Raw genomic sequence first — 114558 nt, 5'->3', positions numbered from 1 at the left:
CTACTGGCTCCAGGAAATAAGAATGTTACTTTTAGTTCAAATCTTTGAGTCAGGATTTAATATCAAGCAGGAAGATACTCTGCCTTTGCTGCTTGTCTTAGCCAAGCAAACAATAGTCCTAGAGAAACTGACCATCCCCCTCTAGGTGGTGATGGGCTAAAGCAGATTTCAACTTCTGGAATTTTCATTTGTGGGACCCTTTCTAGTGAACTGTAATTTTAATGTCAGTATTCTGCAAGGCGGGCAAAGTCAAGGCCAGAGAGTACACTAAATCACAGACAGAGTGACAATGCAAATAAATATTTAGTGCTGGTGGTTGAGCCTGTTATTTCCCAGATGATACAGTCAGCTAGCAGGTTTCCTTTTCTTTTTTGAAAATAAGCAAATGCTATACTTAAAATTACATGAAAACAAAGATAAACTGTTTGGAATGCAAATATTTAGTTTACTCATCAAAATAGCCAATAACAAAATACCAAAATCTCATAGGTAAATAAAAAAGTGACATTCTTTATTTATCAAACCTTCTTAAACACTAAAATGCATTCATCTTTCTGCTTAGGTTCTTTAGCAACATCTTTTCTTCCCTTTTGCTGCACATACTCCTAAGTTATTTTGTTGGGTTCATCTCTAAAATGAAGATTCTTTTTTTTCTTTTTTTTACTTTCTTAATGTTACTAATTTTTTTATTGCCCCAATATCAAAACCAGTTAATAGATATATTCTCTCTTGGTCTCTAACATGTGAAATGGATGTTAATAATGGAGACTGTATCAGCACATTTTCAAAGACGACATCAAAGATAAACTCAAAGCAAGCACTTCCTAGCAATAACATGCTGTTACATTTTTGAGAATTTAAGTATCATTGTTGGTACAAAAGAAGTACTCAATTTCAGAAGCATATTCTTATATTGGACATCATTCATAATGTCTAATTAATTCACTTCCACAGTACTGATTTTAGATATGGAGTTTTCTGTTTTTCTGAAGGTTCAACATGACTGCCTCAGATTTAATTCTTGAATGTCAATGACATAATCTTTAACAGAAGAATCAAGAGTAGACTTGAAAATAGAATTGATTCAAAAGGAGCAATGACAGCAAGAGAAAGTTCTTGGCTTCACAAAAGAGCATATACATAGTAAGGAATATAAGTGAGACAAAATATGCAATTTTGTACATATCAGAAATATCCAATGTGCCACCAATACAATAATTGCCCTAAAAAGGTCTTAAAATTCGGGGCCATACTAGTTTCTCTTTGTATAACTCTGCACGTGCATTACCAGCCATACATCTTCCCATGATCTGTCACCCATTAACAAGCTTTTTAGCCAGAATTTTTGGCAATGTTTTCTTCAAATAAAACCTCATGAAAGCACTATCATTAATGTCTGACAGTCGAGCTGGGCAAAGTCTTTCTGAAATATGTATAACCTTTTAAAAAAATTCCTTTGTTCCTTCATGAATCAGCAGTGCTCCATCTTCAGATAAATCACAGTCAGTCACAATTTTAACTCACAAGCTCATATGTTCTCTTCATCCAACATTTTGTTGATTCCATCACAAAGTTTTTGTAAGTGAGGTTTAAAATTTCCAAAGGGATTATACAAGGCAGCCAAAAATTCACAATTTGAAAAATGATCAAAGACATTATTAACCCGTCCATGTGACTTGGCAGTGAGGTGGCGCTGGATGATCTGGTGGAGCAGCTCTCTGCATTCATTCAGCAGCCTGGATAACACGTTCCGGTCAAAGGTGTAATCCACCTGGTGGAAACTGACCACCGTCATAGCAAGCTGGTGGACTTTCTTCTTGAACTTCTCCATCAGTGCCAGCTCGTCTTGATTAAACTGATTATTCCTGTACAGGATGGCCAGCTTGATGACTGTCTTGATGAGGTTTTTGATGATTTTCTCGGCCTCCTTCTTGTTCTGGGTGTACTCCTTGGTCACTCTGTAGAGCTCGTCCAGTACCTCGCTGCTTGTGTCATCGATTAAGGTGGTAGCGATGGATTTGGACACCATTTTACCCAAGATCTTCTTTTGTGCCTGAACGGCCAGGTTTTTGGAGTTAAAGACATCTGTGGCCACTAACAAGGAAAAAAAAAAATAGGAGAGAGAATAAAAGATCAGTAAATATCAATAAGAGAATCAAATCAAAAACCAGATATTAAAGAGTATTTTTCCTCATTTTCCCATTGTTTGTGGTTTGCCTCCCATCCACAGATAAAAATCTCTGTCAAGAAAATTAATTTTTCCTACATTTCAGGACATCAGATTCTCTTTTATGGAATTAACAGGATGATATGTAACTCAAATATTTTCTAATTTCTGCTATGTAGTCAATACTTCCTTTAGAAGTTGGTGACTTTCTTGAAAATAACTTTCTGATTTCAAAACAGTATGTCTCATGAGGTGGTAAGTTTTTATGCAATTTTTACCTGACTTAACTTTATAAAATATATTAAAAATATAAAATCCACTCTACACCTGTCCTCTAGGCAATAGTAACCCTGAGCAATTTAAAGAAGCAATTAATTTAAATGAAAGGAGGATAAATGGCAAAGCCTTGAGTTTGGGTAAGATGGGAAATTCTTAGAAGCAGATGAAAGGGAGGGCCCTGTTTTATAATCCATTTGCAAAAAATCCTAATTTCACAAGATACTGACTGGCACTCTCCAGCCCAGCCATCTTGACCACCTCGAATTTTAACTCCCAGAAGTCAGGCTTTGGAAGGAAACACTCCTCAGAGAGCTCAACATCATTTGCCATTTCTGATGAATGACCCATTGTTCCCTTTAAATTTTTATACATTTTGAAATAGCCCTATTTCATGAGCTACCAGAATGTGCTATATGAAAAACATACTTTGAAAAAGCTGATGCTTAGAGTTTACTTGGAATGACAATTTTTAATTTGACAAATGTTTAAGATACACCATATATATTATATATATTACATATATTATATATATATATATATATATATATATATATATATAATAGTTGTATGTATAATGCTTCTAGCTTGGAGCAGGTCAGTGAAAATGCTCAAAAATTGTTTACTCCTCAAATCAAGTTTAGTTTTCCTTTACCACAATTTCCCTTGCTCTGTTCATGTTCCAATCTGAAAGCTACTTCTCTATAACTGTGCTTTACCCCTCTTTTCCTAAGGCTTCAGAACTGCTGTTCTGTTACCCCACCTCTGGGCCCCAAGGTAGCTGTTCTCTCTGCACATGCCAATGTATGAGCTAGGTTAGCTGCTGGCAAGTTCAGTGATAAAAGATAAAAAGTTTGGAACAAGTCAGGGCATCAATGATATAAGATTATTTCTTGTTTGGACAGCATAATTAGGAAGCAAGAAGGTTACTGCTTTCCAACCCAGGCTGGGAGGACACAGAAGAAGGGTGACTCCCTCAACCTGGAACTGTCATTTTAGATGTGAAATTGGGGCAAATAAGAGTCATGTTCTATTGGAAATTTGGTCTCATGGTAGGAATATAGTATTGTACAGGTAACTACAGAGTGGTTCCTAATGATCATTCATAAATAGACAATCTCATATATTCACTAAAAGAATCTCATGATTGAACTAGAAGTGCTGCCCTCACAAATGCCAATACTTAAACTTCTGAAATATGAACTGAAACTGCAGAAAAAGAACTGAAATTTATTTTGAGAAAGAAAAGGAAAGTGAAAAAGAATGAGAAAGTTAATTTTATGCAAGTTTCCAAGCTTTTCAATGTTGTCAGTTAAGCAGTGGTCTATTTCTATTCCTGTTTCTTCAATAATTTACAAAAGAGTGTTAATTCACAGTAAAGAATTTATATCAGAAGAAATAGCACCCACATAGTTAATATTACTATATTAAGACCAAGGACCATCATTCATCTTAGAACTCTCCAGATGGACCTCAACAAATAAACATATCTGACTTATGCAGGAATAGATACCCAAACATTTTCAGAAACACAGCAAATAATTCTAGGATTTCAACAATGTAGTCTGCATAAAGTTGAAAAGTTATTCTGTTTTTAATCTTTTAGAACTTGGCATGGTCCCATTTGGGGTTTTCCGCAATGTCTCTCAGATGGACACACTTTATATGTTGTACCAGAGGGAGAGAGATTCAATAGATTCCTTTGTGCTACTCTTCATCCTAGGCTGGACTTGCAAGTTTGCATCTCTTCTCAGCTACTTTTCTTATTAAATCTCAATGTTCCATTTAATTTCAAACATAAAAAGAAACAAAAACTTTGGGGCAGTACTTCAACTTCCTGCAAAAGGATGTAAAAGCAAACCTGCTGCCTGCTAAGCAAGATCATTTCCCATTTACTGGCAACCAAGTCTGAACCAGGACAGGGAAGCTGATCTCTAAGGCTTTCACATTCATCCCAGTGGAACTTCAAACCCTGTTTGGAAACACAGCAAGTACGTCACACTTTCATTCTTTGGATTGCTCTAGCATAGTCGTCTTTTAAAAGACTTTTAATGAAGATGAAGCACTTTCTCGGTCTACCAGGAAGACATGCATGCAGTGAATTTATTTTCCAGCATTAGAAGAGGCTTTTTCTGAGCCAACTGGGTTTTGTGGCTAAGAGCTGCTGGCCAGCAATGTGTGGTCTGTGATCATAAAACATGACTTTTTTCTTTCTTGCAAATTAACTGCCGCTAGCCACTCCTGCTCAGGCTCATTTGTCAGTTCCACATGCTCTCCCAGATCCCTTCCAGGCCTGGTGTATCTCACAGCTAGTCCTGGACCAAGTTTTTCTCCTTCAGTCTCTTCTCGCCCCCGTGTGATCTCATCCACTCCCATGGCTCCAGATACCACCCATGTGCCAACAACTCCCACAGCTATAACTCAGCCTTGACCGTTTTTCCAGACTCATTTTGCAAAAGTATTTAAGATTTTTTCTCTTCCTGTGTGAATTTGCAGGCATCACAAAAGCAACATGTCCAAGACTGAATTCTTGATTCTTTCCTGTTCCCTAAAAGTAGTCCTCCTCTATTCTTTACTATCTCAATTAATAGTTTCCCTTCCAGCCATTTGCTTAAGTCAAGACCTGGGAAATTGTCCACCATACCATCCTGACCCTTACTGAGCCCATTACCAAGTTCTTTCCATTTTATCTTCTCCTCAGGTCTCTAAATTCTATATATTTTCCTCCAACTTTATAGATACCATCCAGTAAAAGCCCTTTCCAATCTCTTCACACAGCAACCAGATACTTTTAAAACATAAATTAGGGGCTGGGGTTGTAGCTCAGTGGAAGAGCACTTGTCTAGCATGTGTAAGGCACTGGGTTTGATCCTCAGCACCCCATAAAAATAAATAAATAATAAATAAATAAATAAATAAAATGAAGGTATTGTGTCCATCTACAACTAAAAATATGTAAAACAAAATAAAATGTAAATTAGAAAATGATACTCCATTTAAGTTCCTTGCTAGCCACCACACCTCTTTATTGCTGAAATCATCATTTGCCTAAATTTTTACTGTCCGACTATCTACTGCTACCTAAGTTCTCTAAGGACAGAGAGACTATCTTGTTCATTGGGCCATTTCCTGGGCCTAGAAGGGCGCCTGGTCTAAAAGTCAATTTCTCCCATCTCTTCACTATATTTAAATACTCGCCAATGAAAATGTGCTGGCCTACAACACGGGACTTTTATACACATATAGGTGTTTTTGTTTTAAAAGCTAGAGAAAGTTATTTGGTTTACCTCACTAAACATGTGGTTTTCTTCCCTAGAAATGCACTTCAGAGTGTGGCTGTTCTTGCCATCACCAATCAGCTCTTTGGAAGAGGAAAGATTGGTTGTGCACAAAGAGAAAACATCCAAGGACAACATCACAAATGTTTTGAGTAAAAGCAAGGTGTGAGGCAGTGGAAGATTAAGCACAGCCCACTCCGGCTTCTGGCTGGATTATGTTTAAACACATGATGGAGGGACCAAAGACTGTGCTGGGAAGAAAGTAGGATGCGCAGAGATGTTCCCCTTGGGGAAAATGTTGAAAGCACAGGTACAGTCTTTTACCTATTACGATTGATCCACTTGCCTTTGGAAGTAGAAGTATAAATTGTTGACTCATGAAAACAACATGCCATATATAAAAAACATGCAAAGAATTCCTACTATGTTAGAGCTGTTTAAGATTTATATATCCACTTACCTTACCTCCCTCCCTCTCTGACTTAATCAAATAGTCCATTTCAGCAATGGATGCTGTAAAGAAAACTGCCGTTGGGAATTCTGGTTTTAGCATCAATGATTATAAAGTTAGAGATCAATGTTGATGGTAAAAATATACTGACCCACGGACCCAAGAAAAAACATGTGCAGAAGGGAACAAAGAGGAAAAGCCTTTTAATAATATTAACAAATGAAAAACTAGTTTTCTGAAAATTAAAAAAAAGGTTCATAACTATTCCCTCTAAGAATCTGCCAATACTGTATGGTGACGTATTCTAACTTTCTTTACAACTTCACCAGCAAATAATATAATTTTTTCACCCAACAAATTTGTTATACTTGGAACTTTTAAGCAGTAACCACAGATGCACATGTGTTTGCAAATCCTTGCCTACTTAAAATTTGATTCAGCATGGCCAGTATTAGGAAGGATGGAAAAAGAAAACAATTTGTTGGAAAACATGGCTGAATTAAAAATTTTTAAATAAAAAATGCAAAATTGTAGTTCTCTTTATATTTGAATAACTCCAAACTCAAAAGGACTTAGTCAAAAGGCAACTTTGGTGATAAGAAAGTGGTGAAACTGAAGTTATGCACTGTCACAAGAACTCAGCAGGCTAAGAGCGATCCTCCTCACACTGGGGTGAAAAGCAAGGAGCACTGGGAATGGCTGCTGACGCATCTGTGATGGCAGCTTCCCTGCTGGAAAGCCCAAAGTAGGAAATGCAAGAGAATGGAGAAGAACCAAACAACAAATAGGCAGAAAGGAAGGAAGGGAGGGAGGGAAGGAGGGAGGGAGAAGGAAGAGAGAAAGAGAAGACAAAGGTGGGTGAGGGCCGCAGCTAGCAGAGCAGCAAAGATCTGAACTTGAAGGAGGGTTGGCTCTGGAAGGGTAAAAGCAACAACCGTGGTTACAAGTTGGAGGCAACACTATCATCCACACAGAGCAGACAAGTGCCAGGCATCTTAATCCGAAAATCGTACTTAGGTCACACAGGTGGTAGTCATCACATCCGAGTGTAGTCCTGGGCGGATCACTACATCCTGGATCTTTAACCTGACGCCAAATGAACACATTTCTTTCTTTCTTTCCCTCCCTTTCCCCATTTTTTCTCAGTAATAGAGATTGAACCCAGGGGTGCTCCACCACTGAGTTATATTCTCAGTCCTTTAATTTTTTATTTTGAGACAGGGTTTCACTAAGTTCCCCAGGCTGGTGGTTAACTTGTGATCCTCCTGCCTCATTCTCCCAACACTAGGATTACAGATGTGTGCCACCATTCCTGGGGGAATGAACATTTTGATGTATATACGTTTTCCTGACCCCTTAAGGACCAGTAATATACATTATCACAGTGACAAGCTAAGTCATTCACTCCATGTCTCATACCCACTTCAGAAAAATACATCCTCGTTTAAAAAGACAACATAGTAAAGAAGATACATGTCAGAGAAAATGGTGGCTTTGAAATGACCCCTCTCACAGGGTCTTTTCTGGGAAGTATGAGGAACTGTCTAACAACCCTTGCAGAATTCTCTTATTATCTTTCCTTCAGACATTTAAAAATTCTCTATATTGTAGAGAACTGATAATATCACAAGTGGCTCTTTTCTGTAGAGATACAAATAAAATTAGTCTACTTAGCTACAATCAATTCCTGATTTTTTAAAATTTTTTTAATTTTTATTTTTATTTTATTGCCTATGTGTTGCTCTTAGGATTCTCCTTTGAACTAACTGGAAGAGCTTACCATTTCACTTATTAATTGACTTAAGAAATATCTTTGATATAACTAATTTGTATGTATATAAGAGTCATGAGTTTAATTTCTTAAAAAACACACCCTTTGACAAATATTAGAATTTTTTCAATCAAAAATATTTAAACTAAGAGAACTGAAGTATGAACCTTTAGTGTACTGGTATTCTTTTCCTGGGGCAACTTATCTTCCCAGGGTCCTGGAAAAGTAGAGTGTCCTTATATAAGTCCAAATACTCTGTGGCTAATGGTTCCATGAACTGCTCAGGGAGATTATGGAGATTCAGTTTCCTCATCTACAACTGGAGAATGGTGATCCACCCTCTTGGAGTTTGGAGGGACCACATAAAAGTCTCACATAATGCCTGTCCCAGAATAGCCTTCTCCACAGGTTTGTTTAAAGAACACAACAAACTAAACTTCAAATACATTCTGAAGTGCTCTTTAGTACTGAATCACACTCGGTCAAATTAATCAACTCCTTCCGGAAGCATTATGGAACTGAGATATGCAAAATACCAGATGGCTGTGTGAGGAAAGACCTCCTGTAGTTTAGCTAGTAAGAAGTCATATTTTCTTTTTCATGATAACATTTTTAAAATATAATATAAAGCTCTTTAGAAGAAAAATTCTCTTTTTTTAAGGTGTTGAATCTCTCGCTAGCAACAGATTTGACTGCAAAGGACTATGACAGGTAGCATAAAGGTATTTTGCCTAGAGAAAACTGACTCATTGAGAATGGAATTAAAGCCTACCACAAAAAGATAAGAGAAACAGTTTCCACATCCTTGCAAATCTAAGGGACAGGGGCAAGATGCAAATGAAATGGGCCAAAAATAAAGCCAGAGTGAAAACTTGCAGTAAAGACACAGCAGCTGATAAGCTCACTTCAGTCAGCATTCTTATGTGGAGCATCCAAGCCTCCCAGAGAACCAGAGACTGAGAGGCTGGGCAGGAAGCCAAGGAAGAACAGCATGGATAGAAAAAAATGGCTCCAAATCAAGAGTCCTGGCTTATAAGTTTGGATGCAATTTAATTTCTTCAAAACTCAGTTTTCTCATCTGCTAAGTGGGAGTCATTTCAAGTTGGTGTGGCTTAAAAGAGGTTGAATGAGTTACAAATGTGGTAACGCCCAGCCAGTGTGCTAGGCTCAAAGGAACTCTGAATGGTGCTATCTGGTTTGATATCACTTGAAACCCAGGAGCAGAGATTCAAAGCCAATGTTTACACACTGTGCTCTGAATTCACTTCTCTTTATCTCTTTATTTGCTAATTTTGTGGCCAAGGAAAATTAGATCTTGGAGAAAACACTGGGGAGTTTCCCTGTGTGCTCTCAAGCTGTTTTTGTTTCTTTAATTCTGAAATTTTTTCACCATGGTTTGGGGGTCAACTGTGTGTCTTTTCTTCCGCGGTTTAGTTTGATGATGGTTTTGAAAACATCAGGAATTTCAGCTCCTTCAATGTCATATTAGACCCCATCTCTGCTTTTTTCTCCCCCACCCCAAGGAGCATGTGATGTCTTTATTGCCTTTCTGGATCAATAAGACAACCCAATGATTCTAGGCTGGTTGGAGAAAAACTTGGTGACGTTTATATGAAGTGGCTGGTTAGAACCCAAAGAATATCAGTCTCATAAATATCAGAGCAGAGGTTACAGGGGGAAAAAATTGCATGTTGTGGCTACCCAACAACAGAGCAAGAGGTTTATAGCCACAAAAACATATTGATTGTCCTAGGCAATAATGATGATGGTAATGATGACGATAATAAATAATAATAGCAGCCACCACTTAAAAATTCTTATTACACTATTCCTGGAAATGACCAGAACTTTCATTACCTTACTGAAGCTTCACACCAACACTAAGAGGAAGGTTATCTTGCAACTGAGATGAACATGAACACAGAGACATCTAGCTTCAAGCTATTGTCTGAACTACATTACAATGCACAAGTTTTAGAGAAGAGGTTTCCTCTTGAAGACATGGGAAGACCTAAGAAGGTCTGGGTAAGGGAAGTGAAATAAAAGAAAAGAAAAAAGACTGGGTCTCTCTCAATGAGGTACTAGGTCGTAATAGCTCAACCCAGCTGGGCTTTAAACTGTCTGTTTTCAAAGAACCTGAGCAGTTTTAAGACCTTTTAGAATTTAACCTAAAAAAAAAAAAAAAATTACTTAAACTGTTCCAAAGCCAGAACACAAATATATAAAGTGAAAATTCTCCTCAGCTTTGACACTCACTGCATGGCTCTGACCCAACCCTTGCTTCCAAGAGGCAACAACTGTTTAGATTTTTGGCATCCTTTCAGACCCACAGCCCCCTGCATAGATAAGCAAATACATCAATAGATACTGAGAGTGCAAAGAAGACTTGGAAGTTTGCAATTCTTCAGACCTGCAACTTTTGAGTGATGAAAGAATATAAAGCATGTAGGTGTCCACAATTCCATGCATAACTAACATAAACAGGCAAGGTGCTGGAGGAACATGGGCTATTCACCTGTTACCACCCACACCATAGCAGTAAGACTCCTTCAGTGAATGGTGAGAAGGTAGCAAGTATGTGAGGTGGATCTTTAATTTAATGGGGGTTAGAGGCTGTGGCAAGTGAATACTGTGACTAGGGTGATCATATAGTTTATCATTCAAATGGGATACTTTTAAATTAAAAGGTGCTGTCGGTAATTGTACCATCACAACAGATCTGTGACTGTCCCAGGTAAATATAAGTAGTCACCCTACTTAATTAAGAAAGGATTAAAAGTAGGGATTTACCCAAATATTTATGACCTGAGAAATTTCTTGGGAATGTCACAAGAGCACTAGCCAGATTTTCTTCCAAACTTTGTTAAAAAGAAAACAAAAAGTAGTTCTTAAAGTTAAGAAGAATCTCATGGGGAAAATTTTATTCTAGTTAAGCATGTTTGGAAACAGCATATAACAGGTTCCCTCTGGAGATGCACAAAATATCTTTTATGTTAAAAGTCTTGATTTTTTTCTTTTTTTTTTTTTTTTGTACCATGGATTGAACCCAGGGGCATTTAACCACTGACCGATATCCCTAGCCCATTTTTGTATTTTACTTAGAGACAGGGTCTCACTGAGTTGCTCAGAGCCTTGCTAAGCTGCTGAGGCTGACTGAATTCCTGATCCTCCTGTCTCAGGCTCCTGAGCTGCTGGAATTACAGGTGTGCACCAGGCAAGTTCTTGATTTTTGCAATAAAGAAGCATTGTAACTTTGCTTACCTAAGTTTTCCAAACTAATTCCACATAGGAACCAATAATGAATTTGTGAGATAAGGTTAGTGAAATTAATTGGTTAACAGGTTGACGAGGGGTCTTGGTATTCCTCTAGAATGGATTCAAAATGATCTTGAGCAAATAGGGGAGGGCAAGACAGGCAGTGGGGCAATGCCAGGCAAAGGCAGGCAATGTGATTGTAAACCCAGCTCTAAAGTCGGACTGTCTGGGTCAGAAGTAGGACTCAGCCACTGAGTGCCAGAGCCCCTGGACCAAATTACCTACCCTCTCTACACCTCAGTTTCCTTATTGACAAAAGGAATTTAAGTAAAAATAATCCACATAAAGTACTTAGAACAGTACTAGATGCAAAGCAAGTGCATCAATCTATATAAGCAATTACTATTGTTGTCATTATTACTGCTATCCTTATCATTAAGGGAGACAGTGTTAAAGTTCCACTAGGATGGGATGCCTGAGGAGTGAGAGGAAAGGAGAGAACATTAACACATTCAACAAAAACTTCTGTGGAGTGTTTATGATGTATCAGACACCGCGGTTTCAAAGCTAAATAACAGGATTCTTTCTCTCCAGGCACGCAGACTCACACAGGAGGGAGGGAGCAGATAAGCCCAGTTGGGCAGAACACACCATGGTAAATTCTACAGTAGGAATGTGACAATGCACACAACATACAGGGAGCCAAGACAGGAAAGGTTAATTTTCCTGGACAGGGAGGCAGAGGGAGGCTAGGCTTGAGGGAGGTTTTGCAAAAGATCAACCTCAAAGAAAAAGAAGCTTCCACCCTACTTGGACACAAATGTGTCTATATTCCACAGCTGACCTACAAAATCCTTATGGCTAGATAGGGATTAACAATTCTGTTCATAAATTGGTATGTCAAAAACCAAAGGATGTGTGTGTATCCTGCAAACTTTTTTAAACATTAACTATGTATAACTTATTGTGAAGGCCCTGGAAATGCTCACTATAAAGGTGCTTAGTTTTCAGGAGGGTTTTGGTGGTGAGGGGAAAGGTGTACAGGTATCCAGGGCAGAATTCTGTGTCATTGGCCAACAGCATCAGAATTGCCTGGAAAAGTCTAAGTAACTGTTAGACCTGCTTTTCAGAACCTCCAGGGGTACCAAAACAAATGAACGAACAAACATAAAGAACCTCTAGGTGTACAGTCTGAGAGTCTCCATTTACAAGAAGTACTCCTCACGATTCCTATGTGTGTAAAGTTGGGGGACCCCTGCTCTAAGATGTACTCTTAGAACAGTACACTTAAAATTTCAAATAGACATACTTTAGCCACAGAAGCATGTTGAAGGAGGACTTTGAGCAGATATAATTCTATCTAAACTTTTTTCATAAAAATAGAGATCTCAGGGCTGGGGATATAGCTCAGTTGGCAGAGTGCCTGCCTTGCAAGCACAGGCCCTGGGTTCAATCCCCAGCACCACCAAACAAACAAACAAACAAACAAACAAAAAAAAGAGATGCTAGCTTGTACATGGAATCCAGAGAAAATGTTTTCAAAATAGTGCTTCAAAACTTCAAGGAATTTTGATAACATATCTAGGAGAATAGAAAAGTTATCCCCTGTCTAGATGATTCTTCAAATCAGAGTTTGAACAGGACCCAGCTCTATTTCTAGGCTACAGATGGGTTTGAAATTAAATGAAAAATATCCCATAATTGTTTACACAAAACTGACTTTGGGGAACTTTTTCTTTTCAAATTAAATGAATCCTTCTTTATTTACTATGTTGAATTAGAACATGCTGGTTTTTCTTAGAGACATTTCAATTAGGCTGGTCTATTTATATATTTTCTTAAGGATATAAAGTCTTTCTACTGTTGATATGATCCAATCTTTCACCAGAGTGTGTAGAAAAATCATCTAAACAGCTCCATGATTTTCTACACTTTTCACCCCATGTTCTCCCACCCTGCCAGAGGCCCTGACTCCCAATGAATATTCATTTCATTTACTCAGAAAACCAGTAACAGATTTTAGTACCTATCACACTGGAGTGAAGTTCAGTTATTGAACCAGCCCTTGAACTAGCATCAATGGTCACAGAGCTTTCTGGTCTGATCATATAACACATAATAAAGATAAGCAAATAACAAAATTACAGTTTACATGTGTGTAACATTCCACAGTTTGCAAAATATTTTCATCATAACATTTTCATATGCATTTCTGGTGGGGAGCCGGATAAGAGAACCAAGGCTCTAAAGTCAAGGGACTTATCCAAGGGTGCACAGTTAGTAGAAAGCTGAGACGTTCAACTTCCTACTATACCACAAAGCTGCTCTACAAGAAAAGCAAAATCAAGTAATGTCCACTGCTTATGAATTTCCTATCAAATGCCACATGTTGCTGAGCCAGCTGCAGAATCCTACTTCTTAGAGTTTGTCTGTTCTCCTAGGTCAGTGACTCCTTGAACCAAAAATAAGGAGCACAGGTGTTATACATCAGAGAACAGAAAATAAAAAAAAGCTGTATGTCTACCCTTTGCCCTCTACCTCCATCCCTGCCTGGAAACGTGCTGCTGGTCCTGCCAGCATCAGTTTAAAGACCATTTCTTCCAAGAAGTTTTCCAAGTGTGATGGCCAGAATAAATTGCTCCATCTGACCTGCCTGGTGGGAGAGTTAAACTCCTATCTAACCTTAACCACTTGCGATCCTTGATAAGGCACCACATCTATTAATTTCTGTATTTTTCAAAGTGCTTAACACATGCCCTCCAGCTAGCAATGCTCAAATGTGCGTCAATGGAACCCATCAATACCTTCTACAGCAATTCATGAAGTCAAGTCAGGAAATCAATTCAATTCCTCTTATCCAGAGCTTAACAAACGAATTTATTTGCATTTTTGCACTCCCTCCCTAGCTAAAAACATAACCCTATATATGAGATGTAAACGTGTGTGTGCACATGAGAGGGAGACAGAGAGAGAGAGAGATGTGCTAAGAGCTTCATGCCATGCTATGTATTTTCTTTTTTTAATCTGCTTTTCCTCCTCTACCCTTGGCCAAAACATACTGAATAACTAGCTACTTTGTTTGGAGAACTGACCATATTTAGTTAATTCAATCCTTACAGCAAATGGTCTGAAATCTTCCATGCAAATGCCTCACACCCATCTGTCTGAGTATTTTAGGAGCAGCAACCTCTTGGCCTCAGCTTGGGCATCTCTCAAATATGCATCTTGGCAAAACCTCCTAACATTCTTGCCCCAGTCTTTCCAGTAACTGTATTAAAATGTCAAATCAGTCAAGCATTTTATAGCCATGCCCAGGTCCCGTGGCTAGATTCTGCTAAACGTAAGTAAATGATAAGATGAGATTTGCTGGGCCTAAAAGTACACTTTTCATTTCACATATCAGAACTAGTAAGATCTGAAATTCTAGGATAAAATTCTGAAAAAACCCAGAGGTTTACAGAAGCAGTGTTGCTCACCACTGGGTACTTCCAGGGAAGCATGTAAGTTCTCTATGAAATGGTTTTTACCCCTTTCTATCCTTTTCTCTCCCCTCCTAACACTCAGGCTGTTTTATTTGTGTTAGGATGAAGAGTAGAGGTTGTAATCTGGACACACTATTATTTGGACTGGACAGTGCTGCACTGTTCTTAGGATTAGTGGTTTGTGTTAGCAAACTGGGGAAATTAACCTCAAAATCTGTGTTTGATTTCCTTTGAACAATCATAAGAGCTAATGAAAATGGACCCACATTCCCACATGACAACAATGTTCTAAACTGACTGCCTCCTTCAGAAGGCGACTCATCCTTCCAGTTTCTCCCAGGTCTTCCTGGCTCTCCACACCATTTAGTTTCATTTCCTGGGTGCTATAGGCATCAGTGTGGGTGACCTCTGACTTACAGGCAGAAATGTGATGGACTTCAGAGACAACCTATGGAACTCCTCCTGGGGAATCATGAATTGAACAGCCTGCCCAGCAGTGTACTTGTGTATCAGAAACCAGAGCACACATGCAGGTTTCACGGAATTGAGAAATAATTTAACCAAAAATTATGTGTAGTCAGTGAGTTCCTAAGGAGGATCTGCAGGGTGAAGTGGTGGGGAGATTATAATGATTTGTTTTCACACTTGTTATTTAGTCACAGACTTCAGGAAGTTACTCTTGGGTAAGAAAATCTCCCTCTTATTTCTAAAGAATGTGTCAAGGGGGTCAGAGAGAGAGATGGTAAATTTGCCAAATCTGTAAAAATCCTAGGGAAAAGTTGATTCCCCATTCACTCATCAAATTCTTATAGAGCATCTATGTGGGCCAGGCAAAGTGCCTGCCCTCAGGAAGCTCAGATTCTAGAAGGAGACCTGTAACACAAACAGACAAGCATGTATTAATATGTCAAGGAGGAACAGAGGCCAGGACAAAGAGAGCTGTGGCAGGGAGGTCAGAGGAGGCCTTTCAGAAAAGATGACATTTGGGCAGAGACAGGAAGGCAGTATAGGCAGCTTCCTTGAGCAGTGAAATCCCTGAAGCCCTTCCCAAATATCACTTCTTCCATGAAGACTTTATCATCTATCCCAGTCAGAAATGCTCTATTTTGTCTTTATCTCTGACTAGAAACTGCTTTATGTCCTGTTTATTGGTGCCACTTTCCCTAAAAGTAAAGTCCTTGTGATTGGTTCCAATTTTTAACTTATTCCTTCCTATAATAAATACATAATCTTTAATATGTATTTACTGGATTAAAAAAATTCTCAGGCTGTTTGAGCGGAGTGAGCAGAAGGACAGAAGGGGTGTAGGAAGTGAATACTATTTTTATAAAACACAAACAAAATAAGGCTATAAATAAATGATATTACTATTAATTATATGCCATATTTCAAATATACTTACATAAGAAATGAATATTTCAATGTAAACTTTGAGGAAAAGTTTATTTGTAAATGATTCATTATATAACTAAAGATAAGCATTCAAAAATCATGGACTGATAACATTTACAACTGGTATGAAATACTGAATATTCATACTCTACATAGGTGATAATTCTGTTTTTAGTATAGATGTAGCCTTTTTAGGATTAACTCAAAAGAAACTGAAAATCTAAAAGGGCACAAACTCTACCTTTCTTTGTTAGTTTGTTATTAAGGAAGTAAAAGTTAAAGATTGTTGGATAAAATTTTATATTTTATCCCTATTGAAACTGCATAACTTAAAAATATTTAGAATTTAAAATAACAAAGTCCACAAAAGCTTGAAAGACAAATAGTTTTGCTAAAATAATTATAATTCTCCGATGCCAATGATACATACTTGGTATTTCAGTTAAAGAAAATAACTAAAAAGACCATTTTAGCCATTCTCTTCTAAGAATTGAAAAAAATTTCCCTAAATATATTAACTTGCTGTCTTGGAGATGGATTACTTCCCTAATGGTAGGTATCTGGGTAAAACAAACTTTGTCAAATAACAAAACCAACCAATTTTGCCAAATAACAACAAAATAAATGTCTTCTCTAAAATACGTTAGAGGCACCCACCTTTGGTAGTTTTGTCTTTTGCCCATCATTCACTGCTCTGGAAGTCAGCCCACCATCCCACCTCTCACCTCTCAATCACCAACCCTGTTTCCAGAAACAGAAGAGGCCATGGGAACCACATGAGGAACAACAGAGGCCCAGAGGTCCATGCAGGGTCACAATGTGACCTCCATTAACTCCTGACAACTCCCTGCCTGTGAAAAGTTACTTTATGTCAAAAGTAGCAAACAGCCTGGTGTGGTGGCCCACGCCTATAATCCCCAGTAGCTCAGGAGGCTAAGACAGGAAGATCATACGTTCAAGGCCAGCCTGGGGATCTTAGCAAGACCTGGTCTTTAAGGAAAAAAAAAAAAAAAAAAAAAACGAACTGGAGATATAATAATTCAGTGTTAAAGCACCCCAGGGTTTAATAACCAGTATGGAAGCAAAACAAAACAAAACAAAACAAAACAAAAAAGCAGCAAATAGAAATTCCTTCATTTTAAAAAACAAAGTTTAGCTGGGTGTGGTAGCAAACACCTGTAATCCCAGTGACTGAGGATGTTGAGGCAGGAGGACTGCAGGTTCAAGGTCAGCCTCAACAAATGAGAGAGACACTGTCTCGATGGAATAAGGGGGGAGGGCTGGGATCCAGCTCAAGGGTGCAGCATCTCTGGGTTCCATCCCCAGCACCACAGAAACAGACAAACAACAAAAAGCTTACAGACTTCTAGGTGGCACTGTTGGGATGGGCCCATAGTTTTTCTTTTTTGTACACTGAGATAAAATTAACACAACATAAAATTCACCACTGTAAATTTATTTTTTTAAATAGTTTTTTAGTTGTTGATGGATCTTATTTTTTTTTTTTTTTAATTTACATGCGGTGCTGAGAATCAAACCCAGTGCCCCACACATGCAAGGCAAGCCTCTGCCACTGAGCCACAACCCCAACCCACTGTAACCTATTTAAAAGTCAAAAACTCCGTGATTTTAAATCACATCCACAATGCTGAGCAACCATTATCTTTCTTTAATTCCAGAATGTTCACATCACCTCAAAAATGGGCTCCCATAATGTTTTAATTTTTTTGTAAGGGGAAAAAGCATGCATGGATTTGGAGCTTTCCTATAAACATTCACATTTCTGACTTCTCAGGAAAAACCTGATCTTCTGGAAACGCTGATGAAAGAGGTTGGGCAACACAGGTCCTTTCCAATTTCCTACCTGGTCACTCTGGCAGTTGGGTAATTTCCTGGCCCCTGGAGGTATACGAGTAGCCATTCCTGATTGAAATGACCGGGGGCTCAGACCATTCTGAATCACTTTCTAAAGAGCCTCGGGAATGAGACTCCTGGTGACTCAAGAGTTGACATCCCTGGGCCCCTGGGGCTGGCAGTCAGCTGAGTGAGCAGGCTTCACGGCTCTGACTCTCCAATGGGATCCCGGGGTTTCTGCCTACTTCCTTACTCATCTCTCAAATGTGCATTTTCCACCTCAGGATCTTTGATGAAATCTCTCTTCTGAAAGCCATCTACATCTTCCTAGGTCATGTCCTGATCGCTGGTCCCTTGAGGCAAGTCCCCCGACTTGCCTTTTCTACTAATTTCCCTATCGTTACTTAGTATACTTTTATTACAAAAGAAATTACATGGCTGGGTATGGTGGCACACACCTGTAATCCCAGTTCCTTGGGCTGAGGTAAATGGATTGCTTGTTTGAGGCCAGTCTAAGCAATTTAGTGAGACCCTGTCTCAAAATTAAAAGGGATGGAGAAGTAGTTGAGTGGTAGAGTGCTTGTTTAGCATGTGTGAGGTCCTGGGTTCAATGCTCAGTACCACAAAACTAGAAATTAATTAGTTAATTAATTACTTTATATAGAAAGGAAACCATATGTTCTGTATGCATGGAAACTGGAACTCTTTCCCTAAATATATCATAATCATCAACTGATTATGATACAATGATTTAAAACATTAAAATGTTTTTCAAAAATCATGACAAATGAAGTCAATGAGGAAAAACACTAACATGATTAGTTGCTACGATGTACTGTCACCAAAGGCTAGGAGCCCCATGTCTACCAGAGTGCTACAAAAGAAGGCAAGCTGGTATGACCAAGGTAGCAAAGGTCTCATAGCTCCCAACATGAGCATTCTCCATGAAGAGGCAAAGGATTCCAAGGAAACTGAGAAGGACTAATATGACATTGTGAAGATGATTCAATGCTACGTCTGGGCTGCATAAAATCATTTCCTGTACCAGGAGTAGCATGTGCACCAGGCTTGGGGAAACAACCAGGCAAGTCCTCTTCCCAAAACTTCATGCCTTCTCAATAGCTTTGCTTCAACTCTTTCAGCTGCAGACAGTCCTTAAGCCTGTCTCACCCAGACACGGCCTTCGGCTTCCATGGACTCACCTACGTGCATGCCTGATAATTCCTCCAGGCTGGAAACTCAAGGAGAGCCACAGGTCTTCCCACTGCAGATTCCTTCTCTTAACACCTGGCCCGATTACTTACACCTGGCCAGATTCCTTTCCTATGCCTGTCTGGACATCCCTGGTGAGGAGTGTGTGGAAATGATTTTGAAAAACGCCAAGCCAGCTTCTAAATAAATGAAGCAGATGAAGTTCCTCAAATGGTGAAAGGCACAGGGATAAATACCCGCATCTCTTTGCCTTTTCTTACATTTGGGGTTTTACAGAGTACTGAACACAATTATTAGGGAGAACTCATTCTTGGTATTTAGGGCAGTTTTTGTTTTAAAAAAGGGAAGTATGTGTGAGTGGTAGGCTGGGAAGCAGGAGTGGAGGATTTGGTGTCTAGGTTTTGTTTCTGGGATGAACAGAGGGACTGAACACCTTCTGTAGTGATTGCAGGTGTTGAGCATGCTCAAGAAGACATTGATCACATTATCAGAATCAATATGATAGAGACACAAGACAAAGATCTCTATAAATAAAAGTTGTACTAACTAACATAACTTTTTAAAAAGATATTAAGATGCAATTTGTGATGGTCAACTTGTATTTTTAAGGTATCTGGATTGATTTTCTAACAGAAGGGAACCCTTATAAAATCTGCATACATGTGTACTGATATGCATTTTACAAAGGTAGTGATACACTTCAACTGAGTTAAATGATTAACAAGGTCTATAATCATATCTTCATACTTGGGAAATCTTTTTTATCACATCTAACAGTTTCTAGACATTAAGTTCTTGATAAATAACAGAACCTCTAGTTAAAACATTGTTTCTATAAAGAAAACACACTTGGTTGAAATTTTCTTCATGCTATTTCTAACATCCTCAATGCTGCAAAAGGCAGAAAATATCTATCTTTGCCCATTTTGTGTTGCTATAAAAAAATGCCAGAGGTTGGTACTTTATAAAGAAATGAGGTTTATTTTGGCTTACAGTTCCAGAGGCTAGATCAGTATCTGCTGAGGGCCACATACCACATACCACATCCCCGATGGATGGCGACGCATGGCAAGAACACAAATGAGAGTGGCAAGGGAAGCATGAGGAAGGGGTCAAGTACTGGGGTGGCCTTGCTTTGTAACAATCTGCTCTCCTGAGAACTATTCCAGTCCCATGAGACCTAACCATTTCCAGGAGATGGGCAAATCTTGTGAGGGTGGTGCCCCCATAACCCACCAGGACACCCCTCTTAAAGGTTTTACCTCCTCTCAGTATTGCTACATTGGGGACCAACTGCTGAGTACAAGAATCTCTGGAAGGTAAAGTGTATTCAAACCATAGCAATAGCTTAGAAAAATGACATTGAATTTATCTCCAAGATATGAGGCAATGTGTATTATAAAGAGTACACACATGCTTGGGGGGAAAAATGAGTCAAACATTTTGAATATATGATTTGAGTTGGATTCTAAAACTGAAAAGTAAATCTACCCTATCTGAACTGTCTCCCATTGAGTTCCATCCAGTTAATCTTCAATTTGTGCCATTCACTCAACCCTTGCTTTGAGAATGGAAAGGGGCTTTTCTGCTCACATTTCCGCATCGGTTTTTAACGCCTTTTGTTGATCTTGGAATGAAGGAGACAGATGCTACTGTTGGGCATGGAATGTGGTCTCAGTACAGTATTTTTAAACTGTCAGCTGTACAGTTAGTCTTTATATAGGCAACGAACAAGTGCTTCTCTGTACCTTTATTTCCTTGAAATATACAAACCCACAAATGCCAGAACTGCACCCACATTCCATCACAGGGCACATTCTATAGCGAACACACAAATGAATAATTCTGCCATATTATCCTTGTTAATCAATCAAAACAAAACCTTCTTTTCACTACCAAAAAAAAATATAAAGCCCTACATCACATTGTGTATCCAAAAATTTAGAAACCACGTTTAAACAGATGTATAGAGACTTTGGCTAATATCAAAAAGGAATTTAATCCTTGAAGAACAAGTGTCTAGCATCTATGAAAAAAACAATTTTTTTCATTAAGTTTATATTATCACAAAATAGAGCAATCTTAGATACAGGAAAAAAGAAAACTGCAGAATCCTTAGACTAAGATTCTAGGTTCCAAGTTCAGGCTTTAACAATCTCCCCTCTCCAAGGTTTTAATGGCATCTAATAAAGCATCAAAGGGTCAGGTTCTGGGTCAGCTTTTCTTGCTAATTTATGGCTCACTGAATTCTGATGAAAGGTAAAGAAGCTGTAACATTTTTATATATTTTTAAAATATCATTAGGGGTAGCTGAGAAGATGCTTGGCTCTGTGACTTCAGGCTGGGGTTGGCTGGGTCAGTGGAGGTCTTAGTGACAGCCATTCCTTTGTCTCTAAGTCCAAGCCTAGGGAGGGTCAGAGCTCTGGCAAGATCTTCTTTCCAGGCACAATGCAGATCATTTTAACCAGGAGCTTGCCTGTATCACCCATTATCTGATGGAACTTCAAGGCATGCATGTACACGGTTAGAGGGGCTTAAGGCCTTTAATTTACTGGCAAAGTCTGACAAAGGCCATTTTCCATCTTCTGTATGCAAACTTGAAAGAAAATCCAGGTTTTCGGTTGCTAAAAGTACTAGAACAGGGTTTGAAAGCCTCCATTACTTGGCTCAGTTTTGTCTAGATTCACGCATTGTTTCTCTGTCCCCCCATCAAGCAACACCGTGCTCTTGTCCAATCTTTCTCCTACAACTTGTTTTTTACTTGAAATTAGACTTAACTAGTAGTAAGCTTTTCTGGACTGATTTGCATTGCAGTGACTTTAACATATGAGTAACTCCACAATTAACACAATCCAATATATTAAAAGAGAGAGATGCAAAAGAAACAAAAATATTTTAAAGAAGAAGGAGAAGGAGGAGAGGAAGAAGAAGAAGAAGGAGGCAAGCCCTGAGCAACTTGAAATAAAATATATAAAAAAAGGGGGCGGGCAGGGGATGTGGCTCAGAGGTTAAGCACCCCTGGGTTCAATCCCTGGTACAGAACAAAAACAAAAACAAAAACAAAAAAACAGAGACTTCAAATACAAGAGTTGTTTAAAACACTCCTTTTTTCCAATGCTACCACAAGATGTACTACAAGTTTTTCAATAAGAAGGTATGTCTGACTCTAATAGGAAAGACAATTCACTTCACTTTCTACCACTTTTTAATGGAGGAAGAAGTTTCCCAGTCATAGCCCTCTATCAGCCTATACAACTAGGCCTGGTTAAGGCCCTCTGAGGCCTCAACACGGTGACCCATCACCCAGACTACCAGACTGAATGTCACTTAAAGGGAGCCAGGAAGAAGGTCCTACCAGGCACTACTAAATGCTGGGCTACGGGCACAGTGTGTTCAGAATATCCAGGGTCGTTTCAACTAACCTCTGGCACAGTGGAGAGTACAACTACCTGCTGAGTACAATAACCTCCTGTAACTAAAAACCAGACAGAGGCCAGAGGCAAAATAAGTATCAATGTTTGGATGATCCATGAATCACATGAAAATTGCAGAGGTCTGAATTCTGCAAAATATGTTATATTCTGGACCATATGCCTATCCGCACACTTCATCAGTTATCAGACATTTTGTCTGCCTACAGTATGCCCTTCATCATAAGTTAGAAAAGTCTTGTCAGTGATTCCAGGTTCAGGAGTCTTGATCATTACACAGCTAAAGGAAATTGATATTTCAGAGCAAGCAATCATTCTATTCAATGAAATTTTGGTTTGCGTAAGTAATTCTCTTTTCCCTGAAAGTTTTCTACTAGAACAGGTATAGACCTTTTCAGGTACCAGATTCCTATATTTTTTAAAGGCCAGCTTTTTATGAAGTTTAATCCAAAGCAAAACAGTGCTACTCTGTCCTGCCTCAATCATGAAAAAGGAAAAGTCAAAAGTAAGGGCTCGGGGACAAGTGGTTCAGTCCCAGTCATGTCCTGCCCTCGCCTCATTCTTTATACACTTAAAACCTACTTCTAAATTTGGCAAATGAAGCCTAGTTGGGTCCCTAAAGATGTCTCAAAGAATCACTACTGACTTCACTCCTAACACAAATGAAAAATATTTGCATGTATTTTGTATTTCAAATCATCTTTCCCCAGCAATTTCTTATTTGAAAAACAAATAAAAGTTCAGAATCTAATACTTGCCCAGAGTTAAGAATTAAAAAAGGGAAAAACTGCTGGGCACAGTGGTACACACCTGCAATTCTGTCAGCTCGGGAGGTTAAAGCAAGAGGATTTCGAGTCCAAAACCATCCTCAGCCAAAGGGAGGTGCTAAGCAACTTAGTGAGACCCTATCTCTAAATAAAATACAAAATAAGGCTAGGGATGTGGCTCGGTGGTCGAATGCTCCTGAATTCGAACCCTGGTAGCCCCACCCCACCAAAAAAGAGAGGAGAGAAAGAAAAATACTTGTTTAAGACAGCCTGTAGTAAATGCTGCATCTAATTTAGTATTTACACAACATGTAGAGTCAAAACTTCTTATATCCTACAAAAAAAAAAAGCTTAGAAAACATTAACAAGTATAGATTTTTGTTTTTGTGTTGATAGAGGGAATTACATTACTGAGGGAGACAGCAAGAAAAAAAATAAAATATCAAGTTACTTTCAAAGTTCAGAAACAATAACTGAAGGTAAACGGGGGTAATAATAAAACAAAAAAAAAAACCCTTTTAGTTTCTGCCAAAATAGTACAATTATTCCTGAGCTGATGCTATAAGGGCTACCTAATGAAAACTTTTTAGGGAAAAAAAATGCTACTGCAGGTGGACCTTAGATTCAAAAAGAAAAGTCACACTGTATATATAGCTGCCGGCACATGCTCTCTACTCTGTGTAAACTGCTCCCTCCATAGAGAAGTAAAGATTATTATTTTTTTCTTTTTCTTTTTGCTACTAGGGATTGAATCCAGGGGTGCTTAACCACTGCACTACATCCCCAGCCCTTTTTATTTTTTATTTTGAGGCAGGGCCTCACTAAGTTCCTCAAGGCTTCATTAATTGCTGAGGCTGGCCTCTTGTGATCCTTCTGCTTCAGCCTCCTGAAGTGCTGGGATTATGGACATGTGCCACCATTCCCAGCAAGATTATTTCTTTCTTACCTACCTTAGGAGGGTGATGACTTAAAAGGAGCTAAAAATAAAAGAAGAAACAAAGAGAGAGAATACTGACTCTAGCTAATTCTCACAACTCTTCAAATATCCTCTTATATTTCATTTTTTAAAATTTATTTTTATAAATTTTTTAATTGTAGGTGACACAATACCTTTATTTTTATGTGATGCTGAGGATAGAACCCAGGACCTCACACATGCTAGGTGAGCATGCTACCACTGAGCCACAACTCCAGCCCTCTGATTTCATTTTTGAAAAACCAACAAAACACCAACACCATGAATAAGTTTAAATCTGTATTAATATACAAAGTCTGGTAAAGTGATCGCTTGGGAAATAAGAAAAAAGCAAGTGGTCGGCTGTGAACTCCAGCACTCATCAGCCATGTTGAAATGAGTGACAAAGACCTATTCTGTCCAGAAATCCCCCACTTTATTTTTGAGCCTGGAAACTGGTTAGTCATATCTATACTGAATACTTCCTGTGCAAGGGCATGCTGATGGCAACCAGCTGCCGTGTTTAGTAGCTGCCCACACTTGGTCAACTGAGTCATTCATGGAATAAAAAACAGCATCAAACACTTCAAAAAACCTAGCTAACTAAAGCTCTAGAAGATATATAATGAAAACAGGTTTGATTGTGTCACAAAATAGGAATAGATGATGCCGTGAAAAGGAAAAATGGAAGGAAAACAACAGGCAGTACTAGTCTAAAAGAGTGCTGCTGGTAGGTTCTGTGATGTTCTAACACCTCCACCAAACACAACAGTTCTCCCTCCCTCCTCCAAGATGAACTAGTCCAGCGGACGCAGTCCACATCTTCATTTACAAAAATGCCTAAGACAACAGAATGACTCTATGAACTGGACAATGACAAAAACCAATCTATTCCATTTTAAAAAAATGTAGTGCAATTATGTTTTCAAGGAAGGGTTAGAGAATTTTAAAGAAACAGGAACAAAGAGAACACACAGGAATGCAAGTTGTATCAACTGGTCTATTGGTCTTAACGTTAAGAACCCATCTTTGGGAAAGAGGAGAACACAATTAAAGATTATAAGAATGATTCTTTACGCAGCAGCCCTGAGAGCCATCAGACTTCAGCAGAGTGCCTCTCCCAGCAGCAATTATAACTTGCCTAATTAACCCTTCCACATGTTGAAACAAGCCAGCTAAAATTCCACTGCTGAGAAACACAAGGAACTGTTCCCCTCCCCCATGCCCTTAACCGGAAGCACAAAGGAGGAGCACTAAAGCATGCTGGGATAGGTGGCAAGGGCAGGAATGTCCAGTAATTGCTCCTGTATTTATAGGGTTATCAGCCTGATCATCAAGTCAGAGCTATGGTTGAGTCGTCAAATAATTTAAACCAGTTCTACTCATAAAAACCTTCAGCCTGAAATTCTTCAGGGGGCCTGCTAACCATCAGACTTGTTAATGAGGGAAACCCCCAAAAGTTAGGTATAGCTTCAGTGGTAACGAGATTTGGCTCTCTATTCTTCCAAAAGCCACTTACTGCTTCTCTGGTCGAAAATGGATGGCACAGTACAGTGGGCAGCTTTGAAATGATTCCCACAGGCAGGTACTGCTGCTTTTCTAATTCATCATGTGCCATTTGCAAGCTTTTGGAGGAAATTACTTTTATAACCTAGTAAGAAAGTTACTAGACATCCCAGTCAAAACAACACAACCCTGGCTTCTGACTGGCCCCAATTTAGCAGCTGGAAGAGCAGCAACATTCCTCTATGTCATGGCCTTGTTTATGGGCTTTCTGCATTAACCCCGCCTGAGAACTGGAGCACTTACTTCTCTGTCCTGCAAACACCATTTCATTGGCTCCAAGTCAGCACAGTACTTTGGAGATCACCATCCCATTCCACCTCCTCCTAAATCCAACAAAATAAGCAATTGCCCAAATTTAGCCCAGTCACGAAGGTTTCTTGCCTAGTGGTACTGCCACTCACTTCTTGAGTTTTGCAGCTACTTTTTTGATCTCAGAGTTATTTCCCTACCTCTCCCTTCCTCTCAATCCAGACTACTACTCCTTCCTTGGGAGGCCTTCCATAGGGCCCGGATCCCACCCACTCCACCTTCCTACAGCTCCCACTATTTCTCCCTCATTGTTCACTTGAAACTTTGAAATCTGCCAAATGTCCACTCCCTTTACTTGCTTTGCTCTTCTGGTTTCTCAGTCGTTCTTTTCCTTCCCTTCAGTCAGCGTTTCATGTCCCCAATCCCACCTCTTTGAAAACTCATCTGAGAAACTGCTGCTTTAATTATCACCCTTCTCTGAAGAACCTGAGTCCAATGTTTAGACTTGTGATATTGAGAAGAGGTATATTTTCATTAGAGCTATTTCATAACCAACTCAATTCCTATTTACCCTGGAAAGGCGAAACAGTTTTAGAAATGTTTTATAGTAAGGAAAACAGTGAGTACATTAATATTCTACTCTTATCAAATAGCTTTATTGAAGAAAAAGTTTCCTCAGGGTGAGCCCATCATTCCCTGCTTTTTATGGGACATGAAATGAGGACTTAATTGGGGGAACACTGTCAGCAGGTCTGGGCAGGGTTCTGTCTTTGGGTGCCATTGTGAACCTCCTGATTTAAACAGCACCTCCTGAGTGAAGCTGTCTGAGCACTGAGCTTTACACAAACATGACCTCATTGGTTCTCATGAGGGAGAAGCCAGGAAACATGTATCTGTTGGTGTGACAGCCATTTTCTACATAATTACAGAAGAAATTTTAAAATTCTCAGAATGGTTCAGTTTACTAGAGTGACTCAGATCCTACTTATTATGTAGAACACTGGAGTCCTCAGAGTTTCAGATCGTATGCCAAGGCTAGGGTAACTCAGAAGGACTGTCAGTGGTGTGCCCTCATGTCACAGGAAGAAAAACATGGAGAGATCAGTAAAAGTGAAAGGGATGAGGGGAAAATTCTCTAATTCAAAGGGTTTTTCTAGTGTGAAGAGCTGGGCGGTCCTGTGATATAATAAAGCATGCGACACTAAGGTGTCTGGCAAAAAATGGAGAACTGGCTGGCACTGGGAAAACACTCCCATTTTTGGTGTCAGAAGTATTCTAAGTGTGTAGGAAACAGGTTTTTCTTTTTCTTTTTGGTTTGGTTTGGTTTTTGGGGGTGGTTCTTTATGTTTCCTTTTTAAGCTGATTCAATTTCCTACCTATATTCACTTGTTAGCCTCGTGTTCAGGTGCTTATGCTGTGTGGTGTCACAGGGAGAGGCCTGGAAGCATGCTCTTCCATGCACCCGTGGGAGGTGATGAGCTGGAGACAGGGAAGGAATCTGCTGGTAAAGAGGCCTGGAAAGTGCAAAAATGGAGAAGACAAGCCAGGTCCCTGGGAGACTGGGCACTTGCTCACAGCAGGTACAGTCACCCTGCGCCCCCGGCGCCTTCTTCATTCATTCTTTCACTCATACTGACTGAATAGACATGATGTCTTCTGATCCCTTAGCAGATGAGCTCTGTAGGCTTCCCACTTTTCCCAAACCCAGCCTCAACACAGGCCCCAGAAGAAGGCAAAGCACTCTCTACAACACCTCTCTTCAGGCTTGGCTGACTGCTTCCTCCCTGGGACTCTATCCTCCTGGCCTCTAAAGCCCCATTCTCTCTTTGTTCTTCTCCTATCGCTTGAGCTACTGCAATTCTGTTTCCTTTATTGTTTCCATGTACCTCTTTCCCCTGTAAAAATGGCTGTTTTCAGAAGTTAAACACATGACCCTTTCACTACAGGTCTTCCCTCAGAGATCACAGAAGGGTAGTCATCTCCCTCCCTAGGACAGGATGTTCACACACCTTCCTTACACCTAGACTCAGACTTGGCCTCCAGATCAAGTCACAGTTCTTGCCAGTTTGGTATTCCTGACCAATAGTTTGCATCTAATATCTCCTGTACAGTTCAAGCCCCTCCAACTCCTTAACATAACTGTTTCCCTCCAAGAAGGTATCTTGGACATGCTTTAGTCTAATTTTTCAGATGAGGAAACTGAAATTCAGAGAGATTAAGTAGCTGTTGAACACTGTACATACATCCAGGGACAAGGTCAAGAGCAAAACCAGTCTCCTGATTCCCAGTGCCTTGCCTAGCTTCTAGCGTGGTCCCATGTACTGCTATGACATTTCCTGCACCCTCCACTCCACACTTCTGTAAACTTCCTTCCTGATTCCAGCATACAACAGGTGCAGGTTTCCTATCTGTCACATTTTCCTCTCCTCTCCACTTCTTAAAGGACCTATCTTAAAGTACACGCTATCCCTCTGTGAAGTCACTGCTGCCCTTGATGACTTTGGGTATATACGATCTCTTCTGGATTCTCAGAGGGTCTACTGTCTGATTTTCAGCTCTGTAATCATTCTAAGCTCCGTGTCATGTACTGTTGTCTTATGAATGCACACATGCTGCATGTAATACTGCCCAGACCAAAAATTGACTGAAGACAGGGCCATCTGCACACACAGTTCTGCTCCCCCAGGCCCTGCAGACCTGGTATTGCCTCTGTCAGCATTGTTGTTATGAATAGCTGAGGTTAAGGAAGGCAGCACTAGGCAAGGGAAAGAGGCTAGACCCTGGAAGCAAGGGCCTACTGAACTGTCCATAGCAGGCAGAAGAACCTGTGCTTCTGAGGCCACCTCTGGTCCCCAGCTCCTCAACCGAGCTGAATGGGCCACCTGAAAACTCAACATGCCAGGTCAGCCAGCATAAAGCACAGCTGGCATGTGAAACTGGAAGGAAATATTCATGTATCATTTATCCTCTTCTTGACACTCAAACCTGAATGGGATAAACTAGATCTTAAAGCTTCAGGAGCCTAAAGCTGTCATTATCACTTAGGGCACAAGGCTTAGCCTTCAGCCTCCTTGTTTCACCATCTTCTAGGAAGAAGCTTTGCCCATAGTCTCCTAGTTATTTATAAAATTAAATCTTTGTTTATCGCTGCAAAGCTGAAGAATGTATTCCCACTTAAGTGACATTATGTACACAAACACCTCCCCAACACACATCTTCAAAACCATAAATACATAAGGTACCAGCCTAATAACACAAGCTTTGCACCATCTGATCGATTCCCAGAGCATTACTCTCTCAGCAATTTACTCCCCCCTCAACAATTAGACACAAGCAATTAGCCCTACCTCTATCTCTTCTTCAAGGTTGGTAAGATCTTAGAACAAGACTTAAGCAATTGGTCTGTCAGATGTCTTGTTCGAAAGCAGTGGGCTGCCACTCCAGACCCACTTCCTGAGAAAGGTCCTGTGACTCCCACAATGCACCAGACCTGCAGCGTGCTCCAGGGAAGGTAAGGCTGTGGGATGCCCATCTGTTCCCACAATAGCATGGCATGTCCTGTGTTGGATGTCAGCTCTCTTCTCTCCCCCAAAAAGAGATCCCTGCTCAACCAGAACTTTCAATAGCTAATTTGTCTTGACTGATATTCTCAGAGGAATGAAAACAAGTAAGTTCACTGTTTAACTGCTTCTTACTTTGTCTGCCACTTTCAAACCAGGGATATAATAGGATCTATTTGCAGAGCAATATTTCATTTCAATACCTCATCTTTTATTCTCCTGAGTTACGTGAAGAAGTGAAACAGGAAATCTCTACTTGTTCCAACATTCCATTTAAGTTCTGAAGGTTCCCCCAAAAGATAGTGAATGACATCTACAGACACAGATTAGGTTTGTCCTGCTTCAAGAAGAACTCATGCAAAAAATCCAGAATAGGACTGATGATCACCTCTACGGGCCTCAGTGCTTCATCTCTAAGATTTAAGAGATTAGATAAAAGGTTCTGCCGTTACTTTTAACTCCAAATCATGGTGATTCTATAGGTATTTGTTCAGGTATAATTTTAATTACAAAAGCTGTAGATCTTTCTTAAACATTACAGATACGCATATGAATTCTGTCTGCTTTAATTCCGCTTACACTATATTTTTAAGAACAATACCCTATAATCACATTCGTCTTCCTGATTTCCAAGTTGTTAGCATCATTCTCCTTGAGATGGAAATATTGACAAATAAATGGTTGTGGAAATTTTAGAAACTGAATTATTCTGAGATGAAATCACTGGATCCTGAGATTTTATTGTTCCTACTGAATTCTTTTTGACCCACCTACTTTTTGGCTACTTCCTGGATTACCAACAGCCAGGAGTATAGAATTTAATCTTCCATGTTATCCTGACTATTCAGTGGCATCAAAATTCAGGGGCAAGAAAGGTATGACTCATATTCAGGCTGATAACAATTTCAGAAGTGAGAAAGAAAATGCCCCAAATGTATTTAGGTTTATAGGGCTGGGGGTGCCAGGCAATGCCAGGTTATCAAGTGATGTCCACTACAGAGGAGAACATATATCATATCTCTAAATGGACTTTCCACTTTAAGTCCTATCCAGGACTAATAACTACATAAAAGGAAGAAGATAACCATGTCAAAGCCTGGTGCTTAACAGTGTCTGCTGTACCTTTTACATTACATATGACAACAAGGTCACGTACAACAACCATCAGACAGGAACCGTGGCCTAACCTTCTTTCTTCTTCACTGCCTCTGAAAAGCAAGGGCTGGGAAAGGAAGGCACAGGGGAGAAAACTGATAAAGGGATGCTCAGCAATGAAAGTGATTACGTAAGACGCCACACCACATGAGGTCAAAACAGTGAGAACAGCACATGATGTGACAGCTTATACAATAACATTAGGATTCTAATGCAGAATCCTAGAAGAGACTATTAACACTACCATGGAAAAAATGAACTTTTCTTCTCTGCAATAAATACTTGGCCAGCAAAACTTTCAAACTACCAGAAGAAAATATGGGGAAACACTTCAGGACATTGGTTTGGGAAAAAAAAAAAGGGGGGGTGGGTGGGTGGGTAAGATCCCAAAAGAACAAGAAAAAAAAAGGCAAAAATAGACAAATGGGTTTATATCAAAATAAAAAAATTCTGCACAGCAAAGGAAACAATGGAGTGAAGAGATAACCTGTAGAGTGGGAGAAAATATCTGCGAACTATTCATTTGACAAGGGATTAATATTTGGAATTTATGAGGAACTCAACTGCAAACATGAAAGTAACCTACTTAAGAACTAAGGAAGTGATTTGAATAAATATTTCACAAAAGAAGACATACAAATAGTCAACAGGTATACAAAAGAATGCTCGACACTAGTCAGTATGGAAATGCTATTCAACCTATGATGAAATAGCATCTCAACCCCAATAGACTGGCTATTATCAAAAAGACAAAGAAATTCTGGCATGTGTGTGGAAAAAAGGGGAACTTACACATGATTGGTGGTAATGTAAATTAGTATTAGTACAGTTATTATGGAAAACAGGATGGAGATTCCTCAAAAAAGTAGAAATAGAATTATATGATTCAGCAATCCCACTACTGGGTATATATCCAAAGTATGTCAAAGAGAGTATGTCAAAAAGATATCTAGACTCCCACGTTTACTGAAGCACTATTTACAATAACCAAGTTATGAAACCAACCTAGGTATTAATTGATGGATGAATGGGTAAAGAAAATGTGATACAAAACAGATATCCAGGCATGGTCATGAATGCCTGTAATCCCTGCAACTCAGGGATGATTGCAAATTCAAGGCCAAAGCTGGCAACTTAGTGAAACCCTGTCTCAAAAAATTAAAAAAGAAAAAAGGTCTGGAGATGTATCTCAATGGTAAAGCACCCCTGGATTCAATGGTCAGTACCGCAAAATACAGAATGGAATTATTCGTCCATAAAAAGGGAATGAAACCCTGTCATCTGCAGCGACATGGAAGAATTTGGAGGAAGTTGTGTTAAGTGAAATAAGGCAGGCACAGAAAAATAAGTAGCACAAGTTCTTACTCATATGTAGAAGCTAAGTAAGTTGGTCTCATAGCCATAGGTGGAATAGTGGTTGCTCCAGGCTGGCAATGGTAGGGGGAGGAGGAGATAGAGGTTGGTGACTGATACAAAAACATAGTTAGGAGGGGAAAGTTCTAGTGTTCTATAGCACAATAGGGTAGCCACAATTAATGAAGATTTATTGAATATTTCAAAATAGTTAGAAGAAAGAATTCTGAATGTTCCCTTAACTTGGGTCCTTCTCACTTCAGTAAGCTCCAAGTATCTCTTACCTGCCCAGGTATCTCCTAGATCTCCTGTATCAGAGGTTGGAAGGATGCACTTGGGAATCCCTGCCTGTCTTCCTGGCTGCCTAGAAGCAGCAGAGAACATCAGCACCTGGGCTCTTCTCTTTCTCCTCCAAGACAGTGGTCTGTTCACTCCTTGCTTCTCTCGGGTACATGCAGACATAGGACACCGAGCATCTTCCTGAATGCCAAGCTTATTTGAGGATGGTAAGGGCAGCTTTGGGGCATTATTAAAAGTACTATGTAAAGGTTGAAAGAAAGATTACTGTTAGTCTGCCTCAGTTTAAAACCCGATTCTGCCTTTCCTAGCTTTGTGGTTTTAGGTACAATTTTTAACTTCTCTGACACTCAGTTTTCTTAGCTATCAACTGTATCATTTATACACATATTAAACGAGATACATATAAAGAAACACAGCACCATGTCTAGTATGTGAAACAGCTCAATATATTTTAGTTTCAGTATTATTTCTTCAGTCTTCAAGGAAATCTGAGATGCTGGCAAGCTATTTAGGGCTCTGACCCCAGTGATCAAAGACACATGCTTGTTTTGCCTCTGCTATTAAGAGTATGTTAGTGGAAAATTGAAGAAACCCAAAATAGGTTTGTCATCTAGGTTTGGAAGGCCCAATTCCTATTTCCACAAAGAAGCTAGACCACTTTTCAGCAATGTTCTAAAAGGTTTCACCCTATCAGAAATGCTCATTTAAAATTAATTACTTTAATTAAACTTTATCAGGACTTCCTATATTGAGGGCTTTGGTCTAACACTGGGAATTCTAGGGGTGGATGGGGGCACAAACCTTGCTGTCAAAAATCTCCTAGTGAAGTGAAGACAAATGAAAATGAATAGTCACTGGAGGAAAGAACAGGGTGTTAGGGCAAGACCCTGGAAGAGCATCTACCCAGAACTGGGTCTGGTTGGAGATATTCACCTCTGGAGGAAGAGCCAGAGAGTGAGTCAACCGACGGAAACAGCATCTGTTGGAGGAAAGAGGAAGTGTATAAACAGGGCAACACTACTGGGGGGTGTGGTAGATGTTTGGGCCAATCGTGTAGTTTGGTAGACTGCTGCTATTTGGAGATCCACATAAGAACTCTCTTCCTATTGTGCAGAAGACCTGGTTTTGCAAGTGGCTGTGGGAGTCAGACTGTCTATTTCCCACCACCAAAGCTAGAACTAGAAGTCCCCTCTCCCATAGCAGCAAGGGGCAGGCACTCAGCCTGCCCATCAATCAGATGACTACTATCTCAGATTTTCAACGTGGAGGATGACTGAACACTAGGTCCCATTGAGTCCGAGGAATGGCAGAACTAAAAAAGACAGAGGCAGTGAAAGCAGTGGTGATGTCCTAACCAGATGTTTCTTGGGAATGTCCCTGTATGTCTTGCTGCATTTTCAGAGGCTAGTTTTCCAACCTTGCAGTGGATGCTATGTTTTGGATCTTAAATGTCCCCATAAGGTCTAGGTGTTCAAGGGGTGGTCCCCTCAGTGGTGCAATTGGGAGATGGTGGCATCTTTGAGATGTTCAGCCAAGTGGGAGGTTTTCAGTTAGTGGGGGTGTGGCTTCATGGCCTATTCCTGGCCATGAAGTTAGAGGTTTTGCTCCACCACATGTTCTCACCATGATGTGCTGTCCTCACCACAGGCACAAAGCAACATGGCCAATGGACCACAGAATGAAACCTCTAAAATTTGTGAGCCAAAATAAACCTGTTCTCTTAGAAGTTAATTATCTCAAGCATTTTGTTATAGATATGGAAAGTTGACTAACACAGCAGATGTGTAAACTTCCTAAAATCTTTCCAAATATTTTTCTGATTAAAATAGCAAGAATCAGTTCATTTCTTTTATATATATTATATATAATATATATAAAACATATATATATTTTAGATGTTGATAGACCTTTATTTTATTCATTTATTTTTGTGTGGTGCTGAGGATCAAACCCAGTGCCTCATACACTCTAGGAAGTGTTCTATCACTGAGCTACAACCCCAGCCCTCAGAACACTTCTTGAAACTAAGAAAGAACCCTGATGACAGAAGTGATTATTGCAATAATTGGTGGTACAAATACTGGGGGTTGGAATCACGTCAGGGACAGGGACAAGGGAGATAAAGGGAAGGAGATGCTTTCAACAGATAATAAGGAAGATAAAGCACCAGATCTTGGTGACCAGTTGGAAGCAGAAGATAAAGAAAGCAAAGTTAAGAACAACTTCCAGGTCTGTAGTTTGAAAACCAAAAAAGAGGGCAATGATATTCAGTTAAAATACAGAAGGAAGGTCATATTTGTAGAAAGCAAAAGAGAATGGGCTCAGTTTAGGCCTACTGAATTTAAGGTGCCTGCATGACATTCAAACACAGTGTCCACCAGGAACCTGGTTGCGCAGGTGGACCTTAGAACAGTCCAGGCTGGAGAGTTGGGAGATTAGAATGAAAAAGCTAGAAAAATAAAGGAAGAAAGGAAAACCAGGAAAGGGTACTGTCATAGGAATCAAGAAAGGACTGTAAGATTGCAGGGATGCTTATCTCCTGGTGTCAAATGCAGTTAAAGAATTTTTAAAGTCATTAGGACAAACAAATATGAATGCAGGGTAACTGGTAACTTTAGCACCTGGGAAATCCTGGTGATTTTGGCAAATGTGATTTTTCTAGAGTGGAGTAGAAAAAGACGGACTTCAGTAGGATGAAGGATAACAAAAAGTAAGAAAAGTGGAACCATGAAAAATCATTATTTTTTTAAAGTTAATTTTAAAGGAAAAATAAGTCAAGCCTAAAATTGGAAAAAGTGCTAAGAATTAACTGTTTTCCCCCAGGGTACTCTACCCTACCACAGTGCTACATCCCCAAGTATACATGGAAGTATACATCCTTCCATCCTTTTCAAGAGGGAGTCTTGGTAAGCTAACCTCAAACTTGTGATTCTCCTACCTCAGCTCCCAAGTAGCTGGGCCTGCAGGCATATGCCACTGTACCCTGTGATACTAAAAATTAACTTTCAATAGAGGTCATTCATTCATTCTATAATATTTAATAAGCACCTCTTGCTGTATATGTCCTGGGAATATAGGGGGGATAAAACAGACATGGTCTTCAAGAGCTTGTGGACTAGAAGAGAAGGAATGCTAACCAGTCTGGTCAGTGCCAGCAAGGAAAAGGAATAGGTGCTCTGAGAGAAGGCAACAGAGGACCCTAGTTTTGGCTGAGGTTCAGAAAAAGTCTCTCCAAGGAGCTGGCCAAGAAAAGAGGGTTGGGTGAAGATAAGGATATTTTGGTCAGAAAGACCAAACAAGTGTCAATGTCCTAGGAAGAGGAGCCTGAGCTCATCTAGTGCAGAAGGGAAGGAGTCAGGAAAGACCTGGGGCTGACTGTACAGCAGCCCAAGATGAAGGAGTGACATTCTGCAGTAGGAGCAACACCTGTTCTGCAGTCTACTGAGAGGGTAGGTGTGGGTGAGGTGAGTCTGGGAGCAGGAAGTTAAAGGAGTTGTCTGATGGCCACTGTTTTCATTGTGAAATAGCAAGACTGGTGAGGCATGTGAGAACTGGTGAGGTGGTGGCAAGTGGGAATTTGAGCAATGGAGGAGGGACCTCAGCTCGCTTACAACTCAGCCATTATTCTTTTCCAAGTCCTTACAAAGTGACCCCTCTTATAAATGGCTTTCTCAATTTCTGGCACCAAAACTGATAACTGGGACAAAGGAATCTTGGATTCCTTGATCCTCAGAAAATTCAGCTGCCATTCACTTTTACTACTTCCTAATAACAATGTACTCAACAGGAAGCAACTACTTGCCAAATAAGTAGCCATCAGCTCCCTCCTCAAGAAGTCCCCATCCACTGGAAACTTGACATCCTCTTTTAAACAGCACTTCCCTTTTTAATAAAGTGGGTTTCTTCCTTCATTTCCCTTGCTTTCCTATTCATTTTAGATCTAGATATCTTAAAACTCATTCAGCTTTTAATAAAGCAAGGCCTCCATTCTTTTTCTCAGTTTAATATTTCGGTACAATCATCTATTCATTTATAAGTAGTCAAAATTAAACCATTTTTTAGAAGGTAGTTATAGGCTGAGGCCAAAGGTTCAGCACCCCTGGCATGGAGTCAAATACATTCTAAGTCATGATGGCTTAACAATATCCCCAGTCATTTGTTTCTACATTCATGCACATATGTAAATATGCTGGCCTCCTAGGGCTTCTGAATCTGACTCAAATTTTTTGTCAGATTTCACTCCCAAGAAAGTATACTAGTCTCTTACTGAAGCTCAAAATAATGACTTAAAAGTATCTCCCATTACAACAAATCAGGCATGAAGCATCCAACAACAATTTTCTTGCAATACAGACATTGTGAAGAGCTAGGGGTGATCTCACACTGAGTAGGATACATAAGTCTGCCAGAAGCTGGTTAAAAACAAACAAAAGAAAACAAAAACAAAAACAAAACAAACAAACAAACAAAAAAAACAAAAAAACAAGCACCTACAGGGGGAATTAGGATTCATGAGAACAGAGAAGATAACTGAGTTATTTAGCTTTGGTAGACATCTGAGTGGTGGTAGCCAGAGAGAAGGTTCTGGATCACAGTCAATAATCAGCCTTACAGGAACTGCCCAGGACACACAGATACTCATCTTTTATTTCCTGGCAGCAGCTACAATGATTCTATCTGGTTAACAAAGAATTTGATCAGTTTCCCTAAGACTTATTCAAAAACCTTATCCTAACTGCCATCAATTTAAAATTCTAGCACCTCTGATTATTTTGAAAGAAACATTCTGGGTGATCATTTGCAGCAGATTTGCACAATGTGCAGGAATGCAAGTAGAAGGCAGGTGTGAAGCAAGTACAAGGGGGCCCACTAACACCCCAGTTTGCAGGCTGCTTCCAAACATCACCAGAGAACTCTGAGAGGAGGCATGGATGTTGCTAGAAGAATGTACAATACATTCTTCAGGATACTGGTTTTCTCCTTTCTCCTCACTCCTTTCCCAAAAGAGAGGGAAAACAGGCCTGGGGGGAAATGCCAATTTAAAAGCTATGTGACTCATACAAAAATTCATCAATGAATTTTTCAGTCCAATTCCTATTTGCCTTTGATGACTTTTGAATTAAAATAAACTGCTGTTATAATAAGAAGACATAAAAAAGAAAAGCATCCATCACTACATGGCTCCATTAGAATGAGGCCATTACAAGGAAACATTAATCCCCCAAGTTCCACATCAAGTTCAACAACAATGCTCCTGGCTGTCATTTTTCATTTAGGCCAGCCCCATATTTCTAATAAACAACTCTGCTTTTTATTTTTTATTGACCTTTTCCCTCTCAGAGCAAAATAAGATAAACGTCAGCCCACAGAGAGCTTCACTTTGGGAAAGGAATCAGGAAAAGACAGAAGAGGACAAGTTTCAAGGGCTCTCCCTAACTGATGTCTACCAAATGGAGCTTTTTCCTGCTCCTCAGGCTGCCAGAGCTGCTGTGATTGACTTCAAATTTACCAGTTTCCCAAGAGGCTACTTGAAAAAGAAAAAGGAATTTCACAATCTTGAACACTCTCCCCTCTTACTTTCTAATTTTCCCTAACCACCCCCACTTACAAGGAGACTTTTGTATATACAAAGTTTCAGAAACAAAGCATACAAACACTCACACACAAATAAACTCCCCAAACTAACACCAGTGCATAATTGTGTTTTGGTTGGAGTTTTTCCAGCTCTGTCACCCGTTCTCTGTTAGGAGTAAATGAAACTTGCTTTTTCAAAGTTAGAAACAAACTCTCCTCAGTTTCAAGCTGCACAAGGTCCCCCTCATATCTTTCAGCCCCCAACAAAATGAACTCAAAGTTGAAAAGCCAAGTTAAAAAAAAAAATTTTTTTTTTTAAATACACTAACCTAGTCCCCAAATAAAGATCTTTCACTTCTTCCCCTCACTCAGCTTCCCCTTTTAGCCGGAAATGCACATCGTTTCCAATTTCTGAAACCTCTTTTTAAGGGACCTTGGGCCCTCCACTCCAGGCTTGTCCTAGAGATTTGGCTTTGGGCTGTCCTGATGCAGGCAAGCAACCCTTTCCCAAGCACATTTTGCATTCTTGAAATCATAGTGGGGTTTCATTTCTAGAGAAGTCTCCACTTAGCGGGCAGGCTGAGCTAGGTCCGATTGTTGTTCACCTCCCCACTCTGTCGGGTGGGTGAGAAGGGAGTCAGAGATGGGTACCCGGCTCTGCATGTTCTCCTCCCACCGGACTGAGAAAGTAGACAAAGTACCCATCGCTCACGTAAAAACTCCCATTAGCGCTGACTACTGTCTTCCTCCACATTCCTCCGCAGAACTTAGCCCGCCCCCAAGAGAAATCAAAATCATACCTTCCTTAGATTCTTCAGTTTCGGAGTGCATAGTGTCAGGGTAACCGGCTGCAGGCACGATCACCGCTGACATGTACTCGGTGGAGCCGCGAGTTCGCTCAGCAGAAAGATCCGCACACAACGAACATAAAAGGAACGAAAACCACTAAAATCCAAACCTCCCCGGGGCGGGAGGGCTGGTTCTGGTGCAGGGATTTTCAGGGGGAAAGTTCTGCAACAGTGACGAATAGCGTCTCCGCTGGGCGGCAGGAGTCCGCCCCCGAGCGCGTGCGCCCGCCGGTGGGCCGCGGGCGGAGGCGACCTGGCGCGGCTGGCTCACCGCAGGTGGGGCGGAGGCCCGGGCAGAGGCAGGGTTAGGGGTGTCCAGGGCAAACCCACCGAAAGAAGCTGGGAGCGTAAAATAAATGTGCAATAAAGAAAAAAAGTCTCATCCCACCGAGAACTGCAGTTTTACATAAATAACAAATGCATACACGGTAAGCAAATCTACACTATCCTAGCTCTCCGTCTTTCGACACCCACCCGACTTTCCTCGTCGTGGGGTTTTACACGTCCAAATTTATGAATTGTAAAGCTGCTGGGTTCTGTACATTCTTTTTGCAGGAAAATAATAGATACCGTCCAGTGGTCAGAAGGACCATCTGCACAAGGCGTGAATTCACAAATCCCAGAGCAGGAACTCTGGAATAAAGTGGAGGTGGCCTTACGGTTCTCTCATCCAGTAGATCCCCCTGGGCAAGGAGGTTCTTATTCAAACCCCAGCCCAAATGGGCCACTAACTGCTTTTGCTCCGTTCTGACCCCAGGTCAGGCCCACAGGCGCCTAAAGTTGGCAGAGGAAGTCACCTTAGCTCTACAGAGCCTTGCTTTTCCCTTCCAAGAAGTGGGGACATGAGCTGCCACCCATATACCCGTCTTACTGAGGTAGTTTACACGGCACTTGTTTTATCACCAATCTTAGGCAACAAAGGTCTTCAAATAACATATCTGAAAGATCCATTTGGAAATTGCGAGAAAAGTTATATTCTTTAATTAATTTACTTTCCAGCTGCTTTCCTTTACTTCATTTTCCATTTTATATGGGGGAAAATAGAGGCACTGTGATAAACTTAATGAAAAGAATATATAAAAGACCTGGATTTAAGGAGTCTGAATGTAAATTAATTCTGCTATTTATTATTTGTATGACCTTAAGCAAATTATTTAACCTCTCTAAGCCTCCATTTCCTCATTTATAAAGTGAGTATAAAAATAGTATTTATGTCTAGTATTACATAAGGTAATGGAAGTAAAAAGTGATTTGAAAACCATGAGTACTACATATTGTTACTAAAAGTAAATTTTTATAAAAGATAATCTTGGGGTTTATTTCAGTATTGGATTCAAACAGAGTGTGTTATTCATAAGCAGGGAGCCTATGATAAATATTAATAAAAGGCCTAGGTGCTAAGTTGCTTCCTACTGCTGAGTAATTTTAACATATCTAAGACCCTAGCAGAATTTTATCACAATCTCACTGAAAGGGCAAGATGAAGAGAGGAAGACATAATAGCCAGTTGGAGAGGGGACAATATCAGTTTTGGAGACTCCCAGAAACTGACTTTACCCCCTGCACCCTTCTGAAAGTGAGTACCTTATGGTCCCTTGTGCCACACATTCTGCATCAGGAGTTGCTGAGATGTGTACCTTGTACTCAGTAACCTAGACTTTTGAGAGAAACAACCTAAGATGAGGACCATGCCAAAGCAAAGAAATGCTCCCTCAGCAATCACAAGTGGCCTTTTCTGTCTTTCCCAAGGAATCATTCAGTTCCCTTTCTCCTCCTACACCATCTGTCTTTTTCCCACTGCACTCCAGATGTCCACAGATGTCCACCAGGGCTTCTGAAGACACTCACCAGGGTTATGTTCTACACAAATGAGAGAGTTTCCACTGATCTATAATCGGGGTAAAGCCAAGCAACACATTTTTCAAGGTGATGATTATGCAAAGCCAGACAACTCACACACCAGGCCCAGTCTGCCCCAAGCAGAATTACTTTCACTCATCTTTTAGAAAGTGCTTCCATAAGACATATTAGGTAAATGCCCTTTAACCACATTAGGTATGTTAAAGCACATGCCCTTAATGTCCTGCTTGTTTTTACATGGGTTCAGGTAAAGGCCTTCTGCCCAGCTCAGGTTAGCCAAGGAGAACAACTGCTGAACCAACAGTTCCAGCTTGCCAAGGCAGCCTTGTAATTCAATTTAGTTATGTTAACAGCTCTGCTGATCCCTGAACATTCACCAAGATCCTCGAGAAACTTCTTTTGTATTTAAATGCAGTGCAGCAGTCACCTTGGGGAAAAATGTCCTGATCTAGCTCAAGAGTGATGAATGCTTAGCTTTTAAAAGACTGTCTGTGATAAGGACATTTCTCAGTCACCTATATGACTTCAAAGCCATCTGCCCTGGGTAATTCACTGCTCCATGCCTGTACCTTGCAAAATGGTGACAAAAGACAGCAGACACTCTAGAGATCCCCTGGTCTTCTGCTTCTTCCAAATATATACTAAGTACTCTTGATTTTGCCAGGGTTTTATTCAAAAGAGGGTTAGGTACTTTTCAGCCCCAGTGACTAATACTCCAGTGCACCATAATGATTTATTACCTCCTATAGGAGTGACCTGTTTACTCTTGTAAACAGAAATACTCCAACATCCTTAGCTTGGCAATCTGGAAGTTCCATCAACAATATATTATACACAACCTGATATAAAATAGCAACTAAGTTAGCAACACTTCTCATTTAGTAACAAAGTGCATTTAAATATTATGGTGAATCCCTACACAAGTCCAATAATGGATCTTTCATCTTCTCTGTCAGTATAAAAGGATTAAAATCCTGGCTAAGATTCTGATGGTGTATCCATTCATTCATTCATTATCAAATATTTACATGGGCCCTATCTCCCTGGAGCTTCCGGGTACAATTTTGCCTTAAAAACATTTTATCTACTAGAAATGGAGAAGAGGATGCTCAAATGACAGAGGTCACTATGTACCTTCTTGGGAGTCAGACTCTGTGCTCCGAGTGGCCTTAGTTTATGTGCTGCTGAGAACGGGGGTAAGGCTGGGCAGTTGGGGAAAGATGGGGCAAGACTATCAGAATCAAGGAAGAGAACTGAGGAAGAGTGTGGAAATGGGCAGGGGGTAAGCTACTGGTGACCAGATTCTGGGAGTTTTCAGTCATGGGGAAACTGTTTCCTCAGACTCCCATGGCATTTCCAGTAAGTTCTATGCAATCAGTATGCTCTGAATGTGAGTGAATGCTTCTGAGGGAACGGGAGGGGTGCTGCCATCAGAGGTGAGCACACACAGGGAGACAGCAATTCACCTGGGACACATTCGTTTCCTAGGATTTCATTGTTTGCTTTTATTTCTCTTCTAAGAAATATTCCTCATTAAAGAACCTTTAGCAGATTAGTAAACACACACACACACACACACACACACACACACACACACAGAATCAGGTCTGAAAATCTCATCTGAAGAATTTATGACCTGTGGTCCTTCTATTAAAATACTTACAATAATGCCTCACTTTTTTTTTTTTTTTTTAAGTTTGACTTAGTCTCCTAAATTAGCTCCCTTGGGTCATCATACCCATTTTAAAGATATGTGATTAAAGAAAAGGGGTATTTGCTTAAGGTCACCAAACTAAGTAATTATGTTCTTAGGTCACAATGAAAGCAGGCTAGGCCTCCTGTCTTGTATATTCAAATGGTTTTCTCTACTCAAGTATTCACCTAAGATTCATACCCTTTATTTTGCAGAGGAATGCCTCAAAGCTTGCTATACCGTGAGCTTACCAAAGAATTTAAGGTCGGACAGCTTCTAGCACACACTGCTCAAACTGCTCTGTTAAAATGCTTAGATCACAGCCTCAAGCTAAGGTCATTCCATTCCTGATATTTAATGCTTTAAATAAGCTATAAATTCAGCCACTTCTATTTATTTAGTAACATGAGACTATATATATTTTTTTTAAATTAAAAATTCAGTCAGGACCCTAACTAGGCTTTCTTGGATACAAAGTTACCAGAAACAGGAGTGGGGAGACTGGAGACAGAAAATCTGGAAGACCAGGGCCCAGGACTGACACTACCACAAGCAGAGCCAGCCCAGCTGGTGCCTCATTTGCATGAGCAGAGTTTTCTCCTACTAATTCTTCTCTCATTAGTCCTTTAAAAATGGGCAATTGGTTAAACCTCTCTGAGAATCTGTTAGCAGTCTTGTAAAGTGTGATGATGACAGCTTACCTAAAAGGGTCACTATCAAGATGAAATGGATCAAGACTTGATGGGCACTAAAAACTACCAAGTACCCCTCACCCCTTGTCCACCTATTTTTGTGAATAAGACCAACCTGTTTTAGGGTGTTTAAGAGTGTCTATTCGCAGGCCCTAAGTGCTGATCCTCCAGATCCTCCAGATCCTCCAGACAGGTGTGGCAAATGATAGAAAATGAAAATAAAAGGGTTGAAATTCTTTACCATGCCCAGGTTCATAGGGTCAACGTGGGGATGGCACAAGAGGGGACACAAAGAATTCAACAGAGAGGCACATCAGTCCCATCCAGCCAACACATGCTTTCCTTCACAAAAAATGTTCAATGATCAATCACAGCCAGAGAGGAACCTTAGTGGTCATCTCTAATTCTCTACTTGTCTGGCGAAACAACCTCCTAGACACATCAACATCAACATGAACTCTTCTGGAATCTCCTTGATACCTACATTAGCAGAGACACCCTCCTGCAAGAGAAGGCCCTATTTCATTTCTGTTAGAAAGTTCCTCTTTACAGTGAACTGAACTTCAAGTCTAAGGGCAGTAATTGTTGAGTTGTTTTCACTCTAACTGCTGTCTTTACCCCTTAGAGTAAGGAAATAATTTCGTGATGAGATAAACAGGTTTTAACTGGATTTTCTTTTTCAACAACCTAATGGAGACCCCCTCACTAGGGCTGGCTGATGTAGCTGCATGCAATGCGAGACAGTTATGCAACCTTCCAGTGTCAGCCACACATCTGCTACGGATTATTGTGAAGCTTTCGGAAGCAAGCAGCTCTGCTTGAGACGGCCAGTGATAATCTCTTCCTCCTCAGTGTGCTCACTCTAAAGGGTTAGAACACAATGCTGAGGCAGGTTGAGTAATGAGTCCTACTTGATGGAATATGAGCAGTGAAGAGCTTTCTCCAGGTTTCTGAACAAAATTTTGAATATTGAAATCCACAAAGAAAACAAAGATGGTGCTCCATATGTGGAATTTGGATCACAGCCTCTTGGTCCACGATCTGTTTGGAAGTCTAACCTACTTCTGGTTGTCATAATTTGATTTTTACATTGAGTGTCTGACACGGGCAGAATCTAGAAGTCAACAGTATGCCAAGTAGTCACAATTTGAGAGACAGAAAAGGCAGGCAGGGAAGCTACAGGGCTGCAAGAGGCTTGCCAGGTGTGGGTGGCCAAGGCTGACACTCAGCAGACAAACTCAGCAGGTGGTGAAATGTGCACTGAAGCAGAACTTACCAAACAGGGTTCCGGGAAGGGGAGGCTATTTTTTTTGCAGGTAGTACTGAAAGGCATGGATCAGAAATTTTTCTACTTGAATAGGCCTGGTTACAAAACTTAGGTTTATTCAGCCTGTCCTTAAGAGAAGATCTATAGAAATATGTACTAGTTAAGATTCATAAAATTGTAGACCTCAACAAATGAATGCATGTTCTGAGACACTGCTAATCGGAACACCGTGCTTGACTACTTATATTGTCCATAAATTTCCTAGTAGAAACAGAAGAAAGCTTTTTTTTTAAAAAAAAAAAAATCACTTTCTCAATCTGAAATCTATTTGAAAAGATATTTTTTTACATATGAATTCAGCAAAGTCCCATTGCATGCCATTTAATTTTCTCCATTTCAGCTATGTACAGTCAGCCCAAGACAGAAATAACAATGAAATGGAAAGTCAGCCACCATTCCACCATTCCAATTTTATGCAGCAAAGTAAGCATGACACGGAGCTGGAAATTTGCTGTTTCCCTCCTGGCTCTATTCTCTTCATCTACACATGCCCTCCTACTGTGAGTGGTTCACATAGTGATGGTGAACATTGTGTTTAAGAAACTGACATAGTAATTGTACAACTTTGGGGAATACAGTGTGATGCTTTGGTACATTTAAACACTGTGGATTGATCAACCGGGGTTATTTACATCATCCATAATCTCAAATATTCATCATTTCTTCATTAAAAAACAGTCAAATAATGTTTACATATGAATACACAACCAGTGTAACTCCCCATCATGTACAACCACAAGAAGGGGAAGTTATACTCCATGTATGTAAAAGTATGTCAAAATACATTCTACTGCCCCGTGTAACTATAAAGAACAAATAAAAAATTTTTAAAAAATAACTTTTGAAATCCTCTTTTCCAGCTATTTTGAGCTAGGTATTTTTTCATAGCAAAATGCCTATAAAGACAAGCCAACCATATTATCATCTGGTCCCAAAGAAACAACAACCTGTTCCAGTGCTATAGGAAGCACATACACAGTAAGTCTTACACTTACTGGGACGTGGAATGTCAGTCTTTAATATGGTAGCCTCATAAGGTTTTCAAAAACAATGTTAAACTCACACAATTTTTACTTTGCATGACTCCTCTGTACTCTTAACCAAACTGGCACCTTAGAATCTTTAAGTTACAATGGTGTGGTCAAGAGTTGTGAGAAAAGACTCCTGATTTTAACTCTGGGATCCCCAAATTGTATGCCAGTATACCTCAGAGCACCACAGCAAACACAGTATGATTTAAATTTTTGAGGGAAAAAGAGCAATATTCAACATCCCAGACACTGCATAAGCTACTCATTCAAGCTAGTTCACAGTTTAACATAAGCCTGTGCTATTTTCCTTGCGATGACATCATTTCTTTCCAAAGGTAGGCTGCTGTGATAAAAAGCAAGTATTATGTAAAAAGTGATGTGGAACAGGAAATGAGGGTAGAAGAATCCAGTCAGATCTGAAGGTCTGAGAAATTGTGAAGTGGCTAGTGATAAATTTATTATTTCACATTCTACATTCAACCTCATTACCTGCTGTGAAAACATTAAGAAGGGACCTTAATATATTTTTCTTTTGCAGTTGGTACAATTCTGTTTCATCGGTGGCGGGTACTGCAGAGATTTTACAGAAAGAAGTTTCCTTCCTGGTTCTGGTGCTTGCTTTCTGCAAGCACCTGTAAGCATGGATGGCTTCTCCAGCATCCAGTTCCTGAGTGTGATACCTTCTTCAGCAGCTGGACCCGGCTGTGCGCCATGGTCAGCACCACACAGCTTCCAATGGCTTGCCTGGAATCTCTCTCAGGTGATTTGCAGCAGAATGCTTCCAGTGAGGAACCTTCCGGTAACAGCTTTCCTTAGCACCTTATTCCAGCAAGTTCTGCCAGCACAGCACCACAGTGACTTCTCTGTCACCCAGGGAGCAAGGGTCAACCATCCCCCTCCTATAAGATCTAAAGTGGAAGGAAGCTTATGCCTGAGTGTTCATATCACACCCAGGGTGGTGGCTGCTCCTGATACCTACTACTTCTCTATTCTTTACAGTTCTCTTTATTAGCCAACCCCAATTATAGCTCATATTTCTTTTGCAATAGTACTATTAATTGTGGTAAAATACACATAACATAAGATTTACCAGCGTAACCATTTTTAAGTGTATAGTTCAACAGCAGTAAGTATATTCACATTTTTGTACAATCATTGTCAACATCCATCTCCACGAATTTTTCATCTTGCAAAACTATTTACTGGGCTGTTTTGTCTTTAAGACTGTGACTACGCTAGGTAGCTCATCTAAGCAGAATTATAAAGTATCTCTCTTTTGTGACTGGCTCATTTCGCTTAGCATAATGTCCTCAAGGATCATCCATGTTGTGGTATATGTCGGAATTTCCTCCCTTTTAAAGGCTGAATGGTATTTCTTTTCATCTGTACATCACATTTAGCTGATCCACTCTTCCACAGATGGACACTTCGGTTGCCTCTACCTGTTGGCTCTTTTGAAAATGCTGCTATCAATGTTGATACACAAATACCTCTTCAAGACACTTTTCCATTATTTGGGGGCTCTATCTAGAAGTGAAATTGTGAGAGCATGTGGTCATTCTATTTTTAATTTTTTGAAGAACTACCACGGTGGTTTCCTAGTTAATATTTCTTTATTTTAAACTTTTCTGTTCAAATTACTGTGTGGTTTGTCTCCTGAATGGACCCTGATACATGCAGTGCCCAATGAATGTACACGTGCATTAGTAAATAAAGAAGAAAGTAAAAACCTTTTTATCTTTCAATTTTTATTTCACAGAACTACAAAGTTATTAAGTTGTTTAGACCTTAGCACTCAATAAATGTTCACTGTTAGGTATTTCTTTTGTCCTAGAAATGACATTAAAAAAAATTACAGAGACACTAAGGGTCCCATGAGCCATGATCACTTGGGAACATCTGCTCCGGCCCACATATTTCCTACTGCCATTAGTACCTGTCTGCTGGGAGGTTCCTTAGGGTCACTGTACCTAGGGACAGTCTTATCCCTGAAGGCACAGACAGCCCTTCATGTCCACCTCCAACACAGTGTCTTGATTTTCTTTATATATATTATTAAATTTATTCCCATTTAGGCAATGGTGCCAAGAAACCTTATAATCAGCATTACTTGTATTTCTAATTTAAGTCCCACAACCAAAATATTTCCTGAATGGGTGTTTTCCCCTCCATTCCTATATCAATCAATCGGGCCAGCATTTCTAGTTGGCATTATCTACGATTTTTAGGCAGTTTTCTCATAATAAGACCATAGGTTGAAAATTCAAATGCCCACTGAAGCTAGAATACACTAATTCCTTACCTGTCACAACTACAGGCTGCTTCAGTCCCTATACCCATGAAGGTACACAGCTAAGGCAGGCTGTGGGTAAAGTACTATTCCCAGAATGCCAGCTGGCACACCAGTCTCTCACTCCCAAAGAAGCCAATGCAATGCGAGTGAGCATGAAAGGCATTACCACAGATGCGTTTGTGAATGTGTGCCACACACTCATAGATATGGATGGTCTAAAGAGTAAGTAATCATTCAGAAACTTTTGATACTTGCTTTCATTAACTGGAAATGACTTAAAAGGAACCTTAGGATGAATCATGATACCCTGTGCAACCACACCATGGGAGCAACTGCTGCCAGTCTAATTTTTCCGCTGTTACACCATTCCAGAGCCCTCTTCAGGTCCCATCTCCTTTACGAAATTTGCTGAAGCCCACAGTGAACTTAAACACCTACAGTAAACATCTATTATACTTAAAGCTGACCATCCTGTTGTCTTCTGAAGTAGATCTATAACCTTGGCTATTTAAAACATAAGATTATACCTTACGTGTGTTTACTTTTTCTCCTTTCTAGAAAGCACAACACATATTGGACACTTCAAAGGCTCTATACAACTAACAAAAACAATAATCTCATCATTTTATAACACTGTTATGACAACATACAAGAATAAACTTAATTTCCCCATGCCCCAAAAGTACAATATGGGGAACTAGGTATATACATATCTGCTATCTTCAAAAGAAAGAAAGAAAAGAACACACGCACTGCATTGGGGAACTGAGGCTGACACTCTGTAACCATCCACAAATCTACAAGTTTCCAAAAATTCTTTCAGAAAAGGAGCCAAGAAGAAAATAATTCTGACAGCTGCAAACCTTCTGTTTTACAACATGCACAGAATGGACGCATTTCCTTTAACATCCTCATAAACAGAGGGCTGAGCAAACGCAAGCCTCCCCAGTAGATGTCCACGGGACTCTAGGCTTCAACAAATGGATTGTTCTTATCTTTATAAAGGCAACCTTACTAGCCACCTACCCAACCCACCACAATTACCACAGAGACCATTAATAAGATGGATTGGACAAAATTCCATTTCAGTTAATGGAATTTCCAGGGCCAGCAAGATACTGGCAGCAGCTGCCCACTTTAAAAGAGCAGCAACTTCTCCATCCTCAGATTGAAAACTTTGTTTCCTTTAAGTTAAGAACTAACATCCGGCACTGGCCATCTGAATATATATACTAATAAATCCCAGATGGGAATTCCAGACACCTCTTTACTCAAGGCATGGATTTCTTTCAGGCAATAAACATTCTATTAAGCAAGCCTCCAAGGAATGAGCTCATTTTCAGAGACTGCTTCCATTCACTAGATGCTGTGCTTTCTTTAAAGTCAATTTGGGATCATTGCACAACATGTAATTAATTTTGCCATCTCTTTTCTCAGTGGATGAAATCAGTCAGCAATTATAAAAAGATAGCGCCTTTAAAAAGTGGACCTCATGTTTCCTAGTGGAAGTGGACCTTCCACCAGAGGCTAAGAAGGAGAGAGGGAAGTAATAGAGGAAAGTTGGATAAAGGGCACTGAAATACAATTAGATGGAATAAGTTCTAATTTTCTATAACACAGTTGGGTAACCATAGTTCACAATTTACTATATGTTTATGAAGAACTAGAAGAGAGGAGTTCAAAGCTTCCCAACACAAAGAAATGTTTAAGGAGCTAGAAATGCAAACTACCCTGATTTGATCATCACACATTATATACATCAAATTATCAAATTATCAAAGTATCAAATTATCACACTGTACCCCATAAATTTGTACAAATATTATGTGTCAAGTAAAATTTTGAAAGGTTATTTTTAAAAAAGGTAGCACTTCGTTTGTCCCTAATATCTTGCTATTTGGATCAGAGGAAATAAAAAGCATCTCACTTGGCCATAGCCCCAAATTCTGAATCAACAACCCAGTTTAGAACCAAATAACTCATGTGCTCAGAGTAAGTATATTACCATCGGCAATAATAAGTATAATTTATCAAGTACCTACTACATGCTAGTGTTATGCTAGAAACATTCTAGAACATATCTTTTTTCTTATACATCTCAGCATGGTGGTGCTTTCTAGTCCTTGAAGTACTTTGGCATACTTTGTCATTGATTCTCTTGACAAGCCTGTAAGGAAGGAATCTTGGGTATTACTGACAACATTTGCTTTTGATGAGGGTACAGAATCTCAGAGATATTAAGTGGCTGGCCCACAGCCACTTAGCTGGGGCTGAGTGTAAGCTGAAACTAGAATGTGAGTCTTCTGACCTCATTCCTTGCTATTTTTTCTCTATACTATGGTGTCTCTCTGAGCAGAACACCAATTACCACACTAAAAGGAAACTGCCACATCACCCAAAGAGGGGTTTGGGGCAGTAAGAAAGGTCAAGGGCAAAGTTAATTTGGAGGCTAGGAGTCTGGCTGACCCTGGGGAAAGAGGGAGCCAGACATTAATTTTTAAAAAAGTAGCTGAGTGTTGGTAGCCCAGAGGAGGAACAGGTGTGGCCATGAGGGACACGAGGAATTCCATTTTACACATTGAGTCTGAGTGAGGTCTAAGCAGGGCAACTGATGTGGATGAACTTGAGCCTCTTGTCTCAGACCAATTTCCCATATAACAGAGCTCTCTTCAGTAGTGGGGGGCTCCTATACAGCTCAGTCTTAACTAAAAGTATTTCTAGAACAAATTACATAAAATATTTAGTCTTCATTTATTAAAGGCTATAGACCATAGTTTCTTAAATGAAGATTATCATTTTTAACCACAGTGTTCTATAATATAGATATGAACCTACTTTTGCTCACTAAACCTGCCTGATAGTTATTTTTCATTGTATTTACACCCAGTCAACAATTTCTGCCCAATTTCAAGAGACAAGAATATGCAAGTGATTAGGATTTCACATTCTTTATAAAAGCACTAGAAAGCCTGTCCTAGTACACAGCCTACTGACTCATGTAACTCCCCTAATGTACTGCAGTCATGCTTTCAGAGGGGAGAGGAGTGAAACTGAGTTCTAACATCCGTAAAGTGAAGTTACATATGGTTAAAATTACCTTGAAAATTCCCTAAATAGCCCAGAAGTTTCAGTACCATCTACATGTATACATAATACTGTATCAGTTCTAACTTTTAGTCTATGTTTCTCTTCAGTTGTCAAATATTCAAGTTCTTTCTCCATAATAATGAATGATCAATTCATTACAGCCATTTGCCTGGTTTCCTGAACAAAGTGTTTCCCATTCTGTTGGTGGTGTGAACCCTTAAACTTATCCACTCCATAGCTCACCTCAAAAGGTGGTCAACATAAACAATGCAGAGTTACTGCCTGCTGATGAAGTAGCTGCACGTGAATGGCCAGGATTCCCTCACAACTATCTTCATCAGGGTGAGGTACCACTTCATCACCATTGACAGCATCTAACATGCCCTCTACAGTTTGTTATTGGATATGCAAGGGACCAAGGGAGAATTAAGAGTTCTGGAGGAAACCAGAGACTGTCTGCTCTAGAGCAAGGTGTAGGTGTCACCATTCAGATGTTATTTCATTTACACATTTCTCCATTCTGCAAGTATCTGTTGAGGTCATACCACGTACAGGCAAGACACGTACAAGACACAGATACAACAGTCTTGTTATCTGTTCTTGAAGCAGACTGAGTTAGGGGGCAGGGGCAGGAAGGTTTTGGGAAGGACACTAAACATTTACTAACTAGAATCCAGTATGATAAATACAGTATCAGAAAAGCATGATGTTCTAGGACAGTTCACAGGAGAAGAACCTAAATCAGACCTGAAGCAGTGACTCATCAAGAAAGGCTCATTGAAAAAATACCAGCAAAGAAAAAGAAGAAGGAAGAAAGCATCAAAAAGATCCACAGGTGAAGAAATATCTAGTGAGAAAGGAAGGCTGAAGAAAAAAATCAATGGCTAGGATAATCAGGTGGCCACTGGGGATCCTCTGAGAAAGAGAATTTAGTAACACGATTAGAGGTAGAAGCCAAATTGCAAAGGGTTGAGGAATAAACCTGCATTGAGAAAGTAGGGAAAGCACTGGTGACCATTCATTAAGGAAGTTTCCCAGAAGACAGTACCCTGCAGAGAAAGCACTATCAGAAGAACACAATTTTAGCACAAGTTTGAGTGGCTTTAAGAAAGAAATATTAAAATTTCCACAGGGAAGCTGGGTGCCACCATCTCTTACAAAAACACAGTTGCAAGAATTTGCATGGACTCTGACAGGAGTTTGAATAATGTAAATAAAAAAGAATACTCAAAACCCCCTCCACGTTCCCCATCACAGGCGCTGGTCCAGTGGATCTGACCCAAAGAGGACAATACAAAATGTCATCTCTGAGGCACCGGGGAGGCTCCTGAACCCCCAAATTCCAATCTTAGCATACAAGAAATACTTCCATTAGAGAGGTGGTACTTTGGGTACCACCCTCTTTTCTTTGTCCTGTTTTCTGTTTCACCACCAGGTTCTTTTTAAAATACAAGTATACTTGGAAGAAAGGCCTGTGAATGACTAACACCTCAGAGTAAATGAATTCACTGGTTTCTTTATTCTTTCCAAGCAGGCATGATGACTGCAGGGCACTGTGGGTGGGAAGCAGAGATGCAGAAATTAAGAGTGTGAGGAGGGTTGGGAAGAGAATGAACATGATGGGCATGTCCCACTCCCAGCTCTGCCTGATCACTCACCCCATTGCTGCCTAACCCCAAGCAAAAACAGGAAGGACTACACCAACAGATGGTTTATAGAGCAGGAGTGTGAGGTTTCAAACGCTTGGAGTTCCTTATTTTTTGTGATGCAAATTTTTTAAATGATGTAAAATACTCAGAACTATTTTGATTGAGATTTCCATCTCTGCTTCTCTAAACTGATTCAGCCTCCAAAGGCTAAAAACGACTTTCACGAGAATGATTTCTTTTGAGGTTATTTCCAATTTGTGGGTGAAAATGATCATGGCTCTCTTTTCCGAAGACACCCAGTTTTCTAATCCAAGGTGGAAGTTGAAGTCAATTATAAAAATGAAATCATAAAAGACTCACAAAATCTGGTATCTCTGACACTGAGCAAACACAGCCGAGACAGCTGAAGTCGCTTGGCTTATAGCCCAAGAATCACAAATTGGTAGCCTTAGGGCTAATTCAGTTCAAGATGGACTTTTCTACAGCCAGGTAAGTTTTATTTTTTCATCTGAACTTCAACACCTCTAAAGAAGATCTGTTCTAAGTATGCCTCATACTACAAAACTCCCATTTCACACAGAGCACTATGAATACCTTCGTAGTACTTGCTTGGTTCCTACAGGCATTTGATTTGGGACCCCTGGTTTACACAGACTAACATTAAAACAAACACCCTCTCTCCTACAGAGGTGGAGCTCCAGCAGTGAGCATTTTAGAGTGGAGCACAGGCGAGTCACTGAGCAACAGAATCACTAACAAACAGTAAGCCAAGACAGCGTGCAACAGCACTGTAATAAGACTCTCGACAAAACAGCAGTGCAAAACATCAGTCAGGCTCACCAATCTACGGATGAAATGCAACTGTGGCTTTGCAACCACTTTTTAAGAGAAGTACCTGCTCTGAGTCACCACCTGATTTGACCTCAAGTACAAAGCTCCAGCTCTACTCCTGACATCTATCTGCATGTCCAAGAACACAAGTCTGGCAGCCAAAACCCTATGCTGGGTTGGCCAAGGATATAATCCTTCCATTCAGAGAACTGTGGCCATAAAGGCAGTATCTGTGATCTCCAATGAACAACATTCAATTTGGAGCGATTCATGCCTGGCACACCGCCAGCTGAGTCACTTGGTAGCTATTTGAGATATCAAGCACACAATGCAGAAATGGTGTATGTCCTGTATGTCCTGACATGGGGGACATAAGTCCCATCCCTCCCTGGACCTTAGTTCCTTGTGATACTTCCAACCACACCTTGTACAGAACCTAGGAATCAGAGAGCTAATGCTCAAAGGATGGTTTCAAGGTTATCTGATTCTACTTCTCATTCCTCAAACTTGGTCACAAATGGGAAAATAGGCCCAGCAAGTTGAAGCAACATTTCCAAAGACTCATCATACAAGTGTCTTAACAGGAACTAGAACTAAATCTCTAAGACCTCGACTGTGGTCTCAGGAGCTCGGCGCTCCTCCTGCATCCAGCCTCCTGAGAGCACAGCAAGCCTTTAATACCCTTGGTTCCCTGAAGTCCAGTCCAGTACTCCTGCATTTGATTTCTAGGACCCACATGGATGGCCTAGCTCACCCTAGTTCCTCTTAGGGTTTGGCCCTCGGTGCATTGGTTTCCCTCTGTGCATTGCTTTCCCTCAAGGATGTGGCAGGGAATATTGGCTAGCTGGGAACAAGGTTCTGAAGTTTGGAATTCTAGACAGCAGCCATAGAAGTTATATAAAAGATACACTGACCCCTCTCTTGCTCCAACTGACTCACCACAAAAGTGTTTTCTTGTATCACTCTGCCCTTCCCTCCTTCCAAATGTTGCCCCTGCCTCAGACAGCCACTATCCTGCAGGACCCATCTAGAATAAATTAAATGAAACTCTCAGGACTGATTGCCTTGCTTTATTTCTTCATGCACAGTTTCAAAGCTTTACATGATGCAAAGCCCAGTTATTGAAATTTAAATAGATAAAACAATTAGTCAAATATAGTGATTAAGGTTTTATCTTTAAGATGTAAGGCCACAGGAATATACAGCTGCCTTTTATAGTTTTTAAAGAAAACTTATATTGGACTTCAGTGTTCTACGGTGACATATAATTACCAGAAGTTGAAAAGTTAACAGTAATTTTCTCTACTTCCTATTCTAATTGTTTGATGCCTACCTGACTAGACCTATGGTACCTTGGAGATGTTTTACTGATCTTTGAAAAATTTCCCTTCATGAACTACGGTTTCATGAAATCTGTGTCCTTGCTCACCGTGATAGCATCTGACATTTGTCATCAGGAGTTAGTAATCCCATATGCAGAGTCCTATTCAACTAAAGCATACCATACCATAGCCAGTCACCAAATAAGAAGCAACTCAGTGAAAAAACACCACGAGAGGACACCTGTATAGCAGACTCAATTTCACCTCCCTCACTCCCTCTCTGAGTAGCAGCCCAAACATTTTAACTCCACTGTAGCAATCCCATGCCCCTCTGCTGTAGAGTAACTGGTTTAGGCAATCTGAGCCCAAGACAATCACCAGAGCAGACACTGTAGCCAAAAAACTAGCCACTGAGATGTCAGAAATTTTGACGGGGCTTTGGAAAAGGTTGCTCACTACTCTGACAGCCACCAGAAGCCAGTTCTCTGTCTCCTCCAGGATGGTGTGTTGTGGATATAAAGTCTAGAATTGCTGCAGAGTCTTATCACTGTGAGAAAACCCAGTTCGGATGAAGTACAACCACAGAGGGTAGACTGGAAAGGACATGAGTTCTTGACATCACTGAATTGCTAAAACAAACCTCATCCTAGTTAGCTAATTATAAATTCTCTTGTGTATGACCAGTCTAAACTGAGGTTTCTCTTTCTTGCACAGTATGGGCCAGAACGGAGGTACTATGTGGTGTATCCACAGAGGAGAGTGCCTGAAAGCTTCTAATCTTGCTGCTGGCTTCACCACATTCCCAACATCTGGACAGTAAGTCAATAAGCCCTCTCAGTCCCATTTCTTCCAGTTTGCTTTCTAACAAAGGCCAATATGAAGCCTGGAAGGCTGCCTCTTAAGCAGGACCAAGCCTGGCCTGATACCAGTGGTAGCAGACAGCAGTCTGAAGGCCAGGGGATGGAGGCTGAGAAACCTCAAAGGCACAGGTGAGGTGGGGAGCCTGAGCAGAGGACCTGGGTCCCTAGTCTTTCTCCTGTGCACAGTCCGGTGCTGTCCACCACCTAAGGGGCTTCTTGATGTGGGAATATCCTTGTCATAGTGAGGTGGCTGCCTCCCTAATGGGACAGAAAAGGCAAGACTTGTAGGTGGGAGGAGGTGCTAGCAAGGTATGTATGTGTGAAAGTGCCATATTCCAATCTGGAGTAAGACACCAGGAGCGAGGTCAGATCTGTCCCAGGATTTCTCCCAGGAGCTGAGGTGTGGTGAGGACCTCAGGGGCACAGGTGACAAAGGACAGAAACATCATTAAGTAGTTAGCAGGAGAAGGGGCAATAGTAAGAAGCACTGCTTTGTTCCAGTCAGGCCCAATTTTAGCCTTAGAAAAATTCAAAGTCCACTGCTTTAAACACACTGCACACAGCTAATTATATTTCAGCACTTTCACTCTGTGGTCCTACAGCTGAATCACTGAATCCCAACAGGATGACCTTCTAAAAGCTGGGAAATTACCTAGGGTTTTCATTAGACTGTCTTTGGTGGCACCTTGAACTAAGACCTTTCGTTCTCCATCTCCCACATGCAAAAAATACTGTGATGCTCCTGCTTAGATGGGAAGCTGGTATTGCAGAAATGTTTCCTGTCAGACTTTCTTATGGTCTATTGCTCACAGCAGCCTCCACACAAATATCTGGATTTCTGCTGTGCTTCACTGTCTTATTGGCCCTGAGTTTGGATCACAGCATTTCTTTCCTCAGCAAGTGCTCATTCTTTCCTTCTTACCAAGTCCAGCTCAGAGAACTCCGCGCGCCCCCAGCACCACTCTACTAAAAACAAACAAACCAAAAGACCACAGAAGTCTGCATCCTCAGGCTCCACTGGTAGCCAAAAAACTTTACTGAAAGAACTGATTTCAAAGGATGCAAATCAATGCTCAACTTAATGGTTCAAGTTGGTGGGATTTCAGAGTTCATTTATACACAACGTGAATGAACACATGAAATCACCTTGGTTGGAAAAAAGAAAGGGAGGGGGAGGCTAAATAACAAATACAAATGCAAGATACAATGATTACGTAAATCTCACATTATAACAGGAGCTCAACTTTAAGAGAAAGGGTCTAAGCAATGCAAGAAAGTTCAGAACATGTTCCCTCCTCAAGATGCAAATTCCTCATGTCACTTCATCTACTGGATACAGGGCAGAGAATGATTAAACAAGAGGAGACAATGCAGGTGACAGCTCAAAGTCATTCTCTTCTATTCTTAGCACTTGTCTGACCTTCATCAGAGTATGATATTAGAGAATTTGGCCCGTGTCCAGAGGACAACAGTCATAAAATATAATGGAGATGGAAGAGGGGGAAAAAGGCTTTAGTGCAAAGCACAATGTTATGGTGTGAATGTGAGGTGTCCCTCAAAAGCTCACGTGTGAGACAATGCAAGATGGTTTAGAGGAGAAATGGTTGAGTTATGACAGTCTTAACACAATAAGTGAATTAATCCCCCCAATGGGATTAACTGAGTGGTAAATGAAGGTAGGTTGGGTGTGATTGGAGGAGGTAGGTATTGGGGGGTGTGCCTCTGGGGTAGATATTTTGTATCTGGTGAGTGGAGTCCCTCTCTCTCTCTCTGTCTCTCTCTCTCTCTGCTTTCTGATCATCACGTGAGCTACTTCCCTCTGCCATACTCTTCTGCCATGATGTTCTGCCTCACCTTGAGCCCCAAGGAATAGAGCCTGTTGTCCATGTATTGAGACCTCTGAAACGGTGAGCCCCCAAATAAACTTTTTCTCCTCTAAAATTGTTTTTGTTAGGTCTTTTAGTCACAGCAGTGAAAAAGGCTGACTCAAACACACAGCAGGAAGACAACAGAGTACTGGGCAAAAATTGTCCCCATAAAGCTGTACTTGGTGACAATGAGTTCACATTCCATCCTCAACTAGTAATTCTGTTTTCAAATTAATTTTCAATAATGTTTAATGCTCAACCTCACTTTCATGAGGATGGTGCCATACAAGGAGCTATGATCAAACCCTTTAGGATTGCAGAAACCTTTTCATATATTAACTATATCCAAATAACTTAAATATGAATGCAGATAAGGAACAGGGTAGTCATCATCAGACTTTGGGTGCTTGAACTTACCAGCTGATTGGGAGAGAACTACTGGGAAAACCCAAAGGATTTATCTCCATGTCAAAATAAATAAAAGCAGCATCTGGCACAGTATTTCTGTGGGGAAGAAAGGTCTCACCCATTCTCATGTTTGCAGTGGGCCTCTGTAGGTAGGTAAGGACACACTGAGGGAATGACCAAGATGAACCCACACAGAACACAGCTGCTAGAGGAGCCACAGAACTCTGCTCCCACTCAGACCACTGCACCTGGACATCTGAGCCTGTGTGTGGTCACGCATTCCCAGCTGGGCAGGCAGGGTGGACGGAAGAATGCTGGAGTTGAGAGGAAGGTTTCTGTCCCAGTTTTGGCACTATGAAGTGGGACACCTGACAAAGGACACCTGACTTGGTTTCTTTGGGCTAAGTTTCATGTATAAAAGGAGCAAATTAGATTAAATCAAATGTCTTCTTATCTTATGCTCAATACAAGTCAAATTCATTAAACTGTCAAGTAGACCCTACTAATCTGGTCCCCACCAGCTCTCAGACTCATCTCTCCTCCAGCTGTTTCTGGAACACTCCAGGCCATCCGGGCCTCAGGGCCCTTGCTGCTGCTTGTCCTCTGCCTGTAATGTTCTGTCCCAGGATATCCCTGTCTGGCTTCCTCATACCTCTCAGGTGTGTCTAATATCACACTCCAGTGAGGATTTATTCCCAATTGCAACCACTGCCACCCATTACCACCATCCCCACCACACACAAAAACAACCCCTATTTCTCTATTTGTCTTAGCTTTTTTTATCCTTAGCACTTAGCATCCCACTTACTATATATTTTATTATTTACTTTGCCTAATTGTCAGTATCCCTCAAATAGAATGTCAGATCTCCAAGAGCTGCTTTTTTCACTGCTGCATCCCCAGTGCCTGGAAGAGCATCTGGAATCCAACAGGAATTCAGCAAGCATGTGCAGAATGGATGCATTCCTGGATGGGTGAAAGGCAGGGAAGGAGGAGTAATGACCTCCATGGTGTCTTCAGCTCTGAGGTCTGTGGACTGTGGTGCCTATGGAAAGAGTGCTCTCAGCCACCAGGATGGACTCGAACCACATGAAAAAAACAAGCTGACCCAGGTGAAAACCCAAAGGGCCCAGGGCCAGCTGTGGCATGCTTCATCTGCTGCAGAATTGCTCAAGTGCATGCCCTGAGTGGGGGAGGGCCAAGTACACCCAGCACTCTTCAGCAAACTTGGTCTCTGAGAAATTCTTGGTATTAACATCTGGTCCCATATTTTTAGAGTCTAAATAAATATCATTTTTTTGGTTGGGGGATGTAACTACATCCATTTTATCTCTCTATTCTTCACTTAAAACCCTGGGTAAACAGAAATGTTTCCTTACTGCCAAGACAGCACACCATCTTTTATCCTGAAGTGAGAAAAGGTGGTGTGCTCCCACGTGCATTTCAGTCAGTCCCACTAGATGGCGACATTGGCAGGAGGCGCTGCTATCCAAGGAGGAAATTTACAGCAACACTAGAGAGTTTCCTACCCACCTCTCCACCCCTCTGGCTCTCTGCTTGGCTCTCTTCCCCTTTGCTCCCTCTTCACTTTTAGTCTGTCTATTTCCAACACTAATTTACAATCTGCTCTCAAATGGTTCATGCTTACTTATGAACACATATGACTTAATCACTCTAACCTTGGAAGTTGTTTTATGTATACTTCATTCTGCCAAAGTTCATTACTTACCTTCCCTCTGGAATTCTACCCCAAACTCACTTCTTCCATAAAACCTTCCCAAGCAAAACTGGCTTTGATCCCGACTGTATATACACCACAATGTACAGTCATAGACGCATAACTATTTTTATATATTAGGTAGAACACGCATGCACACACGCACACACATACACACACTAGACAGACATGCACAACTCTGGGTGTCTGGTAGACCAATGTTTATTTTATATAAATGATGTGCAGGTGACCACATTCCATCCAAGAGAAGTAGTCATGACTCTACAAAATACTACTGGCTGCCAAGGGTTTAATTAATGAGCAGAGAGACTAGATACACCAACACCCACCTATGTCTTTCAGTTTCTAGATTTTTCCTAATATTCAATTTAAGCTCCAGAAAGCCTTTTGAGTAGGAAAAAAATAAGACAAACTTAAGCAAATACTATGCCTTGATTTGAACAAAAGTGTGTAAATGCCAATATAATTTTAAAGGTTGTTTTAAAAGCTCTACTTTGATCCTTGGTAAGGCTTTCATTTTCTTTAAAAGTAAAATTAAGTCTACTTGTAGAAGCATTTGTATGACTAAAAACAAATCCGAAGTGTTATTTTAAAAGTATGAAAGGCTTTATATATAAGGTAAAATTGCTTTCTGACTATAAGCAAAAAACGACAACAGAGATATTCTGACAATGACCCAAGGGGAGAACAGAAATGAACTCCCTCGGGTTTACAATATTACCACTGTAACCAGACCACTAAGAGCCAGGGGTGTCCTACAGGCAAGACGTGAGTGGAAATGTAATGAAGAATCTTTAGGTAAAACAGATCTACTCGATTTTTTTCAGAGTTCCATTTCTGAAACTCTTCTTCATTTTGTTTACAAATGAAACTGTACACAATCTTCAAATGCCATTTTCTTCACCCACAGTACTCATACTCCCCTCAGCTAACCACTTGCTCTCCACAGCCACAGCCACAGCAAAAGAAAAGCAGGGATTTGTTGAACACGACCCCTCTAAAGCCATGACAAATATCATTTCCGGGTAGACAGCAACACCATGTCACTTAGTCACCTGAACTTTTCGCCAGATTCCAACAAAGACATCACACCCAAGATCTCTGAGGGCAGTCTTCACTCACCTAGCTTCAGCATTTTCTCCCTGGGCTTGAGCAGAAGGACAACTTCACCGTGTCTGAGTAGAGTCACGCTGACTCAAGGAACATGGCAATTGCCCTGCTGATGTGTATGCCAGGGCATCTGCTTTGCCATCAGGAAGAGTCACTCTTCCTCAAGAATAATTGGAAAGAAATCATACTAGCCTTTTGAAAAATCCACCAGAAGGTTACCAAACAAATGCACAGGAGACGCTGGTCAACAACAGTCACTTTAAAAAGTTGTCTTGCTTGTTATTCTGGGCGCTGGGTTTCGTCACTTGTAGTGGAATGCATTATATAGCCTTTAATTGTGAGTCCAGAGAGGTCTCCACGTTCACAGTGGGGCGAACTGGTGGCTGCCTGAACTTGCTACCTGTAAACTACGCTACACAGAAACCCTGGTTTCCCGTGATAGGTGAATGGGAGATGTTTTCAAAATCAAGCAGAACAGGAAGTCTAACGTTCAAACATGCTAAAAAACAGATACTTGAAGAGGAAAAAAATATAAAAGGAGTAGCCCTATTCACAGATACCTGAGAAAACAGAATTAAAAAAAAAAAAAATACTCATTCCTACCTGGCCAGTATAAACATGAATGTCTATTAATAGTAACTATTGCTTAGAGGTGTTCCTGTTCTCAGGACAACTAGAGAACTTAGTTTGGACAATGTTGCTACTTAGACTCATTAGTCTTTTACATTTGAAGGGAATTATAAAGCATGTTAAGTGTGAGGTATTCAGATGCTCACAACACACACATGTGCACAACACACATACCCCCTCTGTGGGCAATCTAAGAGTCTCTTCAGGAGCTTATTTATTTACCTGGGCATTTGGCAGTCATCAATACCCACAAAGCTTTCCTTTACCGCCCCCACCCCAGGTCAAATTCTGCCCACCCAACAAGACCACTTCAAGAGCACCACCTCTTTGAAGTTTTTTCCTGACGACTCCAATTAAGTTTATATAATCTCAGACTCTTCTTCTAATTCCCACAGAACCTCAAATGAACTTTGTTGGTAACATTTTTTTTGCACTTAACACAGTTGTCTATATTATCTTTAGTTAAATATCTATCTTATTCCCCACAAAATGGGATGATAATTTTAATTCTTATCATCTGTAACAATAACACTCCTCCTGAGCCTACAAGGCACCCAACAAAAAAGATACCAAGTGGAATATAAGGACAAGTTCTCTGAAGTCTGCTAGACCTGGTTCAAATTTTATTTATGATGCTTTATTGTTTTGTGGATTTGCAAGTTATTTAACCTTCTTGAGCAATTTTTGCTCCTCTGTAAAATGAGAATAACACCATCTACATCACAGAATAATTATAAAGATTGAAAGAAAATCATGCAAATAGTGTATTGGCTTATGCACTGTGAGCTCTTAAGTAGTAATGACCATTATTGCTGACCTAATTAAAATCAAATGCCTACTATTAGTTGGGAGAGGAAGCTAAAACAGATACCAAATTAATATCAACTTACAAACATATCTACACATTTCTTATTTTCTTTAGCCTACATTATCATGTGACTAATTCATAGAGGCATGAGGAGGATTGAAATTTATACCTTAGAAACCATCCTGGGTTGGATGTAACTCAGCAGTAAAGTGCTTGCCTAGCATACACAAGGCCCTGTATTCCATCTCTAGCACCGCACAACCAACCAACCAACCAACCATTTTTTTGTGGGTTCACAAAAGTGTTTCTCCCCAAATTCTGGCTGGCGTTTATGAAAACTTCATTGGGGACTATAGGTCAAAGAAGATATCAAGAGAAATCTCTTCCTAGAAGTGTAGGATTCTAAATCCAAGAATTTCCCAAACTTTAATTCTATTAATATTGGCTATTTCAAGGGTAATTTACCAAGAGCAAAAATGCTACATATAAATAGATAAATAGGTCTCACATTGCCCTAAAATGTGACAACTACATGGTTACCAGCGACTGCTCTGTCCATTGTTGCTGGGGGAAAACTGAGCAGCACAGTAAGGATATGGGAAGGGGAGGCTGGAGGAAGAACCCTGCAGCCCCACATCAAAACACCTGCCAACATACTGGCAGAGACCTCATACATGCTCCAGGGCCATGCAGGGAGGCCCTAGGAAGGTCCGCAGCAGGTAGGGCAAACGAGCTGCAAGCACCGTGGCCTCAGGTATCAAGGGCCACCTCCCCATCCTGCAGCACACTCCTGATTTCAGAAAGTTCTCCAACAACAGGAGGATACAAAGCAAGGCATCTGGATGGGCATTCTCTGAAGACACAACTCTCCTCTCACTTGAGGTCAGAATGCCCAGGTCATCCAGACTCAGATCAAATTAGTGTGTTGTATAAAGCAGTCTCTGCATTTGGAATTATATTCTGCTCATCCTTCTTCATTTGGGAAGAATCACAGACAGAGGCTAAGTAGGGAAACTCTCAAGTAACTATCTGTGAGGTAGTCAAAATTTACAGAATATGGCCTGGAGATATAGCTCAATTGGTAGTGTGCTTGCCTCTACCTTGCACAAGGCCCTGGGTTCGATCCCCAGCACCACACATACATACACACAAAATTAGTGTTATATTTAAAAAAAAAAAAAAACTAACTCCTCTAGTTGCCTTTGTAGATATAATACAGAACTTCCATGCTTCCTCAGGACTTGCAAGATACTCTGGGTGGGTCCAAGGCTCAACAATTGTGATAGCCACCCAGTGCAGATATATCAGCCATGCTCTGCAGCAAGAAGAGAGCAGGCCACTGGGACTTCCAGCCCTAAAAAATCTGCCAAATAGATTAGTAACCAAAGAATATGTCCAGACTTGGCTTTGGTAAGGTAATTTGTGCTGGGGAATGCAGGTGAGTCGTGGTCCTTTTCTTGGTGAGCACAGCTCTGCAGTAGAAGCACAGGGCTGCTCAGCACTCCAGCCCCAGGGAGAGCAACTGGCACTACCAGTAGTGGAATACTCCAGAGCTTCACAGTGACACTAGGCAAGTATTGGTCAGGGAGGTCCACAGCCTTCTTATCAGGTGTTTCTCCTCCATCTCTGCAATCACAGGATGGTGGCCATTAGAAAACCAGATACTCTTCTTCTGTGTGCATGCATACCCTGCTATCTAGCATCTCGGAGAAAGGTGTTTAAATCACTGCATTCTCCCCACACCCAGGGAAAGTGGGTGACAATTCCAATTTCCAAAGAGTGGCATATAACAAGAGGTTAAGCAGCACATTCAAAAGGGCCCCTACAAGATAGGGCAGGGCTGAGAAGAGAAGCCATAAGGCCTAACCCCTACCCTCCCAGAACAATCTCCAGACACACACTCTTTTGCTGGCCTCATTTCATCAACTGCTTATTACACACCCTGAGAAAAGTATTTCCTCTACTGCCACCCACATCCTTATCAGCAGTACATTCAACAAAATTACCACAGGAGTGATTAAATTTGTGCCTGTGTGAAAAAGATATATATATATTTTTTTCACTTCACCTGATTTTCTAGCCTCATAGAGAACTGGAAACTTCCACAAAGCATCTTGACCTTTATGGTATGGCATTCCCAAAATGCTCCCTAATCCCTGGTGCACAGTACTGTGACTACCAAGAATAATTTCCTTTTCTACCCTTCTGCTCAACCCTCCTCTCTTCCCATTAGTCCTCTCTGGATCCTCCTCTTATACTTGGGTCCCACCCGTGCCAACTGTCAGTGATCTCCCAAAAACCATGGCCACAATCAGAGCCTCTTTCTCTATTCAAATTGCTCCTTTTGTCTCTCTTCTTTTTCAAGGGAAAAGGAGCCATTGTAAAGTAGGGCAGAGGGCAGGCTGAGAAGGAATTATTCCAGGAGACTGCCTGAGATTAGCAACACGCTCCTAAGTGTTTTCCAGATGTTCTATCAGAGACAGCAGATGCTCAGATTCCTTCCTCTCCCCTAAGGGAAGCCTTGCCTAGGCACAGAATATGTGGTTCATGCCTACAGGAGCTGTCACAGTGCACACAATTCTTTCCCTGTGGTTTACTCAGTCCTCACCCAAACCCTGAAGGGTATTCATAATTATCCCTAGGTTACAGATGAGGCAACTGAAGTCCATAAAATTATCATATCTGTTCAGTTGGAGCTGAGATACGAACCTAGGTCTATCTCACGCCAAATCTATTGGCTCTTTTTCCCTTTATATCATACCATGAAAGTGTCCTTGGTTCACAAAACAGAAAACAAAAAGAGGGAACTGACTTTTACAAAATAAAAAAGAACACCTTGCAACCCACCCTCCACAGCAAGTAGAGCGGCCTTAAACAGTGTGAATGGGTGTTGCTGACGGTCAGTGCTTATGACAGACCCGGCTGTGGCAGAGAGTTCCCAAGTCTGTCATCATGGCAGCTGCCATCCAGGGCCTTCCACCCAAACAGAGGCACAAAAAACAAGTATGGGAAGGTGGGCCTTTCTATCATGTGGTATGCATTTCCATGTCTCAAGTATAAGTTCCATAAGAACATCTTCTAGTTTCCTCTCTCAGAATCAGGTAATTTCAGTATTGGCAAGTCCTCTGATATCATCTAACCTCATTTCACAAGCGAAGAAAATGAGGCAGCACAGGGAAGCTGAAAATCACACGACTGGCTGCTGAGTAGCAGAGCTGTGGCAAGGGCCAGGTCGCAGGGCTCCACGCAAAACTGATATCTGTCTTCCTGTGATTCATACTCAAGCCTCTCTTCACACCTGCACCACCAGTGAACACACTACATCAGCATTTAGAAAGCAAAGAAACACTGAGCACTGGCTGCAATAAGTACGCTGGCACTGGAATGTGGTTTATTCTCCACTGAACTGAATATAAACAGAGCCCTGACGTTTTATAGCATTCTTCCACTGCAAACCTTCATGTAAAACTGAATATGATCTCCAGTAATAAAATACTAAACTTAGTCAACTCTCAATTTGCCAAGAAAAACTATCCAGTTGTAGGGTAAATTTCTCTATAAATTTCTAGTTAATGAGCCACCACAAGATATTTCCCAAGTTGAAATTCATCCATTTCCAAACTCCCTATTATATATATATATATCGCAACCCTATTATATTCTTATTCTTTTTTTTTTTTTTTTTTTTTTTTTTTTGCGGTGCTGGGGATTGAACCCAGGGCCTTGTGCTTACGATATACGATATATTCTTATTATTATTATTGCAGTACTAGAGATTGAACCCACAGCCTTGCACATGGTAAGTTTTTTAAATTTTGAGACAGTTGCTGAGGTTGGCCTTCAACTTGTGATCCTCTTGCCTCAGCCTTGCAAATAGTTGGGATTATGGGTGTGCACCCCTTACCCAGCATAACCTGCTATTTTTATTTTTATTTTATTTTTTTTCTCTTGTTTCAACCTCTCTGGGTACCAGCAGCATCTCTCTCACTCTGATACCCCAGTCTGTTTGGGTGGCTCCAGTGTCTTCTCAACCATTTTCATTTCCATTTGAATTCTGTTAAACCCTTTGCTTTTAAGGGGCAGAAGTTTCCTTCTCAAAAAGACAACGGTTCAGAGAAAGCAGTTCTCAATTCCCTTGCTAGATGTCAGAGAGCTTCGTAATTGTGTAGCTTTACCATGTGGCCATTTCTGAATGTAAATTTAAAAAATAAAATTTTCAGAAACTTTTCAATTTAGACAGCAATCAGAAATTTCAATATGTCCTGAGTCAAGTTTCTCTTTGAATTTCCTCCCCATGAAAAACACAACATTTTTGAACATTTGTAGGGAAGGATGATATGTCACCCAGTTCTGGGCCTAATCCCATTTGTACCCAGAGCCTCCACCTCCATCCTCCTTCATCTAACAGCAGGAACAAATTTACCTAATGACAGACTGATGTCAAACAAACTCTTTCCCAAAGGGATCTGGGAGCAGACATTTCAAGCAAACTACACCTCATCCCCTGGAAAATGGCTAAAGTCCCATTTCCCCTTCTGCAAATGCATGCCTACTCTTACAGATAACGAAGGGGCCAAAGGTGACCTGAGTCCCCTGTCCAGAAGTATATATTTCTCTGTCCTCATCTCTATCTTCTTAATACTCAAGGCCCTCGGGAAAAGGAATGTTCAAGGGATAGTTAAATCTTGAAAATGTTCACTCACACAGTAAAGGCACTGGCTAAAACTAAACTCACAACCTTCCTTGCCTCAAAACAGCTTCTCTTCTGAAGCTTTGCGTCTCATCTTCCTATCAGTCATTCAGATCTGAAACCTCAGGTGTCAGCCTGAGCCCCACCCTCCTTGACAGCCACCAGGTTCTGATGCCTCCAGAGTGCCCCTTCTGCCTTCCCTGCCTTCCCCGCCATTGCCCCATTTTACTGCAGGCTCCTTCTATGGCTGTTTTCACTTAGCTGCCTGCGTGGCGCATCTTCTCAAAGCACAGCTGTTATCACCACAACGTCACCAACAGTGGCTAGAACCGAGTTTAAAAAAAATGCTTCACCCTCTTCACCCAGTCACTCCACTCTTGGATAAGGAACAGGCAATACTTCCTTGCTGCTCAGGATGCGAGTCCTGCTAGCATAGGACTTAGTGCAGTCCCCAACCCTGCCCCAACTAGGCTAAGTACCGTTCTGTCTCTGGGCCTCTGCTAACCTGTTCCAGCCTCTCAGATCCTTTCACCATCATCAGCTGCAAAATGCAGCCAGTCTGCTCAAGGATCAGCTCAGACAAGGCCTTTCAAAATTCCTGGGGCCAGTCATCAGCCCAATGGTCTCCCTGTACCACTTGAAAATTTCTTACAGCACTTACCATGTGGTGTTCCCCGATTGATAGCCCTCTCTATATACATCTCGTCAGCCCTATTACACTACACATTCCTGGACTACAGAAGAGTCCTTCATTCACTCACCAAGATCTGCCTATAGTTACCCAGCACCTACTGAATTCTATCTGCCTAGATACTGGGGACCAGGTGGGGAATAAAACACAAGAGGTTGCCTGTCCTATAAAACTGACATTAAAGTGGGAAAAAGGTGGCAGTTAAGGACAGACAGTGAGGGGTGCTAGGATAGACGTGAGTGGGGAGTTTGGCTGGAGGTACTCCAGGGCAGAGGCATTGTAGGTGTGCTCTGAACCAGCAGTCTGGGCAGCAGGAAGAGCTGGGCTATAGGACAAGCATGACACACTCCAGGACACAAGAGAGGGTGCTGGTGCAGCTACAATGTCAGAAGCAAGAGTGTGAGAAGCAGCTGAGAGTTAGGTACAGGCCAGAATCTGCAGACCATGTAGGACATGGTCAGAAGTTTACATCAGATGGTGGGAATGTAAAACCGGACAAAATGTCTGAAAGGCAAAATGGCAATAAAGATCAAAAACCCTCAAACTCCACAGGCTCTTTCAACCACTTCCAGGAATACATCCAATGAAACAGAGACAAGTGTGGGCAGCTGGAGTGCAAGGAAATTGTGCAGGATTATGACATCAGTGAGAGCTGAGAAGAGCCCAGCTATCCAAGTGAAGACTAGTTAAGTGCATTTTGGCACATCCATATAATGGCATGTAATGCAGTCTTTAAAAATAACCTTATAATTAATAACATGAGAACTCTTCACAAAGGCTACAAAGCAATATATAAAAGGAAATAAATTATATTAAGCAGTACATAATTTTTGTAGAGCAAAACTACAAGCATGTAGAAAAAAAACATATTTACAATATGTTTTTTTTAGCTAGTAAAAATGAGAAGTACTTTTTTGTCAAATTACAGTTAATAAATGTGATATTTTTATAATAAGAAAAAGATTTTTTAAAAACTTGTGGGTTAAGAAGAAAGTACAGAAGGGAGAATATCCTATGATATCATAAAAAATAATCAGAGGCTGCTGTTCAGGAGACAGTCTGGGCAATCTTCTCTCTTTTTAGAGAATCTTCAAAGCAAAACAGAAAAACAAACCATAAAAACTCCCCAGAACTTAGGGAGGGCAGGAAGTGTGTCATTCCCTACTCTGATCCCTCTGACTCAGCACTGATGGTGGGGCCTCTGAGCCTGGCAGTGAAGTTAGAGATAGGAGTTCTGAGAGGATGGAGACTTAGAGCCTCGCCCAAGAGCTCCCAGCCCTGAGGGCAAAGCTTGAAAAATCAGACCTGGATCCTTCCAGGAAAAAAAAGCCTATTCCTGTTCTTTTTAGGTTCATTACAACTGAGATCAGCAGTCTCACCTTTATTGTTACAAGTAAAACATGATTTAAGTTCTTGTTTATTTCTTAGAAATAAGATTTACTGCGTAAGACTCAAACACTTTGGTTTCAAGCCTTCTTCCCAAACAGGTTTGAAAATTCAGTAAACAGTTCAGACAAGTCACAGCAAGTCCCAGGTATTCTGATCCTGGCTTAGACAAGCCCAAGGTGAAAAATCTTCCCAGAGGCCCATTCAGCCAAGGTGCCCCTGGATCTCCACTGGGAAACACAGGTGATTTGTTTCCTAAGTACCATTTTGCCCAGCAGCTTCCTAAGCTCAACCCTCAATGGCCAAAGGGCACACACTGAAAATGATTTGCTGACAGAATCCCACATACTTCCTTTAGTTCTGTTTTCGATGACCCTCTGGAAAATACAAAGCCAAGGGAAACATACACAGAACTATAAAACAAAATATAAAGTTTTAACTCTGGATGCCTCTGAATTAAGGCAAATTAAATTAGAATTTGAGGACACTGATAAGGACAATCCAGGACCACTCACTGCCTTCCCACATTCATTCAACCAATATTTACTGAGGCTTTGGTGTGCCCTGTGCTAGACTTTAGGATAAATGATCCACAAGAGGGCCAGAGGACGTACGTGTATACACTGGGGGTGGGTTAAGAGAGGCAAATACTTCTAAGAAACTCAAGTAGTAGAGCCAACTGGGGAACAAGTGATTAGAGATCTTATAAGGCCTATTAAAAAGGTTGGAACTTTATTAAAACCCCCGTGAGGTATCTTAAGCAGGGCATGACACAATCAGATGGACATTTATGGAGACCAAGCAGCACAGGAAGCCAGGCTGCAGAAGGGGTGAGGATGGAGCAGTCACTTGCCCTAGGTAAGGGACCAGGGCTGTGGCCCGGTCTCTCCTGTTGGCAGGAATTGTGGCAAGCAGCGTGCTGGTTCTATAGCTCTGTCATGGGAGAGATGACAGTACTGGCAGTTGATTGGGAACAGGGGAGCGGTAGAGGAAGATGCCCTCTGGGTTTCCCCTCACTGGATCACTTGGTGAGGGGAAAACTGGAAGAGGTGACTTCAGTTGTCTTCACATGGAATTTGAGTTGCCTGTGAAGCAGTGGTTAACACCTTCTAGAAATATGGATTTAAACTCAGATAAGAGCCTGGACTTGAAATATACTTGTGGAAGGAAGTCAGTGGCATTTAGAGAATGTGAAATTCTAGATACAGATAGGATTCCAAGGGACAGAGTGGAACAGAAAAGGCAGAGAACCCAGACAGAGCCTAAGAAATAACACTGTTTAAGGGAAAGACAAGCTAGAGGAAGATGTCCATAGGAGAGACCAAGGAAGAGCTGAGAGAGGGAGGAGGGAAATCAGAAGAGTACAGGATCCAGGATGAGTCTGTGGGTCCCACCCAGGAGGAGTGTGGGCATGCCCTGAGCTGTCAGAAAGAGAAAAACTGAGCTGTGTTCACTGATCACTAAAATGCTGGACATCACTTGGTTTCTTCTGGAGACATCTGCGAGCAGTCAGGGGGTCAAATGGCAGGCAGCAGGAAGAGGGTAGGTTCTGAGTGAACTTGGCAGTAGATGCTGGTTACAGGCAACTGGGTCTTCTTGGGGACTAGAACAGGGGCCAAGAAGGAGGAAGAGGCTGAAAACCTACTACAGGTGTAAACCTAGATTCATAAAGGCTGATGTAGATTATCAAAGGCACCACTTGAAATCTCTTTGTAAAGGAATAAATTGAAAAAAACATAACTGGCAATCAACCAGCTACATAAGATCAATTAACTTAGAGCAACTTCAAGAGCTGTGACCATTTACTTTTATCAGTTTTAGGGAACAGTTTTCAACTAAATTTACCACCTTATTTAAACATTCTAAACTTGACAACTGCACACAAGAAAACTTACATCTGGTAAAGTTCTTTCATGTGCACACACTCTGGAAAACTGGGTGTGTCCAGGGGAGATGAAGTTGTTGATATTGATTATAAAACAATGTGATGATTTAGTTGTTATGAGGCTGTGGATAGATTCAGTAGTAGAATGTTTGCTTAACATGCACAAGGCAATGGGTTTGATGGAGGAGGAGGAGAACAAGAAATAACTTGGTATGAAAACATTCCTCAATGTCTCACACTTCCCATTACAAGAAAACTGACTGTGATAAAATTAAGAGAATGAATTCTATAGCACATAAAATCAGATTTTCCTCTCTCTCTTTCTTTGTGGAGTACTGGAGATTGAACCCAGGGCCACACACATATTAGCAAAATGCTCTATCCCTGAGCTATATCCTCAGCCTTTTTAAATTTTATTTTGAGACAGGGGCTCACCAAATTACTCAGGTTGGCCTTGAACTTGTGATCCTCCTGTCTCAGCCTCCCAAGCAGCTGGAATTACAGGCATACACCACACCTGGCTAAAATCAGTTTTCTTATAGGTCATGTATAATCACTTTCAAACAGTTAGCTCTCTAATTTTAGAAAACTTTCTATCAGGCCAAGCAATTCAAGAGTTTATTTAAAAATTATTTGTCTTGGCTAATTTCTATGGGTTTAATTGTCTTAACTTTGGTCTTCTTCCAAACCATTCAAATTCAATAAACTTATAGAACCACAGGAAGGGATCCTGCCCAAGAAATCAGAACGAGGAGGTGCACCATCCACAAAAACAGGCCACCATAATGGCAGATACAGAAGAGACACAAAAGACAGAGGCAAAGTCACTTCCTTTTTATTAACTTGCTGAGAAGACAAAAATGGAAACTTCTACACAATATGATTTTCTCACAAGTATGTACGTTACTCTGTCATTTCTTAAACCTGATTTTTCCGGAGTATTGTCTCTCAATGTTTGGTTGTATTGATGTTTTGGGTCAGATGACTATTTGCCCCAAGAAGCTGTCCTGCATATTGTAGGAAGCTTTGTAGCATCTCTGTCTTCCACCCACTAGATACCAGTAGCATGCCCTCCCTGCTGTGGTGACAGCCCACACTGTTTCCAGATATTGTCAAATGTCCCCTGGGAGGAAACACCCCCCCCCCCCAGGTGAGAGCCATGTTCTAGAGCACTGACTTTAAACTTGGCTAGAGACATTGGAAGCACCCAAGGAGTTTTTAAAACTACTAACACCTGAGTGTGACTTAGCCTTACTAGATTTAATGCACTTGGGGTAGGCCCTAAGCGTCTAGATTTTTGAAAGCTACACATTCTAATGTGCAGCCAAGTGTAAGAATCTCTGCTCCAAAGAATATCAGTGATATACTGAATCAATTTAATACAATGGTGCATTATGTCCTTCCAAATGAGGGTCTTAGCTTGATATCAGAATCAACAGGACTAGAGGAAACAGGAAAAGAGTAGAGGAAATAGAAAAGGGTCAACTATAGCTCTGATCTGCAAACTTTTTCCTTTCAGATGGACAAGACCTAGTGAATAATGATTTATTTGGATTTTAATGCTGCATCACAAAACACTCCAACATGGTTGGGGAGATTTAAAAATCAAGTGTTGCAGGAGGGGAAACAGCTCTATTTCTTCCCAGGGTGAAACTGGCAGCTCTACAATGACGACAGCCTTGGGCTTCCATTTCTTGTACGGGCACAACTAAACCAGCCTTAGAGGAATGCCCAGTTCACACAAATAATAAACAAACAACCTGTGGGCTTGGGAAGACTTCCAGTGATCCACACAGGACCCACAATCAAGCCTTCGCTGGAGGGTTCATTCTCTGGTAGATGATGTCAGGTCAGAATTTGGGCGACTATATGAGGGAGAGCAGAGGAGCTGAGGCAAAGGGCAATGCGCCACACGGCGACCAATCAAATCTGCAGGAAAACTCCACTGACCCTTAATTCCACCTGTCACTCAGCAGGACCCCCGCCCATTCTGGCCTATAAAGACCCTGGGCAGCCGGGGCCACATGCGATTTTCTCTTACAGAGGACTACACCAGGGACTTGTCTGGAGCCTACAATGAAGCTTGTTGACACTTCTATAAAAGCTCTATGGCCACAAACAGGCTACAAACCTCCCTCCTCCCAGGCACACACTGCATCCTCTGCCAGGGTACAATTTTTGCAGAGAATGGCGTGGCCCACTCTGGAGGTACTTTTCCCCTCAGAGCAAGTCTCTGGTGATGTTCTTGTCTATTGTGTGTCAGTCTACTAGTTGTGCTAAAACAGATTGTCTGTTGTAATAAAAAAGCAAGCACATACATACCTGCATACACACAATAGGGATTCTTGTCCCATTTCAGGAACAATAATAATCACTAACCTGTATTAAGTGTTTCCAGTGCACACAGGACTCTGCCAAGCACCGTATATGAGTTATCCCACTGACTCCTGACTGCAAGGGAGCACTGTGGAGTAGGTGCTCTTAATGTCACCACTTCATAGACAAAGTAATTGAAGCTTAGGTTGTTTAAGAAACTTATCCAAGGCAAAGCCAAGACGTGAGCCTATTTTTCCCTGGCTCCAAAGCCCACGCTTTATATCATCATGCCATACCATCTCTCTGGTTCTCAAACACATAAAAAGAAAAAATTAAAATCAGTGATGTAAACCCTCCCACCTGTTGTTTCCATCTCACTGCTGGGTTGGATTAAGTTAGGAGATTTCCTACTTATGGAGAGGATGTATGATGTCCAGAGTCTGCTCTAGAGTCCACCAGTGAGACCGCAGGGCACTGTGTGTGTCATTAGATCTGTCTCTTGCTGTGTGTGCATGGGTTTGTGTGTGTGAAAAAGAGAAAGAAAAAGGAAAACACAGAACACATCTGGGAAAATCTGGTCTTATCACTAGACTATGAGTTCCAAAAGGCCATGGTCTGTTCTAATCAGCTTTTATTCAGTCAGCTATTACTGAGTGGTTACTATTGGCCAGATCCTATCCCATATGCTGAACATTCATGAATGAACAACAGACCACTCAGGTCATTTTAAACACTACAGTATGCAGCCTCTACTATATTTTATGCTAGCTGTGTTTTGAGCAATTGCTTTCACTAGTGTGGAAAACTTAGTTTTGCTTATTACTTTAACCCCCAAAATTTAATACATGAATGCCAAGTGCACAGTAAGCACTTTAATATTTGCTAAATAAATGAATCAGTCATTTAAACACTGAATTTACAAGCTAGGCTAGATGCATTAAAAGTGTTCATGCACTTGAGCCTCATGTCTCCAATTAGAGTATAAACTCCTGAAGTACAAGGATCATCCTGTGTTTACTATGCACACCAACTAAAACCACTCCATCTTAAGGCTGCTTCAAAATATACCCATCTCAGAATTTAAAAGAGGCATACATCATCTGTATTATTAAAAAGTTATTAAAGGTGCATATAAATCTATTAATTAACATCACATGTTAATAAGGTAGCTACTATATTCTATAAAATTCTAAAATTTAATGTTACACGCTTCACTATTTTGGCCACCTTTAGAATAAAAGAAACTGTTGAAACCTATGCTTATTACTGTGGGACACTTAGGAACAGCATCAGAACTTGGGCTTTGGGATTTCACAGCTTCAGCAACCATGGTCTCCAAGCATTAGGGGCAAATCTCCTGCTTCCCCTCTCTCCCTCCACACCCCCTCCTGCCCCCAGCTGGTAGAGCCAGCACTCCAAGTCACGTTTCATTTATGAGCTGACTGCTCTCAAACTCCCAATTGCTGTTAAGGTTTCTATAAAGCTCCTTTAAATACATGGTTGATTTTTAAAAAAGCGGGCTTTTCAAATAAGCAGGAAAATGATTTTGTTTGGAACTTTTAATTAATCTTGTAATCAAATATAAATTCTCAGTACTGAATTAATCATCTGTAACAAAAATGACAAAGATGAAGTTCTCCATGCTTACGCAGTTGTTCTTATATAATATCTGCTCAATGTAAATTTTCCCCATTTTCATCGAGGTTCTTCAAATATAATTTAACCCCTCTTAAGACTGAAGCCAATATAAAGAGTATAAAAATTTCAGAACAAGTATTTGTCCTGGTTTTTATTAGATAGCCTTTTTCCAAGTACAGACTGTCCTCACTTCATTTTCTCTTTTAAAGGTCTGCACCTTATTCAATGTCTACATAATTTCTAATTGCCACATTGCCTTCTCTGCATGATCTGACAGGTTGCCCTGCCCTTTGATATTCTTACTCCCCAACTTTATAAACAAATACACCCACCTTGGCAGTGGCATTTTAGTTCCTAAGAATATCACTAAGCTTCTTGACCTAAACTATAAATTTCCACGGAAACAATATCTTTTTTCTTTTTTCTAATAAAGAGTAAGATATGCTCTGAATGAAAATTAAAATATGCTAACCATTTAGTATTTACTCTGTGCCAGGCACCGAATCAAGTATTTTATATATATGTTTCTTTCTCATCTGAGTCCTCACGACTTGGGGTCAGGGCTATGATATGTGGAGGTCACTCAGAGTGTTCCAGGTCTTCTCTGTCTTGCTAACCCCATGCCTCAAACACAGGCAGAACTGCCCTCCCCCATCCTGATGCTACTTCCTCTTCTGCTACCATTCATTGTAGCCTTAGGAGCCGTCCTGTGAACACATTTAAACAGTGGAGAGGCGATCCCTTACAGGGAAAGTGCTGGACTGAGCCACAGCTGCCCCTGGCTACCAAGCCTTACCCCACTCCTCAAACTTTCATTGGATTCCCAAAAGGGTCCAGAACCAAACAAGGGTTGAAATCCAGGGTGAAGCACCTCTAGAAAGTCTTTTCTTCTTTAAGAAATGAAAACAAAATTAGCTTCTGAAAAGTCCACTAAGTGTCTGACAAAAGTCTCCATTCAGAGCTAACAAGGCACACAGAAAATGTCCCCAGCTGACCACACTTCATCGTGGCCCAGTAAGACAGCTTCTTGCCACTGGAGGGAGAGAGTAGAAAACGGAGGCACACTATCTGCACTTAACACAGAGGAAGGAAGCTGTGGTTTGAGTAGAGGAGGAAACTTGCAGAAAAGGTCTTTGATCTTGGTATTTCACAAAAAACAACTGAAAATGTAAATAACTGTCTCCTTCAATACCAGTTGACAGTTAACAAGAAACAGTTTAACAACTTTATCACACACGTGCACAAACTCAGCTTGCCCTTTTACAAGGCGTGTGATAAATAACTGGAGAGAGAATGAGTGAAATGGAGTTTCAGGAGCACTGGACTGAAACTCTTCCAGTGCAATATCAGAAGTCTTAAGAAGACTAAGAGTTTGTGCAGCTAAGAACAGCTTAATAAGTGCCAGCTGTTTAAGACCTCCTCCAAGGCCATTCCTAAAACTATGAAAGCCCCTCCCCACCAAGAGATGGAAAAGCACAGCTGCACCACCTACTGCACACACCCATGGGAAACCAAAAGTAGAGGTAGAGGAGAGAAGAGTACAGATTTCAAACCTAATTAAACAGAAAGGCAAAACAGATTTAAGGGCCAGACTTGTCAATGCCAAACCCTAAGGGAGTTCACAGGTAGAAGACAGTTGGAATGTTCGTAGGAAAGGCAGGAACGCTGTCATTTGCACCAAAGTTATCATTTCATGACTTGAGTACGCCTGCTGCTTTGCAATGTTCAGTGAACAGTATTGTTTAATGTTAATCATCAGTTGGGCAAGATGCATGAGATACCAAGTATTGAGCCACAAGAAGTGTGCTCATCTCTAAATAACAGGGGGTAAGAATCGACTTCTAAATTCTCTAACTCTTAAGTAACATGACATTAGTATTTCCCAAGGTGCTATCTTGGACTTGATTTTTCCTTAAAATGGGACTCTTTAGTAAATGCAAGTATCCTTTTTTTTTCTTTTTTACAGTGCTGGGGACTGAACCCAGGGCCTTGCATGTGCTACACACACACTCCACCACTGCTGCATCCCCATATTGAAAGTATCCCTTTAAATCACATGTGCTGACTCCAAAGGAAAGTGGTAGCTGCTGATAAACACAGGGTGTCCTCAAAACTCTGGCTTGTTTCCAATGCTTGTTTCAAGGAAAAATAATTAAAACTATACTTTCATCATTAAATTAATTTCCAAGTAAATCTTGAATAGCATATTTATACATACTTTTACTAAAATACACTGCATTATTTGCAGGTAAATGGATAGAACTGGAGAATATCATGCTGAGTGAAATAAGCCAATCCCCAAAAACCAAAGGCATAATGTTTTCTCTGATAAGTGGATGCTGATCCATAGTGGGGGTGGGTAGGGAAGAATGAAGGAACTTTGGATGGTGCAGAGGGGAGTGAGGGGAGGGGTGGGGCCGTGGGGATGGCAAGGACAATAGAATGAGCCAGACATTATTACCGTATATACATATACATGTATGAAAAAAAATTTTTCAGCACCCCATATTACTTTACTAAGATTACTCTGATGTGCACTAAAAATAAAAAAAAAAAATTGAATAAAAAATAAAAAGAAAACGCACTGCATTTCCTTGTTGCCAAAATCCCATTAATTATAACATGCACAATTCCATAGCAGGTTATTTTGAGAAAGGACAATGACATTATCTATACACATCCATTCTACAATGTATCCCCAATTGAGAATTGTTAAAAAAAAGTACACATTTTAGAATTGAAAGACTATGATATGAGTAGATGGCTATAATACAGATGATTAATCCGATATGGCCACATATCTTTCTAGAAATTTTTCTCTACAAGCTTCCCTGGCAGAAGCTATCATCTGCATCTGTGTGTTTGGATTCTTTGGCACTGAAAATACAGAAGGTAGTAATTTGGTGTGTGTGCACGTGTGTGTGTGCTTGTACTAGGGATCACCAAACCCCACTGAGTTACATCCCCAGTCAAGCAAAAGATATTTATAAATATTGTACCAAAAAAAAAAGTATTGTGTGCTCACCATTTGACCTAGCAATTCCACTTTCAGAAATGTACCTTATAAACATAATTGTTCAGCCAGGTATTGTGGGGCATGCCTGTAATCCCAGTAGCTTGGGAGTCTGAGGCAGGAGGATCATGAGTTCATAGCAGCCTGAGCAACTCAGCAAGACCCTGAGCAACTCAGTGAGACCCTGTCTCTAAATAAAATAATTTTTAAAAGGCTGGGGATGTAGCTCAGTGGTTAAGCACCCACAGATTCAATCCCTGGTACCAAAATAAATAAATTTAAAAAATATATAATTGCTCATATAAAATGATATAAGAACACTGAAGTTTATTGCAGCATTATCTATAATATGAGAATTTATGTATAACCAGAACATTCAACAATAAGGGAATTTTTAAACAAATAGATGGATTCATAGATTTGAAATACAGAACATGTAGTTGAATATGGATTTGGAATATGTGATACTATGAAGTAAAAAGAATAAACAGATCTGTCTTGTTCCTAATGATGGACTGATTCAAGAGTTGGTGTTTTGTTTTGTTTTTTGGTACCAGGGATTTAACCCAGGGGCACTTTACCACTGACCCACATCCCCAGCTTTTTCTGATTTTTATTCTGAGGCAGTGTCTCACTAGCTTGTTTAAGGCCTCTCTAAATTGCTAAGGATGGACTTGAACTTGTGATCCTCTATAATACCAAGCATCTGGGATTACAGGTGCAACCAACATCCCCATCTGATTCAAAGTATTTAATATGGAAAAAAAAAAGCACCAGAAGAGTAATTTTCTGTACATCATCAAATGAAGGTTTCTTCATCTTAACACATTTGAAACTGGGGTGCATCTATAATGAATAGCATCATAAGAGTTCATGAAATATAGTAGTATGAGTAGTATTTGTAAATATATGTATAAAATATGCATACCTGAATACGCATAGCAAATTTCCAGAAAGCTACATGTAACTGTAGAAAAAAAGAAAGATGACTTATTGTTTTTACTTTTCCCCATATCTTTTCTTAAGATTTGAGGTGTTTCCTTAAACATGTTAATTTCAAAACAAACCAAATATAAATGGTTCCAGGTTCCTAAAAAGGAGTGATTTGGACAACATCTTGGCCAGGCTACTCTTTTTTGGGAAAAATCACTCCCAAGAGGTTTTATTTGTTTGTTTGTTTGTTTGTTTATTCATAAAAAATTTATTTCGTAGAAAATGAAAAGCAGGGATCAAAGAAGGGGTGAAATTTGCTGAGAATCCTGAGAACCTAGCAGTTTTGCTTCCTTTCTGTCTCCTGGTCACGCAGGCAACTTTTCAAAGGTTAGAGACTGGCCTCAGGCTAGAGGTAGAAGGGACTGGGAATTCTGAGGAAGTCCAGTCCTCTGGGAGGAGGGAGCAGCAAAACAGAGAGCAATGTATTCCCCTTCTCTCAAGGAAAAGGGAGGCAGGGATGGAAGAAGATAGTCCTCCTGCCAAGACTGACCACAGGGAGATCAGAGCAACCTGGAGCCAGGTCCTGGGCACAGGTAAGCTGAAGCCCTGACAAGGCCTTAGGTCACCCTATGGTCCTCCACCCAGGCACCACCAAAAGGTCCTGGTTAAAATGGAGATTTCTTAGCCTCCCCAGACTAAAGGCAAAGATTTCCACAAATATCTCAAGAGTGGCCCAAGTTATCATGATTTCAGTATTTATAATTTGTTCCTTATAAGGTAAGCCTAGAAATGTAGGTAATCTTTATAATACATAAAAAGTAGAATTGAGGCCACTGGAGTTAGTAAATTTTGTTCCAAATGACTTTTAAAAATTGATACTACTACTCAATCAGGAAGGTTTCAGATCTTCTGAGAATTCAGAGGGGAAATTCTGAGAATGCTGAGATCATAAACCCTTTATATTTTAATAGTGATTAGATACGGAAACAAACATTGGGAAATTCTAGATCTTCTTGAGAACGAGAAAATATACGCCTTCCCCAACATATTTAATTTAGAAAATGGCCATTTGAAATATCATTTCATGAGCTGGGGTTGTGGCTCAGTGGTAAAGCACTTGCCCAGCATGTGTGAGGCACTGTGTTTGATTCTCAGCACCACATATAAATAAATGAATAAAATAAAGATCTATGCACATCTAAAAATAATATTTAAAAAAAAGAAATATTTCATTTTTGAGGGGAGAAACCCTTAAAATGACTATCAAAGAGATTTTTTGAAACCTATATTCATTTGTAAACCACCTTGTTTCAATTCTGCTCTGTAACTGGGAGCTCACAGCTCTAGAGCTTATAACTCAAATGGCAATTCCTCTGTTGCTTCAGCTTGGAGTTTACAGATTTAAGTTTGCCTCCTTTCTCCCTCCAAGTCATGTGGCATTATTTTTTTTCCTTCTATCATAACACTGGTTATATTGACTCACTTATAATGATTTAATTGTATACCATTTTTCAAAGATAATTTCACTCATCATTCCTTGGGAATTTTCTGTTTTGGTGCAGTGCTGCTTCAAACACACAGTTAGAATTTAGGAAATTTTAGAACTTAAATCAATTTGTATCAAACAGAGATACACTGATGCATTAATTTGCCTCCTGATGCATCCCAAAGGGCAATCTGTGCTTCAAGAATTGCACAGAAGATACCTGGAAATTTCTAAAAGAATACTACCAAGTTTCACTGATAGGAAATCACCCCCTAAAACAAAAGCAGGGGTAGTTAGGCTCCTTTTATCTGAGAGAAGTGAATTCATGTAATCGTGGTCTCAGATTGCACAAAATCTCAACAAGACAGGAGCCGTGTTTAATGGCTTTGCCTTCTGTGTAGTGAAGAAAGGGCTCAGGCTGTGGGTTACTAAGAGCATTTGAGGACATTGAGGCTCTGAGGATCTACAAAACCATCACCACCGTCTGCAGAGTCTTCTTGCCTTCCACTCCCCCATTAGCTCCCTCACAATTCTCTCTGTGCTTAAACACCAACAATGAGAAATGTTCTTACTCATCAAGGACAGATTAGCTGAGATTGTATCAAAAACTGACATTCAACAATGAGGAAGCGGTGAAGCTGAACAGAAGATGGTTAAAGGCCACCCTGGTATTCTCTCATTTTTGGAACAACTAGCCTCAGTAAGCTCATGGTGTATCATCATCGTACTCTCCCACTCATTCATTCTCCTAAACCCACTGTGAGCCCAAGCTAGGGACCCAGTCCCTGCCAACAAGACAGTGTATATTGAGTTAAGACTGTGGACTGAATCCTACTTCTACCTACCAGTAACAGCAAGATTTGTACAATTGTCCCATGGCTCAGTTTACTTACCTTTAAAATGGAGAAGATAACAGCATCTACCTAAATAGCACCTACAGCATAAAAGTTGCTGTAAGAACTTAAATAATTCAGTACAAATAAAAACTCTCAGAAAAGAGCCTGTCTTTTGGTAAATGACCAATGCACATGAGTTATTATGATTAGTGGGGTAGGCAGCTCAACCATGTGAAAGTGTACACCACTGTAGGACCTGTGATGGAGGCCGGAGAGGAGTACTCCAGGAAAGCAGCATCTAACTGATAAAAGGACACCTGGGATTGACAGGAGGAAGGCATGCTTGGGAGCATCTCAAAGAACAACTCCAGAGGAATCAGCCAGACAAAGCAGGTGAGGAGCTCTAAGCAGAAGGAACAATTTGTAAAAAAAATCAGGATGTAGGAAGCAATTCAGGATGGCTAAAGCAGTATGCCTTAGCCATGATATGAGGCTGGAAACCTGAACAGAAACCAACTCTAATATGTTAGCTGAAGAGGTATGAACTTGATCTTGAAAGTAGGGAAACCCTTTTGAGATGTTCAAGCAGAAGAATGACAGAATTTGTCTCTTAGAAAGACAGCTGGAGCCAGAGGGAGGAAGACATAGAAAGAGTGTGTTTCCATAATATACAGAAGATGAGGAGAAAAGGTTGCAAAAATTTCCATTCACACTGGTCAAATAACTGGCACCTGGAACCCACTTACCTGGCAAATTTACTTAGGTGAAATATTCCACCCCCTAACAAAAGTGGGAAACTCTTGCACAAGGGTCAAGAAACGAAAGGTGGCTACTTTGTTTACTTCATAATAATAGGTTCACTCAAACAGTGTGGTCTTGCTGGGAAGAATACCTTTTTTTCCCTCCCTTATAGTCCTATTGCTGCCCATAGTTACTGCAAGTAACATGTACTTGAATGCAACCTGTTTTTCTTTTCTGTTCTACTGGTCTGAAGTAAGAATTCACCTCTGCTGGTTTCTATGCCATTATATCTTTCTTTGAATTTAATCTACCCACTTCCACTCTGAGAGGCAAGTCAAGATATGAAAAAGTATTCATCCATCTGAGCCCATCCCAGAGCACACAGCGTTGACCCCAATTCAGGGACCGGGAAGGGGAGAGCAGAGGGAGAGGAGGTGAATGTCTTCTGCATTAATGTTCTCAGTGGCAAAACATTAACTGGCACCCAAGCCTCTGGCTTCCAAACTGCTCATTTTCTACCAGACTACACACACATGAATCAAAACACAGTGCTCATTAAAATGAGTGTATTCCTCATGACCTTACTGGCGTGGGTAATGGAAAATCAAGAAGTTATCTCTAACTGAAATGAGATGTTTACACTGGCGGCACAGCTGCACCCCTAAAGGAATCCATGGGGAAACCAGGCTCTGGTTTCCTAATTTGCCAGTGTGTGGTTTTGCTCTGGTGGGCGTGAGGGCACAAGACAGGAGACTCTCTAAGAGGGAAGAGAGCTAAAGACAGAATGGCACACAGGACAGGTGGGTCTTTCCACACAAAGTTATAAAACATAATACAATCAAATGAATGAAGGTGGAAATTACATTTGCATCAGTTTAAAGTAGAACAATTCAAAATATCAAGTGTCCACCCAGGAATGGGAATTCCCAAAGAGGAAGCATTTCTCCTTCAATCTGATGCAAAATCAGAGCAGGGAAAAGGCTAAGAATATTTAAAAACCTTTCCCCTATCTCCTCAGCATATAGCAAGTTACATATCATGAATTGCTTTCTTTGCTATTTTGGAGGGTTTGTTTGCTTTTGCAGGTGAATCATCTTAGATCATAAGCCTTAAGTGTTAATTAAGAATGGAAATTAATGTACTGATCCAGCTAACCTTGATGAAAAGATGGTCAAGTGAGCAACACCCTCCAAATGAGCTCATCTGAGCTCATCACATGTCCACGAAAAGATTATGGTGGGGGTGGGGTAGACTGGAGGAAAACTGTGGAAAACCACGTGCTGTCTCACATGTTACAGGTGAATAATTTGACAGTTCATCAGAACCAATTCTCAAGAGAAAAATAAGTCACTTTCAACCTACATTATCCAGAAGACAATTTTCTTCCTTCAGCATTTACCCAGCGACTAGCAGTAAACACACCAGAAAGCGGAGGAGTAAAAAACAGGGGGGGGGTGTACTATTCAGTGTTCTCTAGAAATTATCTTCTCTAATAAAAGCATGCCCAAATTTCTGGATTATCTCCCTTGGAATGTAAGTATTTTGAGGTGATCACCTAAGAGCACAGGGATACTCCTGCTCATAAAATATGAGAGAGCAGCTGTAGGAAAGCTATACTTTAGAACCTAATGACTTGCATACAACAGGTGGTCTAGAGGTCAAGTTCAATGCACCGGCCAGCCTGACCCCAAATAGGCCAACTAAATTTGGTTCTATGATTCAAAATATCTGGTGAGTGAATAATTAACCCCTCCTTTCTCTTATTTGCTAAAAGATAGGAACTGAAACAACTGAAAAGAGTATTTTAGAGCTTGGCAGAACCTTAGAAACTACAGAAACTTAGCAGTGCCTTCTTTTAACTAGAAAATTCCTAAAAACACATATCTCACCATTCTCCAGTTCCCAGACTCTCATTTCTCTCACATCTTCCCCAATACAAAAAAAGTAAGAAAGGAACTTGGAGTGAGGAGGAGGCAGCAGTGGGCATATCCTTGGGCTCTGGGTCAACATTTGGAATATATTTTACCCTGAGAAATAGGATTACACTTCTGGTACATTTTGAATATGTGCCTTAATACTTTCAGGCCACTTCCATTATTTCCACATAAACATAACCTGTTCAATGTGTTTTTACTTTATATCTCTAAGACTTTTCACTTTGAAAATAAAAAATCAGGACTCCACAAAAAAGTCACTCCATCTTATGACAGACACAGAACTGGATGAAGGTGTGTAGAGGTAGGACAGCAAGTTCTCCAGCCTGTAGGAGCTGGGACACATAAATAACCAGTGAAAACACAGATGACGAAGGTGTACAGAAAGCGCCAAAAAAAAAAAAAAAAAAAAAAAAGAAAGAAAGAAAGAAGCAGCAAGTGCTGCTGGGAGAGGATTAGAGAGGCTTTCTGTGGAAGATGAATACGAGCAGACCAGTAAGAAGGGAGAAAGGGAAATATGTCAGCAGGAACAAGCCATTCTACATAAGGGCAGGAACTGTAGAATATTATGGATGGCATGAGCAGAAAGTGTTCATTAGACAACAGCAAGAGGGAGGATAAAAAAAGGTATGGAGTAAGACCTCAAGAACTCTATACACCACACTGTGGAGTTTGGATTTTTATTTGGAGGCAAGGCAGGGCCAGTGCTGATTTTTACAGCAGGAAGTATTACAACTGGGTGGCAAAAATGGACTGGAAGTTGGGAGATCAACTAAGAGACCTATAATAATCTTGCCAGCAACAACAACAGAATACCTAGCAATAAATCTAACCAAGGAAGTGAAAGATCTCTACAATGAAAACTACAAAACAAAAAAACTGATGAAACAAACTGAAGAAGACGTGCAAAAATGGAAAGACCTCCCATGTTCATGGATTGGAAGAGCAGTGTTAAAATATCCATACTACCTAAAGCAATTTGAGGATCCAATGCAATCTACATCAAAATATCAATGACACTCTTCACAAAACTAGGGAGGAAATCCTAAAATTCATATGGTACACAAAAGATTCCCAATTGCCAAAGTAACTGTGCACAAAAAGAATAAGACTAGAAGAATGACAACGTCTTATCTCAAGACATAAAACCCGAAAATACACCTATGCATCTATAACCAACTGATTACAATAAAGGCTTCAAAATCATAAAGTGGAAAAGGACAGTTTTTTTAATAGATGATATGGGAAAACTGAACATGCATATGCAGAAGATTAAGAACTTGACTTCTATCTTACCTTGTACAAAAATCAACTGAAAATGGATCAGAGAACAGAAACTATGAAACTACTAGAAGAAAACAGGGGACACACTTAAAGACACTGGGTAGGCAATGATTCTATGGATATGACCCCCAAAGCACAAATGCATAACTCAAATTACACAAAACTACAAAGCTCTGCACACCAAGATTACAATCAACAGTGAAGAGATGAGCTACAGAATAAGAGAACGAATTTGCCAGCTGCTCAACTGACAAAGGATTAATAACCAGAAGATATCAAGAACTCAAAAAAGAAAAAAAAAGCAACAAACAAGCAATCTAATTTTTTATTTTTCTTTAATGTTTTTTAGTTGTAGATAGATATAATACCTTTATTTTATTTATTTATTTTTATGTGGTGTTAAGGATCGAACCCAGTGCCTCACAAATGCCAGGCCAGGCACTCTGCCAAAGAGCCATGACCACCCCCTACCCCCGCCAGCTATCCAGTTTTAAAATGGGCAAATGACTTGAATAGATACTACTAAAAAGAAGAAATACAACTGGCCAAAAATGTATGAAAAAATACTCAATATCATTAGTCATCAGGGAAATGCAAATCAAAACAACAAGATGTCTCACCCGAGTCAGAATGACTAATGTATTTTTAAAATGCAATTTAGGGCTCAGGGTATGGTTCATTGGTAGAGTGCTAGCTTGTCTGGCATGCACAAAACTCTGGGTTCAACCCTAATACTGAAGAAAATACATAAATAAATAAATGCTCATGAGGATATGGAGAAAAAGAAACTCATACACTTGAGGGTTATGTAAATTAGTACATCTGTTATGGAGAACAGTATGGAAGTTTCTCAAAAACCTGAAAATAAATCTACCATGTAATCCAGCTATCCAACTTCCAGGTATATATACAAAATAAACTGGATAGCTGCATGATTATTGCAGCACTATGTACAATAGCTAAGATATGGAATCAACCTAAGTGCCCATCACCAGGTGACTGAATAAAGAAAATGCAGAAAATGCGGCAAATGCAGCATAAGTTCAGAACAAAATTGTATTCAGTCATAAAGAAGAATAAAATCTTGTCTTTTCCAACAAAATGGGTGGAACTGGGGAACATTATGTTAGGTGAAGTAAGATAGACACAGGAAGACAAGTACTGCATGTTCTCTCTCATGAGTGGAAGCTAAAGTTCATGAAATGGTGATAACTAGAGACTGGGAAGGCTAGAGAGGGGAAGGAGGATAAAGAGAAGCTGTATTTGGTCAATGCACACTGTACACGTGTATTGAACATCACGTGTGCTAAAAAAGCAATAATCCGGCCAATAAATGAGGACCTGAATTCTGCACTCCTAACAACTGTCTCCACTACCTTTATGTCAAAGCTTAGGGCCCACTTGTAATGTTTCAGCATGAGGCAGCCCAAAAAATTGCCTCAGAGATGGTCACTGCCTTGACTAGTGTGTACACCTGTGATTCTCCCCCAGGGAAGACATCACCTCCTCTTCCTCACCTACCCCATGTGGAGTCCATAAAGGGAGCATATCTTATAGATTAGACTGAAGTTGGCGAGAAAAAGGCCTTTGGTGGGAAACATGCTCCTACGCTGCCGGGAGAGTAGGATGCAAATGCAGCGCAGAGTCGGGCTGGCTTCACATTCACAGTTAACTAGTTGCTTGATCTTGAGCAAGTGATTCAGCCTCTCTGTGCCTCGATTTCTTCACTGTAAAACAGGGCAAAAACCGACCTTCTTTAGAACGTTAATTACACGGTTTGAAAATAGATCCTTAGACAAGTACACAGAAAGCAAGGAAAAATGGTAACCATCACTCTTACACTCACTTCTGACAATAGCCTGAGCCTGGAATGGAATGCCGCTTCTAGGTTTCAAGTAAAGAAAAATAAAAATAAAAAATAATTTAAAAAATTCAGTTTTTCAGAGCTATTCCAAATGGCATTATTTTGGATGTTTTACTTTTTTTCTAAGATCAAGTTTCCCCTGTAAAGCAGAAAAGCTTACATTAATTTTATCCTTTCTAACATAAATCATACTTAAAAAGAATAAGCTGAACAAAATTTAACCTTCTTTCTGATCACCATGATTTTCTCAAGTTCTTGCTCAGGCATCAGGAAGAGCTGACACATTAAAAGTGACTCCATATACTATGGACAAAAATCTCAATGGAGACTGAACAATGTCCCAAGAATATCTAGAATATCTACCACTGTAAACTGTAAAACTTACATTGCAAATGATTATCTGACATCCACACAATAACAATAATAACCACAGGCTCGTGATTGCCTTTTTTTTTCATCATGCAAGTTTTCAAATATACAGGAAAGTAGGAAGAAGATTATAATAAAGTGTTGTCTGACACCCACCTTCAACAATAACCAATACATTGCCAGTTTCGTTTCATCTACAATTCTCTGCCTCCGTCCCTTGTTACCTTTTCTCCTCCCAACTTTGTTGAGGTATAATTTATCATCGTAAGTATACAATTGAATTATTCTTGGTAAATTTAGGGAGTTGTGCAACCAACACCACAATCCAGGTTTCAAAACGTTTCATTATCCCAAATGAATAAAGAATTTATGTCCACAATTGAATATTATTCAGACTTTAAAAAAAAGAAATCCTTTCATTTATGATGACACACATGAACCTAGAGCGTACTGTGTTAAGTGAAATAAGTCAGGCACAAAAGGTAAATACTGAATGATCTCACTTATTACTGTAGTGTTCAAAAGTTGAACTCATAGACACAGAGCAAAATCATGGTTACCAGAGGCTGGGAGATAAAGAGTTATAAATATGTTGGCCAAAGGATACAAAATTACAATTAGGAGGAATAAGTTCAAGACATCTATTATTCATCATGGTGGCAACAGTTAGTAACAATATATTGTATGTTTAAAAATTGTTGATAGTAAATCATAAGTGTTACCACACACACACACACACACACACAAAAGATAAGTAATACAAATGTTAAACAGCTTGATTCAGCCTGATCAGTGTGTGTATACAAATATATACATATACACACACACATATATACATATATAAACATCATGTTTTATACCATAAATACATATAATGCTTATTTGTCAATTAAAATAAAAATTAAAAAAGAAGGAAATTCTGCCATTTCTAACATATGGATGAACCTGGAGGACATTATGCTAAGCGAAATAAGTTAGAGAAAGACACATAGTGTTAGGGGAAAGAAAAGATCATTTCAACATTTCATCATCCCCCAAAGTGCCCAGGTGGACCATTCTCTGCCTCAAGCAGCCAATAATCTATTTGCTGACTTCGTAGATTCACCTTTTCTATCATACCACATATAGTATTTTCCATCTGTTTTCTTTCATTTAGCAAAATATTTTTGAAATCCATTGTGCTGCAATACATAAAGTGCTTTGTTCTTTTTTATTGTTGAAGAGTATTCCACAGCATAAACATACCACATTTTGTTATTTGTTCACTAACTGGTGGGTAGTGGGGGTATTTCCAGCTTCTGGACACTTGCATATATGTACTAGGGGGGCATATGCTTTCATGCTCTTAGGTAGACACCTAGAAGTACAATTGAAGGTTTATTCAACAGAATCACAAAGCATAAGAATTTGCACAAATTTTGAACATCATACGACTCATCCAAACTTTCATTTAACAAATATGGAAACCAAAATCAAAACACATTCATTGATTTGCCCGTATTCACAGTTCACTGATGACAAGAGACAGAATTCAAACCCCAGGACTTCCCTGATTTTCATTTTTCCTTCTTTTAGAATCTATTTCATTTTCCTTCCCAGAAACCCTGTCTGGTCCCAGCTCTACTCAGCCTCATCCTGGACCGACTATTGCTGGGTCAGGGCTACTAAGGGAACGTCCCTCCCTAGTTATCCCGGGAAGCCCTTCACCTCTGGTAGGCTTTCCTTCTTTACTCCGGCTGCCTCACCTCTGCGCTCTCATTCCCAACCTTCCTGGGATTCTGTGAGCAAATCAATCATTTCCGGTTTTCTTCCCAGCCCCTCCCCTGCCCACAGGCATTTCATTTTTGACCCTTTCCCATCTCTCAGCAAATTCATTTGCCATCCTTTATCTGCTTTCTATATTTAAATCCTATGTAGCAGTTCAGAGAGTCAGATGTCCCCAAGGCTTATAAGGATATGTTCTGCATTCCCAGTTCTTACTAAAAAAGTTTGAGGGGAAATTTTTGAGAGAAAAAAGCAAAAATGTCTTTGCTAACTTGAGACCACAAGTACCCAACTTTTTGGAAACTATCTCTTGAGTGAAATATGTAGTTAATGAAAATACATGGACAATGATCATTTCATTCAAAACAAAAGGAAGGAGTGGGTCACAATCGTTCCCCAGCTCCTAAACAGGAGTCTTACTCCATAAATATCCTGTGTGTACTGAAAGAAGCTGCCCTTTACTATTGCAGGATGAAAGCAGCCCTTATTTCACACTGTAGCTGGTTATTACTCTATTAGACTAATTTAAGCAAAATAAGAAGTTTCTTTGAAGCTGAAAATAATGTACTTGAGTTTTTAAAATAAAAATTACTATTTCACATTTCCTATAAATATTTTGGCAAACACCAAGCATAGAGTTTGATTCTGAACATTTTTTTCCACTTCCATAAATCAAATCTACTTCTATTGCTCTTTCTTTTAAAAAAAATTTAACTGAATTATGCACCACAGGCTGGAAACAGTGGCTGTACACACATAGAGTAATTGGTTGCTATTGTCCAACCAGTTAGCAAGAATTCACTGGATACCCAGATAACCATATGACCCTGTGGTCCATGTAATCTATTTGTGATAAGAAGACAAATACATGAAAAGTTAAACAGTACAAAGAGGTTTGTGATCAAGGGATACAAGTATTTTGGGATTTTAGAAATTAGGGATCTGACTCCCTAGATAATACTGAGAACAAAAAAGAAGGCACCCACATGCCAAGTAAAACTCAAGTAAGCCAACGCTTATATCACAGAGAGCAGCTCAGAAATCTTCGATGACTCCTCACTAACAATCAAGGAAGGACTAAAATCCCTAGCTTGGCCTTTAGACCTCACTGGTCCTGGCCCCTTTCTACCTTGCTGGATTTCGTTCAAGCCAAACTACTCCATTAATGGGGCCCTGAACACACGCACATCTATTGAGGTCCACCTGCCTTTGCAACTGATGTCCTATCCTACTCAATACCCTTCCTCTCAACCTCAGCTACTGAAAATCCATCCATTTTACATTCCACTCCTTCTTTTGTGGCACCTCAACACATTTTTGTTCATTACTATGCAGATCTTTGTCTCTTGAAACAGTTGGTCTCTAAGATGTCCCAATGACTCTCACCTCTTGGTAGGCACTCCCTGTGTAACCCCTCCCTCGAGACCCAGGTCACCAACAGGGTATGATGGAAGGGATGCGGCATGACTTCCAAAGCCTGAGATGAAAGACATTTGAGGCTTCCACGTCATGCTCTTCTCATCACTCACTCCGGGGAAAGCCATCCACCATGCCATGGGTTAGGCAGTACAGCTTTGGAGAGGTCTGCAGAGTGAGGAACTGAGGCCTCCAGCCTAGACCCAAGACCATTCACCTGTTATGTAAATGAACCATGTTGGAAATGAATCCTCCAGCCACAGGAAAACCTTCTGATGTCTGCAGGCCTGGCCCACTCCTCGACTTCAACTTCAGGGGAGACCTCAAGTCAGAATCACCCAGTTCTGCTCCCAAATTCCTGACCTACAGAAATTGGGTACAGTAATAAATGTTTATTATTATTTTTACCTAAGTTTTTGTAGGTGCTTGTTAGGTAGCAATGGATAACTAACTCATCCCTCTTCTGTATTGTGCTAGCATTCCAATTATTTCCATCCTAACCTTTGCCTTAGAACTGACTTAACATTTCCCAGAGGAGGAGGACTTTTTTTTTTTTTTAAATCTCTCAGTTCTCTGCATGCATTATTAAGACATTTAATAATCATTAGCTGACCGAGTGATAAAAACTAAATGAAATCATTGGTAAAGTGGTATCTTGGGTTGACCATCATATCAATTTTTTTAGACATTAAGGTCTTGGCAGTGTGGAAGTAGCACAGTTGGCAGTTTGGGTTCTAATCCCAGCCCTGGTTTTTAAGGAAGTACACACTAGAGATACAAAAGGACCTCACCTCTACCTTAAGACTTGTCTTCAACCCTGACATTCCTAGCTTATACAAGGGCAGGAGCAGCTTTAAAATGTCACAGGTGGTAACTGAGCACAAAAGCAGGGCCAGAGTTAGTAATGAGGATGGGCAGAAGAGACCAGCAACAACCAACAGCAACCACTTTGAGTTCTGTGTCAGCCAAGTTCAAGTAGCTTGAAATTGGCAGAATCCCTATTTCAGGCACTCTGGTCCCAGTTCCAGGAACTGTAGGCATTTCAAAGATATGTACTTGAGATTTCTTCTAAATCCTAGAATATATTTTAAGAGGGTCCAATGCAATGCAGGTCCTCTCTTAAACTTGGGGCTAAGTTACAATTTTGCAGAGTCCCTCCCATGGGTCTTCTTGGGACCCAGTGAAGTTGATTTGAGTGACTAAGTAACACTGAATATTCTTATTAAGTCCTTAAAAAAAAAAAAAAAGGACCCATATTTTGTGGGTCTGTTCATTAATAAAACCACAGATGCCACACAAAGACACAGTCATCCCCACTGGTAAACACAGTGAAATCTGACAATTGTCCCTTGGTGAAATTGTAGATTATACATGATAAACATAGTAAGGTGAGAGCATTATGAAATTATACTAATTCCTAACAGGTAAGCAGCCCAAAGGGTAAATTTACTTTGAATCAACATTTGTATTAATAACTCTGGGAGATGAAAGAAATGCAAAATAATTGAGAAACTCCACAAAGGAACACTACAAAATCATGTCAGAAGACACTTGGTTCTCCTGGTAAGAAGGAGCAATTGTGTCTTTAAGTCAAGAAATGGAGTATAAATCTAGTCAACTTAGCCTCAGGCCAAAACAAGATTAGTTCCAAGAATGAGTATTTAGTGCTTGTTAAAATTCTGTGCAATTTAATTTTGAATGCCCCTCTCTTTCTCTTTTGGAGCCTATATCCACAGACCTCAAAGAGATTCTGGTATTTAACCTAATTCTTTCCATATGTTAAACTCACCTCATTGCCTGTAGGCACCAGCCAGATTTCTCCTGACAAAGGAGGCTAGAGATTGATTCTTCTATGTAAATTATTCCATCCTATTAGTGTTAGAGACCTGAAATTTATTAGCAAACAACTAGAGGCTAGTAATAGAAACCTGCTGATAAGGAAAGGCTGCTGTCCAGCTGTTTTCAACATGCCTTTGTAAATAAAAATCCACTGTTTGGGCAAAACTCTAATCTCTTAAAGATGACTACTTAATTAAAGAAAACTTTTAAAAGCACTTCAAGATCTTAATCTCACTGATATTGCTGCAGGCTTCAATCAAATCATTTGTTACTATTTTAGCTCCACTACATGTCAGCAATAGCAGAATAAGATCATGTCTTTTTTAAATATATGGTGTCTACCATCCTTCAGGTTGTCTCTTTGTTTTACAGCCTCCATTTCTTTCTTAAGGAAGGTAATAATTGACTGAATTCAAAGACAAAGTCTCATTTAGAATCAGTCAAATGTCCACAAAAACATGAAAAACTAAGAAACAATCTTAGAAAAAGTAGAACATTAAACTGTGTATGTTCTATGGTTACAACTATATATAACTACGGAAAGAAATATGAGAAATGAAACGAGATTTTTACACACGTTTACAACTTTACTGTTTTTCTTTCTAAATTTCTTTTACTTTTGTTGGGAGTTGTCTCAACAGTGGGTGTAGCACGTTTGTTTTTTCACATTATCAGGATAAGATCTCACTTCATCACTTAAGAACTTATGAGACAATCATTTGTGCACAGAATGACCACCCTAGACAGAACCTGCCTGGTCTTCTAAAAATTCTTCAGGATTAGCAATTCCATAAATTTCAAGATTAGTCCCTGTAAGAGGAAGGAAACTACCTAAACTGCTGATCAAAGCAGATTTTAAGAAAAGTTCTCATTTTATTAGTGTCAAACTAAAATAATCCCTTAAATGAAAGTAAAAATGAAATTTAGCAAATTATAAAAATGAAGTCACTCATTAGTGCATATTTACTGAGAACATGGTTATAAAGATGAATTCTAAAGACAAAACTTAGTTATCTACCTCACAGACTCAGAACAGAACGTGGTTGCCAGAGCTGGGTCGGAGGGTGTAGGAAACAGGGAGAGGTTGGTCAGAGGGTACAAACCTTCAGGTATAAGATGAAAAGGTCTAAGGATCTAATGCACAGCAGGTTGAATATAGTACTGTATTGTTGACTTGAAATTTAAAGGACAGCCGATCTTAAGTGTTCTCACCACATTACACAAATAGTAACTAAGTGTGATGAAGGGTGTGTATTTAATTTGAATGTGGCAACCATCACCCAATATATACACATATCATGTTCTACACCTATCTGCAATTCTTATTTGTCAATTATACCTCAATAAACCTGGAAAAAAAAAACACAACAACCTTAGTTACTGCCCCCACGATGTTATTCAGGTATTCAGGACACAGATAGTGCAACTAAGGCAGAAAGTTGGGTCAAGACTGAGAGCTGAAGGAGTTATTCAAAAATCTGAAGAGGAAGAGAGCACATCTGGACTCAGATAGGTTTCATGAGGAGGCAGCATCTGAACTAGCTCTGGAAGGACAGGCTGAGGTTGTCCAGCACAAAGGAAGCAAGAGAGGTCTCACCTGAGGTATACCCAGGCAGAGAAGAGCAGGTGTGTCCTGGTTGGTATGAAGGGTTTGGCAATGGGAACCAAAGGAAACAAGCAGAGAAAGAGGGGTAGGATCAGACCTAGCCCTGGACATGGACAGAAGGGTGGCAGTAAGCAAACAAGTATTGTTCTTTGGGCCTCTCCAAGGAGTCTTGTATTTGCTGTTCTATTTGATCCTCTACAAGTGAGAAGACTGAGACTTGGCGAATCAAATACAGTTTCTGACAGGTACACAGTTCACCTCTGCACCAGAGCCTCCATGACCACTACCTGCATGCCAAATAAGAAACCAGAAGGTCAGGCCACACACTGTACCCACCTACCACAGTGCTCTTCAGGCCTTCAGTGCCGGGGATTGAACCCAGCACCTCGTGCATACTTAGGCAAGCACTCTAAACTGAGCCACATCCCCAGCTGACCTCAGGACTTTTTAAATAGACACTGGGGATCCCCTGACTCTTCTGGGTTTAGAAGAACGTACTCATCAGAGAGCTGTGTTCTGTAAAAAGGGCAATATAAAGCCCAGGAGGGCAAAGAAGGGAGTTCACCTAATATTGGGAGTCTGCGGTATTTATACATGCCTTGCTTTTCTCAGCATGCTATTTTTATACAGATTTTTCCAAGGAAGTATTAGAATGCCTCAAAACCTCAACTGAAATCTAAATTCCATCCTTCACTAAATATATTTTTAATATGAAATTTAAGAACTACAGATAATATAAAATAAAAATAAAAACTTTCCCCTTTTCCAACCCACAGTACCACTACTAACAGCATATTGTTCATTCTGCAAAAAAAAAAAAAAAATGCTTATGCACTCATCAAAATATAATAAGCCTTTTTTAATGTAATGAGATCATTATTTAGTTTTTTAATTTAATCTCTCTTGGAGATCATTTATATCAGTGCACAGAGACCAGCTTTGTTCTACTGTTTCATCTCAAGGAAGAACGATTCCATACATAAGCATGGTTGTACATACATAAGCAGTTGATGCATATTTTAAGTCATTTAAAGGTTTTTTCCATTCTATTTTGTTTTTCTTTTTTTCTTTCTTTCTTTTTTTTTTTTCCTTCAGTGCTGGGGCTCAAACTCAGGGCCTCACATATGCAAGGCAAGTGCTCTACCATTGAACTAAATACCCCCAGCCATTGCTCATCTTCAAAAATGAATTCACTTGTGGTCACTTGTATCTGCTTCTTGGATATTGTCACAGATGGCTCTCTAGCGTAAGACATAATTTAGCACGATTTCCTCATATGTAAGTATAGCTAACCGTCACTTAGCAATGAAGGGGAACACAAAGATAGTCTAAAAATAAATCACTCACAGGAGTATCTCAGGACAACATTTTATAGCTCTGGGGCCTCCTGGGAAGACTCAGGGCCAGAATTCTGATTTCTCACCCCTAACCCCTTGTGCAGAATTCCTCAGTCCACACTAGGGTAGGATGGCTTTCCTTCCCAGGGGACCCAGGGCACTACCCTCTGGTTCTGCCAGTGGCTTCAGCCTCCCCTGGTTTCTATGCTTAAAATGATAATGAAAAGTACAGGTTATAAACATCAGAACTATACAATTTCAGACCTGGGAGGGATTGGAGATTATCTAGTCCACATCTCACATTTCTTAAATGTGGAATTCTGGCCCAGAGGGGCTGAACGTCTCAGTAAGATTACCCAGCCTTTCACTGGACAGCCACCTTCGTACACTATGGTCCAGGGCTTTTCCCATTATAGAGTACTAAAAGAAGCTTTAAAATAAAAGGAAAAAACTCTGAGAACATATGTAGAAATAGCACATTTAGTAAGAAATTCAAAATCCTTATTTTTAGATACTTTGAAATTCTTTCTCTACCAAATTGAATGCCTAACAAGTTTGAAAATTGGCACATTTGTTTCACACTGCTTTTCCTGTCCCTTTGTTGAGGTGATAACAAGCAAGTGTGGGTAACACTGCTGACTTGTTATCAGCAAGACTTGCCACTCTCAAGTTGTCTGCAGACCTGACAATGGGTTTGCAAGCCTGGGGCTATGAGGTTGTGAGATTTCCCAGCTGCATCTGTATTACACCCACTCCCTGCCCATTCATGCAGCAGGATCTAAATCAGGGGTTCTGTATAGCTCTCAGAAAAGTCTGCTCAAGAGCTACACCTTGGTGCCAGGGTTGTGGCTCAGTGGTAGAGGGTTGGTCTCGCATGTGTGAGGCACTGGGTTCCATCCTCAGCACCATGTAAAAATAAATAAAAGTACTGTGTCCATCTACAATAAACAAAAAAAAAATTTTTTTTTAAAAGCACTAAACCTCATAGAGTAGCCAGATTTGCCTCCAACCCCTGAAGCTCAGCTGTTACAGACCTACAGAAAGCACCTGCCCATTGACTGGATGAAGTCAGAGATAGTTTCTGCAAGAGGAAGTATAGCACTATGGTGAAGAATCAATGGATTAGAATTTCAGATTTGCCACTGACCCTGGGTAAGGTCTTACGGTATGTTTCCTCATCTTTAAAATGGGGATAATAATGATAGAATCTATTTAAACTGTTATTGATGAGTTTGGCAATGTATATGGAGGCCTTAATATGGTGCCTTGCACATAGTAAGTACACAATAACTACTGAGTCATTAGGAGCACATGTGGTTCTTGCAGAGGCAAAAGGCAAAAATCCAGGCAGCTGAGGATAGGAAGAAAAAGAAAAAATCTTCAGTATGATTTCTGCAGAATTAATAAAAGCAGAATAGAAAATAGTCACATTTATTTACACATCCTTATTGTCTTTGGAGGTTCTCAGGATCAGCCATTCCTAGGACTGTTTAGATTGAGGTCTGAATCATCAGATCTGGGGAAAAACTCAATAGGGTGGGTCAGGCTCCTGAGCTGCCTCCCACGGGTGCGGCCACCAGCCACAGGAGCACAGAGCCCCACTCCACACCTCCTTCCTCTGTGTGCTAACCAGGAACAGAAAAGTGGGGCATCAGGGCAAATTCTCAAGTCACAGTGGCTTTTCCATATCTCCAACTCCCAGTTATAAGTGAGATCTCCCTGGTATAATTAAGGCTACAAGGTTCCCTTTTCTTTTTTTTTCTTTTTTTTCTTTTTTCTTTTTTTTTTTTTTTTTTTTTTTTTTTGTGGTGCTGGGGATCAAACCCAGGGCCTTGTGCTTGCAAGGCAAGGACTCTACTGACTGAGTTATCTCCCCAGCCCCAGGAGCTATTTCATCAGATTCTCTTGATTCTTGAAATAAGGGATCACTTCAGCATTCCCTCCATCAGGTAAGAGCCATGATTCCATCACTTCTTGATTATTCTCATTGTTACTTCTGTAGGTTGAACGTTTTAAAAGCTACATATCACTAGCCTGGTTTTTGTTTCCTGTTATCACATGTGATGGGGTACTCAAACGGAAGAAAGAAAGAGGTCTATGTGGCCCACAGGCCAGGATCTAAACAGGCAGAACCAGGTCAACAACGCTCACTGAACTAGTGCAAGTCAGTGTGTAACCTGGCAGCCCAAGATTACGCCCTGGGGCTTTGAGAAGAATAAGATACGGACATTCAGAGACCACCAACTCAACAGTCTAAGGAATCAAGGCAGGTAAATGAAATGCGCCATTGACCAGGGCAATAAAAGAGGGAGAAACAGAGGCTTTGGCCAAATTTTAGCACAGGTCCTACTGACATTTAAATTTTAAAAGCTAAACAGTGTGTAAGTGGAACAAAATGCATCTGGGTCACATGGGGCCAGAGGTCCCCATTTTGTAATGCCTGCCATAGGTTCTCTCTTTTTTTTTTTTAATATTTTAACTGTAGCATTTATTAATTTAGTTAATTTAATTAATAAAAAGTCATAGGTTCTGACAGCCAAGCAAAAAGATCAGACAGGAAAGGAGAGTCCAGCAGCAACAAAGGGTCTGTATGGGGAGGCAGGGACTGAGCATTAAGTGACACAACAGTGGTCAGAAAAGAAAGGTCCCGCAAAGACCAAATTATGGGCCCTAAAACCCAGGAGGTAAGAGGTGAAGGTATGGACAAAGGTACAAGCAAACAGGCACAGGTACCACACTGGTATTCACCAAGGCATCAGATGTTCTGGAGGAGTGGTGGGTTCCCTATGTACTGCTAGTCCTGAAAATACAATAAAATAAAAAGTCAGTCTGGCAAGCTCACCTTGAGTCCACAGGACAACCCAGAATCCATGGTACTGCGCCCACACACCTGCTCAGGGAAAAGCTGGCCTCAGTGAGCACAGCTGTGTCTGAGGCAAAAGCCTTTCCCAGTGGAAGGAGAAGAGTGAAAAGGAATAGGGCAGTTCCTGACAGGCTAATGAGGACAGGAAAAAAGCCCACATCCTTCCACAACACTCAAAAACAAGCATATATTTAGTGCTACGTACACTTTACAAGGCTCAGCTGAGGTTACGAAGATAAAAAAAAAAAAAAAAAAAAAAAAAAAAAAAAAGCTATAGTACTGAGATTATTGTGGGTTAACAGGAAGAAGATATTATTTAGCACCAGGACTGACCATATCATAAACTCAGAATTGGTAACATAATCACTTGCTAATTCCAGTATTTGGAAGGCTAGGTATGCAGCAGATTGAATGAAACAGATATACAGTTGATATTCCCAAAAGTGCTGAGTAGATCATATAGAGGGAAAGAAAATGAAATAGTCATCATGAGACCTTTTGAACAACAATACTTTATGTCAAAAGAAAATGGAGTAACATATTGAAAATTCTCAAGGAAAGAAAATGTGATCCAAGGATTTTATATCTTAAAAAAAAAAACTAACTTTAATTGTAAAGATCACAAAGTGTTATAAAGAAATTATTTCCATGCCTCCAACTTACTAGATATACTAGAGAAAGGGCTTTAATTGAAATCTCTAGAGTCACTGACATGAAAACTGGTGATAAGCATGATGCATACAGCTACCTGTAGAAATAAAACTAAATGAATATTAAAAGGCAGATACTTCAGTATGTAATGGCTGTCTGATCTGACAACAGAGAGTCAACCATTAAAAGAAAACAACTGGGGAAGAATGAGTATGGCATATGCCAAAACAATTACTTCTACTGTTTTTCAGTAATTATAGTTAGTAATTATAGTATTTATGTTGTTATTCAGAAACTGTTGTATGTAATATGGGACAACCAAATGGGTAATTATATGACTGCCCTTTTCTCTCTCCTATGACTAAAAAACCCAGGATTCTAAGCATGAGAGAAAGGAAATAGAAATGGAATATGTAAGAGGTTAAACAAAAACTCTGTAGTCTTAAACTTGAACTGGAGATATCAATATGAACTCACAAAGTATTTTATCTTTATGAGAGTATATATGTTTGTATGTAAATGCATGCATTTTATCCAGCTCTGACCAGTGAAAAGGACTAAAAATAATAGCCACTGCAGTGAATGAGCATCCCTAGTGCCTGGATTATGATCCTGAAACACCTTTTCTCAGAAAGAATGTGAGATTCTTGGAGAAATGGCTAGTTCTTGGTGTGGGCAGGAAATGTACAATATAAACCTGGATCACCTTAACATAACCAAACAGCAGGAAGTTCTCAAGATTACTAAGGTCATGTCCCAAGTTCTCAAGAACCAAGTGGAAGAGGCTCCCACTGGTCCATCAGTCAATAATGGAATAATTTGAATCTTGGCAAAAATCAAAATTTCAGTGGATTGAAACCCATCTAAAATATTTAATTCCATAAACTCATAATGATTTTTTTAAATGCAAAGAAAAACAACCGTAATGATCAACCTTCTGAGAATGAATGGAAATCAATTTTTGAAAACTGGATAAATCAAAAGAAATAAACATTTATTCTGCTTTTCCTGTGTGAATTGTACCATATGACCTCAGTGGGTCCGCAGGACAGCCTGGGGCCTGCGGTGCTGCACCCACACACCTGCTCAGGGGAAGAGCCTGCCCCTGTGAGCACAGCTGGTCTGAGGCAAAAGTCTCACCTAACGGGACAAGAGTCAAAAGGGATTGGGGCAGTTCCTAATAGGCTAAGAAGGAAAGGGAAAAAAGGTCACATCAAATAACAAACAAAAGGAGAGTCTCCTCTTATAAAATCACCCTAGTTACCAATAAAATTAAAATGACAGAATTTGAATATCACCATTTCTGCAATCCCGGATGCATTCATAGATCTAGACACTAAGGCTCGATAGCTGCTTACATCAAAAGTGTGGAAAAAAACAAGGCCTCACATACCTTCCAGCGAAAACCACCACCTGCAGTCTTGCCAAAGGGATGGAACCTGAATCTGATCAACTTCTAGATCCAGATGCAGGAGACAGAGGGCAAAGGAACAAGTGGAGCTGCATCAACAGCATGTGTCTTATCATCAAGACTGTGGGAAACTACAGATCACAGCCCAGGTCCTTCCACAAATAATCTGTATTATTATTTTATTTTATTTTTTTAAGAAAAGAGGGTGATAAGGGAATATGTAGAGTAAAAGGCACATCAATGTTTATAGCAGCTCAGTTCACAATAGCTAGAGTGTGGAACCAACCTAGATGCCCTTCAACAGATGAATGGATAAAGAAACTCTGGTATATATACACAATGGAATACTATTCAGCCATAAAGAAGAATAATATTATGGCATTTGCAAATAAATGGATGGAATTGGAGAATATCATGCTAAGTGAAATAAGCCAAGTCCAAAACACCAAAGGTTGAATGTTTTCCCTGATAAGTGCAGGATGATATGTAATGGGGCTGGCAGTGGGGAATGAGAGAATAATTGGGGAACTTTAGAATATGTAGAAGAAAATGAGAGGGAGGTGGGTATGAAAAATGGTGGAATGAGACAAACATCATTGCCCTGTGTACGTGATTGATTACACGAATGGTATGAATCTGCATTGTGTACAACCATAGAAATGAAATTATGTACCCCATTTGTGTACAATGAATCAAAATGTAGTCTGTAAACAATTAAAAGCCAAATAAAAATAATAAAAAATAAATAAATAAACAGAGAGGGAGATGTGATTGGGATGGGCTGAGGGGCTAAGGGGAGCACTGGTAAAGTTCTATTTCTTGATCTCAGTGCGGTTGTTGTGGGTTCTGTCTTATAATAATTCATTAAGCTGTGTGGAATTTTGGTATTTGTGTTTTACTTTACAATAAAAAGGTTTAAAAAAAAAGTGTTAACAAAATCTAGGCTTGTCAGCATGACAACAGGCAACTGATAGAAAGAATTGCCAAATGTTGGGTAGAAGAGCTTCAGGATCCAGCAGAAGCAGCCAAGAGCCAGCATCTTCTGGATTCTGTTTCAATGTCCTTCCTGTGTTCAAGGAAAATGATTTCATATACAGTTTGGATTAAAATTTGACACAACATATCAACGTATTTTCAGAGGCATAGAGCAAAGGATATTCTGCATAATATCTCAATGGTAATCTCAATTCAAAATAACAGACCTCTTGGACATCTAGTGGAATTGCAAAATCTTTTAGGCATTGGGTGCTCTCAGACGTGAGATTGCGTATCTCACACTCAGAGTGTGTGGTTCATCTTTCTACTATTGAAAACAACAAACTGTCAAGATTGTAACAGGTAGTCAAACTATGTAGTACAACTAGATTGGTTGGAGAAGTAACAGTCTTTGAGAGTCCAGAAATGAGGGGGTCTGTGACAGTTTTACTGAGAGGTAACACCCTGTAGCCGTTCAGAGCACAAATATGGGAGGCGGCTGAGCTGCCAGGGTGTGAATCTCAGGTTCACAGCATGTTGTTTAATTTCCTCATCTGTAAATGAGGTGTTTTCTTTTTTTTAAAGGTGGACATAATATCTTTATTTTATTTTTTTATGTGGTGCTGAGGATCGAACCCAGGGCCTTAGCGTGCTAGGCAAGTATGCTACCACTGAGCCACAACCCCAGCTTCTGTAAATGAGGTTTGACAATAGTGCTTTTCTCATAGATCGATTCTCAAGATGAAGATTATGTGTACAAAGCACTTAGCACAGTGCCTGGTCTATCATAAGTACGTGATAAGTGTTTGCCATAATTACTGGGGTGGTAAACATTTCCAGAAACAAAGAAAACTCTATTTTTTTTTTTTTTGCAGGGGAGTGGGGAGACTGGGGATTGAACTCAGGGGCACTCGGCCACTGAACCACATCCCCCGTCCTATTTTGTATTTTACTTAGAGACAGGGTCTCAATGAGTTGCTTAGCGCCTCGCTTTTGCTGAGGCTGGCTTTGAACTTGAGATCCTCCTGCCTCAGCCTCCTGAGCTGCTGAGATTACAAGCATGCACCACCACACCCAACTAGGAACTCTATTTTATAGACATGTTCTGGGTTTGAATGCAGGATACTTCTTCCAAAATAAGTAGTGTTATTTTTATAAACCCATGATCTTGAACATAAAAGTCACTGCCAGCAGTAATTAAGTATATGTGATTTTCAACACCTTCCAAACCATTGGTTTTTTTTCCCTCCCAATTACCATCATGGTGTTTAGTTTTAAATCCAATAAAACCTGGCATTATTATAATCAGGAATAGTGTGGCCTTAGCAGGCAGCCTCTAGGCATGGGATCCTGGGAAAAAAGCAGATGCTATTTGTCTACCCAATAACCACATCCCTCCCCCTTCTTCTTAGTGGCACAGCCAGGAGAGGTTCCCATGATAGGGTTCTCCCTCAAGGCTCACTAATACCTTTCACAGCTTCCCCTGAAGCTGTGACTTGGGGAAGCTATGACTTTGTTCTAACCAATGAGATCTACAGAGGTTTTAGGAAAAAATTATCTTCTGATGAAAGAAGATAAATGCAAGAAAACCAATTTATCACTGTCACCCCTGTGTCATGCCCTCCACATATATGCACACACTTCCTGTCTTTAAATGAGGTTGGTGAGTGCCACCCATTGCAGAGGAAGCCATTTACTACCCATGAGGAAGCAGGTCTGCAGATAAAAGGTAACGTACTATGATGGGAGGGCAGCAGGATAGAAAGAACCTGATCTTAGAGGACACAGTTTAAGCCACTGACCCAACCCCAGATTACTCTTCATATAGATAATTAAATGTCTTTACTATTCAGACCATTGTTAGTTGGGCATTCTTTTACCTGCATCTAAAGCATCCTGACAGCCATGGAATAAACTGATTCCCTTCAGCTATGGTCTGAATGTATATGTCCCTCTAAAGTTCCTATGTTGGAATGCAAACGCCACAGAGAAGGTATTAAGAGCTGGGGTCTTTGAAGAGTGATTAAGTCACAAGGCTCTGCCTCTGGATTCCTGTCCTATAGATGACACGGAAGAGAGTACCATGCCCTTCCATCTTCCATCTCTTCTGCTATGTAAGGACACATCGTACATTCCTTTTTTCCCTTTCTGCCATGTGAGGACATAAAAAGGTATATTGGAAGCAAAGAACAGCTCTCATCAGACACTGAATAGGGCACCTTGATCTGGATTTTCTAGAACTGTGAATAAATTTCTTTTCTTGATAAATTACCCAGCGTCAGGTATTTTGTTATAGTAGCATGAACAAACTAAGCCATTCCCCAAAATTCATATGTTGAAGACTTACCCTCAGTATCTCAGAATATGGCTACATTTGAATCATCTCATTAGAGATGAGTCAGTTAAAATGAACTCATTCCAGTGGGTCCTATTCCAATATGACTGGTGTCCTTCTTAGAGGAAATTAAGACATGCAGAGACACCAGAGAAGTTGAGAGAATCTGATCTGATCTATAAGAGATAGTAAAGGAAGCTCATGGTGAATGACAAAAAAGGTACCAGATATGCCTCACAAGCACAAGGCCCTGGGTTCAATCCCCAGCACTGCAGAAAGAAAAAAATTTTAAAAAAAAGAAAAATACCAGATGTAAACCTTAGGTCTACATTAAAAATGATAAGCTCCAAATTTAGTTAATAAGTAGTTAATATAAAAAGTTAATACAAAAAGTTTTTTCCTATTTTAATTGTCTTCAAAAGGTAATTATTTTAAGGCAAAAAATAATAATGATCTGTAGCAGCTAAACAAGTAGAATTAACACCAACGCCCCCCCCCCACAAACCCCCATTAATAAATGGGCAGATGAATTAAACAGATTCTTCTCAAAAGAAAAAATACAAATGGTCAACAAATATATAAAAATGTTCTACATCATTAGCACTTAGGAAAATGTAAATCAAAACTACACTGAGATTTCGTTTCACACCAATCAGACGGCAGTCATCAAGAAAACAAACGCTGGAGAGGATGGGAAGAAAATGGTACACTTTTACACTGCTGGTGAAACTGTAAATTAATGCAATCACTATGCAAATAAGTATAGAGGCGTCTCAAAGACTAGGCATGAAATCACCATATGACCCAGCAAGCCACTTCCTGGTATTTATCATACTATGGTGATATATGCATACCCATGTTTATAGCAGCACAATTCACAATAGCCTAGGCATCCATCAATGGATGAATGAATAAAGAAAATGTAATACAGATACACAATGGAGTTTTATTCAGACATAAATAAAATTGAAATTATTTCATTTGCAGGAAAATGAATGGAACTAGAATCTATTATTTTAAGTGAAATAAGCCAAACTCAGAAACAAGGGTCATGTTTCTCTCATTGTGAAAGCAAGAGAGGAAAAAGAAAAAGAAAGTAGGGAAGGGGTGGCCAGGATCTCATGAAAATCAAAGGGAGATGAGTAGAGGAAAGTGACCAGGGGGTGGGAGGAGGGAGGAGGGAAGCACTTGGGAGAGATACTGATCAAATTATATTGTTATATTATATGCATATACAAATATGTAACAACAAATCCCACATTATGTACAACTGTAATACACCAGTAAAAGAGGTACACAGAAAAAAAGAAAAGAAATAAACCATAAGACAATCATAATACAAAGGGTATTTGTAAAACCCTTTACAAAAGGAACTGTTAAGGACTCAATTGTGTCCCCTCTAGACTCATATATGGAAGCTTCGACCCCTACTGTGACTATATTGAGAGCTAAATCTTTAATAAAGAGATCATTAATACTAAATGAGGTCATAAGGTGGGGATTTAATCCAATATGACTGGTGCCGAAGACGAGGGAGAGACACCAGGGAAGTTCACACAGAGAAAAAAAATCCCATAGAACACAGAGGGAAGGTGGCCAGATGGCCACAGAGAAACAAAACCTGCTGACATCCTGACCGTCCAGCCTCCACAACTGAGAAAAAAATAAACATTAAGTCACAGAGTCCATGATATTTTGTTTATAACAGTCCTGACAAACTAAAACACTGATATACTACACTATTATCATGACTGTACAAATACTAATGGCAACCATAAAAGAGAATCAAACTTCAAAAAGACTGGAAAAAGGGTAAAACGAGGAGTGGATATGCTTGCAGGGTACTCAGAATCAAGGCCTGCACCAGCAAGAGTGGGGGGGTTCTTTCTCTGCCCCTGCCATCTGTCTCAACCTCCAGCCTCTGCCTCAATTCCAAATGGGGATGAGGGAAGGCCTGATGTGTTACTGTGGGGCAACAACCTGGAAGATGGCTGGCTAGAGAAGAAGGCTGAAGCAAGACACAAATTAATCCATTTTCATATTTTTTGGGTCCCAAATCAAATATTTAAACCTACAGGGAAAAAGCAACAGTTCTACTATAATTGGTACTATGGATCATCAGTAGCAGACCTTTATTATTCATAATTTCCATGACTCCCATTAGAATGATAAATCGAAAACTGACCAAAATTCAGTAACAGGAAGAAAGTCGCAAGAACTGGCACAACCTCCCCTCCCCCATCAACCCCCAAAAAAGAAGATGAAGGAGGAGGAAGTTATAGCGAGATGGCTTCAAAGAAAAAAAAAAAAAAAAAATGTGTTTTCTATTTTCCTGTTGCCTACCATTTTGAAGTGAGAGGGGCACTCTTGAAAAGGAGACAGATTATTCTTGGAGATGCCAAGACCTCAGGAGACAGAGCAGGCCTGGGGCAGGGAAGAGAGGCCATTTGGCAACTCTGAGTCTTGGGCTAAGCTTGGGCTCTTCCAAACATGTGCCATGCTTGAGAAAAGGGAAGCATTTCAGATTAGTAATCCACAAACCTGAGGTGTCCTCAAGTCAGCACCCTAGCTTTATTGATGTCAGCACTGTCAGTGACTGAAATCTAGATTCTCAACTAAAGATCCTCCAATGGCTCCATTTCATGGCTTTCAATTCCTGGATCTAGTTGTGGGATATCACTATTACTTTCAGTAGACATTTTTTTGTTCTTGACCTGCTTGTCAACATATGCATTGGTGGGTAGGTTTGGGTGCAGAAATACAAATTCCCAGGCCAGGCCCTTGGTAGGTGGGAGCCCAAGAGTCTACACCTTTCAATCAAGCTCCCAGGTGAATGATTTATACAGTCAGGCTGGAAGCTGCCATCCCAGATGAGCCCCAAAAGACAGCACACTGGACAAGTTCAAAGTGTATCACCTTTGGGGCTGTCCAGGTAATCATGTTCTCAAACTGCCACCTGGGCAGAGCCTTCCTTCTGTGAAGGCAATAAGAATCACAAGTACTCAGGGCAGGGACTCCTTACTCCCTTAGGGGATCCCTATTTATACAGTGTCTTACCCTGGCAAATAATAGCAGTCATTCCTTCAGATACTATCAGTTATTTCAGGCCATAAAACCAAAGGAGCAAATGGCCAGGTATGTGCAAACAGAGGTCATCACCGGAAGCTGGGGAGGCTTGAGCTCATTCACCTCTCCCAGGTACACTCCGTGAGTCACTGGGGGACCTATCTCTGCACCAAAAAGGTAAAATCAGTATTTAACCAAACACCGGCCATCTCCCAAAGTTCATTTCCTTAAAGAGAAAAAGGAAAAAATAAAGGAGTCATTTCCTGATTGCAGAATGACGGCATCAGGTATAGGCTACTTCTTAAAGTCTGAGTCATCAAAACTTGCCCTGAACTTTGAATCCATTGTCAGCACTGTACCAAGGGCCGGGCCTGTGTGTCTGCATTTGTGTGGGTCTGAACACAGTCAAACGAAGAGCCCAAGACAGCACAGCACGAGGGCAGTCAGGTCTCCACAGCACAGCACAACCTCCACATCCCCCCCCCTTTTTTTTTTTTTTTTTTTTTTTTGACAGATGTGTTATAAGAATCTCATTTTTTAAAATAAGGGTTGGGAGTAGGGAAGGCTCGAGGTAAATGAACTTGGTTTAAAGGAGGAAGAGCCAGGCTTGGCCAGCTGGGCTGGTCTCCTCCTCTCTGGCTCCCTTCAAACATTCAAGAGTTACTATGTGCCTTGCTGAGTACCATGTCCCCAGAAGAGCTGCGGCGATGGATAATCCTGGGGATGCATCCCTGCTTCTGCCTCCCAGAACACAAGACCTCTGGTGAGACTCCCCAGCCCAAGTCCCTCTGTGACACCAAAGGCAGCTGCCTGTCTTGGACAATCTGAATTCAGCTCTAACTGTTTTAAACATGGGAGCTATGAAGGGTCAACCAACTATTCACAGCTTAATTGGAAGAGATCTTTCAAAGCTTCCCTCCTGTACAGGGAGGTTTACCTGGTAACAAGGCTCTTCTCAGACTCTTAGCACCCAAATGCCCCGTTCTGGCTCATTTATCTTGAGGAGCAGTGGCAGCAACATTTCCAGTATATAATCATGTGACCCTACAGCTGGGAATCACTGAAACTGTGTTATACTCAACCTATTCTCTGGGCTCCTCTGGCATCATTAGAGAAAAAAAAAAAAAAAGTTCATACCAAAAGCACATATGGTACAAGTTACCACTCTCCCTCCCTGCTCCACTATGCCCAGTATTATCACTATCTTCTTGTAATGAGACCTATTTGGCCAAATCAGCAAAGTCTACCACTGGCTGGGCACATTCCACCCACTGACAACAGGAGAGGAATGTTTTGGTTTCATCCACACAGCAATCCTATAATGTAAATACTGTCCTCAAACTTGAATAAACAGTATCAGAGAGCTGAAGTAGACTGTTCAAAGTCACAGCCAGCCAGTGGTAGCTGAGACATGAGCAGCTGATTTCAATAAAGTCATGTGAACCCACCTCTTCTTGATTATAGTCATCTTGATTCTCAATGTTAAGAAAACTTACATATGAAAATCTGAACTGAATACCATTCTCCGTTAAAGAAAACTAACCTAGATTTGTTCACAAGCTAGCTTAGGGTGACCTCCTGACCCTTCTATTTTTCTTTTTGGTAGAGAAGAACTATTTGTCTAGCCAGCCTCCAGTCCCTCTGCAGAAATATTACCAGATTGGTCTATAAACCTCTTTGTTCTGTAAGAAAAAAGGGCAATACTAGGCATGGTAGCACACTCCTGCAATCCCAGCTACTCAGGAGGCTGCAGCAGGAGGAGCCCAAGTTCAAGGCAACCTGGGTATGTTGCTGAGCAGTAGAATGCTTGCCTACCATATGTGAACTCTCATATCTCCCATATGAGAAACAAAGCAGGGGGTGCAACCCCAGGAAAATAACTTCATTGACATCCATCTAGTTTTGCAGCCAATCCTGAACCTTAGTTACTCTGCTTCTATGTCATAAATATGTGCTTCTAGAGAAAAAACAACTGTTCCCTGAAAGAATAATGTAAGTATCATTTGATTATCGCTGAGCCCATGATATCTGTAAACAAATTTCTCAGGTAGCTTCCATGCCTGATGTGAAAGTCCAAGAAAACAAAATCCTACGGAATCAAGTTTATTGCTGCTACACCACTGATAATTTTAACAGACACAGGAAGAAATGTTCTTATTTCAGTTTCTAATTAACAAAAAATAAAAATACTTTGAAAATGGTTTTACCATCCTAAGTAAGCACCTGCCTTCAGGAAACAAAAGAAAATTCCAAACCCGTTTTTGCCATTATAAACTTACCTTCAGGGACCCTTTCATACCAGCATTCTTCTTTGCATAAATAACTTGCCGCTCAGATTCCAGGCCTTCATGTAAGTAAGAGAGGGTTGTGCAATACCAGGCACATGGTAGGTGCCCACTAAATACCCACTGCAAGAATGAATGGTGCTCACTTCCTACAAGTTGGATTGGGGAACTGGATGCCTATAAACTTAAATAACCCCAAATGTGATGGTCTAAGACCATGAGCCAGATTGTTTCTGTGGTGCCTCTTGTCCCTGACATTCTACTATTACCCACCCTTCACTTTTAACTCATTTTCTCCTCTTCAGGTTGGAAGATAGACTAACAACCGACTTCCACTACATACTATTTGACCTGATTTACATTTTTTTTTTTTTATCCTCCTCGAATTACTCATTTTCAGCTATTGGGCAGCACCACTGAAGGACAAAAGTCAAGAAATGCAGTCATTTCAGACTCCAGGGACACAGTCATCAAAACGAGAGATGGTAAGAGCAGCAGGAAGTGAACTCCCAGCTAGAGGGAAACATGAAGGTTGGGGTGTTCAGAACACCTTTTTGATATTGATTGAATTCATACTGTGTGCATTTGGTATTAAGTGCAGGAAGTGGGCGGTATGAGGACGGGCAAGGTGATAAAAGTCGATCTAGCACTACACAGTGCCTTCCCTTCACTTGTATCAGAGCCAGATCCCCGAGAAGACCAAAATGGAGTGAACTGTCCACAGTGCCATCCAGGTTGGCCCTATGCATGTCCTCATTGCCCAAATCCGGGCCCTTGGTACTGGGGTTCCACTAATACTCCTACCCACCTCCCTTTCCTTTCCATACGGAAACTGGTGGCACTTATTGGTCACTGTTATTTCTCTCCTGCCTCCTGGAAATTACCCTGTGTTCAATCCTTTCAACAGTACCATACAAAAATGGGAAGGTTAGTGAATGGACTCCATGCTACATGGTGAGGAGCAAAGCTGTATTCTGAGTACTAATGAAATCTCCAAGAAGTGTTATTTCCACGTAGGGTTACTCCCAGCAGAAGTGAATTAACTGGATCAATTAACTCTGAGACTGCTGCAGTGCCTGGCACTGTGGCAACTCAACTCCAAGTATTAACTATTTGAAGTTCTCCAAGTCATAAACCATGTAGAAATTCACTCCTCCCCCACCTTGGCATTTCCTAATGAGTACAGTTTGAATGTAATCGCTTCTCGCCACACGCCCTTTCCTCCAATTTCAACAGAAGGAAAATTGCAAAAAAATAAGTATCATAAAATACTCTCTGCTTGGCCCATGCAGGGTGTCCACCCTGGTTTCTGCCATTCCTCATGACATCTCAATACCCAGATGGAGACTACATCTAGCAAAGTAATCAGAAATGGAAAATTAAGACAATGTAGATGAGAAGACTTCCAAATCACACAACCCTTCTTCTCACTCAATTTAAACTCATCAGAACAAAAGGCACAATAGAGTAAAAAATCTCTTGAAGAAAATGTTTATAAGGTCCATTTGTGCATGATTATTATACTTTTGGTGGAACTATCCTATATTCAATGACTTATTCTTAAATCCTCAAGTAATCCAGAAGAATTTAATAGCTTGTAAAGCCTACGTTTGTTAATGCAAAGAGTTTAATGCAAAACATTCAATACCTAAGGTTTTACAGAGAGATGAGGTAGTCCACTTCCCTAAACTTTACTGATTCAAATTAGAGGTTAAAACTCAAAAGGTGGGCCACAGGGGTGATTAATGTATATGGAGGGAAATATACATCCAAAAAATCCACAAAAAAGATACTTATGTTACTAGGTAGATTATTAACGATAAATTGCTGACTTAATTTCCCATGACAGACCTAATTAGAAGGTGGCAATAAATGTTTTCAGGTGTTTAATTAAGTGTGATAATTATTTCTTTATTAAAGAGAGATGGAGTCATATGTTTACATTGCAAAGTATAATGTTTCCTTAGTTAAAACGGTGTGGAAACACTTTTGTGTAATGCAGAGTTCAAAACAGATAAAAATATCTTCTAAGATAAGCAGCACTTAAAGTGATTTATCAGCTCTTAACTTTCATATACCAATGTAAAATGGTTCCTTAAAGACTACCCTGTTAGCCAGGAACAGCGCTCACTTGTAATCCCAGCAGCTGGGGAGGCTGAAGCAAGAGGAAGGAGAGTTCAAAGCCAGCCTCAGCAACAGTGAGGTGCTAAGCCACTCAGTGAGACCTTGTTTCTAAATAAAATACAAAATAGGGCTGGGGATGTGGCTCCATGGTTGAGTGCCTCTGAGTTCAATCCCCAGTTTAAAAAAAAAAAGACTGTTCTGGTTATTTCCTTTAGTCACATAGTTTTGTTATACTGATACCTCAGGGAACACTTTCTACTCAAAAATGTCATTTTTCTACCAGCATCTCTTAAGTGAATTCTTGTCAAGAAAGTGGGAGAAATTTTATGGATATTCTATTTTCATAGCAAGAACACAGCAAGACTATAAATAGTCTCAGACATTCTCTATTGTCATAGCATTATTGACTGTTTGATGTTTTTACTTTTCTTCAGGTTACTTTGTATCAGCAGACTTCAAACTTTTTCTTAAAAGGCCAGGTAGTAAATATTTAGCCTAACCCTAAAGCAAGACATATGGTAATACATAAATAAATGGGCCTGTGTTCAAACTTTATTTAATAAAATGTTACATTAAAAAAAAAAAAAAAAAAGAGGGGTTGGGGATGTAGTTCAGTTGGTAGAGTGCTTGCCTGCAGGCACAAGGCCCTGGGTTCAATCCCCAACACAACCAAAAAAAAAAAAAAAAAAAACAGGAAGAGTAAACAGATGTAGAAAACACAGACTATTAGAACTAGAACTTAGATGGGACCTAAGAAACCAGGCAATCATTTTATAGATGAAGAGACTATTTTGTAGATTGAATGAAGTACAATACTGTTATGATGGCAAAGCTATCAATTTTTTAAAATATAGAAATATGTACCCTGCATTGAGAGTAGTGGCTTACCCCCTCCCCAATAAAATTAATTTATGGATAATGGAACGATCAGTTTTAAGCAACCTAAACATTTTTGTTTCAACACAGGGCACTGAAACTGTTCCTTAGTGCTAGGTGTTGATCTAGACACATGGTGTTGCTGAACGAATGAACACCTTTTAGGCGCCCATGCCTGGTCAGGCAATCTGGTCTTAAGTATCAGCAACCTTGGGCCCAGGAAGCCTGGGAACTCATCAGGTGTTCTTGCAGCAGGTGCTAGGGCTGGAATGCCATAAGTAGGCTCGTGTACACACACAAACACGTGCACACAACTTTATTCCCCAAAGGAAATCTCCATTGAAAAATCTCAAAGAAAAACTCCTGGTCCTTGCCCGTTTTACAATGCAGAATTAGATTACAATCTCAGACCAGCAACTCAGTCTGCAATCTGGGGCATCCTGATAACCCGGGCAATCCTTTCTCAGCATGTGCGGTTGGTTACCAAGAGGACGTGACACATAGCGGGAGCCATTCCACAGAAGGAAGGAAGGAATGGCGAGTGTGGCTGTGAGCAGGAGGTGGAAGTTAAAAAGCTGGCCCAAGTCGGTGAGGGTTCCTAGTCCTGGACCTAGGATTCTCATGACAACGCAGGAACTGGGTGAAACTCCCCGGAGTTTCCGAGTCTGTGCGCTCCTGCACACACTCTTACGCACTCCCACTTACACACACTCGCTCCCACTTTCACTCCGGAAACTCTCGGAGAACTGGAAGCGCAAGCCCAGGAACAATTTTAAAGTCCCTAAATGCCGACTGCTTTTATTTCTTTTATTTCTTTTAACCCCAGCGGTCGGGAAAGCCCACTCAGCGAGGGTGCACGCGGGATGGGCGCGCCAGGAGGAACTTACTCGGAGGAGGGGGCGCAGCGGCGCCGGACGCGGAGACGCGAGCTGGGCGGTCTGGCGACGCGGACTCCGCGGGTCGCGGAACGGCTAGCGCGCCGGTGGACCTTAACAACCAAACGCGGGCCACCGCAGGCGGGAGAAGTGGAGCCAAGGGCCGGGGGCGGAGCGGAGAGGAGGAGCCCAGGGGCGTGGCGGGTCGGCCGGGGAGGAGCCCGGGGGCTGGGGCGGAGCTCGACGGGCAGGGGCGGGGAGGCGGAGCTGCCCGGGAGGGTGGACGGGGAGGTGGGGCCGAGGGCCACGGCGGGGCGGGGGACCGGGGAAGCGGTCCACAGCCGGAGAGCGCTGAGGGGCGCGGGGCGGCAGCCTGGAAGCTCTGCGGGATCGGGGAGGCGCAGACCTCTGGGCGCTAGGGGCAGGACTTGTTTGGGACAGAACACATGAAAGTTGCTAGCCCGTAGGCCTCTCGGATTCTTCAGTTGTAAAAGAAGGTAGCAACCTCGTGGTGTTGAAATAGTTAAGCGAGGCCATGAGTATTTGCACGGTTCCTGGCAAGTAACAGTACGCGTGAACGTCTGCTGCCATTGTTACTGTTATGATGAAGATCCGTGAAAGTCCCTAACTGCTGCCTGTTTTTATACATTTGTGTTTTCGGCCTCTACCGGCCTGAAGTCTACCCAGGGATATCCGAAGCGCTCCAGATTTGCGGATTTTGGGAGGATGCGGGCTTCCTCACAATCTTTGGTTCTTGGAAAGCCAGCGGTGTCAACCACCCTGCGAACTTCACTGTGACAGCCCTTGCCTAAGGAAACAAGATACTACAGAGAGAGTATACTCCAGGATGAGGCAGAACCTGGACTTCCTTCTATTTAAGAGCCCTTACCTTAGCACCTATTTACACGGGCGACGGACCGTTGTGGGAATTAAGACGAACCCATCCGTACTAAAAACAATTGCGCAACTGTGTGACATCCGTGCTCAGGGCTGAGGATAGTAATGATACTAGCATATTTGAATGTGTGAACGTCATCGTTCTCACAACAATCTATGACATAGATCTTACAACTACCCCAATTTTACAAAACAGAAAGGAAGGCATAGTGAAGTCACATGGCCTGCCTAAAGTTACACTTTTAGGAAAGGGCAGAGCCTGTCTGGGAGACAGGAAAATTAGCGCTGGATAGGTGGAATAGACAAAGTCACAACGCATTTAGGTTTAGTACCAAAGATAGGGACATACACAAAGTACAGAGATATTTTAAAAGATGACAGTTTTCCTGTGGTTATAGCTATAGGTAGGAAGTGCCAGGGAGATTTTCCTGGAGGAGGTGACTTCTGAGCTGAATTTGGAAGAAAGCATGGGAGCTTACAAACAGCCACAAGTAGAGAAAAGTCACCGTAAACGTTTCCCAGCATTAAGAAGGAGTGGAGAATTGAAGTGCTTGTTGGAATGAAGCTAAAACAATAGAACAGAACCAAACCCAAGGGCTTTCTTCTTACAGGAGCTAAGGACGTTAATTGATTCTTGGTTGAGAGGAAGGCAGAAGGCTAAAAAGTATGGGAAAGGTATCAAATGTTGTTCTAGAAGGAGAACAATACAGAGGATCCCAAAGTCAGGCAACTTGTTTGAGAAATTATGGAAATATGTTGGGGTGAGCTTCTGGTGTGGTTAGAATAAAGATCCCCTGAAAGATGTCCACTCCCTAATCCCCAATTCTTGTGACTGTGTTAACACACATGGCAAAAGGCATTTTGTAGGTGTGATTAAAGTTAAGGTTGTTTTGATTGGAACATTATTCTGGGTTGTTTAGGTGGGCCCTGTCTAATCACATGAGTCTCCTAAAATGGAAGCCTGGTGGGCCAGAGAGATTCAAAGTGTGATGACAGGAACTCAACCTGGACCTCTAGAATCTAGGAATGGGCCTCAGCTGACTGCCAAAAGCAACAATGAAAGGAATCT

At 40.5% G+C, this 114558-nt stretch overlaps 1 protein-coding gene and 1 long non-coding RNA gene across 6 annotated transcripts; one reads left to right on the top strand and one right to left on the bottom strand.

The window, feature by feature from the left end:
• Positions 1–483: 483 nt before the first annotated feature.
• Positions 484–112755, bottom strand: TNFAIP8 (TNF alpha induced protein 8). 5 transcript variants are annotated; one of them, XM_079145697.1, is made up of 2 exons: positions 112605–112755; positions 484–2094 (listed from the first exon to the last, which is right to left on the bottom strand). In XM_079145697.1, coding segments are annotated over exons 1-2 (567 nt in total). In that variant the 5' UTR covers positions 112606–112755; the 3' UTR covers positions 484–1528. The 5 variants fall into 5 exon arrangements, with proteins under 5 accessions (XP_079001823.1, XP_079001822.1, XP_079001825.1 ...); XM_079145696.1 differs by lacking the exon at positions 112605–112755 and adding an exon at positions 60678–61155; XM_079145699.1 differs by lacking the exon at positions 112605–112755 and adding an exon at positions 39694–39881.
• On the top strand, positions 65852–80166 carry LOC306664686. Its single transcript, XR_013764772.1, has 2 exons — positions 65852–66113; positions 66220–80166. It is a non-coding gene; the product is annotated as an uncharacterized lncRNA (long non-coding RNA).
• Positions 112756–114558: the final 1803 nt, after the last annotated feature.

This window comes from Sciurus vulgaris, assembly GCF_902686455.1.
Source record: "Sciurus vulgaris genome assembly, chromosome: 6".
In the NCBI taxonomy this organism is placed as follows: Eukaryota; Metazoa; Chordata; class Mammalia; order Rodentia; family Sciuridae; genus Sciurus; species Sciurus vulgaris.
Note: the sequence above shows the minus strand (reverse complement) of the source record. Positions and strands in the feature narration are given on the sequence as shown.

What these genes read in the sequence shown, in the direction of transcription:
- TNFAIP8 (XM_079145695.1), bottom strand. Translation starts at nt 38,921, where the DNA reads ATGTCAGCGGTGATCGTGCCTGCAGCCGGTTACCCTGACACTATGCAC. An exon ending in AACTGAAGAATCTAAGGAAG is followed by an intron (nt 2,095 to 38,848) that starts GTATGATTTTGA and finishes TTTCCTTGTTAG; the next exon opens with TGGCCACAGATGTCTTTAAC.